General features: G+C 38.7%; 1 protein-coding gene and 1 pseudogene across 1 annotated transcript; one reads left to right on the top strand and one right to left on the bottom strand.

Moving 5' to 3' along the window:
* Positions 1-1615: 1615 nt before the first annotated feature.
* On the bottom strand, positions 1616-110665 carry ATP13A4 (ATPase 13A4). Its single transcript, XM_041731856.1, has 30 exons — positions 110322-110665; positions 80841-81014; positions 69728-69874; positions 64967-65037; positions 64794-64874; positions 63012-63081; positions 61395-61529; positions 58953-59022; positions 49093-49227; positions 46432-46602; positions 45527-45684; positions 44745-44933; positions 42038-42099; positions 39259-39409; positions 36969-37055; positions 36584-36737; positions 35209-35320; positions 30363-30487; positions 27469-27632; positions 26547-26669; positions 25265-25344; positions 23459-23501; positions 22669-22778; positions 20502-20598; positions 18899-18971; positions 13091-13262; positions 11902-12095; positions 10702-10790; positions 7296-7376; positions 1616-2297 (listed from the first exon to the last, which is right to left on the bottom strand). Exons 1-30 carry the CDS (start codon positions 110382-110384, stop codon positions 2085-2087), a joined length of 3594 nt encoding a protein of 1197 aa, XP_041587790.1. The 5' UTR covers positions 110385-110665; the 3' UTR covers positions 1616-2084.
* LOC121477592 lies at positions 16654-17462 on the top strand (annotated as a pseudogene).
* Positions 110666-121896: the final 11231 nt, after the last annotated feature.

Below are 121896 nucleotides of genomic sequence, written 5' to 3'. Positions count from 1 at the left end.
TGGCAAATAAGAAACTCATTCTTTGTTTGACTGTGAGATCACCCTTAACACCCTGCCCTGCTGTAGCTTTGTAATTAGGAGGTATTTGGAAACAACAGAAGGTTTGCTCAGAAGATCTGTGTCTGAGGCCTGGGTCAGCTTGCCTTACTCTGAATCTCAGTTTTCTCACCTGTAAAAGTAGATGATAAGTCCTTCCTTGCCTAAGTCCTGAGAATCATGCAATTTAAATGAGCTAACGGAGGTAACAGGACCTGGTAAGTTCTTCTAGATGTGACTGCACATGTTGCTCTTGCCCATCACTAGGTTGTAGACCATCTCCAGCTTGCCCTATCCACAACCCTCCACTCTTAAAAAATGAGTAAGCTATAAGTCCTAGAAAAAGACATTCAGGGCAACCATATCACTGCTGAGGCTAACTTTGTAAAAGGAAACATTTCTTTCTGGACCAAGGAAGACAATCATTCTATTTAAGTGATTCTTCACACCCTATTTTAAAACCAGAAGCAACAAGGTACTTTCATGGCTGAGAAACATCATGTTCTCAGAATTATCTATAGCCACAGAGCCTCCAACCATGCTCAGGAATTCAGCCAGGGGAGAGAATACTTGTAGATGCTATTGATAAGTAACAAAGCTAGCCTGAGACCCACCCACTACCTAGAACATTCACTTAGGATTTGATTTTTGTAGTGAAAATTTTGCTTTTGCTTTAAAATATTATTTGTGTATTTTATCCTAGAATTCAGAGTTGTCTGCTGAGCTAACAGAAACCTGGGTGTTTTCTATGCCAAATTAATCTAATATAATAAAATTATAATAGTGATAAAATAAGGGCAATTTTTATTTTCTGAAAACTGAAGCCTCAGATTTAAGGAATGTGTAAATTATGTAGGAACTTAACATCAATGATAACATACAATGTTGTAGCACAAGACGATCTTTTCTCCAAAATAATAGAGCAGAGGAGTGGAAATACCTCAAGTTGGACAAGTGAGATGTGGAGTTCCTAAAACAGGAGAGGCTCACAGGAGCAAGAGATGCAGAGCTCAGAGAACAGTGTCAGTATTTCTGGAACACAAGTTGGATAAACTACATAATTTGGGGGGCTGAGTGCAAAATGAAAATGTGGGGACCTCTGTTCAAAAATTAAGAATTTCAAGATGGCAACAGCAAAGCATTAAAATGAGTGTGGGTCTCCTCTAAGCATGGCCCCTTAGGTGATGGCACAGGTCATATGCCCATGAAACCAGCTCTAAACTCAGACTGTACTGTTCAACTACTTTGCCAAGTTACTGAGGAATAAGATGTGAGTAGTGGAAGAGATGCATGGCTCTTTTGGGATGAGGCAGTGGAAAGCCCTTGTGTGATCTCCAGACTCTTCCTTCCCCATCACAGTAAACATGGAATCCTTGTTTTCAGGCGGTGGGACTGACAGATTGAAGCAGTCACCACTCGGAGGAGAGCTAGTCGATAGAATCACCTGGACCACAAAAGAAACTCTTGTGTGGTAAGCCACTGAGACAAGGGAGTGGTTTGTTATTGCAGCATCAGCTTTGCCCATCTTTACTAGTACATAGGGGAAAGCCAGAAGCAGAAGGAAATGTCTCAACCCTGAATGTACTATAAAGGAAAGGAAACCAAACAGTGAAGATTGGTGTGATGGTTCCCATGCATTTGTTTTTCCACCAATAAAATACAAATTCAAAAATGATCTTTCACCATGACTACACATAGTGCTATTTTCTCACGATTCATTTGAAAAATATGTTATCTAAGAAGAAAGATTATATATTCTTCTTGTCCTTTAGCCTCTCAGGCTCTTGGTCAATTGCCATCCTTGGCCCATTCTTATTTCACTAACACCATCAGTATTTTCAGAAGCCAAGAGGAAAGCACTCTTCTGGGGCAGTGTTCTGCTCTGTAGAAAGTATTGTATCAAGTAGACTCTAATTTGCCACCACGATTGGATAGAGTTTTTGATCCCAAAAACTCCGTTGATTTTAGAAGAGTCTATTTGCTTGAAAATCATTGAAATTCATTCCTTATGTCATTGTTTGTTTGTCAACTTCAATATCATGCTGGCTTCAGAGTTGTTCCTCATTGCTCTCAAATACTGGATTGCTGTAAGACACTCCACTTTCACACCCTGGCGTGTCAGAGTAGGACATTTGGTTTAGCAGCGGCCAACTAGGGTCATTTGCCAAGGTCCTCTGCAATATCCGATACTGGCTTTTGGATTGATAACCGAAACACCTTTTGAATGACATCCACAGGGCTCGGTTTTCAATGATGGCCTCCTGCAAAACAAAAGAGTTACTCTTTACAACCAGAGGTCAAATATTTCCAGGTGATGGCCCTCCATAGACCCTAAGAAGGAACCACCACATTGGTTGCTAAGATCCAGCCTGACAAAACACTTGAGGCCTGAACAGACAATTTCAGTGTGGTTTCATGGGTTAGGTCTCAGCCTCTCAAACTTTTCCACTTAAGGAAATCTTCTGGGAGAAGAGAGAGGTACATAGTTTCAAGAATCTGGAAATAGCTTGAAGTAGTCTGCTCAAGGATGAAATTTCTTCTGACTCTCATATGGAAATTAAATTTAAAATCATTCAAATTCTGCAGTCCACTCCATACCACATCTGTATTTGGTTTACTATAAATTCACTATAAAATATAAAATTTTATATTTAGAATTACCCCTAAATGGAATTATCCTATAGAAATTACCCTATAGAAAGATGTGGCCTTGGTGTGCCCTAGCATGTAAGTGCATAGTTGTGAACATAGGTCAGTAAAATTGGAATACGCACCACAGCCTTGGCTGGACAGATCTGGATTCAAGTTCCAGCTCTGACACTTAGTATGGGCAAATTAATTACCTTCTCTGAGCCTCAGTGAGTAGAAAAAGGAATTCCTTCCTTTCATGTTTGTCATAAAGTTTACATAGCTATCCTCAAAATGCAGGGCATGGCACGGCATAGGTGCCTCTCTTTCCCCGCCTTCTGAACTATTTATTTAACAAGTGGCTAATGCACTATGTTGACTGCGGCCTCTGACCTTCACCTACAAATATTTCATTGCAATGCATTTTTTAAGAATACAAAGGATTTGTCTCTTTGGAAACATTTTAGACTGACTTTTTATTTCATGAGTTATACTAAGCTTCAAATAGAGCCCAAGTTATAACTTACAACACAGAGTGCAGGAGAGGTTATTTTGTTCATTTTTCATTTGTATCATATGTAGCCATAAAAGCTAATCATCTTAGAAGCTATCATGAGAGAAACAAAAAGAAAAATATGAGAAGCCTGCTGTCCCACAAAATTAGAACTCATTTTGGTGTCTGCCAGTGGTATCTTTGCTAAATGAAAGAGTCAATTCTATGGAATTCTACAAGGAACTTTGCCAGAGTAGTAATTTTCCTAAAATCCACCCATCTTTGACATTTGAGTCCCTTTGTCCATAGAAATAATGGGAGTAGCTAGTCTTAGTCTTTCTCTAAAAATGGATCATCTGCTACTAGGCTGCTGAAGACCCACACAGCCATTTAAAGAGCATCTTGCAAACCTCAGGGCTCACCTAGTCAAACTTGTGATTCTACTTTCCCACACCAAGATTTTTTTGTCCTTCCTAATTAACAAGAGAACAGTAGTTCTCCTTAGAGCTAGAATAAGGCAGGATCCTAGGCATCCTGTTAATGGTCTTTAATTTAGCAGGTTTGAAACAAAACAAATGAAACAAAGCAAAACACACACAACACACACATACACACACACACCCTCACAGACTGACTTTAGCGCTGTATACCATGCATTAAGTGTTTACAGAATTCTAGAATTACATACAATTATGATGACCTGTGTCACTTTGCTGCTCTGGAAAGGGAAACCAAAGCACTGAGAAGTGATCTGTCCTGCCCCTCTATATTAAATGTAGAACTAGAAACAAAAGGAAACCCTTTAAGAATTACCATTTCTTAAAATAACAGAAAACAAAACTTCAGATTGGCTACTAAAGTAATTCATACATACATATACAAAATACACATAAGTAATAAAAAAGCGAGGAGAATTAAAGCTCCTCTGCCTTTTATTTGGAGGTCACATCATGAGAAGGCAAAGTAAGGATAAGGTTCCATTCAAAGCTGTTTGCTGGGCTGCTCTAAGATTAGGGGTAGAGTCACACATCTTAGTGGACCAGGCAATATTCAGGATTGTACAAAAGGAGGCCAGCCATCCCTCATGCCTCTTCCCCAAAAGCTCTCTGGACCATTTCTGTCACAGGCCGGCCAGGTAACATGGAGTGAGCAAGCCCATCCTAGGAATCTCTAGCATCTGCTGTCACACATACCTACAGCTACCTGAGGAAAATATCTCGTTGCATCCATGACAGTCTAGGGTCTTCACCTACTCTGCTAGGCTCACCACTAAGACAAGAAATCTCAGTGTCCCTAATTCTCCATTGCTACGGCCTTCACCATAGACTGAAATGGCTTTGGTTTGTTCCTGTGTGCCTACTGACAGCAGAAGGGTAACTTCAAACAACTGGAGTCTGCCGTGAAAGAGCCAGTAGGGGATGGGAGCTGGGATCCCACAGTGTTATTTCTCAGTGTGAAAGTTCCTGGGAACCCACTCTAAACATCCATACCTGTCTCCATTTCTCACTGGACAGAAGAAACAAAGGAGAAACTTAATCTTTCATGAGTATCAAATTACCCTCTCCATCTGCTGCAGGTGAGCAGTGTCACTTCTTACGTTTCATCACTGAACCAAACTTTACCCAGCTTCGATGAGAATAAAGCAGTTTAGATACTGAAGGTACTGAGATGAGTTCCTGCCAGCATAACTTATATCGATACACAAATAACTGTGGTGTTTATCCTCTTGCTCACCATAAAGTGTGAGCAATCGACAAGATCATCAGAATCCACCTCACATTGTGCCCTAGCACATGACACATGGTCAACAACTGTCTGTGGGAAGAGTGAGTGAGCAGAAGAAAGCCTAAATGATTGATAGATTCAAAGAAAGAAATACTAAGTACCACAAGAGATAATATGATAATAATGGTTGATATTTATTAAACATTTACCATGTGCTTTTTCTGTGTTCAGGTTTCATGCTACAGTAACCCTATGAGGTAAGATACCCTTATTATCACTGTTTTTCAGATGAAGAAACAGAAGCACAGAGAAGTGGAATAGCAGGTGCTACCCAGAGTCAGGCAGCAAGAAAGGGTGGAGCCAGGATTTAAACCCAGGTTGACTACTTCTGGCTTATGCTCTTAACTGCAAATATTGTAGCAGTTGAACGGCTTCCTTCCTGGCAGACTTTGTTGTTCAGTTACCGTATTGTGCCTTCCTCCCAACTTTTTCCTGTCCACCTAAAAGGAAATAACTCACAAATAATCTAAGCCAATCTTTCTAATTTTTTTGGCATAGATCCACTCTCCCAGAATCCTTTTCTACTCAGGACAACAATAAGATACAGTTCCAACCAATGAAGCTTAAGAGACTGGGTGGCTATGGGGAATTATTTTGTTTCCTCGTAAGAGGTTCATATCTGAGGGGGAAAAGCTTGCTGGTGCCTCTCCTTTCATTTTTTTTTTTCTGCATTAAAACGGAGATGCTGCCCAGCTACATAGAAACTATCTGGACACCATAAGCAATACACACCAACATGAAAGGTCAATATCTAAAGATGGGGAGACAGAAAAGTGAAAGATGATTCACAACAACACCATTGAGTTACTAAACCAGCCCTGAAACCACTTACCTCCAATCTTCTTAAGTGAGCCAGTAAATATCTTTATTGTTTAAGCCACTGTTATTTGCCTAACCCATCTATGCTTTGGGAAAGATTCGTGAAGAGGATAGTACTACGGCCGTGCCATGGAGGATGAAATAGCATTTCAATATGCAGACATGAAGGCAGATGTACTAGAGAGAGGAAATAATGTGGTCGTGCCAGAGACAAGATACATGCATAAAGTTATCCCTTAAAGGGCAAGATTCACCCTTCCGCAACTAGGTTATGAGGACACACATGTATCCTTTATTAACTTGGTGGCTTTGGAGGCCTTATGGGCTAGCGTGGTACTTCTCAGCGTGGTTCCTTGACCAGCAGTGTTAGAATCACCTGACAACCTGTTAGAAACAAAAATGTGTGCCTATTCCAGGCCTACTGAATCAGAAGTGCTGGGGGACGGGCTGGGCAACCTGTGTTTTAACAAGTCCTCCAGGTGACTCTGACACCCACTCAAGTTTGAGAGGCCCTGATTTTGCATACAGAGAGAGGCTCCAGTACCTTAATTCTATGCCCTGATCTGCCACCAGCTCCTGTGCATTTTTTACTTTGCCCAGTATGGAAGGTTCTGCAGGGAAATCAGGTTCCAGGTACTCTCTGCCTGCTGTGAATCGCTGGAACAAAGCCGGATTTGCAACCAGAAGTAGGGGTGGGGATGGATAGAATCCTGATGCTCACCTCCCCTTTGACACGGATGCCTTTTCTTGGGATGCCCCCTGTTCTCCAGTAGGCTTTGAAGAATGGAGAGCTTGTCTAAGAGAACTGAAGGAGGAGAGACTGAACCATGTAGCCAAAGAAATAGGAAGCACAAACTCATTTTACTGAGGAAATGGAGCAAATGGGAGATGAAGAATAAAAGCCAGGAAAAGCTCACTATGAATCTTATTTCCCATCTGTAAAGTAAAAGTAATAGAAGTTGTTAAGTGCAAGAAGCCAGACACAAAAGGCCATATATTATGTGATTCCCTTTATGTGAAATGTCCAGAATAAGCAAACCCCTAGAGACAGAAAATAAATTAGGGGCTGCCAAAGGGTGAAGGAGGGGAAAGGGGAAATAAGGAGCGACTGCTAACAGGTACAGGGTTTCTTTTGGGGTGATGAGAATGTTCTAGAGTTAGAGGTGATGGTTGCACAACTCAGCGAATATACTAACAACCACTGAAGTGTACACTTCAAGAAGGAGAATTTTATAGTATGTGAATCATATTTAATTTCAGAAAAATTAATTGAATTGGTCTCTATTTGTGGATTTTAGAAACGAACAGGACCTTGGATATCATAATCCCATTCTCTCCAGGTCCACTCTATAGATGGGAAAACTAACACCTTGTTTGGAACTCACCAGGGGAAAGCACCATTGCTCATGTGGCCAAGGAAGGGAGCCCCTTACACTGCTGAGTCTGATCAACTAAAGCTGTTTCTTTTTTCAGACTCCCAAAGAATGCCCTGTCCCTCCCTGCTCCAAATGATCGGCAGCCCCAGGGCACTTACCTCCACAACAAGGGACACAATGAAATTGGAGCTGAGCATAATGATGATGTAGAGCCTCCACACAACAGGAGTGCAGAGCAGCTGGTGAGAGATGGAGAATCACTGTTAGTTTGAAGACAAACACTAGAAAAATGTTCACATATTCACCGTGTACATTTTCATGGGTTATAAATCATGTATGTGATATAGACATGTGTGTAGGTGTATGTTACATACATACATCTTAGATACACATACGTATGTATAACACATATAATAAGGCGTATATTTTTATGCATGTATCAAACAATACGGAAGGATTATACTCCAAAATTCCAATGATTTGTAAACTAGGATTGTTACTCTATTTTTTCTTTCTTTCTTCTTCTGATTTTTTGGTTCCCCATAATTTCTGAATTTCCTAAGATAAATGTGATTAAAATGTGATAAATTTAATAAAGTAGTTTTTGTTTGCTTACAGTCATTTGCTTTTATGAGGGAATACAGGAATGTGGTTCTATTTCTCAGAGGCTCTGAGGATACACATGTCAAACCTCCACAAAGGGCACTGTTGTCCTCTTCTCTCTGGTTCCACATCACCCCTCAGCTGAACCCTGCTTTTTGGGCCTTGAGTCAGGGCTCACCCTTAGGACTGTGTGTACAGCTGCATGGATGGTACCATGATGAGGATAGTCACCAATGGAGGAAGCGGGGCTGAAATCAAGCTGTCACTTCATGCCTTTTTTCCCAGTTTCTCTGCATCTTTCCCAATTCCTCCCATGCACATTATGTATATAATGGATGGATAAATTAAGGAATGAATGGATGGATGAATGAAATGAAACCAAACGCATACTGCTATACTCAGCACTGCTTCATACACTGCTTTTTAGGTGGGGGGGAGAGGAGATTAAAATTGGTACAACTCCATGGAGGGCAGTGCTAGTAAAATTAAGAGTTCAAAACCATTTCTTGGAATTTATCCTAGAGATATATTTGTACATGCCTGCAATGATATATATATATATACTGTTATTTCATTACAGCTTTTTTTATAATAGCAAAACATTGGAAGCAACCTAAATGTCTATCAATAGGGAACTACATATAAATTATGGTATATATTAGCAAAAAAAAAAAAAAAGAATGAGGAAGCTTTATGAACTGTTACGGGACAATTACCAAAATACACCGTCTCATGAAAGAACAAGGTGAGGAACCATGTATGTGGTTGTGGCTGCCATGAACGCACTCCATGCAGGTTTCCTACTGGGGGAATAAGTGGCAGGTGCTCCAGTGCTACCCTCGAAATCCCCACCATGCTCACCTTAAGGCCACACTTCCCAGGGGTTACTCAAAGCTAATAACTGAGGATGGCACATCTTCTTATTGCACTCATTCTTGTGAGACACTAGACACCTGTGATGGGCAACTGTGGCTAGGCTTTCTTAGAGCTGCACAGCAGTCTGAATCCCTACTCATCTGGTCCTTCTTCCCTCCTTGCCTCCTTCATAGGGGTCAGGCCCACATCATAGTGTGGGACCCTCCCTCTCTTCTTCTGGCTTCCTAATGTTCTTTTCCTTACAGGCATTCCCTCCACAACTTGCTTACACATCTCATCTCACCTTGCCATTTCCAGCTCAGAAGACCTGGACGAATGTAATAGTCTGCTACTATTTGTGTAAAAATATGGGAGGATATACATGTCAGAAATATATATGTGTGTATGCCTTTGTATAAAATATGCCTGAAAGTACATAAAATAAAGTAGTGTCATCAGTTGCCTCCAGAGAGGAGACCTGATAGCTGGGGAAAAAAGATGGGAGGATATAGAGTTTCTTTTTTTCTTTTTCTTTTTTTTTGATATAGAGTTTCTAACTTGAATTTTAAACTGTGTGAATGTGTTTTCTATTAAAAAAATCACGCAATTTCTTAAAAAAATGAGCAATAACTAGACAGCATGACTCCATTTAAAATACACTTCATAAATCAGTCAATGCACATTATAATATATGGTTTCAAAGATAGAAGGATATAATGAATAATGGTCACAATTTTCTTTGCCTGCATATTCAATTTCTAAAATATACCCCCAATTTTGTGCAATAATAAGAAAAGATAATTATTTTTAAGGTGAGCAATAATTCTCTGCAGACTCCTTTGCAGTCATGTTGGCAATGACCCCACACAGGTTCTCCCCAAGCTAAACAGACTCCCTATTTTCTTGTACTGGAGGAATCACACTCTCTATAAGAGTCTTAACTCATAAAGAATGTGACCAAACCCAATATGTCTTAACCCTAACTTCTACAGGATTTAGAAGTTTTAAGTTACTTAGAAGACTAGTGGGCAAAGACTACCTCCATGAATATTTACTCTAATTCATGGACATATTTAACAATAGTGGCAGTATCTTCTGGCAATTACAGGTTTAACACAGTGACACAATCATCAAAATGAAAACCAAATGTAGACATTAGTTTGTATGTCACATGTCAAGAAGAGTTTGTGAAGGTTTTACTGGTTTGCAATAACTAGACAGCATGAGAGCTCCCTGTGCTCATCTCCACATAGGAACCTAATCTACAACAATCAGTGAGTCATTTATTGCCATTATGTGCCATAGGCTATGTCAAGCTCTAGTAATAAGAGATGAATAAGATAAATAGGATAGGATCTTGACCTTCATGAAACATGTCTTTGAGATGGAGAGGTGGGCAGGTAGGTTCACGTAGCACTAAGTAATAAAAGCTCATTTCCTTTCACCATCTCTTCTCTATTCTATTTATTGGTCTAAAGGATATTTGGTAATAATGAACTAATGAACTTCTAATTCAAAAGTATAGGTTAAAGGAATAGAAATATATATTTTTCCATGCTCAAAAATTTGTCTCTTAAGGAATTTGAAATTTGTCTCAAAGTGACACAATTTAAGAGAGTTCATGAGGTAAGGTATGGGTCTCTGCAAGAAAGTTTTGCAGACATTAAATATGAACATATAGACAAACATGTTTTTAAAGAGATTTTTAAAAAAAGATATAAATACAGATTTGAGGATTAACGGGAAAAGTGTTGTAGGCAAACTGTTTTCAACAACTTCACAACAGAAGCATTTAGAAAAAATTTCTCTCACACACTTAAAAGAGAATATATATAAATAGATTTTTCCATTCTTACAGGAATCTTTTAAAAGAAAAATGTTCAATGTTTCTGGAATATTTGAAATCAAGACTAGACATAATCTGACTTCCTGGCCTGTTTAAATAGAAAATATGAATAAATTCAGTATTGTTTTTAACTTCACTATTCCAAAAAAAAAAAAAAATCAGTGTCAAGAATCTATGTCAGTTGCAATCGTGACCTGCTTCTTGAAGTCAGGGTGTTATACAACTGTAAACCATCATTACATCCCAGAGATGAGACTTACATCCAAACGCCTATATAATTCTGGAATATCAGCAAATAGAATGAATAGACACACACTCAGCTGTATGACCAGCACAAGGACAAATATATCTGAGGAAATAAGAACACAAGCTATCATTTAGAGAAATCAGAGTATAGAGTGTCGCATCTATTGATAGACATATTTTATATTAGCACTGATTAAATTTACTTGATTTCTACATCCAAACACAGCATAATAAATGGAAAGTGCTCATTTCAATGCAATGGGTCTCACCTCCACAATGTCTATGCATGTCCTTGGGGCAAGTGGAAATTTTCACATACATGTTGTAAGTTTCAATTAGTAAAAGTGGGAAATATAGAGAGAGCAACACTGACATAATACATTTTCAGAAAATGCCTTGAAGACATTTAAGTATCTGAGTCTCTAAAGAGACTGCAGGTGCAAAACACCTGCCTCAAATCTTTTTTCTGGAAAAAAAGAGGGTTGTAAATAATCAAAAAGTTTAAATTGCAGTCATGTACAGGTCAGCATTTGACTGCTTTTTCATCCCAAGAAGGAGAATGGCAACATAGTTTTCTCTGAACAAACAAATTTTTATGAGGATATTGGTTCTTCAATTTGTGCTTCTAAATTTTTCCAATTAGAGAGATGGGGGTAACATACAAATAAATGTCCCAAGTGCTAACCAGGTCACCCTCTTCTCCTAACATACTCCCCATGCCCACCCAGAATGTAAGAAGAGGCAGGTACTTTGGCTCAACGCTTTCACAATCACTGTGGCCAGATTCCTACAGACTGGACCCACTCCCACCCTGCCAATGACACAATGCCATCTTAACCATTGTCTTCATGACAGGACTCATGTTCTAACTGAGTGCTGTGACATTTCCTCTCCACCTCCTCTCAGATGAATTCTGACAAGTAATGACAAGTAAGGAAATAAATGAGCCATCCCAGTTTGGAGTGGTGCCATGAAAAGACACCTAGAGACAAACTTCTGGTGAAGGAAAGAGGTAGAGAAGGAAACCCTAGAATTTAATGCACCTTTGAGGGAAGGAGCAAAGGATGAGGCTGCACAATGTGTTTTACAGAGCCCTAGAGTAGAAGTCAGGAGACACAAGATAAGCATCAACTCTGCAGCTGCTCCCTGAGTGACCCTGGAATGTCTGTTCCCTCTGGTGATCTCTCACCTTGATTTAATACAGTGCTACTCACAGTTTGTATAGATGGGCTGCCTAAATGGTTTTCCTTTAGAGAAAATAAGAGCCACAATGATACAGTTGATTGTTCCCAAGAACCATATGGTAGTGTTCTCATAGCTTGTGAAGGCACCGTTATTTCCAATTTTTCCTGGAGCAGTTGGAGAAATAGTTAACTTTGAGATACTTTCATTTTGCAGTATGCAGGCACTAAAAAAAAAAAAAGTAATGAAGTAAGATGGTAGGTCTTTATGGAACACTTATATCTACAGGACTCCATGTCCTTAGTGTAATTACTTATATTTTGGGAAAGCATATACTGGAAAGTAAAAAGAAGGAAACCAGCACAGGTAGATCTATATTTTGGATAGATAAAAAAATAAAAAATAGATAGATGATAAATAGATAGATGATAGATAGATAAGCAAGTTATTTATTCAATAAATTGGATACCCATCATGTGTATTTTGGCTGTGTGGGAAAGATGTGAGTAAGCCATGATTCTTCCCTCTCATGGCTTAAGATCTCTAAACATTTATAAATAGGGTGACCATATAATTTGTCATCCAACAAGAACAGATTTGAGTGTTAAAGGAAAAGACAAATATCATCAGAAGAACTGGTAGGTGCCAGAGGAGACATGGGTAGGAGAATTGGGAAAATAGATAAAGAGGATTAAGATATACAAACTTCCAGTTACAAAATGAATAAGTCATGAGGATGCAAAGTACAGCATAGGGAATATAATCAATAATATCATAATAATGCATGGTGACAGATTGTCTCCACTTACCGTGGTAAGCACTGAATTATGTATAGAATTGTCAAATCGATAGCTTGTACACCTGAAACTAACATAACACTGTATGCCAATTATACTTCAGTAATTAATTAATTAATTACAAATAATTTCATTGTGATATCAGGCTTAAAGTGAGGCTGCCCAGGCAAAGTATAAACATGGTCACCCTAGATATAAAGATGGTCGTAGATCATTATGACACAAGACAGGCAGAGGTAAGTGCCAATGAATAATATCCTCAAACTGTGTTATGGAGAAGAGATCACCAGAAATTTTCCCAAGGGACTTCAAGAAGTCAATGCTCCTAGAAGAATGAAGAATGATTTGCCTCCTGTCATAGGGGCCAGATGACATTTGATAGAAATTAGAATGTGAGATGCTGGAATTGAGGCTGTGATAGTACCTGTGCATCTCCATGGAATACCAAGGCTGCCTCTGAACCAGAATGAAGCCCACAATGTGCATAGCCAGGCTGAGAAGAATGTTGAAAATCACAGAAAGCAGCAGAGGTGGAGAGATCAGCCGTCCTGCAGGCCTGAAAGGCACCAGCTTGGGGTAGGCACCATTCAAATTCACTACAAAATAAATTCAAGTTTCATATTTGTGAGAGCAGAAAAATGTTGTATTCTTAATCAGAAGAACAGTATAACTTCTTGGGCCCATACATCCAAGCAAATTGACAAACTGAAGTACATCATTGTTTTGAGGGAACAAAACAATGAATGGATCCCAACTCAAATCATATGAGGAATTCCTAAGAGAGTGGATAGGACAATCATAAGGCATTTTTATTTTTGTCTATGGAATGAGCAAAGGCTATCAAATTATAGGTGAGGCATGATGAAATGCATACTCTCATAGACTGCTTGGGGGAATGTGCATTGACACAAACCTTCTGCAGGGCAATTTGATAATAAATATGAAAAGACTGAAAGATATTCATAGCACTTGACACAGTCATTCCTGGAAATTTATCCTAAGCCAAAAAAAATCAGAGATGTAGAAAGATGTTCATTACTGCATCATTAACGGTAAACTATGGCACATCTACATAATGAAACAACGTGCAGTCACCAAGAAGTAATGCTTTAAAATATTCAATGACAAAATGAGGAATGACATCAAAAAAGTGGCAGAGCAGGCAACTCTAAGTTCCCATCCTTCCACAGAAACATTGACAAACAAGCAGAAACTGTCAAAACTAACTTTGTCAGAATCCTGAAAAACAAAGGTTTACAGCAATCAAACAAACATTGAATCAAGAAAAAGGCAACTTAAAAATGGTAGGAAAGCTTTGTGTCATTTTTAATTGCCCTTGCCCTACCCCCTTCTCAGCTCAGTGACAATCTCAAAGTTGATCATTCACACTCCTAATGTGGGAAGGACTCTGGTGTCTGGTCACAGAAGGGGAAGAGCAGACTTCATCACAAATTATTGTATAGATCTATTTTAACCTGTCTGGGGGTTACCTGAAGCACTGGTGCAAGGCACTCATCTCTATCTCACCTAATCCAAAACTTAACTCAGGGCAGCAGCATATACTGCTTAAAAATATCATAAGGCTAACCAACTACCTATAATCACCCAGGGCAAAAGAGTTGAGACATAAAAAAACAGCTATTATAAATAAAGGCTAAAGAAAGTTTCCTTGGGAAATTATGGCATTCAAAAGCACCTGTGTATATTGGGGATTATAGAAAGCCATGCACACACCTAAGGCAAGATAGATACATGCTCAGAAAAGACCAGAATAGCCCCCCAATTTCCAGCTCTGGATGATCTCTGCACTCAGCGTAAGCCTGCTAGGTGTTGAAGTGTCCCAGTGAAGAACAAATCTGCAAAGACTGGGAGAGCTTTTTCTTTGCTCATAATTTTAAATTCGTAGAGGTCGAGAAAATCTTTGGCAAAACACTAGCTGAACAAAAGCTAAAGCAACAGAGATTTCATTGACCATACATGACAACTGATACAGTCTTTGCATAAATAGTTCAGGGAAGTCACTAAACAAATGGACTGTGACAGCATTCAAGAAATAGCAAAACAAAAACCACAAGCCCTAGGGAAGGGGGTCAATCTGTTTTCCAGAGTTATGACATGATAATATTTAATGGAACAAAATAAACTGACAGAAATCATCTCTGAGGAAGCATGGGCATTGGACATATTGGACAAAGACTTTAAAACAACTGTTTCAAATCAGAAAGCAATGTATGAACTAAATGAAAATATCAATAAAGAGAAAATATGAAAAGGTGCCTAAGAACCACAAAATCTTATTAGAAAGCATAGAGTAAATCTATAACACCTTAGATTTGACACTGAATTCTTAGATGTGATTCCAAAAGCATGAACTATAAAAAAAATAAATAGATACACTGGACTTAATTACAATCAGAAACTTTTGTACATCAAAGGACATTATCATGAAAGGGAAAAAAACAACCTACAATGGGAGAAAATGTCTGCAATAATGTCTGAGAAGGTTTTAACATCCACAACATTTGAAGAACTCTAGAGCTCAACAACAAAAGACAAAAATCCAGTTAAGAAATGAGCAAAAGACTTGAACAAACATTTCTCCAAAAAAAGACATACAAGTGACCAATAAGTATGTGGAAATATGCTCAACATGATTAATGATTAGGGAAACAAATTCAAAGCCATAATAAGATACCATTCTGTACTGACTAGGATGTGAAAATAATTTTTTTAAAGTAAAATAACAAGCGTGGACGAGACTGTGGAGAAATTGAGATCCTCATACATTGCTGGTGAGAGTGGAAAATGATATATACTCACTCTGGAAAATAGTTTGGACATTTCTCAAAGAGCCGAATATATGATGACCATAGGACCCAGAAATTAATTCCTATGCCCAAAATAATTAACAATAGGGACTCAAACAAATACTTTATGCAAATAGTCATTGTAACACTTTATAAGAGCCAAAAGGTGAAAGCAGCTCAACTCCATCAACAGATAAATGGATAAACAAAATGTGGTATATACATAGAATGGAATATTACTCAGCCATAAAAAACAAATGAAGTTCTGAGACATGCCACAACAAAGGTAAACCTTGAAAACACTATGCTAATTGAAATAAGCCATACAAAAAGAACAAATATTGCATGGTTTGGTTATATGAAATATCTGAATAAGCAACTTTATAGAAACTAAAAGTAGATTACAGATTACCTAACAGAGGCTGGGAAGAACAATGGGGAGCTGTTATTTAATGGGTACAGAGTTTCTGTTTGGGGTGATTAAAAAGTTTTGGAAGTAGACAGTGGTAATGTTTGCACAACACTGTGAATGTCATGCATGCTCCTGAACTAGACAGTTAAAAATTTCTAAAATGGCAAATTTTATGTTATATACATCTTACCACAATAAAAAAGAATTAAAATATTTAATGACATTAAAAGATTTTAGGGGAAGGGAAGGAAAATAAGATAAAAACAGAGAGGGAGGCAAACCATAAGAAACTCTTCTTAACTATAGGAAACAAGCTGAGGGTTGCGGCACGGGAGGTGGTGGGGAGATGGGATTACTGGGTGATGGGCATTGAGGAGGGCACATGATGGAATGAGCACTGGGTGTTATATGCAACTGGTGAATCACTAAATTTGACCCCTGAAACTAATAATATACTATCTGTTAACTTTAATTTAAATAAAACCTAAAAATACTTATAAAGTTAAATGAAAAAAAATGTATTCACAACTATCTAGAGAACATAATTCAGATTTCTTCATTTATACGTATACATTAAAATGCTTTAGTTGGTTAGGTCTGAATGGTAGAACAAAGGTGGTTTTTTTTTCCTTTGTCATACCTTGTGATGTTTTCTATCTTCATTTTACAATGAATATGTATTAGTAATCATAAGAACAAAAATAATCAAGTTATTTATTAAAAAATAAAGAAAAACCTGGAGATGCCTGTTATTGAACAGGGAACAACATGAAAGAAAAGAGGGCTGTTTTCAAAAATCTGGAAGAAAGACTGTCCCGGGGAGAAAACTCAGATTACCCTATGCCACTGCAATGGCAGAACAAAGGTGAATGGAAGCTACACAGAGATAGGTTTGACTTGAAATGAAGAACTCGCTTAACAGTATGGACTGTCCAAAGGTGTTCTTTCCAGAGATTTGGCAAGTATTTAATGAGCCCCTTGGATATGTTAGGCACTGTCAATAGTATCAATAGCGTTGGGAATATAGCAGTAGTCAAGACAGACAGGGTGCTGTTCTCATCATTCATGCACACTGGAAGAGGGAAGGCAGGAAAATGCAAGTAAAATATTGATAAATATAATTTCAGATTGTGAAAAGAGCCATACAAGAAAAATAGAGCACAGTTGTGCTTTCTGCGTCTGCTACCACCATTCGCCTTTGAAAAAGCTTGTGGCAAAGGGGAGCAGAAAAAAAAGAAGCAAGTTTTGAACTTTGCCCTTGATTGCACCCACCCTGTAGAAGAGGGACTCATGGGCACTGCCAGTTTTGAGCAGTTTCTTCCAGAGAGAATCAAAATGAAGAGAAAAGCTAGGAATCTCAGTGGAGGGGTTTTAACTACTGAAAGAAGCAAGAGCAAAATTACAGCAATGGAGTATCTCATCAAAAAATAATTGAAAAAAAAGAAAAAGAAAAAGAATATTTGAAGAAGAATAATCCATGTGACTGGTTGAGCGTAGTTGCTAACAGCAAAGAGAATCACAGATTGCATTACTTCCAGGTTAACCAGGACAAGGAAGAGGAGGAAGGTGAAGATTAAAATTCATTTATCTGGAATATTTGTATGTGTTCTTGAATAAAACTTGGGAACAAATAAAATAAAAATAGAGCACAATTATGTGATAGAGAATAATTGGCTTGGTGACTACTTAAAGTGACCTTCCTGAGGTGGTGACATTTGAGCTATGGTCTGAATAATAAGAAAAAGTCAAAGCCATATAAAGATTGAAGGGAAGAGTGTTTTAGGCAAAGAAAATAATAAAAACAAAGGTACTGTGGTCACCATGAGCTTGGCAGTGCTCAAGAGAGTGAGAGACCAGGGTGCTGGGAACAAGGGAGTAGCAATGTGGTTGGAAGTAAAGGCAGAGAAGCAGGCAGGGGCCAAAGAAAGCATTTTAAGCATGTGGATGACAATAAAATTTACTTTTTAAAAATAACACTCTTGCTACCCTTGGAAAGGTGCATAGGGGTAAGGGGAAGCCAGATCAGTTGTGAGGTTGTTGCAGGAATCCACAAGGGAGGTGACATTGCTCTATGACAATGACTACAGAGCTGCGTATTGAGAGGAGGGATGCAGGATGGCTTCTGCAGGTACAGCCAAGGCTGTGAAGAGTAATGAAAAGAGAAACTAAGGATGACTCCAGGTCTTAGTGGTGCTATTTTACTAGGATGTAAGGAAAGGAATTTTTATTTGCTTCTTTCCTTCACTGATGTATTCCAAGTGCCTATTCCAGTAAGTAACACAAACTAGGCACTCAGTCAATAGTCAATGACTTTGCTGAATATCAGATCTGGTACAGGATAAGAAAATATATTTATATGCAGATGGGAATGATCCAGCAGACCAGAGAAAAGTTGATGATGGTGGAGAAAGACATGATTACAGAAACAAAATCCTTGGAAGGTAGGAGGAGGTAGTATTAAAAGTACAAGTGGAATTGTTGGCATTTATTGTAACAGGAAAGCAGAGAATATGGTAAAGATGATGGGGAGTGGGTAAGTGGGGGAATCCTACGGAAGGGAAATTGGGGGCACAATTCATGTCAATTAAGAGGTGGGAGTGAGAGTGGCCTAATGGCAAGATAACCTTTAATCTCCATTCAAAACCCCAAAAGGCTAGGATTTAAAGATGGAAAACATAACCTCCATTCAGCTTCTATAAACGGGGTGCATACTGAAGTCAGCATTCTTGATGTTCAAGGTGCACTTTTCCTTTTAAATGTTTAGTGACCATTATGGAAGCCCCATATTTTGTGCAAAACAGCAAGATGACTAACCATATTTTCCTTTGTTAACACTTTTCTTTTAACCTAACACTCAAAAGGAGGGATCCTATTTCCTCTTTCCCTCTCTGTATGTATCCTCGGGAATGAGTCCCGCAATCCTGAGGCTATAGCTAGTATCCCTCCTGATGGGCCTTCTGGGGCAGAGGGAAATATACTGAGGGGAGCAAAGAAAGTTTTAAAAATGTCTTACTTGTTATGCCAATAAGAGTTGTGATGGCCAGATCCTGGAACAGAAACTGGTAATTTGAAAGGCTGTTTGTCTCCTAAAAATAAAAAGGAAAATGACTCAAAAAAAGTTGTGACCCTCTGGATGAAGTCTGATGTTAACTGCATTCATTTTGTCACTGCAACATAGGATTTTACAAGGAGATGGTGTGGCCAGGGTCCTGTCCATGTAGGTGAGAGTATCAAAGACAAGGCTGTAAAACCCTCTCTAGCCAGGAGGCTACCTTTGTGTGCTTTCTGGGCTGAGTCCTTTGTGCATCGGTATCCCCTTGTTGAGGGGGACATCTTACTCTAGTAGATTCATCTCTGATCTCTTTTCTTCCTGCTAGCAGAGAAGTCAGGGTTTGGTCTGCCATAATAGGACAGTGGGTTCCCAGGAGTAGCAAGTGATAAATACATGGTGATCTTACCAAAATTTTACTGATGGAAAAAGAGAATAACTGAACTCACTATTTGCATTCTTGGGCATTATTGGAAAGTCCTGATAAAGCACCTTGATATTCTTGAGAAAAAAGTGTTAAAGTCTTACTGATTTCAAGAAACTTGCTTCCTTGCCCCCCTTTCCTTTAAGTGGAAAGGAATAATGATGACCCATGTTTAATTCTATAGCATGCATTATTGGGATTCCAAAATAGGGCCAAATTTACATACATAACTTCTCCTTCTCCAACCCATTCATTAGTGAGTGGGAAAAGTCATAGATAATTTGAAAATAACAACCAAAACTTTCAGTCCAGAAGCAAGAGGGCAGTACATAGAGATGAATCTAAGGAATCAGCAATATACTGCTTGTATGAGCTCATGAGAGTCAACTGCCAAGTTTTCAGGGATCTTTTTGAGCTGTTTGTTAAACACAGCCACTATAAAAACTTAAGTCATACAAATCTACCATTAAATACGTTATGCTAAAAACAAAGCTAGTAAATGACCCCAAACCAACGCTTCCTAATCATTATCCTACATTATACTGTTATCTACGCTCTTTAAGATAGTTGCAACTCTTGTGTCTCTGAAGTGCAAGTACTACGTAGTGGCATGCTATTGCATATCTCTTCCCAACTCGATGCTCAGTGACAGCCGTTAAGACAGCTCGAAACCAGCCATGGTGGGAGTATTTACACCATGAAAGTTGGCAAACACTAATAACCAGGGCTTGTTTTTCCAGGGAGAGCCGGCTATGAAACATTTACCAGCACCCCAATCAGAGGATCGGTTCTTTAATGAACAGTACACTGGAGTAGAGTCACACTGGACTTGGGAAGATAGAGACCTGGTCCAAGCAGGCAGAAGCAACAGCGAAAAAGAGGGAGCGTCTGCTGTGTTCTGATCCTCAGCTACCACTACTACATAAAAAATGTCTGTCAGAGAGTCAGAGAATTAATACCATCAACTTTTCCTGCGTATATTCATCTATTTCTGATTTACTTTCAAAATAAAGGTAACTTTAGAAGGGCTGTTGGTGCTCGCATCTCCCCACATGCACTCTTCCTTAGAGGCACTGCAGACTGGGAGGGCACCACCACTCATTTCAGTTCTCACTAACCAAGAGCTCAGGTCCCAAGTCATACCCAGTAGAGCAGCAGAACACCAACATACTGAATCATGCTGTACAGAGCCATGTACTTAAACATGCAGAATGAGGTGACGAGAGCTGCACGTCCTTCCCTGTGTGAGAAAAGAAATGAAAAATAAGGAAATGAAAGGAATAGAAGGAAATGAGGTCAGTTACTCTGTGCTGTTCAGCTAAGTGCAGGAAAAAAACCTCAAAAGCCTGATTATTTGACTGTTTGTCTGACAGACTGGGAGCTGGCTTGAGCCAGTGGGAGCTGGCTGTCAGGATGCTAAAATGACTAAATTTTCAGGAAACAGCGATTCCAGGCCAAAATCCACAGGCTTGGTTCAGCTATAGAGCCCAGGTTGAGTGTTAGCCTCTTCCTTTGTGTGGGGCCTTATGTGAACCCAGAGTAAGAGGGACTGGGAACTGGTCCCAGATCTCATACCTACGCACTGATGTCATTTGGAAGGTCAGTTTCCTTCTAACACAGTTTCTTCATCTGTGTGAATTAAGGGATTTAAATAAGATTGCTGACTTGGGGGCTATTTTCATGCAGGTGTTTCATTTCATTCAAATCTCATTTGGTAGGACGCCTGGGTGGCTCAGTGCTTGAGCATCTGCCTTTGGCTCAGGGCGGGATCCCGGATTCCCAGGATCGAGTCCTGCATTGGGCTCCTTGCATGGAGCCTGCTTCTCCTCCCTCTGATTCTGCCTCTCTTTCTGTGTCTCTCATGAATAAATAAATAAAATCTTAAAAAAAAAATCTCATTTGGTAGTGCCAACTTTTTCTGAAACTGGACTAGAACAATACCTACAGTCAAATTAGTCATATATGGAATTTAAATAGACTGGAAACAATGAGCATCCTTGTTTCTGTTACTGTTGATTGACTTTGAGTAAATAGTATATATTGAAAGCATAAAGTAGATTACTTATGAACTGTCACTTTTATGTCTTTCCTTGGAAAGAAAATAGAGTTTAAATTTCCTTCTGGTCATAATGTTTTCCTGGGATTCCAAAACCTGATTTCAAGATAGGCTTTTTCCTGTTTGGGTGCTCTGCTGCCATCAGTTGCTCTACCAGAACGTAGTTCCTCTTCATCTCTCACCTACTCAGAAATGCTTTCACATACCCCTCACCTACAGCAGCCAATTCCACCTCCCCAGCCCCCTTCCTACTTTTCTCATTACCCTGATTTATCCATGCATGTGTTTATTGCCTGACTTCTTCACCAGAAGAAAGCTTTATGAGATCAAGGGATGTGTGATTTACTTTCTTCTGGGTCTCCAGCGTCTCTACTGGTCCCTGGCACTAAGTGCTTACTCTATAAATATTTGTCAAATACATGCATAATTTTTTTAAAGATTGGGAGGAGCTAGCCAAATCATTATTTTAATGTGGTGGGAATAGTATGATATCTGTAGGTAAAAGACATTTAAGTAAAATTTAATGTTTTAATAATTTCTAATCCTATATGGATGTTTGAGCTTGGGCACATCAATGGAACCTCAATTTTGTTATTTGCAAAAGAAAATAGTGACCATTCTTACATCTCCAGGCTATTTTGAAGCATAAGATAGTAGGTATTAAAGCACTTCACAAACTGTAGATACATGCTAGTTATAATAGCCCAAAGCGACCACAATGCTAACCACCTCTATCATTCAAATAAAATATAGCAGAAGTACATATTCTGGGAGGCAGAGATAAAGCACCAGGGGAAATTTTAGTAGAAGCAGCAAAAATGAATAAATATTTTGAAAATATTTGGGGATGGGAAGGATATTCCAAAGAAGCATAAAGAGTCAAGAGGAAAAGAGAGAAAGTGGGCAAGAGAAAGCTTCTGTACATCACCCATTATAAAGCATCTAATCAGTGTAAAAATAACAATAATAAGAATAGGAACTACATTTTCAAAGCAAGTAACAAGTTCCAGATTCCAATTTTCTAAAAATAACCTGTTGAGTGATTTTCATTAGAAATGTCACTATTCTCCCATAGTTATTTTTAACTCCTGGTAAATCCACTTGGGAGTAGATTGGTGGATTGCATTGTCCTGCAAGGCACCTTCCCCACCCAGGAACAGAAAGTTTTCCTGCTCTTTTCCTGGCAGCACAATGGGATCTGCACCTGAAAGTCAAGAAAGATTAAAACAGTGCTGGTGCAAAGTGTCTACTTACTTGATAAGGTGAGGTACACACTCAATGTTTGGAGTTTTTGAAGTGAACGGTGAGGCCACAGATGCCTCCTGCTCTGATAACGAGATGCCCACGTGAGCCATTTTCAAAGCCTGAAAGCAAAGGGTCAGCTTACTCTCCAAACACAGTCTCGTACATCTCTCCTGAAGCCACATGAGAGAAGTCCATCAAACTAGCCACAGAGTGGCTTGTGGACCCAAGAACTAGCCAGGAGCTGACCAGCTTTTGGTCTGCCTACTGTGTAAGAAAGAGATGGCACTGGGACACTTAGCCATTTGGTCTATACTGACCACCGAGCCATTCTATGGCTTTGGTCCAAACCCTCCCAAACTCTCCACATCAACTTCTCCACCAAAACCAATGGAGGAGGTATACATCCCCGGGATATTGTCTCTAAAGGAGATAGATAGATAGTAAATAGTATATATTGAAAGCATAAAGTAGATTACTTATGAACTGTCACTTTTATGTCTTTCCTTGGAAAGAAAATAGAGTTTAAATTTCCTTCTGGTCATAATGTTTTCCTGGGGTTCCAAAACCTGATTTCAAGATAGGCTTTTTCCTGTTTGGGTGCTCTGCTGCCATCAGTTGCTCTACCAGAATGTAGTTCCTCTTCATCTCTCACCTACTCAGAAATGCTTTCACATACCCCTCACCTATAGCAGCCAATTCCACCTCCCCAGCCCCCTGGGGAGGCACAGTCAGGTGTAAGTCCTGGTATGTCTTAGTGTGACTCAGTGTCTTAGTGTGCCACTCACTGGCAGCTACTTACCCCACAGTCATTGGCCCCGTCACCGCACATACCTACGAAGTAACTAAAAGGGAACCATGTCAATTGTAAAGGGTATCAAAGCAATTTGACCTGCTAATTTCTCTAATTAAAAAGATAAGGTGAACTTCATTACTGAAGGTTCAAAGTGATTATTTATTTTAAGGGAGTTTTCCTAAGAGTCTAGTTTGACACAAGTAAAGTGTGACTCAGCAGTTTCCACAATAGAACGAGAAGTCCAGTGCACCATTCCTGACTCCAAGCATTTCAGGGAGACCCTGCACGTCACTGTTTAGGAAGCTGCTTTGTTGGCTGTAAAGGGGAGGCTCGCAGTTATATGGTGTGACACCATGGCACAGTGGCAAGGTGGAGAGGGCATCAGATTTGAATCTAGATTGAGACCTTTGACCTGATCATTTTGCCATTTTTGGCCATCATTTTTTCTTCTACAAAGGCTTATGAGTATTCAGTGATGCGCTGTATGGAAAAGCATCTTATAATCTCTAAAACGAGAAACAAAAATTACTTGTTGGTGCTCTTAATAGGAAAGAAAATTCTCAACAGGAGAGAATATCTGCCATCTCAGCAGTCACTCAACTGAAAAAGGCAGCACCAGGCTCAGACTTTGGAGAAAGAAAACACAACCCTGCTTCAGGATCGCTCTTCAGGGCTGAGTGCAGACTGCTGGCTTTATTTGTTGACAAAGATTAAGGATAGTCTGCTTCTCAGGTAGGAGTGCTCTGACCGCATTTACAGAATTGGCTTCCACACTGTCATACGAAGGCGACTCATTTACTGTCTGGGTTTGCAACCATGTGGAGAAGACAGGGCTTTGTGAATCGAGAAGTTTGCCAAGTGACTACATGAAGTAGGAGTGGGTAGGAGTAGGAGTCATGTCTATGTGGTCCAGCACCAGAAGTAAAGAAAGCTGCCAGGACTCGCTGGGTTCTATTAACAAGAAATAAAGGGTTCGAAATGATGCTTACATTACTTGAATGTCTACTCTGTCATGAAGACCCATGCGTTCGAACTATTTTTTCTGATTTAGGATAGAGAGAATGCTCTGTCATATGAATGTTTTAATATTTTTAAGGTTATATGAATCTTTTGTCATATGAATCTCCTTATGTCATAACTGTGATGATAACTTGTAAAAATAAAGTTTAAATTCTCATGGAACCTTTAGGAGCTGAACTCAGACTACCCTTTCAGGTTCCTTTCTCACCATACACTTTCATGCCCCATATATTCTGATCCAGTAGTTCTCAACTCCGGATGCAACACTGACTTAATTTGAGGAGCTTCGAAAAAACACTGATGTCTAAGCCTCACATGAGCAACTGAATCAAAATCTCTGGACAGTGGGGTCCCTGTATTGCTACTTTTTCAAAGCTCCTGAGGTAACTGCCATATGCAGTTAGGTTAAGATCATTCATTTGGGGAATATGAATAATAGTGAAAGGGAATATAAAGGAAGGGAAAAGAAATGTTGGGAAATATCAGGAAGGGAGACAGAAGATAAAGACTCCTAACTCGGGGAAATGAACTAGGGGTGGTGGAAGGGGAGGAGGGCGGGTGTTGGAGGGGAATGGGTTACGGGCACTGAGGTGGACACTTAATGGGATGAGCACTGGGTGTTTTTATGTATGTTGGTAAATTGAACACCAATAAAAATTAATTTAAAAAAAAAAAAAAAAAAAAAAGAACCACTGCCTTAGCCAAACTAGGTGACTTCTGTACCTCACACAACTCTCCCTGACTGTCACGCCTCTAGGCACTTCATACCACCTGAGTTGGCAAAAAACCTACTCCAGTTTCTGAAATTCTTCCACCAGACTGGATTTCTGCCCAGGAGACATTCTTGCAAAGATGGTCCCATTGATCAGTATCTGTAAGGAACCCAAGAGAAATTTTTTATCATGTCAGTTGGGCATACATGAGATAATTGATAATACTCAGAACACTGGGTAATAAAATCCATGAATGACAAAAATAGTTTGTTTACAAGAAGTCCATTTTTGGATTTTAAGACATTGAGACCTGGTCACTAAATAAATGACCAAGGAGACCAAAAATCAGTAAAGACTTAATAAAAATATTTGATTAAAATGATGATCTTCAAGAATCTAGTGGAACTGCCATAGAGAATGTGGTCAAAAAATCCTGAGCTTCATGGAATCTTGAACCAGTAGAGTATGAGAAATTGCAAGATACTCAGAAGTTAGTGACCCAAGAAAAGGAAAGGACAGAACTGCTTCTCAGAAAATTGTTCAGAACAAGTAGAAAAACAGCCTGATGATGAAATAGTGACAATTTGTAGTCTTTAATTTAACCATACCAACTAGACTTGACCAATTGTGAAGCTCAGCTGATATCCCAAGCCTAATTTGGGTTATGGAACATCGATGGTTTGGAGATATTAAACACATACTACTTCCATCCACTTGAGCTTTATTCTACAGGATCTAAATGCTTCTGTCTTATATCTCCATGTACCCTGCTCTTCTGGGCACTAACTCGGCTTAATGTTCCATCAGCCTCAAAGCCTTTATTCTTTTTTTTTCTTTCTTTCTTAAATAGTTCCTAAGAGGATAATAAATTGAATACAAGCAATTTATTTTTTTGGATTACACTGGACACAATCTTTTTCTAGTTTATCTATGTGTTATACATAAAACTTACCTGCCCCCTTATGGGTTCATTCTGCATCAGAAAAGTGTTAAGTTTGACCCTCTTTTGTATAGAGTTTCTCTACCGAAAAACCTAATGGAATTCCTCTATTTTTGGCCTGCCTTCCTATATAAATACTGGATTTCCAATATGATAGGAGACCCCTCACCATAACAATATAAAGATAGCCATCCAAAAGCAATCCTTATGACTTGAGAGTCCCTAATACTTTATTCCTATAGATGATGAGAAACTGGCTAATCAAATTTACTAATTTTAAATCTAGTAGGAAATGAGACAAGAATATTTGCCTCTTTTATGATATATTCAATAGATATATCTTGAAATTACTTAAGAACATGCTCTGTAAGTGACATCATCAGCATCTTTACTGGGGGATTGATACCCTCTTAGAACTTACCTTTGGCAGTAGGCTGCTGAAATGTTGACTTATAACCTGAAAGGATTTTCCACTTAAGGCAAAATGGTAACTTCCTTCTTTGCCATTATCAGAGACTTCTTCCCTGATATTAATGTAATTATCCTGCAAAGCAAGACCCGGTTACTTTAGACAGTTGATATAGTGGTAAAGGGGCACAAATATATCAGAGAGAAGGCCTGATGAGAGTCTGGGGTCTCTCTTTAAGAGTCACATTCTACCCCTGATTCCTCAAAGAAACACTTTCTCTTTGCTCGATCAATCTTTGCACATCACAGCCTCTAGTGAATAGGAGAATAACACTTACTCATGTCCTGTTCTCATCCTGATTTGATCTTGGTGAATCCCAGAGAAGAGCACATTTCACACATTTCAAGTGTAAAATACAAAGCAGTGCAGCTTAACAAATCTCTCCCTAAAGTGAGAACCTACAGTTTTTTTTTTCTTATAGAATTAATATTGTTCCACAAGGACACAATAGAGATAAAATACTGACAAGATTAAATGAATAAAACTCTTTTCCCACCCTGAAAACATAATCTAATTTTCCAATGCACAGAGCAGTTTCTCTCCCAGGGACTAAATCTCCTTTGGATCCAATGGAATGGCTAGCAAGCAAGAGGAAGATGAGAAATTAGATTCACAGTCCTCACATAGAGCCAACAACTTTATTACACCTAAAAGAATGAATTCTTCTTGGTGCCCAGGAAAGCACTATACATTAAAGCTTGATAGGAACAGTATGAGAAACTTATAGGAGTTCTTCAAACTGCATATGTGTGAGAAATATGTTGATCTTAAGTCACTTGCACATCTCAGCCAGTCAAAGCTGCTCAGTAGCCAACACTGAGTAGCCAACACTGCGAGTAAGATACTACGGCAGAACATCTATTGTTAGGTATACCTGATTGCTGTATGAAATGTGTTTCTTATTTTCTACTAATTTCCAAGATATAGATGCTGATGAGGATCCAGTGGTTTCATTCGCTTCAATGAGAATGACTTTTTGGCTTTCAGAAACCATTCCAGACTTTCTGGCCACTGTTATTGCAGTTTGAAGATTGTCACCTATAAGAAAGGAGGAAGATAGCAAGATGAGGTTGAAGAAATAGAACCAATTCATGTAGGGCCTAGAGCACTAGGTTAAGGAGTTCAGAACTAATTTTAGGTGTGAAATGAAATAATTTCTAAGTCTCTCTCACTCTGATTCTCCATGGATTCATGATCCCTTTTGTGATTCTTGTTGTTCTTCATCTGGTTACTTCAAAACCTACCAGTATATATATATATATATATATATATATATATATATATATATATATATATATATTTTTTTTTTTTTTCCAGAGAGTGAGAGGAAAAAATAAAAAGGCAAAATTCAAATCTATTTCCACCATTTGTTAGCTTGGTAAACATTTAGCAAAACCCCACTGATTTAATATAGTATCAGGTGGTTCCACTTTCAGCCAAACTGGAATAAGACCACTAAAATCTATCTCCTACTGATTACAATGTAAAACTATGGGAAAAATAAAAAAGCAACTCTCCAAGGATTTTGAAAAGTAAACAGAAGCAGGCAGAATGTGGAAGGGAGTCAAATCTGGAGAAACAATCTACAATATGATGATATTCTTGGCTTTTCTTTCCTCTTTCCTCTCACATGTTTGACCTGAGTGTGAACCCCAGTCCCAGAGATGTGAAGGAAGCAAAAACTCCAAGAGAAAATTAGTCTTTCTGGCCAGAGAAACCAGAAAAAAAAGGCCTGAAGAATTATGGGACAGACCCTGGAAAGGAGAGAACAATATAACAAAACTAATAGTATATGAACTCAACTTAGAGTTGTGTACATGCAGAATAAACCCAGAGAAGAAGAGTAGAAACCTCAAGAACTGAACTAGAATATTAATTGCCTCTCATGTCTTAGGGTTTTGCTTATTAAAATAATAAAACCTCAACATTCTCCACATGATTATAACAAGATTCAAAGTCTTGCAATATAATATTTTAAATGTTCAGGCTATTAAACATACAAAAAAAAACCCCTGGAAAATGTGGTCAATTCTCAAGGAAAACAACAACAACAACAACAACAATCAACAGTTGCTAGTCCAAGTATGATTCAGATGTTGGGCTTACCAGGCAATGTTTTTAAAGCAATTCTTATAAGCCTCCTCCATGAGATGAAGGTTAACACTCTTAAAATAAATGACAAGATAGAAGTTCTCAAGAGAAAAAAATATACTTTATAAATAAGAACAAAACTACTACTTCAGAATTGAACAGTATAACATAACTGAAATAAAAAATTCACTGGATGCTCTCAAAAAGCAGAATGGAGATGACAGGAGAAAAAGTCAGTGAATTTGAAAATAGATCAATAGAATTTATACAATCTGAACAATAGAGAGAATAATTTAAAAACAAAAGAACAGAGATGAAAGAATAACAACATTCATGTCATTAGAATCCAGGAAGGAGAGGAGACAGGAATGAGAACAGAAAAAAATATTTTGAAGAAACAAGAAAAGTCTCCAAATATGGTAAAAGATTTAAATTTATAGATTTAAGAAGTTCAGTGAATCCCAGACAAGATAAACTCAGTGAGACCATACTGAGAACTATTATAATCAAATTTCTAAGAACAAAGATAAAGAAAATATCTTAAAAGCAGCTAGAGAAAAAATACATTATATATTAAGGAATGATTATTCACATTATCACAGATTTCTCATCAAAAACCGTGCAGGCAAGATGACAGTGGAATATCCTTGAAGTGCTGAAGAAAGAACTATCAACTCACACTCCTATAGCTAGTGAAAGTATCTTTCAGAAATGAAGGAAATAAATAAATACATTCTTAGAGGAAGAGAAACTAAGATAATTTGTTACTAGCAGATATACTCAAAAGGAATCCTACAGGTTCTTTAGGCTGAAAGGAAATGACACCAGAGGGAAACTTGTAACATGAGAAATAAAAACATAGCAACAAAAATAATAAAGATCTAGGTAAATATAAAAGTCTATTTTTCTTCATTTGTGTGTAACTCTTGCTTATTGAAAGTAAAAACTTTAACATGGTTTTGTGGGGTTTTTCTTGTCATATTTGTGACAACTATAATATAAAGGAGAAAATGCAGAGGATGTTTATGGTCATAAGGCTTCTTGAAATGATATGTACAGATGTTGTGATTCTAGAGTGACCACTAAACAATAAATAACACCGGCTCACTATCCCTAACATGGCTTTCTTCAGGTTTCTACCAAAGTACTTAGGAGAATCCCCAGAAGAACTAACTGGTGGGCAGGGGCTTCCCTACCCTGAGGTTAGAGCCTTGAGAGCTAAGAGGTCTCATTATTGATGGGCCTTCAGTGTAGTTCGCAGACCACACCGGCTAAATATTTCTCTTCCTCTAACATTCAACAGCAAAAATCATCATCTCTGGGTGGCTCATATCTTCTTATAATGCAGATTTTATCTCAATGGCCCCTCTGAGAGAGGACACCACATATAAATTAGCCAGCCAGACATGCTTTAACAACATTATCCTGTTTTGTTTCATGTACCTCATAATTCTTGTTACTAGCTGTTATTTGATTGATTGATTGATTGATTGATTGATTTTTCTATCTCATCCACCTGAATAGAAACTTGGCCAAGAGCAGTAACTTTGCTTTTTCTGTTGCCAATCTCCAATGGCATCCAACCCACAGTAGGTAGTCAACAATCTTTGGGAAATGAGTGAATCTTGATTATTCCCACATCAAATTCTTTGTTTTCACGTACACTTTGGTCTATACCTGTGACCATTACAGTCCTTATCCGGGCTGAGATGAGCTCTTCCAGAACAGGTTTTGTCTCGTCCTTCAACCGATTCTCCAAGATTAGCAATCCCAGAAATATCAGATCTGATTCTACTTTGTCCCTGGAAATGTACAGGTATATAATTGAACATAAATAGCACATTATGGCCTTTCTTAGGGAAAGCAAAACAAAAACAAAGGCAAATATGTTCCTATCAAAGTGGTTCTCACCCATCCACTTAAGTATCATTCCTTAACCATTGAATACATGCTGGGAAATATCCAGAAAGAAAACAGGAGTGGACATGAAGGATACTGAGACATTTATCCTGACTTAATCAATTGAGAGAGACAGTATTTATTAAGCAAAAGATTTGCCTTAATTTCCATGGAGAATGAGTTAAATGACCCAAAGTTTTTCTACTGTAGTTGGTCTGATTTCTAGCTCTTCACCTGTTAGCAACTACCAGAGAGGAGTTCTAGCTCTGATACAAAACATCATGAAAAGTAAGTGAGGCTCAAGAACAATAAAACAAAATGCCAGTTTCTCCATAATCCAAGCCTATCAGCAATACTATTTTAGTCCTAAGAGGTATGCTGCTCAAAAAACAGCCCCTCTTTTAAAGCCAAGCTCTTCCTTTCACTTCCTCCCTCTACAGGCAGCATTGTTCTTCTGCATAAAGTGTGAATATCTCTGCAAGGAAGTGGAGCCTCTGAGGTTTCCATCCACTACATGATTATTATCACCACTACAAGAACATTTCCAAGACATTCCACAGAATTAAGTGCAGGGGAGTATATTTGGGGTGGGGCTGGGGCAAAAATTCTTCCATGATTCATTTATCTGAAACCCAGACTCCTCTAGCAGACACAAGAGCAAAACATCAGCATTGCCTAATTCTGACTGAAATATGGATGAAAGCAACACGTAGAAAAACACCTTGCCTTGCTTGTCATGGACATCATAATGCTGAGCCTCATGTTAACCAGGGGCATGGACTACAGTTAGTCATGCTGCTAGGACACTGCTACCACCTCCACCAGAGTGGCCAGAAGGAAGTGGGCATAGTTTGCACTACTCACCCCAGGCATTTCCCATTATTTTGAAACTGGCAGTAAGTCTCTGCATAACCTGGTTCCAGAATATCTTCCAGGCTTTCCCTATCACTAAATTCTTCACCCACACTAACCTCCAGACAAGGTGAACCAGACACCATGGCTATGCTCTCTATTCAACCATCTCGAAACATTTGCCCTGGATTGCCATAAGACATTCTTTCTTATTTCGTGGAAAATGTTGTAAGTTCCCCAAGATCTGCCATTGAAATCTTTCCCATTTATATTTTGAGTGCCAGTTCACATGTACCTCCCCATCAAAACCTCTCCAGGTAGAAATAATTGCTCCCTTAGCATCTTACCTGTACCTTAGTGTAGCATGCATTTTATTTGTTCCTTTATCACTCACCATTCTTTGCTATCTGATCACTCTCAACAACTTGAGGGCAAGCCTACATGGGTCAGCAACAGTCTCAACATGCATGTGGTGCCCAACACAGAGGAAGTGGCTAGGGTACCCTTAATTGAAATGCTCTGGTGTCTGGTGTGATCATTTTTTTTTAACAGGCAGCCTAGGAAAATTTATTTCTTCTCTCCGAAATTCTACTGCCAGAGAGTTCTCATGGAAAGCAAAGCCAGTACAAATACCTAAATAAGGGCAAGGAATAAGACTAAAGGGAGAGAATATGCAGAAATGACAGTGGCCCCTAACTCTAGAGATTTCATGTTTAACCAGGAAGACATTAGACTTGACCACCTTAGTAAAGAAGGCTGGGAAAAGCATCATCATGCACAAATAATGGTCCTATGGAATCAGAGCCCTGAGAATCAGAGAGGAAGATGTAATCTTTTTTTGCGTGGACTGATTGGAGAAACTTTCCTGGAACAGGGGATATTTGAGCTATTCTTTGAAGGATAATTTAGGTGATTCCTGATTGAGGCTTTAGATATTTTCAGAGATGATATGACATAAGCCAATCATAAGGCTACCAGACTGGGTCAAGAAAATGGCCACATGGTCTACCATCTGACAGTCCTCAGTCTACCTTGGCACTCATATTTCTGGTTCCTCTGGCACATAGTGTTCATAGGGTTCAATACACAATAATCCAGAGACTATACTTCTAATCCAAGACCTTCCACTACCTTGCTTTGTGACCATGGGCAAATCACTTTCTCTGTCTGGTAATCTATTTCTTCTTTTGTAAAAGAAGGTCGTAAAACTAATGGATCTCGTCTAGCTCTAGCACTACATGATTCTTCTTTTCATGAGTTTCAGTGGGAACCAAGAAGTAAAGAGAAATGGTCTCTTGAGGGATCTCAAGCTCTGCAACTTGGAATAGTGAGCTATCTTTTCCTGCATCTAACACAAACATTATACCTGCTTCTGAAACATCCAAAAATAATAAAGAATGGGAATGTAATACAAAGGGAGCATTGTCAACCACGAGATAACCCCTCATGTTCCTAAAATCCATGTAATCTTTAAAGGATGAAATATGCAAAAGGTGGGCCAAAAACACTCAGAGAAATGATATCAGTGTTGGAAGCACTCTGGGTAAACACACACATATGCACAAGCATGCACACACATACCCCCTAGAAAGAAAGAATGTTCTGCTCTGATTAGAGATTAGCAAAGTTCAGGTAAATTAGCTTAGTTAGGAGTAGATGTAGTGGTGATGTGGCTTTAGCACAAACTGACAACCTAAGATTAGATCCTATTAGATCCTACAAGTGTTTAGATCTTACCAGACTTTGAGAAGTTGGAATTTCAATGCTATTACCCAGGGCATGTACCCTCCTACATGCCACAGCCCTTGCCATCCCCTATTGTGCCATTCCTTACGTGCCTTCCCCATTAGTGCTTTGTTATCTGCACCAGCACCAAAGCCATGATTTTGAGACTTGTAGATAGGCAAATATATTATTATAATAATCAGAAGCAGCAGCACAGTAGCCAGAGTCTAGATATATATCTGTCAATGAGTTCTCAGGAAATAAAATTCCATTCCCAGTTCGTCCATATCCTAGACCCACGTTTTTTTTTTTTCTTGAAAATATAAGATCCAGTCTCAAAGGTCACTTTTAGCCTTCTGACTTGAGCAGCTTGAATGGCATGCACTGATTAAATTACAACAAATACCCAGAGTTGTAATAGCCAAAGATTTGAGGGTCAGTCTAAGCTGGCCATAGGAATCCAATACTCAGTGATTTTTGATGAGCCACTTCCCTCTTTGGGCCCCACTGGCCCTTCACAAAGTGACAGAGTTAGGGCATATTGGTGGTTCTCACCCAGCAGGAATGGTACCGCCTCTAGGATATTTGGAAACTTTCTAGGTATCTATGTGAGGTTTTCTGCAATGAACCAATGCACAATGAAGAATTCCCCTGCACCCTACATGCCTTTTGAATATTTTACAGATTATTCATGGACATTAAAAAAATCATTTGTACTTTCCTAAGCCAGTATAGGCTTATACTGTACTATTATATACTGTATAGGATACTGTACTATAATATATCTAATACTATGTTAAGCAAATATAAACTTTTATATTTCCCTCTGCTGTGTTTTATATACAAACACAAAGTATTTTCGCATGTCCTTGATATTCTGTTGAATTTTTCAGGAACTTAACTACCATGTAAATTCAAAAGAGATTGTGCTGTTTTATTCAGTTTTACCAAGAGTTTATAACCATTTCAGAGTCATCTCACTGACAGCATGACTGCTGGGGGTACTTGAGACTTCAATATGTAAACACACCTGTATCAGTCTACATTCCTAGCTGTTGCAGCCTACCCCCCACCCCTCTGTGATTCTACACACAGGTGCAAGCAACATATTGCTTCAGTTTGATTTAGTGGAATCAGCTAAGTAAACATTGAATTATTACTTTTTGACATGAATTGTATGTTTGTTTCTATTTTTACTATATTAGAGGGCATTATATTTATTTTTTTACATAGAATATATGCAGATCATATGACCTATGAGTTTTATCTTAAAGGAAGCAGTACAAAATGTAATTATAGTAAGAGAACGTTGAATCTGACAGGGTTGAACACAACTATATTAAACCTAAATTTACATCAAATTTAAAATCCAATATAACAAAATAAGGCTTGATTATCTCCATAGCAGTGTTACCCATAGAAGCTGACACAGATTATTGGACATGGCAGTGAAGGCAAAAGAAATACAGTAATCTCTAAACTGTGGAAAATAAAACAACAAATTTGAACTAATAAATACCCTAATCCATTTTAGCTTTCAAACACCCCTTTTACATATAAAAACTTTCTCTAGAATGGATCCTCTGAAGCTTTTCTTGTTTTCCTACAAACATTATCTGGATTATGTGTTAAATCTAAGCTCTATTTGTTTCATTGAGTACTTATCAAAAACTTTTTTCAGATAAATGTTTTCTAACTCTTAACCAGTTTGCTAACTCTAATAAAAAATTAGCTACTTATATTTGGTTCAAACTGGGGGCATAACTCACAATTTCAAATTCTCTGAAACATGGGTTATATTCATATATCTATTTTCACAAAGCTGTATAATTACATTGCACTTTATAGTTTATACAGCTATTTCTCATAAATTCTCCCAGTGTTCACATCAGCTTTGTGATTGAGGCAGGACAGGGATGACCATATCCTTGTTTATCAAGTTCAGAAACACTTTATGCACACAGCTCCAGCAAGCTATGTTGCTCAGTTCACTGCCCAGTCCACTGTCCAGCAAATCAATTTGCCTTATTAAATTCTCCCCACTTACCTTGTCAAGGAGGTGGTGTGATGATCCATTTCCAGCTTCTTATATGCCAGTGCTATGACCCGGAAGCCCTGTGTTGTGTAAATCTGAAGTTCGCTAGCAAAACTAGTTGGTACTGTTCAGAAAATAATGCAAGATTAGTATGCAACATTAACTCAGCCAGTACTGTGGAGAAATTCTTTACAAATAGATCCAACTAAAAAAAACCAAAAAACAAAACACAACAAAAAAATAGATCCAACTCTTTTCCAAGAAAACATACTTCTAAAAAGATACATGAATAAATCAGTGGAAACCCTAAACATAATTATATCATCAGGGTTGATCTGATCTCTTGGGATCCAATGAAGTTAAAATGAGAATAAAGGAAAGAAAGAAAGAAAGAAAGAAAGAAAGAAAGAAAGAAAGAAAGAAAGAAAGAAAGAAAGAAAAAAGAAAAAAGAAAGAAATGGGGAAAGCATGTAATTCTTTTTTCTCTAGCTTAACCAACAAACATTTATTGAGAGTGTACTTAACCATGTATGTGTCAGATGTATCTGCAGAGACTAAGCCACAGGCCCTGATCTAGAAATCTCTGTCTAGTAGGGCAACAGCCAGGAGAATGAGATGATTGCCATTGCAATGAGATCCAAACAATTGTACTGTGCTATGGAAACACTTCAAAGAGCTTATACCAAGCCCTTTGGTAGAAAGTGGGTAGATGAAGGAAGGGGAAAGGTATTTTGGCCAAGGGAGCATCATATGCTCAGACATAAAGACACAAGACAAGGAAGACTTCAGTAGTGAGTTCAGCTCAGGGGAAGCACAAGTGATGATAGGAGTGGTAAGGCATATCTGGAAAGTGTGATAGGAGTCAGGTCATGAAGGACCTATATATAATCCTAAAGGAGTTTGAGACTATCCTGAAACCTGTGGGAAGCAACTGAACAAATAAAAGCAAGAAAGTGACAATATGGTTATACTATGTGGTGGAAAAACCAATCTGGTCACAGTATGAAGGGTGAATCAGAATAAGGACTTTGGGGACAGGGTTTATCAAATATTAAAGTGATCTGGTGGAGGGATGATAGGGCCTGAGTTGATGGAGTGACAGAGCCATGGGTTAGCAATTGATAAAACAAAGGCTCTGAAAGAGAGGGAGGAATCAGGGTTTCACCCCAAATCCTAAATTGGGGGTAGTAGTGTAACTTGGTAGTACTATTCTCCAAAATGGAAGATACAGGAAGTTAGAAAGAGAAGTATTGAGTTTGGGATGCCAGTTGAGTCACCACATTAGCAATGATCAGTAGGCAATTAGATTCATAGATCTAGTGCTGACAGGACATATTCGGGCTGGAAATACAGATTTGTCAGTTGTACTATAAGTCTGTTCACTTACCTGTCTCAGGTTGGCAAAAGCTGGCCACCCTTTCTGGTGCACCTTTCATGAATGCCAGCCGGTCACCCCCTATCTCTTGGGCAATGACTGTCATCCTCTGCAGTGCTGATGAGAATGGGAACTGATGCAGGATTGCTATTCCTTCAACTGGGACCTGGTTGAGGGATGAGGAATGGAGTAGGACATACCCACATAGCTCCTAGCTATTAGGAATTAACTAGTCATCCTTCAGTCCTTATTTTCACAAACACAGGAAGCAAGCTCTTAGCAATTTTCACATATAGATTTCAAAGAACACACATCTGTGTTCTTTCAAAATTCTAGGCCTGATGAGATTTTCCCTTTGAGTTTGGGCATTGTGGGACAGATAGCAGGCAAGGCTTACCTGGCTGGCTGTTTCGCAGGGCTTAACTACCATGGCATGTGCTGGCACTCCCTTGATGTGGAAATCGTCCTCAGAAATAGCCATCCCCTATTTCACAAATGGGATATTTCATTGTAGAGATTTATTTCTTGTTCATCCACTAATACTAGGTTCAAACTCACTCCTTGAGAAAATCCTCAGACCACCTCAATGTATGCTTGGTGTCTCCTCCCTCAGCTAGATGGAGGTGAACCAGAGTTAATTCACCACAGGGGGAAAAAAAGTGCATTGGAAATGCAGCAGAACTTGAAGGGCAGATACTTCTGAATTATTCATGCAATTTATCCTGCTTTCTCCGTTGGACTGTGTTGCATAAAGGTTCATTCTCCACTTCTGAAGAGCTTAACTTTAAAATAGTGAGCATGAAGAGCCAGACTTGCGTGTGAGGCAAGCACCATACTGTCTTTGTTTTCCTGGAGTCTGATGCTGCTCCTGCCCTGCCCTGCCCTTTCTGTCTAATTTGAATCCATAGTCCTCAGGGCCAGGCAGGGCAGGGACTGTGATGTGCATGGCTAGTGTTAAGTAAACACTCAGTAATTGCTGAAATAATAACCCTAAATCATAGTCAAAGGAACCTTTTCCCCGAAGATGTCAAAATGCTTTGTAATTGTATCATCCAACAGTTGAAAAAAATCTCAGAAAGGAAATTGTCATTCCTACTTAAAGATACAGAAACAGTAACCCAGAAAGAATGGGGGACCAGCAAAGTTCTATCAGATAGTTACAGAAGCACGCCCTGCTAGAGCTGGAAGGGACTCCAGAGATTGTGTCCTTCAGTGGGGAGAACACATGTATCACAGCGGCCTAGAGCTGTGCCAGGATGCAGGGCGTGGAGGTGGGCTTGTGGCTAAGTATGTGGAGGGTGCTTCCCTGCACCTCATGTGATGCTCCCCATCTTCTATCTCAGCCACAGCAACTCCAACTGTTGTTTTGTTATAGAATGCTTCTGAATAAGTTCTGCTTTTAAGATAAGATTCCAGTTTGGTTACTTTGTTTTGTTTTGTTTGTTTTATAGGAACACTGCTGACTGATATAATTCAGTCCTGTCATTTTAAGGTCACAAAAGCCAAAGCGCCAACAAGAGGGATGACTTCACAGGGTCAAGCAGTCAAAATAGAGCCAAAACTAGAACCAGGAAGCCAGCCTGCTGGTCCTGAACTATACCATTTGTTTATATATATATATATATATATATATATATATATATATATATATATATATATATATAATTTATTTATTTATTTATTTATTTATTTATTTTTTATTGGTGTTCAATTTGCCAACATATAGAATAACACCCAATGCTCATCCCATCAAGTGCTCCCCTCAGTGCCCGTCACCCAGTCACCCCCAACCCCCACCCACCTCCCTTTCTACCACCCCTAGTTCGTTTCCCAGAGTTAGAAGTCTCTCATGTTCTGTCTCCCTTTCTGATATTTCTCACTCATTTTTTCTCCTTTCCTCTTTATTCCCTTTCACTATTTTTTGTATTCCTCAAATGAATGAGACCATATAATGTTTGTCCTTCTCCGATTGACTTATTTCACTCAGCATAATACCCTCCGGTTCCATCCATGTTGAAGCAAATGGTGGGTATTTGTCGTTTCTAATGGCTGAGTAATATCGAAAGATGAATGGATAAAGAAGATGTGGTCTATGTATACAATGGAATATTACTCAGCCATTAGAAACAACATATACCATTTGTTCTTAAAGCCTACCTCAAAGTCTCAACAAAAGTTCTTTCATGGTTTCCCTTTCTATTGTTTTCTAGCCTTAGAAACAAAATCAATATTCAATGAATAGGAATAAAACTTTTGGTAACAATGAGTTATCCTAAACATGGGAGCCAGTGCTGTTTCCAAATCCCCATGTTCTAGAAAACTTTAAAACCAGACATTGCTCAAGAGTTGGAAAATAATTATACAATAATTATATTGTCTCAAGAGATGGAAAATATATAATAATCATAATTATATTAATGCTACTAACCTGTAATATGCCAGGCACATTACCAGGGATTTTTTAAATGCATCATTCCATTTAAAGCTTACAATAATCCTACAGTGGAGATACTGTTACCAATTGCATCATTCAGATGAGGAAAACAGACTTAGATTAGTTTCCCTGTCTCTACTACATGTAACTCTATGTTGTAAACCTCACGTTTGTAAGCATTGAATAACTATGAAATCTGGGTTGTTCTGGCATTGGAGAAGTTCCTTAGGTTCTTTGAAGAGCATGGTATTACCCAGGTGGTGGCTTCAAACATCTTGAGATCCAGAGGATCTCCCTGGATGGTCCCATCGAGAAGGATCAGAGAGTGGCAGCTGGCCATGGCCGCACACAGAGGGCCCCACGGCACAGACCTCCCCGAGGCAAAGCTGTGGACTTCCTGAAAGCTAAAGGAGAAAAGAAAAGAGGCTTCAGAGCTCTTCCTCCATGCCAAGATGGAGCTTCTGGAAGTAAATATCTATTTAAAAATTAATTTAGCATGGTTTGTTACATTAGTACCCATTCTCTAATCTTCCCAAATTGCTTCATTTAGCCATCATCCTTCTAGAAGTTTAGCAAGTATGAGAAAGGTCTTTGAAGTTCTTACAAACTCTCTCTCTTCCTTACTCTCTTTCTGGAAGTGATTTAATTCCAAAGGCGTGGGAAAAACTAGAAGTATCACCCTTAGTTTGAAGCACATCCCCATTATCTTTTCTTCCTCTGGGATTACACAGGAACCACTAGCTGTGCTGACAACGTGCAGTTTCCAGACTTCTCACCATCCTAATAACTCTTTTTTGGAAAAGTTTTTGTCATAGTTTGTCTTCATATGCGGTCTCTGGGATCAGATGATTATTTCTCATGATATGGACATTTCGATTCTTTAATTATGTCCTCTAGCCTTTTATTCTTGAAAGCATCCACATCACAGTGTGAATTCATAATGCAGCCATATTTCTTCCTGGCTTCCTCATTCAAGCTTCCCTAGAAGTTCAAAAACCTCTTGGCTGATTACTGATCCTGTTGATCGTATCTATTTTTATATATCAAAAGTTCAAGTTGTCTTAGTGGTTTTCAGCATACCCCCTAATAGTTCAGTAAACATTAAGCAATCACCAGCAGAGAGATTAACACAGAAGCTTGAGCTCACACTAAAAAGTAAACACACACACACACACACAAAAATAAAATAAAAAAAAATAAAAATAAAAAAAAATAAAAAGTAAACACAGATCAAGGAGGACAAATCTTATTTTTAAGGTGGCACACACACTCCCATCACTATGTAATTCTTGAGTTCCTGAGGATTGGACCAACCTCTGGCTTGCACAACAAATAAATAAAACTGTTGCTTTCATCCTTGTCCTTGCATTTTCATTTGAATGTTTCTGGTTGATCCCTCTCAAGTAACCTAAAGAGCCTCTGATGGTTCTTGAAGTATCTGGCACATTGGCCTTTTTGGAAAAGGTAAGAATAATTAAAGATAAGCTTATCTTTTACAACAAGGTACTTATAGTGAATAGGTCAGATGCTTACTTCTTATCTAGTATTGAGTACGTTTTGTTTGATGTTATTAATTAAATTTATCAATCTTTTTCCAATTTTTAAATTTCCTTTTTAGTCATTTAAAGCCAACTTTGACCTTTTTGAGGGAAGAAAAGAAAGGAGGAAGAAAAAGTGGCAGTCTTAATTAATCAATCAACAACTTAAACATCATATTGGTTGTTTTTATTTAAATTTGATACACTACTCTTAGAAAGTTTTGTGAAAAAGATGATGGCAATTCAATAGGTAGAAAAGCATTCAAAAGATGGAACATAGTAAGTTCATTTTAATTAAACAAACATTTGCTGTGCATGTACTATGTGAGCCTGGTATAATGCTACCACACTAGGAACACAAATTTAAGTAAGAAACAGACTGTTCTCAGGATGCTCACATATTTGAATAAATATATACATTTTTTGTAGAAGCTGAAGCAGAAACATACTAGTGAACAGGAAGACCAGGTATATATCTAAATCTATCTTTGAGAGAAAATGAAAAGAACTTTAGAACGTTTAATAGTTATAAGAGGTTTCTTCTGTGGACTAAAGTGGCAAGAATCACTGAGATTTATTTTTTAACCCAGGAAATAGACTTTTGTTTATGAATCATATTTTAATATGAAAGTGTATTAAACACCCATAATTACAAATCTTTTATGGATAATTCATTGTCATCTGCATAACGCAGAAGAACCACCATGTGCCTTTTATGTATTAGATGTTTTTGTGGTGGAATCTGTAAGTGGGAGAGGGAAACATTTTCACTGAATAACTCAAAATGTAAATGTCAAGTGTTTTGTGTTCTGATCACAAGTGGAGACAGTGGTCAGAAGCAGACAGGGCTGTAAAGTCAGACATGGCCACAAGAGGGCCCTGAAAAATCCTACCACCCTGAGCTGAAAATTGCCAAAGAGGAATCTTTTCTGGCCAGACAGAAAGAGTTTCTGGCAACCAAAAGGTGGGGTTTCCAGAACTCGGATACCAAGGAAAATAAGTGCATTAGCTACGGTTCCACAGGTGTTCGTCTTCCTGGAATTCAGTGTACACAAGTCCGTGTAGTGCTTCCTCCTGGCGCGCTGCAACGCTTCTGTTTGTACAATGTGACCTCCCAGATGGACAGTGTCCTAGTATTCTCCACACTAGGTGCACTGGGTCAACTTCAAGCCCCTGACTAATATGCTGACAGAAAATTACATTCATTCATTCATTCATTCATTCATTCATTTATTGCAAATTACATTTTAGCAAGGACTTGAAACCCCTCCATCTCCTAAGTAGCACATGGCAGGGAGCTAGGGTGAAGGGAGATAATGCATGTTTTAGTAAGACTGGGAAGTGTTCAAAAAAAGACATTACATAAAGATACTGTGTTAACCACTGCTCCAAGGCCAAAGCCAAAATGTCTTCATTATTAATTTACAGAGGAAAATGTGGAGTATTGTTTCTGGGAAAATAGAAACACCAAAGCATTCAGTTCAGGGTACTCACCCACTCCTATCACAGGGCAGGACTCCCCAGAGATCCAAACCATCCCTTGTTAAGGTGCCTGTCTAAACAGAAACAAGCACTTGGTTTACTCCAAATATTGGGCAGCCCCGTGATGACAACCCATAAGGTATGTTTTAACAGGGAAATATGTCACGAACACGTTACTGAGATCAATACTTCAAGGAAGAACACAATGAGGTGGGTATCTGGGGTCCTGGATGGAAGCTCTGATGAGCTTATACCAGTTGTCTGGCCAAGCTGGCAATAAAAAGAAGAAAACAGTATTTGCCTCGCATACTCCAGAGCCTGGTTTTAAGGATCTAATGGTAGACTGAATGGACAGGAAAGCCTCAGTAAATCTGTAGGAGCTATAAAATGAGTGAGCTCCAGTTTTTATGCAGAAGATAAAAGCATGTCATCAGAAGTAAGTAATGAGTGAATTTTTCCCTGCTCTAAACAGATGGTTTGCTATTTGACACCTAAAAAAGTTGCTTGTTTCTCTCAGTGCAGGATAATGAAGTAAGTTTTCCTGGAGCTTGGGCTCATTTAAAACATCAGCTATACTGGGGCACTTCAGTGGCTCAGTCAGTTGTCTGTCTTTGACTCAGGTCATGATCCCAGGGTTCTGAGATCAAGTTCTGCATCTGGTCCCCTGCTCAGCGGGGAGCCTGCTTCTCCCTCTCCTTCTTCCTGCCACTCCCCCTGCTTGTTTTCACACTCTCTCTCTGTGTCAAATAAATAAATAAAATCTTAAAACAACAACAAAAACAACAACAAAAACACCAGCTCTATGACCTGGGCAAATTATTTAATCCCTTTGAACATAGAGCCCTTACTTATAACATGCTTATAATCAGATAAGGTTGTCGTGAATATCAAATAAGGTAATACAAATAAAGCGCTTAACTTAATGTCTGACATATAGAGTATGACTAACTTGTAATGATAATTGCTTATAATTATTTATTACCTATTTTATTCAAATTCATGTTATAATTGTCTTTCTCACACCTGCTTCTTTTGCCAGGCCCAAGGAAGAGATGACCCCACAAATAGAACATCCTTCTTTGTTATGCTGGTTTGCTGACAAAATAATACGGAATTGCTGGCAAGAGCCATGTTAACCTTCTGACCTTGGTAGATCTCTCTGATCTCCCAGTACTTATATAACACTTCTCTGATCTCCTTCATTCTGTCATCAAAAACCTCAATGCACTATTCAATGGGCATAGGTTTTAGGTTGGGAAGATGGAAAAATTCTCAAGATGAATGGTGGTGATGATTGCACAACAATGCAAATGCACTTAAAGCCGCTTACAAATGGTTAAAGTGGTTAATATATATTTTGCCACAATAAAAAATAAATTAAGAAAAAAAGAGAACAATTTAGAAAGCAAAAACACCTCAGAGGCTCCCCACTGCTTAAGAGTACATAAAAAATTCTTAGACAGACATTAAAGGTGTCTCCTATTACTAATGTCTTGCTCTGGTCAAAACCACAAACACTATTGCTTTCCTGTATCCATTTGTGTACCCATATTTACCTGCCTCTAATACCCTTGAACTGAATTAATTTTCTTTATGTTATGATGATTTGACAGCTTAGAAAAACTTTTTAAGGAAAGACTGCATCTCTGGAGCTAGCCAGTTCTTACACAGGTAACCAGGATCTCAGCATGCATTTGACATGCAAACTAACCAATCCTCTACTGGACCCCTTCTCCTCAGGAGGCAATAGTTCACCTTCCTCATCCCAGGGCCAAGCGCCAGAGACCATCCTACAGTCACAAGCTCACCCACATCATTCAAGCAAGCCAATCATAAGCTATGGTCTGACTTGCCTTCCTTGGAGAGACCCCAATAAAGACCACGCCTGAGCATTCCCCTCACTCTTGCTTTGTTTCCTCGTCAAAGCCTGGCATTCCTCCTGTGGCCCCACAAGGTGAGCAGTGCCTCTCCTTACCAGAAATGTGAATAATGTTAAACTTCTTTCAAAGGCATTGACCTCTCTGCAGTCATCAGTCATATTTATAAATGAAGACTTGGGCACAAAGCAGCCCATCTTCTCCATCTTCCCTTCTCATTGCTCTACTTCCCCCCCAGTAGAGACGTAGGCCGAAACAATATACTCCAGAGAAGGTAGAATAAGAGGCTGGTTTGGAATAACTGGCATATAATCAAGGATAACTTTAAGCAATATACTACAGATGGGAAAATATGGTAAGGATTTGACTGGGGCTTTCCTATAACCAAGTCCGTTTACCTAAGTAAAACACAAGTTAAATAAACTTTTCTTTTTTTTTATTCATTCATTAATTCAATATTTATTGAGCACTGACTATATACCTGGCAATATTCTTAATATTAGGGATACAGCAGTGACCATAGTAAAGGGTTAAGTTTTGTTCTTTGTATGGAGTTTTGACTGGGGAGGGACAGAGTGATATTTTAATTAGTTGTATTTGATAGAATATTGGAGCTGGAAAGATCGTAAAAGATTCACCTATTCAGTACCTACTCTCCCTCCTCTAAACTCCAGAATCTCAGAGCTCAAGAAACATGCCTTCCCTAGGTCACACACCCTAACCAGACATAAAATGAAGTCTGATGCCACATCCTGTTTCCTGCCCTAAGGGAGTGTGAAGCACCTCCACCCAATGACAATGATGATAAAATGGTGATGAGAAGGAGGATGAAACACACATACCTTGTCAAAGCAGACAAGGTTTAACTGTCCACATACATTGATCCTCTGGGGGCTGATGCAAAAGATGCCTCTCTTCTTCAGCCTCCTCTGGGCATAGATAATGCCCGTAGTCAGAGCAGCAGGCAGGGCAGGAGGAACTGCAATTGTGATGACATCGAGGGCTTTCTTCACTATCTCCTCGGGAGGTTCCTGGAACACAACGTCACTCTGCAGCTATTACAGGTAAATCAATCCTGAACACCATTGTGCATATGGCTTTTTCCTTTTTCCATTTTTTTTTTTTACTTATTTGTTCAAATTCCCAGAAATTATATAAGTGGTTCAAAAAGTATGAGTACGGCTCTCATATATTTTCCAAAGTGCAATGAGAAAGTTTGTAATGATTCCTACTACTACCACCAGGGAACCATGACCTCACCAACACTGGGTATCTGGGTTTTATCTTAAACTCCTTATTTAATAACTAAAAAAACACTACATTATTGGAATAAAAATATTCTCAGATTAAAAATGAAAAATTATTGTAAGGGGGAGTGTTCAAGACGAGAGGCATGTTGATAGCTCAATGAACAGTGTTTTGTCTCTCTAGATCAGATTGTTAGAATATTACTTAGCAATCAATCACTTATATGGGGGAACTTCGAGTATGTGTGCAGGTTTCAGTGTTTGGCTTTGTTTCCCAGATTGTAAACCATGCCTGACATAAAGGTTAACATGCAGAATATAAATTATACATAGATGAGTGTGTGTGTACATGTAGTAAAAGAACAAAAACAGTTTACCCCGCTGAGCACATAGACGCACAAAGTATAGATCATCCCAATGGTTGCTGTCCCCACAAGGCACAGGAGGAACCTGATGGCATCCCTGTAGAGCTTAAAATTCATTGGCTTTGGGTAGAGAATGGATCTCACGAGGTCCCCTTTTGCAGTGTTGAATCCTAAAGTAACAAACACACAGTCCACATTCTCAGGATGACAAATCCTCCTGCTAGCGCTCTTCTAAGCCTCAACATGGCCTTTGTTTTTCTCTAGAGATATTTAAACAGTGCTTAAGCCAAAGACAACTAAAGGATAATTGGGAAAATACCTGAGTGCTGCAACGGAAATATCTCAACATACCCATTTCAGAGCCTATTGCTCTCTGATCTTTGTTCTCTCTACTTTCAATTTCAATGCATCTCAGAGCAAGGAAACCACCACAGTAGGGTCAGAATACAGCTTTTCCAAGTATAACTTTATTATAAGGAAACGACTCATGAACATTCTTACATATACATCCAAGCACGTGTGCACATTAATTGAATTGAAACCATATGGCCCAGTAAATACCAATGGACTTAATTTCTGATACTTTTCAGTGTAAAGTTTTCAGTTTCTAACCCTGACAAGAGGGAACTTGGGATTTGGGGTAAAAGATCTAAGGTCTAGACCCAGCATCTTTGCTGTGCTGGTTTGCTATATGGCAATAGTTCATAAACTATTAAACACATAAACAATTGTCATCAGTATTAGTTTTACTAAAAGGCATACACCATAGTGCAATTCACACTTAAAATATATAAATTTACATACAGTTGGTTTATTACCTAAAGACTATTCCTTACCTCATAAATTTAAGGCACTAGACAAATGGAACAAAAATATTTCCTTAAAGTAACAAAACAAAAGAAGAGATGTTGACTCACCAGTCTGCAGCACCACTGCTCTCACGGTCCCAGAGCACCCTCCCTTGGCTTGGATAACCTCTGTCCCACAGAAGAGGACATGTCGTTTATAGTCTGCTTCACTCTGTGTTTTCCAGGGCTCAGAGCTCTCCAGTTTGGGTAATGGGGTTTTAGTCACGGGAATACTTTCTCCTATAGAAAATATACATCTCATTTTGTGAGGTGAGGAAACTTCACTCATTTAAATCATGCATGCATTCACTCAGCATGTGACAGACATTTGTTTTAAGCCTGCTATGGTAGCAGGGACAACCCTAGGTTTTAGGGCTACAAGGAGAAAGAAATATGGTTCTTGTTTTTAGGAGATTTGTAATCTAGACAAATAAGCATCATGTTGTATTATGAATACTGTAAGTTTTGTAACATCAAATGTGGGTGCTTTAAAAGGCTAGAAATAGCTATGTAGGGAATAGCAAGTTGTACAGTCCAGAATGTGGAGCATGAGGAGTAAGTGGCCATGAGAGCTGTGTAGGAGCCAAAGCCTGGAGGGCCTAAGTGCACATATTTAAGGGTTTAAATGGGTTTTATAAGCATTAGTGGCAGAAAGGGGTGGGGAAATAATTCACTGCTTTATTCAGGAGTGCAGTATCATATTTGTGTATAAAGGGGTCTGCAATACAGGGAGTGGATTGAAGTTTGGTGAGGCTGGAGGCTGGGCATTCCATTGGAGAGAACGAGGTCTGAGCTATGGCAGTTGGCAGTGGGAATAGAGAGGAAATAATGGATTTGAGAAATGAGGAGGAAAGTAGTTACAAAACTTGGGGAGATTTTTCTATTGGCAGGTCACAGGGACAGAGAAATTCAAAATGGCGTCCTGGTTTCTGACATGGGAAAATGAGCAGAGGGTGGCAATAGTCATCAACACAGGGATTACGGGAGGAGGGAAGAATTGTCTTATGGTCACCATAAGTTGGAGATGCTTTGTGGAATGGCTCTTTGAGATGTCTTGTGTTTATTCATTTGGGTCTGGCATTCAAGGGAGAGGCCTTGACCAGAGGCATTTAGTCAGAGTTCACCAGACTATGATTAAAGCCAAGGAGAGATGAGATTACTTAGGGACCATGTGTGAGGACTGAAGGGAATAGGACTAGGACCCAACTCTGAGCAGCACCAATAGTCCAGGATAAGGGGGAAGAGGGGCAGCACAGGACATGGGATGGCATGAACAGTGGTAGAGGAACTTGGAGAAACAGTGCTGTCTTGGAAGGTTAAGAAGAGAGTTTTCCAGAGGAAGAGATGGTCAGAATACTTAAAAGCAGCAGAGAAGTCAATAAGAAGAGAAATATGAAGAATCCTTTGAATTTGGCTATTGAGAAAGAGGTGAATTTTGTCAGTGTGGTGGAAGGGACAGGTTGCAGCAGGTTGAAGTGCTAATCAAGGTGGTGAATGAAGTTATGGAAATAATTAGGGCCTGTTTTGAGAAACAAACCTTGTAAAGCCTTCCACTGGTCTTCACAGAGTGGGAGATTATATATATATATATTATATATATATATATATATATATATGTAATATATATATATATTTAAATATATAATAAATTAAATATATATATAATATATATAAATATTTACACACACACTAGGGCCACTTTTGCCAGGAAAATGGTATTTAGCATTGCAGAAGTCCCAGCACTAAGAGATTTTTACAAACCTATGTACTCCTTATAGGAAGAAACCTGGCCTGCCACACATTTAAAAATTTTTTTGGTAAAGTTAACAGAAGAAAGATGTGATCTTGTCTCTATTTCATGCCTTCCTGGTCTGTCCAGGAGAAATGGATTCAATTTGGGCTTTCGTGGGAACCACTGTATGTCATTGTGTCTTCTCGCCCCCTAGTCCCTCTGTGAAAAAGATGTTATGATTCTTCTTTATCTTACAGAAATGCTGATACCACATCTCCAAATGTACACATGATAACTCAAAGCACTGTGACCTTGAACAAATCAAGCAGGGGGGCAGAAGGAGAAGGAGAAGCAAGATCCTTGCTGAGCAGGGATCCTGACCCAGGGCTCCATCCCAGGACCCCAAGATCATGACCTGAGCTGAAGGCAGATGCTTAACCGACCGAGCTACCCAGGTGCCCCTTCAGCATGCTTTTTAAAAATGAAATATAGGTAGTCCAAAATTCCCAATGTGTATTTTCAAAGTAATAGATGTGCCAAATCCTGTGTCATGAACTTTTCAACATGTTCAAGCCAAGCCAGGAAGAGCTTGGACTTGACCTAGATTTCAGGATGTCATCAACAGGTTTCAAATCCTCCAAGTTTATCTGAAGATATATTTTATGTGAAAACACTAAACATAAAAGTCACAGATGATTCTGAAATGTCTAATGATCTCCACAATCTTTTAAGGTAAAACGACAGGGCTGTAATACTCTTGATTCAAAAAGAAAATGCTAAGCACTCAGAAAGTTATAACTATATCCAACCTAGCACATGGAAAGCAGTTTTAATTTGAACTCTCAGAACCATCCAGAGCAGGACAGATAAGGAAAACTGTTGAGAGTGGGAAGGTCCCACAAAACCCCTGTGCTTTGCCATGCTTTGCCATTGTCATCAGATAGAAGAGGAACCTGGGAGAGCTCACAGAGGCTGTAAGTTGTGAGACAGGACCCTACCTGTCAGCATGCCTTCATCTACCACACAGCTGCCGTCAATCAGGATGGCATCGCATGGCATTTGTAGTTTGTTCCCCGTCAAAACTAATAAATCTCCAGGTACCAGGAAACGTGATTCCAGCTCTTGGACTCCTGCTGAAAGTGCGAGATGGCAGAGTCAAGTCAGATTATTTTCCCCATAAACACATAGCCCAACATCTACCTTAATTGGAAATCAATGAAAAAGCAACCAGGGCATTTCCAAAATGCAAGCCGTTCCTCAACATCAATTCAAAATCTGGAAACAATAAGAAAAAAGTAATAAACTGCAAAAAATAAAAACCTTTGTGTGGCAAAACAATAAATAAATAAGCAGGGGGGAAAAAACTAAAGACAAATTCAGAAAACATATTTGAAACTTACATTATATGACAAAAGATTAATATTCCTAATACATAAAGAACTCCTAAAAAAAGAGATGTATAGCAAATGACTATAGTAAAATTGCTGGAGATGTTAACAGTTCTCACACGCACACACAATGCAAGTGGCATGTTAAACATTTGAAAAGATCTCATTCTTACCCATAATTAAAAAATTAAAATCCTTTCCTTCCTACCTACCTTCCTGTCTACTTTCTTCTAAACTTTTTTCTTTCCTCACTGAGTCCCAAAGCTATAGGGGTTGAACAAGTGAGGCATCCTTGCAGAAGGTTGGTGGTGGGGATGTGCATGGCAGCCAACTGCAGTTTTTAGAACCTAACAAGGATAGACAGGTGTTTACATGGCCTGGTGCAGGGTGTTTCCCCAAAGAGGGAAAGAAGGGCCCCCATGGTGACAGTAGCCTGGTGTGGGATGTTGGAGTCCAAGCAGAGTGAAAAAGGTGTCTACATGGAAGTGGGAGGGAATATCAGTAATTATGGGAGGCAGACTACACTCAGCAGGGATTGATAGAATAAGTAGATATAATGAGGCCAATGAGACAGGTTTCCCACAAAGATAGCAAATTACAAATATAGACAGAAATAAAACTAGACTGAACTCTGCGGTATTGAATTAGAATTGGAGACAACAATGTAAATTGATGGGTTTTCAGTAGATAAGTAGAGAAATAATATAGATGTAAATGAATATGTATGTGAGAATACATACATATATAATATGTTTGCTTGTCTTTTTTTGTGCATACATTCACTAATTATAAGAGGGCCTGGGAGCAGTGAAACCCCAATAATAATGTGCATATTTATTGCCCACATTTTGTTTTCTAAATTCTATTCCTCCCCCTAAAAAACAATCAGGGTTCCTTAAGGAAATGGCTGGTTACAAGGCTGGGCCAAGAAAAGTATCATATAAGCTAGAACATTTAGTTGCAACATTAAGTATAAAAGTGCTGGAGAAAAGATGGAGACAGATAGAAAAAATATCAAAGCCAACTTAACGGGCTCTCATTGCCTAAATCTGTAATGATTTGAGCATCACAGTAAATAATGAGAAATGAACTATAACCCATAAAATAAAATAGGAATTCATGAGTCCATATGACATAAATAAATGGGTAAATAAATGGGGAGAAAAGATAGCTTTTTCTTACAGTAAAATTACAATTAATGTAGGAGAAAAGACACAAGTAGAAAAATCATTATTTGGCAACTATCAAAGTAATAATTTAGCCAAGAAATAGAAATGGATACAACTAGTGGGTAAATTTTTATGAGGATGGCTTATTTACATAGTCTCAAAGTGTCTCTTAACAAAATAACTGTTAATTACAAAGGAGAAAAGAGTAAATTTACAATAGAGAAACCTGGCAGATAATATTTAATTAATTGATCCAAGTTAACATTACCAGTAATAGGACAAATTTAAATTATGTACCACCTGAGAAGAAGCAATGAGGACATGGCATCACATTTATGATATTGTAGCCCAAAGTGCATAACCTGAATTTAACTATGAGGAAACATCACACAAATCCAAAATGAGAGGCATTCCATAAAATAACCAGAGTCAAAGGAGTCAAGGTCACGAAGTCAAGGAAAGTTTGAAGATTAAAGAGGCGTGTCAAACAATAGTATTGTGTGATCCCAAATCCTTTCTTATAAAGAACATTATTAAGGGGCACCTGGGTAGCTCAGCAGCTGAGTGTCTGCCTTTCTTTCAGGTCATGATCCCAGGGTCCTGGGATCGAGTCCTGCATCAGGCTTTCTGTGGGGGGCCTGCTTCTCCCTTTGCCTGTGCCTCTGCCCCTCTCTCTTTGTCTTTCATGAATAAATAAAATTTTGAAGGAAAGAAAGAATGAAGGGAAAGAAAGAACATTATTATTAAGACCACTGGCAAAACTTGAATGGGGTCTGAGCATTTGCTATTAATATGTCAATATTAACTTCCTGATATTCATGGTTACACTGTCTTTTATGTAGGAAAATGTCCTTGTCTTTAAGAAATATACTCGAAAATATGTAGGAGTCATGGAGCCATATGTTGGCAACTTGCTCTCAAAAGGCTCAGGGGAAAAAGTTATTTGAACTATTCTTGCACCTTTTCTGTAAGTTTTATTTCCTTAAAAAAAAGGGGGGGTAAAAAGAGGATGCCTGGGTCACTCCGTGGTTGAGCATCTGCCTTTGGCTCAGGGCGTGATCCTGGGGTCCCTGAGATCAAGTTCTGCATTGGGCTCCTTGCATGGAGCCTGCTTCTGTCTCTGTTTCTCTCTCTGCTTCTCTCTGTGTCTCCCATGAATAAATAAATAAAATATTTTTAACAAAAGGTTTTGGAGGGAGAGCTACATCTAACATTGCCCACCTAGCTAATTAGAAAAATCTAAAGGTTTGCCAGCATAGTCTGTCTACAACGCTGTGAAGAAACAGGCACTCTCACATATTTCTGGCACAAATGCAAGCTGGTATAATCTCCATGGAAAGAAATTTGGCAATATCTATCTAGCAAAAATACATATACACATTTATTCTTTAACTCAGCAATTTTACTCCTTGAAATCTATATCAAAGATAGACTGGTGGAAATATGAAAAGACAGACATATACATAGCCTCTTTATTACAGCATTATCTGTAAAAAACTGAAAAAAAAATAGAATAAAATCCTTCAACAGAGAACTGATTGAATAAACAATGGTTCCTCCATACATGAGTACTAGAAAGCTAAAATAATGAGTAAAAAATACTTATATATACCACTATGAAAGAATCTCTAGGAAGCATGGTTAAGTATGTAAATACATCTGAAACTAATATAATATTGTATGTCAACTATGTTCCAATGAAAAATAAAAGTATGTAAAGCATACACACTAGGAAATATGAGCTAAACACATATACCCCCATTACCTAAGCAGCAAGATAAGTATATACGCAATTCTGCATATATACTATATAGATATGGATATTATATATAATTTCTTTGCATCTTTTAAATGTAAGAATAAATCAAAAAGACAGAGAGACTGTACAAGGTAGAGAAAAGAAGGATAGGAGCCAGACTCTTCTGAATGTCTTGTCTTACAGATTTAATTTTTGAACCATGTAGATATTTTATAAGATTTTATATAATTCATATATTTTATATATTTTAAATAATATATATTTGACGAGCACTGAGGGGGACACTTGACAGGATGAGCACTGGGTGTTATTCTGTATGTTGGTTAATTGAACACCAATAAAAAATTGATTTATTAAAAAAATATATATTTGTGTATAGTATCTACATAAACTAATAAAAAATAAATTTGAAAAGCTAACACTAAAAATCTAAAAAACGAATGAGATGAACCTATCGAGTTGCTGGCATAACCATACAAAGAAGAACCATTTTGGGTAACTTTGAAACATAAGTTTTTGGTTTTTTTTTTAGTATAATTTACTTCAAATTTTGAGTATAATAATACTTCAAATGGTATGCCACAAACAGAGAAAAAGAAAAACTTCAACAAAATCTCAAATTGTTTTTAGGAATTATATTCCTCCCAGGTATTTTGACTTTCTATTCTGAGATTACTGCATATAAGGGATAGAGTAAATGAGTAATTTGTTGCTGTCATTAAGAATCACTGAGGGGGGCACTGGATGGGATGAGCACTGGGTGTTATTCTATATGTTGGCAAATTGAACACCAATAAAAAATAAATTTATAAAAAAAACTAAAAAAAAAAAAAAAGAATCATGACTTTTGAGATAGAGAAAGGAGAGACAAAAATACAATCAACAAACTTAAGTAAAAAGCCCATAGTTCCAAACTTGATTTAGAAATGTCAGAAGATGGGGCTCCTGGGTGGCTGTTGGCTAAGCATCTGACTCTTGATTACAATTCAGGTCATGATCTCAAGATTGTGAGGGCTCTGTGCTAGGCATGGAGTGTGCTTAAGATTCTCTCTCTCCCTCTACCCCTTCCCCATCCTTCTCTCTCTCTCTCTAAAAAGAAATGTCAGAAGACTAGGTCTGTCTTCTGAAAAGGCTGAGTAACAGTGACTAACACCATAAAAATTATCATTCTGGGGATCCCTGGGTGACCATTCTTAGTGCTCTGGTTGAGGTCTCTAACTACCATATTTAAGGGCTCTTTGGAAAAATGAATGTGTCCAGGTTTGGAGCAAGAATTTTCCAAGATAAGTTTGGAATATCATATCATATCATATCATATCATATCATATCATATCAAAAAGAAATAAAGAGTACTGGGGTCACAGCAAAAGAATTCAGAAGCCAACCTGAGGAGACACTCAATGGCCAAAGATGAGACAATTAGAGCACAGTAAGAATAAAAGTTGCCAAAGATGGAAATGTGCCAACAATGTTTAACATCATGCATCCACAATGACACTAAAAAATCCTTTGGATAATGCTAGAAGATCAACCCATTATTTTGAAAGCTAGTATATAAAAGGTGATAATAAAATATTAACCCTGTCTTTCTTAAACAAACTGAATCTGAGAGTAATGAAATAGTTGTAGAAATACTACCCTTAGTATGTGAAGATGTTATGATAGAAATAGAAATTTAAAACTCCTAATGAAATAATCTGGGTCAGAAGCATTTATGTCTGCTAAAATCACAAAAAGAAAATAATTAGATAGTATGTACCTCCCGTTGGAAGTATGTGATTTCAACTATGAAGTATTCTTGTCAAAAACTCAAGCCTCAGATCTAACTACCAATTTTTGGAAAGTTCAAGCTACAAAAAATTATGTTAAATAACTTTATGAATATGTAATCAATATAATCCAAACTATAGAACCCACAGGATGAATCATTTACTTTCTTCAATAAAAAAAAAATTGCAAGTCAAAAAATAAGATATAGGGGAGGGAACAAGTAGAGTTAAAAAAACCTGAGACATATTAACTAATTGCCATATGTAGACTTTATTTGGATCCTGATTTGAAAAAATATATACATGTATAAACACACACTTGTGATTCAATTGAGTAAATTTCAACCCTTTTATATAATTAATTTTTTAAATTATGGAGTTATTTTACTTTTTTAGGTAAAGGAATTAAGAAGGAATCTTTATAGTTTACATATATGCTGAATTTTTTTCAAATGAAATTATATGATATTTGGAATAGTTCCAAAATAATACAGACTGAGGGAGATAGTAGAACAGTTGAAAAACAGATTCAATGTGTTGATAATTATTGAATCTGAGTGACAGCTATATGGGGTTTCATTATTGTATTCTCCCCATTGTTGTATGTATGCAAACTATCTCATCATAAAAAAGTTAAACAAGAAAATGAGCAGGGTATTTTTAAAAGGTGAAGATTCACTTCCAGCCATGATGTAGTAAAAAGGAGTGGATTTATCTTCCCACCCAAAACAACCAAAACTATACAAAATATATGAAACAATGGTTTTGAACACCTAACATAAGCAACAAAAGACAGGAAACAAGTGAAGGTGACCTACAATTGCTGCACTTTCTGCCTTTAGAGAGTTTCCAGACCACTGTGCAGGGGGGGGAGGGAACCCAGACAAAATCTAGAGGTCTTCCTGACTTCAGAATACAGACATGACAGTCTATAGAAACTAATCATCACATGCATTTGAGGTAACTACCAGCAAATGAACAATTGAACATTTACATTTAAAAATACTATTCAGGGATCCCTGGGTGGCGCAGCGGTTTGGCGCCTGCCTTTGGCCCAGGGCGCGATCCTGGAGACCCGGGATCGAATCCCACATCAGGCTCCCGGTGCATGGAGCCTGCTTCTCCCTCTGCCTGTATCTCTGCCCCTCTCTCTCTCTCTCTCTCTCTCTCTGTGTGACTATCATAAATAAAAAAAAAAAAAAAATTAAAAAAAAAAATAAAAAATAAAAATACTATTCATAATAGCATCAAAATCATGAAATATTTAGGAATGCATCATAGAGTGTGTAAGACCCATACACTGAAAATTGCAAAACATTGCTGAGAGAAATCAAAGAAGATCAAATTAACCAAGACTGGATACTGGAGACACATACTATGTCTATAGGTCAAAAGACCCACATTTATTAACATGCCAATTTTACACAAATTATCTATAGATTCAACACAATTCCAATGAAAATCTCATGTTTTTTCTTGTTAGAAATTGACAGGTTGATTCTAAAAGTCATATGAAAATACAAAGGTCTTAATATCACCAAAGCAACACTGAAAAAGAAGAACAAAGCTAAAGGACTAACATAACCCTATTTAAAGATTAATTATAAAGTCATGTGGTGGCATTGGTAAAAAGATAGGCAGATAGATCAGTAAAACAGAATAGGGAGTCCAGAAACAGATCTGTGTATGAGCAACTGATTTCTGACCAAGATACAAAGGCAAATCAGTGGAGAAAGAATAGATTTCATTAAATGGTATTGGAACTTTGAATATCTATTTGCAAAGAGTCAATTTAAAAAACTCAAAATACAATATAGATCTAAATGTGAAACCTAAAACTTTGAACATTCTAAGACAATGCAGACAATGTAGTTTTTGGTTTTTTATTTGTTGCTATTAATCTCTAAGGGATACTAAAAACCATCCTTGGCTTTCAAGAAATTAGGAGCCCTTACCCACCTATCATGAATTTAACATTATTTGATATGGCTGGCCTTATAAATTATGAATTCCCAACAGCATTAAATTATCAAGCAGAAGAGTTATATACAAAATAAGACCTAAACAGATGTTGAAAGTCCAAGTGAATTTCAAGAACAGTTTTCTCACTTCCCAACATGTTTTCCAATTCTGTCATTCTGCTGTCTCTTCCTCAACCTACATCTAAGACCTCAGATGAAGTTTTTGTGGACATTATTAGACAAGAAAGAATCCCAAACATTTCATGGTATTAGATCCTGGCTTAAAAGAGTCCCAGAATAACTATGGAGAAGAAAACCTTCACGGTGGGCAGAACTCCACCTATTATTATGTTGACTTTCCTGTTGTACCTGAAAGGAGAAAAACTAGAAGACCAGATCTATGCTATTTTACAGTAAGGAGCAAAGAATTGTCTGGAAAGATTGCAAGTATATTTGTACATTAGAAGGCTCATTAATGATGTTTATTATGGAGAAGGCCTCTTATACCTGGAGGAAAGACAAAACAAAACAAAACCATATACTCATGGCTACCAGCTAGTCACCAAGGACTTCACCAATAGGCTCATGAAAGGAAAAGGTAGTGGTGTTGCTGATTATTTGGGAGTTCAAAAATATGTTCCTCTACTCACCAAAGTCAACTCAGTGATAAACCCTGCAAAGCACCCAGTTTTTCAGCACCAATCACAAACTCTTAGCTACCATAAGTAAATAAAGCCAAGCAAGCAGGCTGGGTTTCGCTACCAACTTGTAAGACAAAATGGCAATACTTGATTTTATCTTATGTGGCTCTCTCTCTCTCTCTCACTCTCATGCAAGACATTTCCATTTTGTAAAGAACTCTATTTTGTGAAGGTCTAAGGTGAAGTGTGAGACGGGGGCATTACTCCATATTTTATGTTACATTTTGATTCTGGAACCCAAATCATTTCTTGCTTAGGCTACAAATTTTATAGGTTTTTGTTTGTTTGTTTGTTTTTTTGTTTGTTTGTATTACAGGAAAATATCTGTTGCAGTTGTTAATTATAGCCCTCTCCTCCTGGGAACCAGATAGATATGTTCATGAGGGTTGGATAAAGACTAGAATTATATCCACCAGGCTATATTCATAATTACTATCCTATTTTAAAAACTGTGGATGATTTCTTGATAAAATGAGTCGTTCAGGCTATTCAATCCTTTAGATAAACTTCCTACTTTGTACTCCCAAACTTCCTATGCAATGAAGTTGTTAAATACTGTTAAATATGTTCAATCTACCCTAATCTTTAACAGATTCCCCAAATGTATAAGGTTTCCAAGTAAGTCTCCAGCTTATAACCCTTCATATTGAGAAGGATCTGATGAATTCATTCTAGGAAGAAAATCACCAATATTTTCCTCCTGTATTGTTATAAAAATGCATTATTGAAAATCAAAAAGTACCTCACCTCAATTTATTGAATAGATATTCATTAACAATTTATGTATTAAGCACTTATATACGTTAGGACACCATAGAAAAGCTTGATAACCTTGGATTAGGCAAAGATGTCCTAGATATGATACAAAAAGCAAGATCCATAAAAGAAAAATTTAATAACTGGACTTTAACAAAAGTAGAAATATTCATCCTTTGGGAGACACTATAAAGAGAATGGAAAAGATAAGTCACAAAATGAGAAAAGAATATGCAAATCATATTTGTAGTAAAGGATTTAGATTCAGAATATAGAAAGAACTTCTCAAAAGTTAATAATTAGAAAACAACCTAATAAGCAAAAGATTTGAACAGACATTTCACCAAAGAAGATACATAAATAGAAAATTAGCACTTGAAAAGATGGTCAGTCCCATTACTCATTAGGGAAATGCAAATTAAAGCTACAATGAGGTACCACTACACATCTGTTAAAATGGCTAAACTTTTTTAAACTGACCATATCAAATGTAGACAAGAATGTGAAGCAACTTCAGTTCCCATATACTGCTGTTAAGAATGTACGATGGTACAAACAGTTTGGAAAATAGTTTGGCAAGTTTCCTAAAAAGTTAAACATTTACATGCCCATATGACCCAGACATTCTACAGTTCTGTATTTTCCCATAACAAATAAAAGTGTAGTCCATGCAAAGACTTGAACCCAAATTTTCATTGAGGCATTATTTATAATATCCTAATTCTAGGAACAACCCAAATTTTCACCAGTAGGTGAATAGATATACAAACTAGTCTATCCATATACTGGGATTCTACTCAGGAACAAAAAGGAATATACTATTGACATACTTAACAAAATGGATGCATTTTAAAATAATTAGGAATTTGATCCCAGTAAAATCTATCCAAAATGTATTATAAAAGACAAAAAAATGTCTACTGTATGATACCATTAATATAAAATTCTAAACATGCAAAGTGGTTGTCTGAGGATGGGGATGGGTAGAGAGAGGTTGAGAAGGATGATTGCAAACAGGCAAAAGACAACCTTTGGGGGTAATGAGTAGTCATTATCTTTATTGTGGTGATAGTTTCATGGATAGTTACACAGATGCATATAAGTTAAAATCTATCAAATTGTACATTTTAAATATGTTCAGTTAATCAATGTCTACTTTACCTCAATAAAGTTGTTTTTTTTAAAATAAAGTTTTTTTAAGGTGAAAATGTTGCACGTACCTCATTCTTTTAAGTAAATGCACAGGAAAAAAGGGTATATGAAGATGAGAGTAGTAGAAACAGTCAGAGATACAAATTTAAATGTTGTTTTGATTTCATATGAACAACACATAGATCTAAAATAATGAGACTTACCTTTTCTCACAAATACAGAGACTGTAATGCTATTATGTGACTCAACTAGACGGTGGAGTTTTACAGATTGCTGAAAAAGAAGAACAGAAAATAGAAAAATGCTTATCTATTTGAAGATAGGTACCAGGTATTAATTCAGTAAAGTGCCGGTCTCTTTAAAGATAGAGCAGTGTCTTGTTTCCAGCTGAATACACTGACTAAAAACGAAAGACTAAGTAGCCTACCAGTCAACTGAAAAGTCATCCAACTTGCTGTGCTGCTCACCAGCAATAAGAAGTATGTGTTCTTTGATAGAAAGGAATTTCCCAGCATGCTCTGTTCACTCAAAGTAATTTTTGATAAGCATAAATTTTATGTTTAGTTATTTCAGTAAAGAACATCAAGAACTTTAATCATTCAAGATATATGTTTATACCTAAATAGCTTTGAGAACTAATAGTCATTTCAGCTTTGAGTTACACCTCATCAGAGTTCCCAATCTATAACGTCATAAAGAGTTTGGTGGTGCCTGATATTTCCTCATAGTATATGTTATTTTAACATATGAAATGCATGGGACATTGAGAGTGGATCAATAAGAAGATAGAAAAGAAAAATAAAATAAAATTATGCTAGATTTCACATTGATTAAGAAACTGTTTTGTAAGAGAACTATGCGGGTTAAAAGAACTATTAGGGTTAAAACTCCTAATCATTTAGTATATTCATTTATTTATTCCAATTTTGCCATTTAAGACAGCCCCTAAATCTCCTTGCATCAAATCATTTACAAATATGATTAATATGTCCTAAGAATGATTAATAGAATAATATAAGGTGAAAGAGTATTCTATTAACCTATTCTTTTATTCATTTTTGCTTTCACTCAACCTTTATTAAATAACCTTTATATATCAGAAACTATGCTAAGAGGTGAGGATAGAATAGTCGAAAAAAAGTTCTAGCAAGGAATTTACAACCCACTGGGAAAAACACTTTCAGTCAAATAATCACAAACATAAATGTGTCATTATGATTAGTAATAAGGAAAAAGATGTGCTTTTGGAGCATATATAGCCAATGGAAGCAATAGAAATCTTTCCTAAACAAGTGACTTTGAATTAAATAGATTGTTTAAAACTTCTGAACATTATAGAGCATTTGGCCCCAGTGGATACCATTGGGAAAGGAACCTGGATACTGGAAGAACCAAGATGGGAGGAATATTTACTTTTTATGTACACTGTTTTGTTCTATTTGAGCTTTTTAAAAATCATGTCAATATATTACCCCTTCTACTAAGAAAAAAATAACAAATTTAAAAAGGGAATTAAAAAAAAATTAAACCTCCCATGGCCTTATGATTATAGTGGTGACCTTAACAAGAGTTCTTTAATGGAGTCACAAGAGAGAAAATCAGGTCGGTATAGTGAGAAGTGAGAGGGAAATGAGGAAGTGATGATAGTATGCATAAAAAAGTTTTGCTGTAAAAGGGAGAAGAGAAATAGAGTAGTAGCTAAAGGTAGAAGCTTGGTCAGGAGAAGGATTGTTACCTGACTTGGGCATGTTTAACGTTGATGGAAAGGCCCTTTGGGTGGGGAGTAGAGAGATCATTCAGTGACTACAGAAGCACTCTGAGCAAGTGGGAAAGGGTACTATTGCAAACACAGGCAGAAGGCCCCTTGTCCTCTGTAATGAGTAGACTGGGCAAGAGGAAGGGAGAGATGGGTCATTTGGCAGTTGGAGAGTGGGAAATTGAGCAAATTCCTGCCTTATTGTTTCTGTCCTCTTTGTGGAACAAGTGGGTGAGATTATCTGCTGAATTAGAGGAGAACTGGAATAAAAGCAATGGAGTATCTCATGAAAGGTGAAGAGAGATTTGGTTTGAAACCTTAATTTTGAGAATGGGAGAATGCATGGATCAGGGACATACAGAAAGCTTGCCCAGATGAGGATAGCATTCATGGATTTAGAGTGTGATCAACCAGTCTGTTCTACATGACTTTTTCCCAACAGCACTTAGATTCCCTAGTGTAGGCATAAAGAAAGCCAAGTGTCAGACTTAGGCGTTGACAAGTCAGTACCAACCAAATAAAAAGAGCAAAAGAGTCATTATTAAATAGACTCTTCCACCTTCCACCCTGTTCTACCATCTTCAAGATACAACGTTAGAGCACCTACTTTTTCATTTATTCATAATTCATAGATATTTGTAAACTCTTCTCATCAGCCTGAGTAAACTAAAGGGGGAAAATTACTCAGAAGTCTAGGAATTGGGATGTGAGGGAGGGAAAAGGACTAACATTATTCAGCATAATTACTTGGGCTATATATTCACAAACTTGGTCTCATTTATTGTGGAGTGGGCAATGACTATTTCCTGATTCCTTTTTCTAACAAAATTTCAATAAAGTCACTACTGTTTCCTTTCTGCAGCCACAAGATTGGTGGGAAAAAACTCACCTCTCTGAGATCATACACCGTCAAAGCTATGGACATGATAGACATGATTATGATGGCAAAAGCATATTCCTTATAGTCTTCACTAAACCACAAACAGACACTGAAGAGTTGAAATATGTAAAATGGATTTAAAACCTGTTGGCAGGAAAACAGGAAGACAAAGGGGATATTTAGTCTTCACTTTTAGCTATTCATTGACTTGTTTGCTTTCATAAGCATCTCTGTGACACAAATTACCCCACACAATATTCTCATTATTATATTTATCCAGCAATTGCCATGTGCCAGACACTGCACTAAGCAACTTTACCTGAATTTTCTCATTTAATTTCCATAATTACCTTATTACCCAGAAGCTATTTCTTATCACTATTGCAAAGATGGAGAAGCTGAGCCTCAGATCTTGAAAAACTGCTCAAGGTCACACAGCTGCAACAGTCAAGATTAGGGCTTGAGCTCAGGCAATCTGGCCTAGGAGCACTTACTTTTAATCACTGCTGCACCTTATAATTTACAAAGTAGTGTCTCATGGGTCCTCATGTAGACCATTACAAGGGTGTAGAGTATGGATATCAGGCCCAGTTTACATGTACTGGCCATCAGAAGAGTAAAATGTTCAGGTCTACAGTTAAAATGTTCTCAATTCTGCTGTTCTACCCTAAGACACACCATCTGCCATCTTCAAAGCCATCAAAATACTTTAGATCAATGGATAAGTTGAAGACTACAATTGCTCATAAGTAGAAAGCCAAGCTGCAAGTGGGAAATTGTCACCAGAACAACTAGAACACTGTGGGAGAAAGGAGAGTCTAACTCCAATAATCGTTAGCCTGTTTTGGTTTAAGACAGTTTGCACACTTACTCAAATACTCTGGTTGATTTTCATTTGTCTAGGATGGGAATAGTAATCCTTGCCACTGGTTAAGGAAGGAGTGCACAGAAACATTTCCTATCAGTTTCTTTTGCTCCCTATCATGCCTGAAAGAAAGCTTGCTAGAAATATTGAGAAAATAGCTTTATATAAAGCAAGTAGCAAAGTGCAGAAAAAGACCCAGAGTACAGCTGTATGGTTATAGCCTCATAATAACCACTGCAAAATGAAAAATAAGCCCTGTGGTAGTCAAAGAGGAAAAAATAAACTCAGTAAATGATGGTCAAGTCCTTTTTTTTCCCTCCCACACACACATTGAGATCAAGAAAACTAATAAGGCCAAACAGATGTTCTTTTTCCTATAATTTTAGATGCTGAGGAAATTGTATATGTTGTCCATAAGGAAAATCTTGAGTTTTTAACTTTTTAGTTATTATTTTAGTTTCACAAAGTTGAGACAGATTAAGACACATAGAATTAAAAAGGAAAGAAAGAGAAGGAATGTATGTTCATCTAGTTATAGAAGGATAAGTAGACACATGAGCATCATCTTCTACTGTATCAGGCAATGTATGCAAAAGATAGTCTCCAAGAAGAGTAGAAAATAGGTATGAAGAAACTATATTTTGTATTCTTCTGAAGTATTCCAAATTGCAGTTACTTATTAGCAATTAGCATTCTTGATAATTTGACTAGAACTAAGCTTCTTTATTCCCTACCCAGCACCAAGAGAAAGTACAGATTACCTCCTTGATGAGTAGTTTCCAAATTGGTGTGATTTCAACATCAATAGTGTTAGGCCCACATATTAGCCTCCTATAGGAGAGATCATATATAAGTCAGTCATTAATAATAAAAATGACACTCATTTTTCACTCATTCAAAAAAGGGCCTATTCACTTTCTCACAATCAGCATAAGTCCCCTTTGTTACAAAATGTCCTCATCCTATCAAAATAACTGAGGAAGGGGAGAGTTCCCAAGGGTAAAAATAATAAACATGATCATATTGCATCTACTGAATTAGATTCTTCCTCAGGTCTAAATATTTCCCTGATGACAATTTTGGTATTTAATTGAGCCGTTGTCTCATTCAAGTAGTTTCAAGGTCGGCATTCTCTCAACTCTGTCCCCAACTTTGGCTGTGTGAATGTGGGATGGAGGAATCATTACAAGAAAATCATTTTACTGCTTAGAAATGTCAGACCTACCTTCTTACTCCTGTTCAGCTCTGGGAAGCTGCAGAATTTGTTTTAATGTGAGTGAAAAGACGTTGGGATCTCAAAAATAGCTTTCATACACAGTTATACAATCCTTTAACTGAAAACCTAGAGATATGTTTCTTTGATTATGCAGATCAATGACCCTTTCTGAGTTATTTTGCTGTTGCGAACACTAGCCAGTTTCTCCGTTCCTTCTACATAGATGTTCAGATCAAATAGCTTGGCCAGGGATGCCTGGGTCGCTCAGTAGTTGAGCCTCTGCCTTTGGCTCAGGGTGGCGTGATCCTGGAATCTGGGGTTGAGTCCCACACTGGGCTCCCTGCAAGGAGCCTGCTTCTCTCTCTGCCTATGTCTATGTCTCTATCTCTGTCTCTCTCTGTGTATCTCTCATGAATAAATTAATAAATCTTTAAAAAAAAACAAATAGCTTGGCCAAATATATTAGAACAGTGTCTCTGGAACTTAACAGTGCCTTATGAACTTTAATTTTCATACAGATGACTTCATGACTTACTAATGTGAAGATTTTGATTCAACAAGGATGATGTGTGGTCTACAATTCTGCATTTCTAACAAGCAGGTGATCAACAGGCAGGTGATCAACCAAAAAGGTGATGCTGATGCAGGTCCCTTCAATTAACGGAAAAGGGGCTGGAGGAGAATGTAAGAATCATAGAAACTTAGGACCAGCAGGGCCTAATAATCCTTTACAGAATCCTTCTCTTATTAACAATTAGGCAACCAAATCCCGGGTATGAGAAGTTACTTGCCCAAAACCACACAGTGAATTATTGATAGACTCTTAAATTCAATACTGTGCCCTTCCTAAGCCTTGCTCCTCTGCCCAGGAACTGACTTGGAATCATGGAGCTGCAGGTCTCATACAATACTTTCTGCTGCTCTACAATTATTATTCAACTATGTTACCTTAGTATAATATATATTTACCGATTACAATCAAAACTGGCTCAACCTCATTATTATAACCTTGAGAAGCATTGTACAGAGTAGAAAGAGAATTAAACTGGTCAGAGTATGAGACTCAGCTCTTCTTCTATCACTTCCCATCTGTGTGACCTCGTTCAAGCCATTAAACCTCTGTGAGCCTCATGCATTATATTGGGATGATAAGGATATTTTTTCTACCTCCCCCACAAGGCTGCCCTGATGAAGTGAGATAATGTATGTACATGCATTTAACAATACTGAACAGAGCATTACAAGGTTTCCTGATATTGACTGGCTCTCTGTTTGGCTAATGGCAACTGTCCTTTTGAGCTGATATAGATAACAGTAGGTATAGTACCTAATCTCTTGTTCTTCTTTTGTTAGACCTGATCCAAATTTTAGGTGTATCTTGGTAGAACTGAGCCAGTCTTCCAAACACCTGAAATAATAATAATGAGAAAGACATATTTAGAAATAATGTTTTTTGAGATAAATTTCTCTCTTTTTGATGAAACTGCCAAAACAACTTACCCAATTTTTTGGAACTGTCCTTCTAAGTTGTTCCAAACATATCTTATTTTCTGCACTTTTATGCATCTTACCTGCAAAAGAAAAGTACCAAGAAAGTCTCTAGTATAATGATCAGTAAATACATAGAAGTTTAGTGCCTAAAGAAGTATCCGTGGAAGAAGCAAAGACAAGCAAAGAAGCAAAGAGCCCTAAAATACTTATTACGATTATCCTTCCCTAAATTACCCCAACCTTCCCTAATACACAAATGGCACTCTTTATTAGAAGTGTAACTTCAGTTAACATATATCATAGGTCTACTACTTGGATAAACATATGAATAAAACTCAGTTTCAGCATTCCACTATTTGAGGGAAGAAGGGAAGAAAGTGTTAAGCGGTCAACTCTTGTTTTCAGCTCAGGTTCTGATCTCAGGGCCCTGATCTCAGGGTTGTGAGATGGAGCCCCGAATTGAGCTCTATGCTGAGTGTGGAGTCTGCTTGAGATTTTCTTTCCCTTTCCTTCTGCCCCTCCCACTAGTGCTCATGTTGTCTCTCACTCTCATAAATAAATAAATAAATAAATAAATAAATAAATAAATAAATAAATAAACAAATATCTTTTTAAAAAGAGAGAAAACTATACCATACAGATACAGCCAAGCATATATGTGTCAAAGAGAAATATAATAAAGTAAAATTTACAGTATTAAAATAGAGAGAGGGCAGATAACCGAAGGCATCATAAAGGAGATGATATCTGAGCTGTGGCCTTGAACGGTTGGAAGACTTTTGCTCAGATGAGAAGGGAAAATGGCATTTTAAAGAGATTATGCACAAGTTAGTTGTGCCACAAGTTAGTTGTGGGGAGGGGCAAATGAGTGGGTATTTTGACTGCAGACTGAGAATGAGGCTGGAAAGATAAATAAAGATCAGAGTGTACAGCCTTAAATGCTAGGATGAGGTATCTAGGACTTTTTCTTGTAGGCAATGGATTTGCAGAGAAAACTATAGAAGACACAATGACAAAGATTAGGCAGGCAGCAGGGTCTAGAAAACAGTGAGGAGGCTATTGCAAGAAAATGTGCTCCAGGAAGTGAGGGTCTGAGGGTGTGGGCAGTGAAAAGAAAAGGTAGGATTAAGGGTAATGGCAACTCTGCATTCTTGTTTCTGGTTTCTTTTTTTTTTTTTTTTTTAAGATTTATTTATTTATGTATGATAGACATAGAGAGAGAGAGAGAGGCAGAGACAAAGGAGGAGGGAGAAGCAGGCTCCATGCCGGGAGCCTGACGTGGGACTCGATCCCGGGACTCCAGGATCGCGCCCTGGGCCAAAGGCAGGCGCCAAACCGCTGAGCCACCCAGGGATCCCCATTGTTTCTGGTTTCTTTAAGCAATTTTATATACAAATCTGAATCTCCATTAACTGGTTATCAACTAAGCACAAGGAAATACAGCAAGACTGTCATACTGTTATGGAGCAACGGTTATAATCTCATTTTGTCCATTGGAATTAATTGTGAAGCTTTAAAAAATACTAAGGTCAGGCAGCCCCGGTGGTGCAGAGGTTGAGCGTCCAAGATGTGATCCTGGAGACCCTGGATCGAGTCCCACGTCAGGCTCTCTGCATGGAGCCTTCTTCTCCCTCTGCCTGTGTTTCTGCTTCTCTCTCTCTCTGTTTCTCTATGAATAAATAAATAAAATCTTAAAAAAAAATACTAATGCCTAGGTCCAACTCCCAAGAGATTCTGATTTTATTTGTCAAGGGTGCAACCTGGCCATAAATATTCTTAAATTTTCCTCAGTTCAAATGTACAGTCAAAATTAAGAAACAGTGTTTTTCCTTTTATAGCTACTCTGATAATTGTGTCCTTGAGAAATTTGAGTAAATTTCTCTATACCTTAGTTTCCCTATGAATAAACTGAGGCAACTGAGCAGGTCATCTCTAATTTCCACTGCAGTTTTTCCGAGTATGTATCTATACCCATAGATAGTATGGTCCACATAATCGTTCAATTCTAGACCTGGAAAGAGCATATAGCTGAAACATCAGTAAATATTCGATACATTTTTTTAATAAATAAGTGAATGAATGCTTTGTACAACTACAAATAAAGGTTAAATTCCTAAGCGTCAAGATCTGAGTTACACTAAATGAAGCTTAACATTTTTCAATAAAGATATACGTACACACAGGTGCACGTGCACATATACATATATACATAGTTACCTGGTAAGAGTGTTAAATGCTAGATGTTTTATTTTACAGAATTGATTTATTTCAGCAAGATAGGTTGCAAAATAACTTCAAAAAAATAAATCCTATTTTCCAATTTATTTTCAATGTATAAAATTGGAAGTGCACCGCTGCTGGGAGTGATTCTTTCTTCACAAGCTTCAAGTTGAAGGAAGGAAAGAGGGTATGAAGGTAGACATGGCCCATGTAGGGACCTCACGCTTCTTGCCTTACACCTGCCATCCCTGTTCAGTCCCTGCAGTTCTGCAAGCAGAGCTGGACTGTACTCATAGCTACTGCCTGTTGAGTACCTGGGGGCTTTTTATACATTCTCTCTGGTCTCTAGTCTTTTTCATCATCTTCTGGCAGGACAGAGGTTACTTTCACCTTCACTTCATCCTTGAAGTTCATTTTGATTTAATCATTTGCCCACTATCACACTTATTAAGAAGCAGGGGTTGAATCTGAACTCAAACCCATCTGGCTCCCAAAGTCCAATCTCTCAAGGGTCATGATGTTCATACCAGTCTCAGAAGGTCTGGATAATCCCATTGTTGGCAGGTTTCAAGCTGTATAAAGTGAGGGTTGCCCCCTTTTTAATTCCATAGGTTCAAAAATCTAAGTTAGAACATTTTTAAAGGACAAGCTGTGGGAGAAAATGAGGCCCCTGCTCCATGAGGGAACCTAAATCCAAAGGACATGAAAGCACAGACTGAGACTGAGAAGCTTATAAAACATAATAGACACAGAACATCAGCAGGTGAAGGCAGCAATGATGGGGAATAAGAGGTGGCCGGTAAATTTTACCTCAGGCCAGAAAATAGAAAGTTCTATTATCTCCTGATAATTTCCTGAGGCCGTTCCTCACAGAGTGAGAAGAATGACCCCATCATACACCTTTCAAATATCCTTACATTTTCCTAGCAAGAACCATCTCAGCCTGGAGTTGCTCTGCCTCCCTCATACCCTTCAGAGGCTCTGGATACTGGTAAGAGAATATTAAGCACAAAATTTGCAGGGTCGGGGGCCGAGTTTACTTGCACATTTCCTGGAACTTCATACCAGGAAATAGTAATTAGGACATCAAGGGTATGCTGTGGGGTGACTCATCTTTCTGCTCAGAACCAGGAAGCTTGCCCCTGCCCAGGGTTCCTGTTCCTCATTTCTTGTTGGAACACATTGTGAGTGTCCTGTTTAACAGGTTAAGCACTGGGATTTAGTTTTGCATGATATCCCATGATGATCCTTAAAGTCTCCTCTTAGCCTGCGTCTGTAAACCTGACAGAGCTCCTTGCAGCATGTCTCCAAACTCTCCCCGAAAGGCCCAAATGGTTGTCATGTTGGTACTGTTGCTCTTCTGACTGTCACCATCAGTATTATCATGGCTGAGCCTGTGGCACCTCCTCTAATTTCAATGAAGTTTCTGTCCTTTATGAATGTAACTCACACAGTTCACAAATCACCTTAATATCTACCTTCTCATCTTAAGTTTACAATGGCCTGAGAAACAGGCACAGAAGGAGTTATTGCTCTCATTTTATAAATAAGAAGTTCAAGGCTCAGAGAGGCAAACTCTCTAAGCCATATGTGGTAAATGAAGATATCAAGCCTGGTGCCAGAGTTTCCATTTCAAGACCTCTGACCTTCTTTACATTTTGTTTATTTGACCATTTCTTCATCTCATTGTCTACTTATTTGCTTGATGCAATTAAAGAACCTGGAGGTCAATAATAATCCGAGGTCAGGTCCATAAGATCAATTTGGGATGCCTACTTTTCCAGGTGAATAACCATGTGACAGATTATGCAATCTGTTAGTTGAAGGTGTTTGACCTCTTTTATTTTTGGTAGTTAAGGCAATTGGATGATAACAATGGACAATAAACTGCTCTGTAATTGACTTTTATTATTTTTAAAAACTGACCTTGAGCTCATAAAACTGAACAGCTGTCTACGCATACATAAATTTAAGAAAAAACAGTCTGTCTTATAAAATGCTTTTAATATGAATGTTACCTAGTCATAATCTAAGTAGTACTAATTTAATATGGAGAAGAAGGAGTAACCCAAATACATTTGAATGACAGAACTCAAAATAAGATCATTTTGCAGACATAAGCAAAACCCCTGGGATGTTTCTGGGTGACTACCTCTACAGTAAGAGAAACCCTATTTCACAAATTATCATATGGGACCTGACGCTACAAAGCGTTAATGTGTACTGAGCATTTGCTATGTGCCTGGTACCATATTGATCTTTGTATTCCTTAACTTACTGAATGTCATTAACGAACATTGGAGGTAGGCGTTATCATGATAATTTTATATATGAGGAAAGAGGCTCAATAGAGTTTAGTAATGGATTCAAGGCTATACAGTTTAGAAAGATGAAGCTAAGATTTGAACTTAGTTCTAACTCCAAAGTACACATTCTTTATAATGTTCTCTGCATACTGTTGAGGATTGGCATGGTGAAGGATCTAAACTTATATTTTTTGGGAAAAAGATTACATTTCTCTAGCATCAGCAGTTACCACAACTTACTTACCTTTAGGTCTGGCTTTCTGATGGCCCTATTTATGACGTACTCCTCATCTGTAATGAGAGGGTGGTCAGGAGTGACACCAGATGCGCCGTTTAATGATGACAGGTAGATCCACATTATCTTTTTCCATGAGTAATTTTGGAATTCATCCTAAGGAAATAGACACCAAAACCTCCATGAAGTTAAAAGAAGTCATTGGGCAAAAATTCAACCTAGGATACATCATAGTAACGTAATCCTATAAACTCATGAAGTTAATAAACCTTCTACACAAAATTACATGCCCTTGAAAACTAGTAGATAAAAAGCCTTGAGGGAAAAAGCTTGTCATCATTTACTGAGGAATCTGGGTGTGAATATGAGATAATGGCACATATAATAAAACTCAAGGGTAGGGAGGTAGAGTCTCAGAAAAGAGCTAGTTATCCCCAGTATCCTCCAAGCTATGAGGCCACAGCCAGATGCAACATTTCACAGAAAAAAAAAAAAAGGCAAACAGATAAGCACTCCAAAAGGTTTCTGCTGGTCTCTGAGGATGGGGAAACCAGATCAATCAAACCATCCCAGTGTTTCCAGGCTTAACCTCAATTCTACCTCTTCTGGGACAACCCCTATAACACCATCTTGCTGGGGTGGGGGGTAGGGTCTATCATTGTACTGACTCCCAAAGATCCTAACCACCCTCTCTTGTGCTCCAAATCACTTTCTGCCTTGCATTCTCTTAGTTCATCCAGACCATCTGGAAGATAGAAACCATGTTTTATTGTCCCTTATATCCTCATCCATGTGGAAAAACTGTGACCTGCCCAGTGAGACAGAATGAATGGATGTTTGACAGAATGAATGGATGGACTGCAGGTGCCCAGAGGTGACTGTCCAAAGGTTAGCATGACTAGGATTGAAGGAGGTACCTTTTTGCATAAGCCTAACTGAAGCTGCTTCCCTTGAAGTTCACTGCTGACTTCATCATAGAATAAAACCAGAGCGAGTAGAACTGGATTAAGTAACAGGTACTACAATGGTACCTCAGAGACAGACATGGCAATAACTGTGATTATTATTTGAATGGGTAAATGCTATGTGTAAAATCCACTAGGATGACTGGAACACCTCAGTAGCTAGGAAGGATGGCAAGGGAAGTCCACCCTGGGAAACAATTTGTTGTCTAAGGAATGCAGGTCAGAGCCGGGAATTGTCTCCACCAAACCCACGTTTGCTGGGAAGAGTGTCCGAGCTGATGCTGCAAAAGGACAGAGAAGAGAAGATACACTCGTTGTTGGAGCTAATCTCTTGCATTGATTCTCCTCAAGAGAAGCCCACCTTCATGGCTTTGCTCTTTTGGCTTCCTTACCTTGCAATACACGTCCTTCTCTATTCTCTTTAAGCCTTCATATGGCTAGACTCTAACCATCTCTTAGGGGTCAGCTCAAAGTTCACGTCATAAGAGCCTTTCAAATTTCTCTTGGTGATCTTTCCCCTAAATCATCAGGGTACTTGAAATGTTTACCACATTCTGCCTTGCTGCATTCCCCTTTACCTGTCCAACCTTATCACTCTTCTTGCACTGTGGGTAGGGACTGCATCTGATGGGTATCTGTGCTCAGCCAGACCTAACACAGCTTCTGAGAGACAGATAGAGACAGAGAGGTAGGGTGGGGGTGGGAGAAGAGAAGAAAGCAAAGCAAAGGGTGTGTGGAGGAAAAGGGGGAAGAGGAGGGAAGAGATGAAAAGGGTGGGGACAGGAGAAGAAAGGAAGGGTAAAAACAGAAATTTGAAAGTTAATGGATTAATTCTAAAAACCAATAGACTTGGCTGTTATCCTCATTTAAAAAAAAGATATTTATCTAAATCAAATTAAACCAGATTTGGATGGTGTTACCTTCAGGGCCTAAAAATGACTGAAGATGGCTAAATTTCTAATGGCTGAGCCACTGAACTGGGGGACATCTTTTAGGTACTGTGGGACAGGCAACAATTCCATAGGACATATCTTGACATTGACATAGTTTAGCATCATATAGCTTTGTCTTTGACCACTTCAAAGGCAGTGTTGCTGTAAGGGGATTTTGTTTGAATATCTAATAATAATAAAAAGTGTTAAAATTTATTTAGCACTTCTGTTCCAGGTGCTCCAACAACAAGGCTCAGACCAGACCAGTCTGGTACAGGTAGCAAAGACAGGACCAAGACTTAAAGCCAGGTCTTCTCACTCCAAATCTTGGCTCCTTTCTCTTTGTTTCAACATTGCCCATGGTTTCTGTGGCTCATGTAGGATGACAATTACCCTGAAATCTGCACCATATAACAAATAGCATCCAGTTTCTCATAATCTCTGCTCTTTTGGCATCAGAGAATCTGATTTCCAAAACCAAGCTGTTACCCTTTGGCCCTGTGTGACAGCAAACAGACCTCTAGACTATAATGTCTAAAAATGGAATGGCAAAGTAGAACACTGGAGCTTCCAAGCTCCCCCAGGTCAGTGTTAATCCAATGTAACAACTGAATGCCTTAGTCTAGGTACATATGAGACCAAAATTCATCTATATGCCTCCATCTTATTATATAAGCCGTATTATAATTAAATCAAAGGTGTTTGGATATATTTGCCTTTAACTTTATTTCTTACCATCCCCTCTACCCTCCAAGCTCTATAACCCATAATTCTATATAATGAAAAGTATAATTCCTTTTTTTTTTGAGAGACAGAGAGAGAGTGCACACACACACAAGCAGGGCAAGGCAGAGGGAACCCCACTCCAGGCTCAATCTCACTACCTGAGATTATGACCGAAACTAGAATCAAGTGTCCAGTGTCTGACACATAACCAACTGAGCTATCCAGGCAATCGATATAACACAAACTATAATTCTATGGGTTAAGATACCGTAGTGAGATAACCATTTTTCTTAGAGTAGGTAATAACACTGACTTTTCTATTATTTATTGCTGTGTTAAACACTGTAAAATCATTCATATTTTTAAAGAAATTTACCCAACTTTTTAAGAAAAAAAAAGCAAGCAAAGAAATGGATGGAGAAGTGTGTCAGTGTGAGATAGTCACTCTGTATTACATCATCACCTTCTCCCAGCTTTTGGTTTGATATTGTCCAACATGGAAAAAGCACAGGCCCCTTCCTTAGCAGACCTTGGTTCTGAACCTTCTTGAAAATCCTTGTAAGTCTCTGAGCCTAATTTTCTGCATCTTGAAGTAGGGATGAGAATACCACATTTCATGTATGCTTGAAGGATTACATGCAATAATACATAATGCACCTGGTCTAAGGTCTGGCCTGTAGCTGAGTACAACAAATGCTCATTGGCCTACGGCTCTGTGCCTCATTTTCAACATGTTGTTCCTGAGAGCTTTCTGTAAATAAGAACTCACTTTACCTTTGAGGAAATGTGAGAGTCTCTGAGAGTCTTTCGATTTATTTTTCTTTTTGGAAAAAGAAGCAGTTTTACCTGGAAATGGCTATCCCACTTCACTCTGTTTCCCAGCTCTCTCAAGCAGTTAATGATCCATAAGAGACTTAAGTGCACCAGAGGAACTACCACTTTAAATAACTGCTTTGTAATGCAAATAATCCAAACTGTTTGCTGGGCAAATCCAGACTTTTAACACCTCAAGTCTCACTGAGCAGGCTTTACCACTTTTTTTAGCAAGAGAATTAACCAGATCAGTCCCTGAATTCTTAAAGTAGAATTTAAAATAATTCAAGAGTGCATTTCAAAGAACTGAATGTGCACAGGGGACCTTTGCTTGACCTGGACAGAAGGGTAGGGGTGGGGGAAACCTGGGCATTTTATATTTCCTGGGGCCTTGCAATTTCTGAAGTTTGAAATGCCAGGCTAACTTTTACATTTGCGCAAAGTGGGTGACCTTGCTTATCTTTGTACAACTTTTTGTAATACACATCTTATCTGTTAGAATTTTAAAGTAGTATAATGGTCATTTTAAGTTCATGCCAATGCTGTGGCTTACCTCCTTGTGTAGGAGTTTGCTAACACAAAATGTACTTCCGAGCTTGTCTTAAGAAGAGTAACCCATTGCAAAGCTCCAAAGAGATATCAGGAGGTCAGTACTTTTCACTTGGAGATGGATACAATTGCAATGCAAAAAGCATGAACTCTTCCTAAGAAGTACTTAGAGATTTATGGATAAAGTAATAACTTATATTTCTCAGGTTCTTTCTAAAGTGCTGTGCTGCCTTTATAGACCTTTTACTTTGGCAAAATACTATTCTTTCTATATTTAATTATCACTTTTTTCTTTCATTTCCCCCTCCTGATTATACCCACTGATACTCTTGATGCCTTGACCTCATATTCCCAAAGTTGCTTAGCTGGAAAAAAGTTGACATTGGCTAAAATGTAGTATTTAGTTATAAAATAAAGAAATAAAGTTCTAAACATTGAATAAATCTCACCCTAATTATTGTCTCAGCACTCTTGGGATATGTTGACCAAAAAAAAGGCATGGGGGAGGGGCAGTGGATGTGGTGGTAGAGAGAGTGGACAAAGCAGGAAAGTTATATGACAAAGCAAAGGCTTTATCTATGTTTGAGGGTGGGAATGGAAATCCTGAACAATTCAGCATATATTTTTGGAGAGATTGAATATTTTTTTTATGAACATTTTCTGAGGGAAGAATGGGTAGTGAGTTAGCTGGCTCATTGCCTGAAATATCTGGAGATGAACTCAATTTATAACAGGCAAGTTATTTACCCACTCTCCAGTCACCCTCCGCTTCCTCTTCTTCTTGTGTTAAGTGGGGCTAACAGTCATATCTGCCACATTGTCATGAGAAACAAATGAGACTGTAGGTGTAAGGTGCTTTGGTGAAATCTGTGCCTGGCATGTAGTCATTCCATGGTTCTTGGTTACTACACACTTTGTAAAACCAATTTAGACTTTTTATTTGTTACTTCTTACTGAGCACTGCATTTCCAGATATTTTAGACAATGAGTCAATTGAACCCCATCCCCCAGTATGACTGCATTTGTAGATAGGGCCTTCAGGAAGTAATTAAGATTAAGGGAGTCATAAGAGTGATGTCCTAATCCAATAGGGTTGGTGCCCTTATCAGAAGAGGAAGAACCAAACCTGTCCCTCTCCCATGTGAACACAGAGAGAGGGTAGCTGGCCATTTGCAAGACAAGAAGAAAGATCTCCCCAGAAACCAATCCTACCAACACTTTGATCTTGAACCCCTAGCTTCTAGAACTGTGAGAAAATAACTTTCTGTTGTTTAAGGCACCCAGTTTGTGGTATGCTATTATGGCAGTGTGAGCTAATGCATTACTCAAAGTAGGTCAAGAGTAACACAGGGAATGAAATCAAGGCACTTAGGTTCCAGACTCTACTCTTCCACAGTTTCACACTATTGCCTCAGTGGAGTCTGCTTGCTGGCCAGGGGACAATAAGATCTCCTGTTCCCACTCCAGTTCAGCTCTTGATAGAAGCTTTTCTTTCACTGACAGCTATGGGACCCTGAACTCTTCTTTGAACTCTCTATGCTTCTATCTGTAAAATGGGGGAAAAAAATCTGTATCAGAAAAGACTAAATGAGGCAACATACATGCAAACATCTCACAGAATATAAATCACATTACAAATGGCCCTGTGTTAGTAATCACAACTGTATGGTATGGGCACAAAAATAGACACAAAGATCAATGGAACAGAATAGAAAACCCAGAAATAAACTAACAATTATATGGTCAATTAATCTTTGACAAAGGAGGAAAGAATATGCAATGAGAAAAAAAACAATATCTTCAACAAATAGTGTTAGGAAAATGGACAGCTACATGCAAAGAATGAAACTGGACCTCTTTCTCACACCAGACACAAAAATAAATTCAAAATGGATCAATGGCCTAAATGTGAGACCTAAAACCATAAAAATCCTAGAAGAATGCACAAGCAGCAATTTCTCTGACATCAGCCATAGCAACATTTTTACTAGATTTGTCTCCTGAGGCAAGAGAAATAAAAGCAAAAATAAACTATTAGGACTGCATTGAAATAAAAAGCTTCGCACAGTGAAGGAAATAATCAACAAAACTGAAAGGCAACCTAGTGAATGGGAAAAGATATTTGCAAGTAACATATCTGATAAAGGGTTAGTACCCAAAATACATAAAGAATTGGTAAATTCAATGCTCAAAAACCAAATAATCCAATTTAAAAATGGGCAGAAGACACGATCAGACATTTTTCCAAAGAAGACATACAGATGGCCAATAGACACATGAAAAGATGCTCAACATCACTCATCATCTGGGAATGCAAATCGTAACTATAATGAGATATCACTTCACACATATCAGAATGGCTAAAATCAAAAACATAAGAAACAAGTGTTAGTGAGAATGTGGAGAAAAAGGAACCTTCATACACTGTTGGTGGGAATGCAAACTGGTGCAGCCACTGAGGAAAACAGTATAGAGGTTCCTCAAAAGTTTAAAATAAAACTACTCTATGATCCAGTAATTAGACTACTGAATACTTACCAGAAAATACAAAAACACAAATTTGAAAGGATATATGTACCTCTATGTTTATTGAAGCTTTATTTACAGTTGCCAAACTATGGAAGCAGCCCAAGGGTCCATTGATAAATGAATGGATAAGGAAGATGGGACACACACACACACACACACACACACACATGCATTTGAATATTATTCAGTCACAAAAAAGAATGAAATAAGCTATAGTTACTGTTTTCAAAAACCCTATAATCTAATAAAAGAAAAAAACTATAAAAAAGGAATGAAGCATAGTGGGAAAAAACTCTAGATTTAGAGCATCAGAAGACAGGTGCAAGTTCTTTGTCTACACTATTTCCTTTTCCTGGACCGTTTCCCATGTGCTCCTTCCCACCAGCCATCATCACCTTTTGACCCATCATTCTTTAGAGCTCAAGAAAGACTTTCTTGACTTAGTCAAAGCCCTATTTTACAATCCTATTATAACCATGAACCTTTCCTAAGTAGCACTTATAGCAGTTGGATGTTCACATTTATTTGTGTAATGATCTAATGAACTTCATGAGGTCAAAAACCCTGATTGTGGGGGATCCCTGGGTGGCTCAGAGGTTTAGCGCCTGCCTTTGGCCTAGGGCGCAATCCTGGAGTCCCGGGATCGAGTCCCACGTCGGGCTCCCGGCATGGAGCCTGCTTCTCCCTCCTCCTGTGTCTCTGCCTCTCTCTCTCTCTATGTCTATCATAAATAAATAAGTAAATAAATAAATAAATCTTTTAAAAAAAAAGAACCCTGATTTTACTACTGTTATACTCTACCCTCTGCCCATGAGCTACCACTATGGCTGGCACACAACCTGTGCTTATCAATTTATGAAGGGGGGGAAGGAGAGAAAGAGGGAGAGGAAAAGCCTGGGTGACATTTACTAGGTTTACTAGACTGCAAAGATATAATCTGTATCCTCATCTGTAAAATAGAGACAGGTGATGATGCCCTTTTTCCAGGGGTGTTATGAGAATTATATGAAATAGTCAATGAGATGCTGTTTTATAAAATATGAAATGAATAGCATTTTAATACAAGGCAGATTGCAAAAAGCATTATAGTAGTCAGGAGTGAAAATGTGGAGCCAAAAGAGAATGAAGGAAGGTAATTAATTCCCCCAAAATTGAGTCAGAGAATGGATCATCAATGGAGAAGGAGGTAGATGGCTGAGGGATGAGTAGGCTTTCATAAATAGAAGTAGAACACCTCCTTTCTATATTCACTCTATAGAAAATGTGTATGTGCGTATACGTGTGTGTGTGAACGCACGCGCATACACGTATGAGCTGATTCCTCACCAGAATATCATTCTACTGGACAGAGATTTCCATCTGTTTTGGTTACAGCTATATTCCCAGCACCTATAACAATGTCTTGTATGTGATTGGTGCTCAGGAAGTATTAAATGAATGAATAAATAACTGAATGAATGAAGAGGACAAAGAATAGCAGAAGAAATGCTATGAGTAAAAGCACAGACAAAACCTGTCTAGCTCCCTTAGGAAATGGTGTTGATGTGAGGCACCTGGGGCTTAGAGAGACCAGGCTGCAGAGGAGAAGGGAGAGATAAGTCAGAAATCCAGACACGTGAATACAAACCCCGGTGGCTGAAGAGCATCCAGGGCAGCTAGTGGACTCTGGATGCCATCTGCATGGCTGATTTGCAGAATTTCTGAGTTTTTAAACTAAAGCCCCAAGCATTGACACCTTTAGGTGAAACTGAGGGGAAATGCTCCCCACGGAAACATTGAAATGAAACACCCTGACTCAGCCTACTAACCAATCCTCACATCCTCCTCTGCACATCATGGGTCTTTGACAACATGACATATGACAGGGAAGGAAAAAAAAAACACATCTGTAATTATAATAAAGATGAAAACTATGGAAATCATCAGGAGCATCTGAATTCAAAACACCAATGAATGTAAATCATGTAATTTGCATAGAAATGTGGCCACCCTACAGATATCAGTTAAAATTCAAAAGTAGATGAATAATGAATAAAATGCCACTTTTAAAATTATAAAATAGAAGTGTAGTTACTCTTATATTTTGGAAAAATCCCACTCTTAGAAGTGCTTAATAAGAGATGGGGAACTGAAAATAAACGGAGTGCTAAAGACTTTTAGTTAGTACATCATGGCACCCCCCCCTTTTTAATGTTAAGAAATGACTACCTAATCAGTATCTGCGATAATGATCCATAATCTTACCAGTGTGAGATTGATGATAAATACCAAGTACTGATTTTTTTATAACATGAAAAATAGATATACAACACATTTTCAGGTAAGAGTCTTTTTAGCCTTAATGGGAAATTCTTATAGTCCAGCTATTATAATACAATTCAAATAAAAAATTTTTAAGGTGTCATTTAATGCAAATAACCTAGCCTCAGATTCTTAAGCTATTGGTGCCCAAAGCTTATTTCTATCTAAGGTTCATATAGTAAGAATGTTTGATATAATTGAGTTCTTGTCTAATTACATAAAGACTAATTTAGGACCTCATTTATTTGGAGAGTCTCTGGCATAGCAAATCCATTTAAAATGACACATAAGAGGAGGTAATTAAAAATTAAAGTTGAAATCAAGATGAAAAAGGAAAGATTGAGGATGGTTTAGGCTGCTCTGATTAGTTGTGGAGGGCAGTGAAATGGGAGCGGGGCTTAATCGGCTTTGAAAGAGACAAAGAAAGAGGAGGAGGATGGAACACAGAACCCTAAGGCACCAGTCTTCTTAAAATTTTTCCAATATGTATCTGGTTGCAAAGCTGACCACATGCAACCAGGAGAGATGATTGTTTGAGCATGGATGATGAATGGGTACTGGGGATTCACAGGCACTGGACCTCTTCCCTATGTCTCCCATCCTGGAAGGGATGCTCCTGACTAAAAACGGGAGGACACAGTATCCAGACAATCAAACAATTATATGTGGTGCATTTAGTCTATAGCAGGTTCTTTTGTATAACAGCCTCTTTTATATAGCAAGTTCTCTGAGCTGCTTCAGCAATAATACACACACACACACACACACACACACACACACTCAAAATGGTCTTTGATCATGTATTTTACAGTTTGCAAAGGGCTTTCATATACAAAACCTCACTTCATTCTCACATCAATGCAAGCAAGAATGAATGCTTTTTCTAGCTTATTTTCCAAACAGAGTCCTGAAAGGTTGGGTAACACTCCTGAGGTGTAACATACTTGGGGTGCTAGGACCAGGAGTCAAACCTCTTGACTCCGAATCCCAAACTGCACATTCATTCCCTGTTGGTGACAACTTGTTTATTTCTCTTACTGGATGTTTCTTTCTCTTTTCTCCCTCTTCACTTTCCCTTTATCCACTACCCTCCAGTTTTCTCACTGTCCTCCCTTCCCTTGCCATTTTCTTGCTCATTTCTTCCTATTCCGATTTGTGCCTTGACTCTGCCAGCAATCTCAAAGAGTACAATTTGGCCAGCCAACCATTCTCAGATCCAAAGAGTCTGGTGGTACACTCTGAAAGGCAGAAAAGCTTTTCTGTTCCTGAAGTTATTTCTGCTACAGCAAGAGCATTGCCCCCTGAGAACAATAGTAGAACTTGGAAGGAGGTTCCTCCAGGGTCATGGTTATAAGACTGTTGCTTACATCTCCTCTTGCTGTATTAAATAGTGTGTTTATTTAGAGAGATTACTATATATAAAAATAAGCTAAGAGCCCAGCAGAGGTTGATTTATCAAAATGTGGTTGTCATTCTGAGTCATTTGGGCTGATGTGTTGTTAGTCAGCCAGAGAAGGTTCTTTTTGTAAGACTGTACTTTGACTTCCATCAATAGGAATATCCACCTCAGCCTGTCAGCCACCACATATTATGGAATCCCTACAGCACACAGGAACTAGGGATGTGGCAATTAGCAAGTGAGAAATAATTCCTTCCCTTGTGGAGCTGACAGTCCAGCATAAACATGAACGACAGACGTTGCTTAAGTGTAATGAATGTTAGGAGGTAGTGTTAGCTGAGCAAATTCATGGAAACTCACCTAACACCTGTACCTGGTATTAGCAGAGAGAGACAATGAGCTCAGAAAAAGGTGGCTGCTTTTTTTTTTAACTCTAGCCTATCTGCAGGATGCAACACACTCCCTCAAAGACCGTGGCTCTCTCAAATCGACAGAAGACCACATCCTCCTCAGAGGGGTACTCCCCATCTCCTTCCTACCTCTCCCAATCTCTTCCTGCAGAGTTGCTCCAGGGGAAATGGGGTAGGTGTGATACATCAGGACATGAGGGGAAGCATCCATGCAAATTTTGTAGCTAGTAGCCTGACTTAACTATTTCACATTACCCATTACTTTTAGCTACTCCTATTGTTGTTTCAGCCCTAATATCCATAAGACTCACAAGTTTAAAAGGAATATCCAGTGAAGTAGGTCTTCTTCTGAAATACTATCATAGAGAAATTATTGAGTTCTTGGTAAATAAATGCAAGGCTGTGATGGAACTTGCCAGGTGCACATCTCCCACTGCCATCCTGTAATGAGATGCCCAGGATAAAGGGCCACCAGGTAAAAGCCAGGTACACACTTACTGTTGTCTTCAGCAACACGACGTCTGCCTCTTGCAAGGAACACGGCACACAATTTGCCCACACGTGCCAAGCGGGTCTCCAGTAAAACACCAAAGGGAGGATCCCAAAGGAGAAGATGGATCCAGCAAGACAGAGAGTTTTCCGGCAGCCTTGAGTCCGGTAGCCAAATATCTCCTGGGGAAGAACCAAAATGACCGCAAATATTGGTTAAGCACAATAAATAGCATTTGAACCAACTGGAATTTGGGTGATAAAACTGGGGATAGAGATTGAAGAAGTTGAGGAGAGACTGAGAAGGGGGAGAAGGATCCCTGACAAAGTACCATATAATCTCAGGCCTCCTGGACATTGCAATCAAACTGGGAAATTCAGTAAAAATTAAATGAGTTGCTATGTACAAGTGCTACACATGTGTTTGTCACAGCTGCTGCTCATGCTGCTGGTGCTGTTACTTCTACTATCATCTAGCCATTTTCCCAGAAGTAGACTTGAAATTCTACCCTTTGGTTTAATGGCACTTTTTAGATCTAAGAATTCCTTGTGTCAATAGTTCAGCTCCTGCTAGGATTGCCTGTTAGAATAACAAGGGACCTGGAACATGCAACTTTAAATCAGCCACCTTCTCTGTCTCACCAGATAAAGATTACATTACCAGAATTGTTTCTGTGATCTTTGCTGAAGGCTGCTTTAATGTCGAATTTTGGGGAATCTTCCTCTTATTAGCAATGCATGCAGGTGTTGACTGTCTGCCTCAGGTGTCGTTCACATTTGGCATGACTTTGATTAAATGTTCACATTAACTCATAAATATAAACTCATGGCCAATTCTGCCACCTAGGATGTCTTTCTTTACATGAATCCTCTTTTGTTCTAAACTCAAGTTCTTGTTCTCCAGCTGCCAAGCCTGGAATGGTTCAGCCCCCTCATCATTCCTGAAGCAATGCTTTGTTGATCTTACACTGAGCAGGAACCCAATCCTAAATCCCATACTTGCTCTGAGTCTACCCTATCATCTTTTCCCATGTGCTTTTTTTTTTTTTAATGTTCCTGCACTTGGGAATAGGTCAACTTCTGCTCCACATCCCAGACGTATCATTTTTTGAATGTTATATTTAAAAGTTTCTTTATATTGTCCATCAGTTGAGCCACCCATGTAATATGTCAGAATTATGCCAATTCTAGAAGCACAAATCTCCCTGTTACCATGTATTATTTTATGGGCTATCCAATAAGAGCCCTCTATAGTTTCTAAATTGTCTGCATGTTCATTATCAAAACAATATGAGCATGAATTATCTTCATTTTCCAGCTACGAAAACTGAAATTTAAAGTTATTATATGTAAAAAATAAATAAGAAAATAAAGTTATTATATGTAATAGATATGATTAGCAAGTATTATTGGTAACAATGATAGCAGCTAACATTTATTGAGCACTCAAAGCCCTTCTCCAAGGACTTCTCACTTATTTGAAAGAGATTACATGTGTTTCTAAAGCATAAAGCTCATGAGTAACTCAAAATTGGACCTCCAATCTAGACCTCTTCAGCACAGGGAAGATAATTTGAGCTGGTCATTTCCATTCTAAGGCTCTTCTTCATTCTGTCTCAGATTTCAGTTCAATTTAACAAACAATTTCTAAATGTCCACCAAACAGCAGACATGTGCTAGACACAGAGATGAATGAGACAATGCCTCTAGCCTCAAGGAACTCATTACTTTAAAGGAAAGAGAGACACACAAACAGATAAGAACAAACAAGGTTAGAGCAATAAAAGGGTTAGATAGAGGAATGACTATATAAATTGTCATCTAAATTGGGTACTATTAATAAAAACACCGGTACAGCAGGAGACCAGAAGTACCACAGTCAGGCCAGGTGAATATCCCCTAGTTAGACCAGAGTATTGCATTCAAAGCTTGCCTGTTCTCAGTTCTGTGGACGCTACATCAGTTAGTAGCTCCTCCCTCAAAATGCAGAGGGAGTCATCTTTGCTACTCTGCACTCTGCCCACCCTTACTTCCTACAAAAAGTAGTCCATCAGCCAAAAAAAAAAAAAAAAAAAAGAGAGAATATTGAGAAAATTTCAGAAGAATATCACACTCATGGCAGTCTACATGCATTATGAAATAGCACACTATCCCTTTCCTTATCTTTTCTGCTACCCACAGATTCCCCCGTTCCCCTGTCCCTGGAGATCTAGGTCCTTTGCATTCCTGAGGGTTTAAACTTTGGCTGCTGGGTGTCCAGGTCTTCTCCTCTGCAGATCGCTATACTCAAGATGTCACACTTATGCTTTCCAAAGCAATGGTTTCAACTACCTCAGCCAACAGAACCCCTTAAAAGTCTATAGACCCTATACCCAGATACACACAGATGCATACAAGTAAATTTTTCCATACTTAGGGAGTTCCCACAGTCTAGGTAAGACCCTGCCCTAGAAAGTGCACAAGGCTGAATCAAATCTGATTCACAAGCCCTTATACTTAGGGCCTGACACTGGGTGAGTATTTGTGTGAAGACAATGCTTTTGGAAATGCACATGAGAGGGTGATGAGAGTAGGACATTGACTCCAGGAAGCTTTAAGGGTAATGCCATCACCTCAGGCCTCACCAAGTCCTAAGAGTGGCTCTCAGACTTCTAACTCAGAGATTGTTGGAAAAACACCTCTGGCAGAGAAGATTAAAGCTCACCTGGTCCAAGAGACTGGTTGAAATGAGAGAATGATATGCATGTAACCTTCACAAGACAAGATGAATACATGGGTAGGTATTAAAAGTTTGTTCTCTTCCCAACAGCACCATCTCCAGGAGTGATTGTCCTGCCAATGGAGCCAAATGCAAGCATAGTGCTTAAAATGGGCTCTGGACTCTTCTCTGACCATCTCCCACCCTAACTGACATGCCTGCTAATTCATTCAATCAAATTACAGTCAAATCCCATTAGCGTGGGAACCATTTATTCTCTTTAAGACAATTCTGCATTTCTTTCCTGGTTTCATTAAATATTTGAAAATTTAAGTGATTTTTAAAAAATAGTTTATCTCCCTTAAGATAATCTTATTTAAATAGTGAAAGGGAATAAAGGAGAAAGGAGAAAAAATAAGTGGGAAATATCAGAAAGGGAGACAGAACATGGAAGACTCCTAACTCTGGGAAACGAACTAGGGTTGGTGGAAGGGGAGGAGGTCAGGGGTGGGGGTGACTGAGTGGCGGGCACTGAGGGGGGCACTTGACGGGATGAGCACTGGGTGTTATTCTCTGTATGTTGGCAAGTTGAACACCAATAAAAAATAAATTTATTATTAAAAAAAGAAAGATGAATGGATAAAGAAGATGTGGTCTATGTATACAATGGAATATTAGCCATTAGAAACGACAAATACCCACCATTTGCTTCGACGTGGATGGAACTGGAGGGTATTAGGCTGAGTGAAGTAAGTCAATCGGAGAAGGACAAACGTTATATGGTCTCATTCATTTGGGAAATATAAAAAATAGTGAAAGGGAATAAAAGGGAAAGGAGAAAAAAATGAGTGGGAAATATCAGAAAGGGAGACAGAACATGAGAGACTCCTAACTCTGGGAAATGAACAAGGGGTAGTGGAAGGGGAGGTGGGCGGGGGTTGGGGGTGACTGGGTGATGAGCACTGAGGGGGGCGCTTGATGGGATGAGCACTGGGTGTTATTCTATATGTTGGCAAATTGAAGACCAATAAAAAATAAATTTAAAAAACAAAGTTTAAAAAAAGATAATCTTATTTACCTTATTTCCAAATTTTGGATGTGAAGGGACTGTTTCACTGTACTAATCCGTTCTGAATGAATGCAATTTCTATCAATTTCTATCAACTGCTTATCCTCACCACAAACCGTACTCCAATTTCTACCTCAGTAGCTTCTTGTTTGATACTTTGTAACTTCGAAGGATGATTTTTCAAGGTACCCCTAAGTTTAGTTGACTTCTAGATCAAAGGGAGATATTCTCAACCTGAATGAGCTATTCCAGAAATCTTGAACTGGATGCTCAAGAAGAATGGCCTGCAGATAGGTTTCTTGTTGGCCTGGTCAGCATTTCTTAAAAGTTTATATTGGTCCTCCAGTTACTTTCACATAAAAATTCTGATTTCTGGCTTTTCTTTAAAATAAATCAGAAATCGTGACAGCACAGTACCCACATTCTTATACTGGAAGAATCAGCTGGAAAGCACCAAATAACCCAGGAACTATCCCAACACCATCCAGTGAGATAGAGAATAAGGCCCTACAGTACAGTCATACAATGGGATCTTACACAGCACTTCGGGCAAATCAGCTTCAGCAACACTCCACAACGTGGATGACTCTTAGTGATACACTAGTAAGTGATAAAAATCAGTTCAAACAATTACATCAGCATGCGAGCATTTTTACAAAGTTGAAAGCAATGAAAAATAAAATATATTTTTTGGGATAGAGTTAAATAAAAGAAAGCTACATTGGAAGGAAAACAAGGAATTGACAAAGACATGATACAGGACAGTGGTTACCTCCACTGAGGCAAGGCAGGGCCACATTGTCAAATGCAAACTATTGTCAAGGTCCTGGCTTTTGTTGGGGGTGGAGGAATCATCACATTATTATAAAGAGCCAATTAAAGAGCTAACTGAATTAATGCAGTGCAGCATTGACAAGTAATGAGAGTATCATGAACCAAGGATTATGGGTGATCTAATTGTGGGCACCTGAAGTTTTAAGGAAAAAAGGAAAAAAGAATCAATCAGAGTAATAGATGCCCCCTTTAAATGAGCAGTTGCTCCTCTATTTCTCATGGTTCCTGCCACACTTTCTCCTTTCCTCAACACTAAGGCCATATGCCAGATTCCTTTCTCATCTCATACTGGGCCTGCTCATAAGATTACAAGCCTCATCCTGTACACCAGTGGTTCTCAATCAGGAGTGATTCTGCTACCAGGGGACATTTGGCAATAGCTAGAGACATTTTAAATGACTTTCAACTGGGTGAGAGGTGATACTGACATAGCTTCTAGGTGGAGGCCAGGAATGCTATGAAATAACCCCCCACCCATGGCAGTCAAACATCCTGTAGTGCAGAGGACAACTGCCCCTCAACCTCCACAACAAAAACTTCTCTGGCCCCAAATAATGCTGAGGTTAAGAAACCTGAGTAGGTATTGAGTTTCTCCCACCTAATCTACACAGGTCTCTAGGTCCTAGTGCCTAAGATGCTCTTCTCAGCACTCAGAGGAGAACTAGAGAATTTTAATACTGAAACCTATAGTAAAAAAAAGAATTTGCACTTTACGTGAAGTGCCCACTAAGGTCAATAATGGGTGCAACAGCTCATTTTGCAGATGAGGAAAACTGAGTGCAAAGAGAGAAAGCAAATTGCCCTTGTGATCTGTCTGTCTCTGCCTGTGTGCATCTGTCTCTTTCGCCAAACTGAATCACTTGCCACCACCTGGTTCTGCCCTGGCCACGCCAACCGCAGGCACAGAGTCCTTTCTTCCCTCAGGGTCTTCCCATGGCTGGTTATCTCTCGTCTGTGGAAGCCTCCTTTAAGTGTGTTCTTCTCAGAGAGGACTTAGCCAATCTCCTATATAATGATAAGACCCTGATATCACCCACCCTTTATAAGACTTTTTAAAAATCATTTTCACAATTTGTACTTAGTATTTTTTGCTTGCTATTCTAGCTCCCTCCTTTCTACCCTCCACAGGACTTTAAGTTCTATCAGTTGAGGATCCTTTCAAGTTTGTTTCCTCTAATACAGTTTACCCAGCACCTGGCACATTATCTGTATATGTGTTGAGTGGATGGATAAGTAGGTTAGTGACAGGAAGGAAGGAAGGGAGGGAGGAAGGGAGGGAGGAAGGAAAAAAGGAGAGAAGAGCAAGAAGGAAAAAAAGAAAGAAGGTTGGTTGGTCTGGAAGGTAATGAACCCTTACTCTTCTTGTTCCTAGCCCTAGTTTAACTGTATCCATCTCTCAGATTCTCTAAAAATTAAATCATTCCACTGATATGGGGAAAAGGAAACATAAACAATCTCAAGACTATTCTGCCTTTGGTCATTAGGAAATGCATTTGCATTACACTCAAGTTAATCTTTAGGACTAGGTTTCTTAAACAAGTGCTTTCATTTTCATTTTCTTCCTCTTTCTTGTCTTCTCTGGGAGTTGAAAAGATGCTAAAGGTAAGACTGAGTCTCACAAACTCCTTCCTTCAACAGAGGTGTAACAAGGGCTTGGGAAGCAAGAAGCAAACTGATTTGGACATCTTTTCCTCAAGCTCCTGCTCTGGACCAAAAGGTGTGTTCACAATTGCCTGTCAGTAAGTTATACTAATTTCTGTCTTGGAAATTTCTTTACAAAAAAACCAAAACTATTTTAGAAATAGATAAAGAAAATACCACTACTCCAACCAAAAAAAAAAAAAAGACGACTTTAGAAATAGATAAAGAAATATATCAGTACTTATCAGCTGAGTTAAGTTTTTCCATTCCATTTTCCATTAACAGTGTTGACCTCAGGGACACCTGGCTGGCTCAGTGGTTGGAGCATCTGCCTTTGGCTCAGAGTGTGGTCCCGGGGTCCTGGGATCAAGTCCTGTATCAGGCTTTATATGGGGAGCCTGCTTCTCTCTCTGCCTGTGTCTCTGCCTCTCTCTGTGTGTCTCTCATGAATAGATAAATAGAATCTTAAAAACAAACAAACAACGTTAACATCCATTGACTTGTGGCAAGGGTGTGCCTTGAGGGAATCCTTAGGAGTCTAGTGACCTGGGTACCATTCACTATCCCATGATAGGCAAATGAAATGCTCCTTAATTGCATCCCCAGCTCTGGATTCTCACTTGTCTCTCATTCCTAGCTTAGGAAAGTCATCTCCTGGCCATTGACTCCTGGTTCTCTTGCTAAAGTCTTACCTCACACAATTACTATTGGAAACAGTGGAACAACACCGGTGTTGTGTCAGGCCCCGGGCGTGAGGAACTCATCATAAAAATGTTTACGTGCTACCTCTCAGAACAAAGTCTTCAGGTGTCTTTCCTTAAGTTCAACTCGAATTGCCCACTGTGTCTAAGGCCAAAGGTAAAGTAGGTCTGCTAGAGATTCTCCAGGAGTATTGTTCATTGAAGTGGACTTGGGGAAGATTGGAATTTCAACAGTCGGGAAAGAAGGGTAGGAGAAAAGGCAGTCAACGTGAAGGGACTAGCCCAGAGCAAAGAAAAAGAGTCTGAAACATGGAGGTGTATTTCAGGACAAAATGTCAGCTTAAGGTGTAATAAGGTCATTATACTGTGGTGTTACAATTAACTGGGTCATGTCAGGCCTGATAATGTACTTTGGGGTGGGACTAGGGATTCAGGGATGTGTCCTCTACTCCAGTGGCCTCTATAGCCAGTGGCCAAAAGTTGCTGAACCCTTAAAATCTATACCTCCATCTTTCTCCCTCCACACCCAACAAGTGGACTTCTCATGGCTTCCCTAAAGCTGCTGTCCTCAGGTGAAATCAGGGGAAGAGGCCGCTGCCTACAGTCTTTTAGCTGGGAGCAGTCTGATTATGGAAACAGGAAGAACAGATGCGTATGGGACTTTAGTGTCCTTTGACTAAGCAGCATTTCTTCTCCACCCAGCGTTTCTTCTCCAGCCTGGGCTGTGGAAACTCCTCTTGGTCGCACCATTTGGCTGGCTGAAAAGCAAACTGTCCCGCCTGTCAGTGGCAGACAGGGTGGAAATACTCTGCCCTGTGAATAATTGTCCATCTAGTTTGGCTGAAGCTCATGAAAAACCAGTTCATGTAAATGACTTCTATTATGTGCTTGTCACACTAAATATATATTTTTCCACATTATGATTTAATCCTCGCAACTCTATAAAGAAGTTAATATCAGCCATGGGCAAGAAATAAGGAAGATAGGGTTTACAGAAGTTAAAGGATGTATCCTTAGTCATCCTGCTTGTAGATAACAGAGTCAAGTCCTTCTTACTTAAAACTGTTTTCTTCCCCACCCCAGTCTGCCTCTCCTGACGGCATTCCATCCTCAGCTCTGACATTCTCACGTGGCAGAGGTCATGGGGGACAAGACTTGAACTCCTGCTAATTGCTCACATTTGAGTTAGTGGGGTTGCTGCCCAGACAAGTTCTTAGGTTTCCCCTTAAACAGGTTTTCACAAGCTCAAACCGCAGAGGGGGAGGAAATAGGCAAGAGAGACTCCACCTAGCAACCAGACGGTGGTGGTTTCTGCCAGCAACATCCTAATCTTCTGGTCTGGCGATCTTAGGCAAGAGGCATTTTCTAGGTTCTCGTGTGGTGCTGAAATTAAAACTTATCTTCTAATGATGTCTGAGTGACATAAGACAAAGCACAGACAGGTCAGTATGTGGGACTACTGGCCTGTCTGGGCAGCCTACTCACTGAACATGATAGAGACTCAAGATCAGGCAGGGCATGGGAAAAGACCACACTTAAAGGCCAAGGGTTCAAGACTGGTTTTGGTCTACCATTTACTAATTTTATCGTCCGGAAGTCATTACCCCATCTAAAAGTTAAGAACACTAATGCCTCCCTCACAAAACTGTTATGACAATGAAATGGAATAACAGAAGTGGGCACATTATTCAAATATAGGTTGTTGTCATTATGAGGGCAATTAGACTTAAGGTTAATTATTAAACCCTTAGGGACACCCTGACATATCTGGCCTCTCTTTATCATTGGGATCTGGGCTTCCTTGACCACATGGTCTTAGGAAGCCACCCAATCATTCTCTAGCACATCATCCCATGTTAAACCTGTATGAGCCCTTATCTCCATCTGATATTTTTGTTTATTTTTTTGTGATCTACTCCTAGCATGTAAGTTCCACAAGAGCAGTGCTTTGGTCTGTCTTGTTCTTTGCTGAATCCCTGGCACAGAACAGAACAGTTCTCGGTACATGATAGGCCCACAGATACTGTTTGAATGCATCAATAGCTCTGGTTATATTGTTATTTCTTAGATTGAAATATTATTAGACTGGTAAACAGAGAGGTAGAAAATGGTAAGCATTGGCTATTAGCACCTGATGAAGCATAGCAAATATCCAGCTAAACATCAGTTTTCAGGAAGAAAGCTGAGATTTTTAAAAAAGATTTATTTATTTGTTTGTTTGTTTGTTTACTTACTTACTTATTTGAGAGAGAGAGTGAGAGAGAGAGAAGAATCTTCAAGCAGACTCCCTGCCCAGCATGGAGCCCAATGTGGGGCTCCATGAGATCATGACCTGAGCGGACACCAAGAATCAGACGCCTCACTAACTGAACCGCCAGGCCCTCCAAAAAAATTCTTAAGAGAATTCTCAAATAAGGGCACATAGAGAGAGAGCATGGGAAAAGCAATGATATCCTCTAAAAGTCAGCCTTATACTCTTTGACAAATAGAGAAATTTTCCCAACAATAAGTTATATCCCTAAGTATTATTTTTGTTTTTCTCCCAGGTATTTGTTACTTACCATAGGATTTTAGAAAATGAAAGAGGGAGAAGTATGCTGTCATGAACTCTATGAGAGGGAACGATCAGAGATGACCTGATCCTACATTTCTTTCACAATGTGAAACTCCCACACCTCCAATGAAGCAAACTCTACTTCCTGGGAAGGCTGTTCCATTTTCGGACAACCCTACTAATAATTACACCATGTGCCAGACATTAGGCTAGGACCCAGCAAGTGTACTCTGCACTCCCTCCCACTTAGTGCACACACACACACACACACACACACACACACACACACCAAGCACTGCCCTTTCAACCATTTCCACCTGTTCAACCAACATAACATAAAATTAATATAAATATATCAATTTCCATCACAAGTTTATGCCTAAACAAGGACCTGTGTAAATAAAAATCATTCTGAAAAGCACCATGTGACCAAGCTTTCTCATTGAGAAGGTTGGAAATCTGTTCCACATAGTGGCAGTGAGTTGAAAGCATGTACTAGAACAATGGTTACTACCTGTTTTTAGAGTGAAGAATCCTTTCTTAGCATTGCTGGTGAGAGATAAATTGTCAAGACCACCTTAAAAAGCACTTTGCACAGTGAAGTTAAAGATATACACACACTGTGCGATTCAGTAGTTCTACTTGCAAGTATCTTCTCTACAGAAACTTGTGGACCTGCGTACCAAGAGATACAGACAAGAAAAATTCAAAGCTGGAAACAATCCAAGAGTCCATCGAAAATTGAACTGACTCTTTAGAAAGTATAGTCTTACCATGATATATTCTGTCACAATGCAAATAAATAAACTATAATTTTGTGCAGTAATATGGATACATCTCACCAGTATAATAAGCAGAAGAAGCAAAACACAAAAGAATATAATCAGTGTGATTTCAATCACAGAGACCTCAAAAAAATTATTATGGGATACAGACATAATTAGAAAAAAATATTTTTAAAGGCAAGAAAATAATAATTATACAAGCCAGGTGAGAGGTTGCTTCTGTGTGGAGTCGGGGGCAGAGAGCAGAGATGGGTCAAAATTAGGGCAGGCCCCAGGAGAACATCTGGAGTGCAAGCAGTGTTCTATCTTCTGACTCAGGCAGTGATCATATGGCTTTGAATTATTATTAAATTAGCTGTATGTATTTTTCCACACATTTATATGGCATTTCAAAAACTGCCACACACTTCCAAATGACTGTGTTCTACTTTTGCTTGTAAAGGTTATACCAATGCTCATTGGGCATGCATGGCCTTGGACTCAAAGCAATAACTTTAACACTTATCAAGAGTCACAACCCATAGTTTTGCAATCACTGGTGTAGGGGAAAAATATTGGTTTGGAGATGGAATTTTAGTCTGAACCGTGGTCCTATAAAACAATCCGTTTCCTCTCTCTGGGACTCAGTTTCTCCATCTGTAAGAGAGGTGGTTAGATTATATGATCCCTTGAATCTCTCTAAATTTTGATACCTATAATTATTGTAACAATAAGAACTTCCCTAACACCAACTGTGTGACAGCTTCGAGTCACCTCAGAGGTATCTACATCACAAATCCTTTCCACGGAGATACCTGCCTTCACTTCAGGGCTGCCCAAGTGACCTTCACTCAAACTTCAACGTTCTTTTAAGGAAAGATAAAGGATGGTTATTGTTGCACCATTTGTGCAAATTGGTGCCAACAGACTGTGCAGACCACCTGCTGGAGAACTATCAGACAGCCTTCTGGAAGAGGGAGTATGCTACATGCAGGAAGCCCCATGCTTGGCCCCGAGAATGAGAGTCACTATGCCAAAGTGTGACTTCTTCGCCACTGTGCCATATTCACTAACTTAGCATCAGAGTTCCCCCAGTGTGACAAGACAACTTGATTCATTTCCATAACTGGTATTCAGAATTGAGCACCTCTTTGGGAAAGGCTCCTCACTCTTCAGTAAAATGTCACCATCAACCAGTGAATGCATGATTCTGGTTGTGGCTGATGGAAGAAGGACTTCCTAATCTGCCAAAGAATTTCAAGCAAATGGATGGATGCAGCGAAAGGTGAAAATAGGATAGGTAATGGGGAAATGAGTAACTTGTTAAGAATGGAAAATTGAGAGAATAGTGGGGCAGAAGGGGAACCAAAATTTCTACCTTTTTCAAATATCCTGGGATACCACCCAGTAAATGCTCTTTTACAGCATTTTACAGCATGATTTTTCATTCACTGGCCTCCATTTTTTTCCAGATCAGTGAGTTTTTATCTCAACTCATACCCAAATCATTTTCAAATTTCACAACATCCCATTAATGTCCCCTACAACTGTTTTTTCCAAACTGGTTAGGCATTACTCTATTTCTTAACCTGGACGATGGTTAATAAATGTTCACCTTATAATTATCCATTCTGTACAAAAGTATTTGTGCACTTTTATATAGATATAGAAGAATGTATTTTATAATAAAAGAGATGAAATGTCACACACTCTTATACAGGCATCAGTGTAATTTTGCTGGTTCTTTTTTAATTAAGTTCTTTCCCTATTTTTTATAATAATGACCTTCTGAAAGACCAGTCATTCTGCAAGAGTCCAAATACTAATAGCTACATTCCCACTAATTTCAAAGATAGCAAATGACCAATCATTGGCTGCTTTTATTTTAACAGGTATCTATATATTTTTAGAAATAATAACACTTGTCCCACAAGGGACAATGGTGAAAAAAGACCCAGACTTTTTGTTTATAAAGAACTTAATCACTTCATCATATCTATGTATATCAAATTATTGCATCATACACCTTAATTTTATTCAATATTACACGTAATTATATCTCAAAAGAGCTGGGAAAAAATAAAGTCTATGAGCCAGAAAGAAACGAAAACTTAATCTTTGTTTTGCTATTTTGCATTTTAATAAAAATGTAGGTGTATTTTTTATTAAGATTTTATTCATTTATTCATGAGAGACACACAGAGAAAGAGAGAGAGAGGCAGAGACACAGGCAGAGGGAGAAGCAGGCTCCATGCAGGGAGGGGTCTCGATCCCAGGTCTCCAGGATCAGGCCCTGGGCTGAAGGCGGCGCTAAACCACTGAGCCACTGGGGCTGCCCAATTTGGATGTATTTTTAATCAATGTAAGTTTAACTCTAAACTCAACAGAAGAAGGAATTTCCTCAGCACAGTGCTTCCACATCTTTTCCATATAATGGTACCCATAGTAAACTGACAATATTTGCACAGTGCAGATCAGATAAATAGATGAGGCTGCCTAAAACTAGAGGTGATCAATATCCCAATATTCCTCTAAGAACTTCTGTCATCCATCTCTAGCATCCCAGTGCTATTCATGGCACACCAGTTTGGTAGTCTTGCCCTATCATATATTTATAGCAAAACAATGCCTTTGTCTTTTCTTATTTTCCTCAATCTAATCACACTCATATCAGGCAAAATTACACCTAAACTGAGTATATCCTATAACTACTCGCCATTCCTAGAAATTTCTTATCTTACTCAACAATATATCTTTACTCAAGCGGTTTTTTTTTGTTTTTGTTTTGCAAAATACCTGCCCCGACCTCATTGTTTCCTCTCCCCAATCCCCCACCAAAAATCCTAACCATCTTTAAAAACACTATTCATGTAAAATTTTCTCTATGATGCCTCCTCAGTCAGAATTGATCATAAGTTTAAACTCACTAACCACACACTCCTCTCTCTGCATTACCATGACCTCTACTACGCATCCAGTTTTATGACACCGAAATCTAGGAATTCCCTTTAATATTCTTCTCCTTCTCCCTCAACATCTAATTAGCCCGAGGTCTATTGGTCATCTCCTAGATATTTCTTAGATCGGCCTCCTCTTCTCCATCCCTGATACTCCTGCCTTGTTAATTCAACCAGGGTTCACACTAGAATCATGGCAAGAATCATCATGTCCAGCTTCACTTCTCTCTACACTGTTGTCCACATTGCTACAGTTACTTTTCTAAAGCAGACATCTGATTTCACTTCCTTACTAGACTTACCAATCATCCCAGTTTGCCCAAGGCTGAAGGGTTTCTCAGGATGTGACCTTTGCTAATGCCCAGGAAGTCCAGGCAAAGCCAGTGTGGTTGGTTACCTACTTAAAACCCTTAAATCCCTTTAGAATGGCATGTGGAGTTCTTCCTAATCTTCCCATACTATCTCTTCAGCCTCAACTCTCTGTTCTTCCCGTCCCACTCCACCACACACACATACACCCTGCACATCAGCGTTGCCAAGCTACATTCAGTTCTCTGAATGGAATGTGCTTTGTTCCTTTACATCTCAGTACCTTTGTACATTGTGTCCCCTTGACTTAGTATGTCCTTCACCCTAACGGGGCTTGCTGGTAAACTCCTCTTCGTGCATCTAGATTCTTTTCAATTGGCACTTCTCCACTGAAGTCATCCAGGAATTGACTGTAGCTTCTTCTGTGTTCTCACAGAACTTTGCATATTCTGCTATTATAGCACTGGCCCACTGAAGTCTATCCTCCACTAGATATTGAGCTCTAGGGCTTTTCTTTGTATACATAATAGCTTTCACAGGGACTAACACATAGGTAGTGCTTAAAAAATGAGGAAGGAAGGAATGGAGGGAGGGAGGAAGAATGGAACAAAGAGGATAGAAAATAAATGCCCTGTAGACCAATCTTCTTCAGGAACATAGAAGCAAAAATCTTCAACAAAATTTTAACAGATAGATTTCAGCAATATGGTAAAAGAATTATGCACCATTACCAAGTAGTACTTATTCCTAAGATATGAAGCTACATTAACATTCAAAAATTAATCAGTGTAATCCACTATGTAAACAGACTAAAACTAATTTTTTTATTTTAAAAATAACATGATCATATCAATTGACACAGAAAATGCTTTTGACAAAATTTCACACACATTCATGGTAAAAATTCTTAGAGAAATAGTAATGAAAACTAACTTCTTCAACTTGATAACAAGCATCTTTAAAAACATACAGGTAACACTATGTTTAATAAAAGGGCTAATCATGGTCATAAGATGCAAGATAAACATATAAAATAAATTAATTTTATTTCTATGACCTACTAATGAGATAAACAATTGTGAAAAAATGAGAATTAAGTGGAAACAAGTCTACCTGATTTCAAGAATTATTATATAATTCCCTAGTGTTATATAATTTCTTATACTTAGACCTATATAACTCTGCCCAATTGATTTTTGACAAATACGAAAAAGCAATCCAATGAGGAAAGAAATAGTCTTTTCAATAAATAGTGCTGGAGTGAGCAATTGGATATCCACATTACAAACCCATTGCAAACCATGTATTCAATAAAGAACTTGTATCTAGTATACATAAAAAACTCTCAAAACTCAACAGTAAAATATCAAACAATTCAATCAGATAATTGAAAAGAGACATGAAAATACACATGGTAAATAAGCACACAAAAATATATTCAAAATAATTAGCTATTAAGAAAAGTTTAATTGAAACTACGATGAGGTATTACTCTATAGCTATGTAGAGAATGGTTAGAAATAAATGGTCGTAATGGTTAAGATTAAAAAAATGGTGAAAAGAACAAGTGCTGGTAAGGATTTGGAAAGCCAGGATCACCCACACATTGCTGGTAGGAATGTAAATAGTACAGCCACACTGGAAAATAGTTTGGTAGTTTTTTTAAAAAAAACTAAACATATAAGTACCATGCAACCCAGCTATTGCTCTCCTGAGCATTTATCCCAGAAAAAATAAAAACCTATGTTCACATAAAACTCTATTTACAAATGTTTACAGCAATTTTATTCATAATAGCCAAATACTGGAAACAACTATGATGTCCTTCCATGGATGAATGGTTAAATAAATAAATGATTAAATATTCCATGAATGTAGTATCATGGAAAACTACTCAGCAATAAAAAGGAATGAACTATTGATACACACAACTTAGATCAATCTCCAGGGAATTATTTTGAGTAAAAGAAGTCAATCCCAAAGCTCACATACTGTATGATCTTATTATATAGCATTCTTGAAATGTGAAAATTATAGAAACAGAAAGCAGTAGTAGTTGCCAGGATTTAAGGAGTAGGGATGAATGGGAAAGAAATAGATGTGGCTATAAAAAGGCAAAAACAAAGGATATTTGTGGTGATGGAAATGTTCTTTACTTTGACCCATCAGCATGAATTCCCTGCTTGTGATATTTTACTATAGTTTTGCAAGACATTACAATGGAGGAAAATGGGTAAAGCATACACAGAATCTTTGTGTATTATTTATTGCAACTGTATGTGAATCTATGATTATATTTATTTAAAAAAAACTTTAAAAAATGAATGTGTTGAACTAGATTATCTTTGAGTAGTTTTCTCTATCTGAAATTCTATGATCTGGGGGGCTCTAAGGGTCCACTGGCTCTTGGTTATACAGGGTGTACTATTTCCAAAAAATGAAGATTCTTACACATCTGGACACCAATGTTCATGCTGGTAAGTAAGGGTCTAGGCAACCTCAAAATGAAGATAGCTATGTAATTACATCAGATAGATCCTACAGAGCTAGATCTATTTAGAAATGGAAAAAGGGGATGCCTGGATGGCTCAGTGGTTGAGCGTCTGCCTTCGGCTCAGGTCCTGATTCCGGGATCCGGGATCGAGTTCCGCATCCGGCTCCTTGTGGGGAGCCTGCTTCTCCCTCTGCCTGTGTTTTTGTCTCTCTCTGTGTGTGTCTCTCTCATGAATAAATAAATAAAATCTTTTGGAAAAAAAAAAAGAAATGGAAAAACAGGCCAAGAAAGGGGAAACTCCTCACATAAAATGAATGGTTAATGGAAGAATCCAGATTAGAAAGAATGCAAGCTTTCAAACAGGGCCCTTTCCACCACAGCAGTTTGTAAATATCTACTGACCACGTTGACAGCCAATTAAATCCTTAAACACCACCCAGCCTAAGCCCTTTCAGGGCTGTCCTAAACATCCATGGCTGATGGATGCAAAACTTGGACAACCTTAACAAATAACATTTTACTATGGCAATAAAGAAAAATATTTTTTAATGAAATCAGAAAAGAGAGAGAGAGAGATCAGAAGGAAAACGGTAGAATCTGCAAACTTCTGTAAAGTACCAGATAGAAAATATTTTCAGCCTTGTGAGCTATGTGGTCTCTCTAACAACCGTTCATTTCTGCCATTGTAGTATAACAGCAACCAGAGATAATCTGTAAACAAATAGAGGAGGCTGTTACTAACAGAACTTTATTTTCAGATAAGTCAGTAGGCCAGGTGTCACTCATAGTCAATAGTTTGTGGACCCCTGCCACAGGGAAACAATAGAAACATTTGGTCTTTTCTCCTATAGTGATAATATCTACCTAATGAGGTTACTGTGAATAAAGTATCATGTGGAAATGCTTAGCAATGGTCATAGGACCTAGTAAGTAGTCAATAAATGGTAACTATGCCACAGGAAGAGTGTTGAAGAAATTAAGTGTGTTTAGATTGAAGAAGAGACTCAGGAGGGATGAAAACAAAAGGACATGTAAGAACAATTTTTACATGCATGAGAAAAGGAAGCTGATTTTTGACAGGTGGCCCCAAAAGGCAAAAGAAGTAGAACTAATGAATTCAGATTAACAGAACCATATCTCCGTTCAATGTAGACGAGTCTTTATAATAGTCATCATTGTCTCACAAGGAAATGCCCTGTCTTACAGCAAGTTTCCCTTTTTGAGGGCATTTAAGGGAAGGTTGGATGGGTGAGGTAAGGAACAGGAGAAAGACAAAGTTTGGATTGCTGGAAAGTTGATTCTATGGAAGGGTTAAAATGAAGTATAGTAAATCAATCCTTTTCTCTGAATTCTAATCCTTATTAACCTATAGATCCATATACTATTTCATACAGACAGAATGTAACTGTAACTAGCTATATTCATCCACCATTCATTCATTTACCCCCCCAAATATATATTGTGTATTTATAATTTTTCTAAGTATTGGAAATGAAGCAGTGAATAGGTCATCAATAAGTCATTAAGAATTAAATAGAAAAGCATATCCTCCCTTGGGGAATGAAATATTCCACTTTTATTTGTATATTACTTGGCTATTGTTTAATTGGCCAATTAATTACCCAGGGATACTCTGTAGGCAATTATTTCAGTAATGCTAAAACTCAAAAATAAAATGTTTTCCTGTTCCAGGAGCTTGTGTAAAAATTCAGAAGGAAGATGATTAGATTTCTCTTCCCATAAAGTTGAAAGCCCCCACCATCAGGCCTTTATTAAAGAACAGATACTCTAACTGTGTCCACAGGAGATAGAATTTGCTACCAAATAATAAGAATTATAGCTTTTACTTATTCCTCCTACAGAAGAAATAGCAGAAGGAAGCTACATGGGAAATTTTCTGAAATGAAAGATGAAGGCCCTCTCGTTTGTTACTAGAGGCTCATTGTCTGCTATGGTCAGAACTGACCCTTTATATGCACATGATGCTTTCTGAAATGCTGTTAAGTAAAACAGAAGCTTCACAACTTCCTAGTATGCACTCCTTCTTCATAGTTCTCTGGGATAGACAATGACAAATGCAGCATTTCTGAGCATCTAAAGCAGACCCCTTCCTGGCAATTCCTTATTAGCCCAAATCTCTACTGCTGAGAAGGATTTTGAAAGAATGTGCACATCTCCAAAGGGGATGATTTTAGGCCACTAAGAAAGACTCTCTGACTTAAAAAAACAAATCCCTCTTGTACATGTACACAAGAGGCAGGGGAGAGACAGAGGGAGAAGGAGAAGTTGACTTCCCACTGGGCAAGGGAGCCTACCCAGACTCAATCCCAGGACCCTGAGATCATGACCTGAGCCAAAATCAAGAGTTGGCTGCTTAACCGACTGAACCACCCAGGCACATCTGTATTATGCATATTTTAATCAATAAATATGTTTCATTTTTAAAATCTGAAAAATAAATATATATGTTTTAAAAGCCCTTTTCTACTTCTTCACAGATATCTAAAATAACAGTAGCAAAGCTCCAAATTTTATGTTCTCTCTAGCAAAGAAAATCATGTGGGGGACCTGACCACCTTAAACACTATTGTTCAGTTTCATTAAATTATTATTTATTGACTCTCAGGTTGGAAATTCCGTTTATCCATTTATATTTTTTGTTGAAACCACTAGATCCCCAATTATCTCACTTTTTTTGTCTCAAACCACCCACTTTACCACTCTCAACTGTGTTTCATATAGAGCTGACTCTGACTCCAACTCCAGACGTGGCCATGTGACTAAGATCTTGGTCTTCTTCTGGCCACGCTAATACGTTTGGAAAGGGAAATTATCTAATCATATCCAGTGAGAAAACAAATGAGTATTTTGCTGAGACTATTGAATGAAGGGCAATTTTTTTTCCACTGGTGTAATACCTGAGGATAGGTAGTATCCTCAGTTACCAGAGGGTCCCATGCAAAGTTTGTGAATAAAACCATTAGGGTCAAATTAACAAAGGTCAATTACTTCTAAGTGGGAAATCCTCTATCAAGATGAAAGCAAAAATCATGGTGATTCCTAGGTGGCTCAGTGGTTTAGCACCTGCCTGTGGCCCAGGGCATGATCCTGGAGTCCTGGGATTGAGTCCCACATCAGGCTCCCTGCATGGAGCCTACTTCTCCCTCTGCCTGTGTCTCTGCCTCTCTCTCTCTCTCTCTCTCTCTCTCTCTCTCTGTGTGTGTGTGTGTGTGTGTGTGTGTGTGTCTCATGAATAAATAAATAAAATCTTAAAAAATAAAATAAAAAGCTGAAAGCAAAAATCAATTGATGCTGTATGAAGTATAGTAGCAAATAGCCTTTTATGAAGTATAGTAGCAAATAACCTTTTACAACTAACCATCCTGAAACCAAGATTCTACAAAATCAAGCCCAAGTAACTGCTAGGAGAGTGTAAGAAACTTCCATCTGAAGCCAACTTCAGATAAAGATAGAGGTAGCTATCATGGAGAGGATGAATACGAATATTAATAAAGCACAACACTCCCGCTCCTCTAAGCCCAGACACAAAGGGACTGCCTAAGAGTAAGTAGAACAAGGACAACAGGTAACTTCTCTACCCCTACTAGGAGCTAAGCATTGAGTGACAAGCCAAAGAGGCCACTGCTGGAGAAGGGGGGGGGGGAGCACGAGGAGAGACCGCTTAAGTGATGCGGGCATGCACAGATGGCTGATTCAGTTCCAGCACCTGTACCCGTTTACTTCTGTGCCTAAAAGATCAGAGAGCAAAGACTTCTGTGAAAAGAGACCTGGAGGTTTTTGCCTCTCACAGGCTTAAAATGAACCTGAACCTGAAGTATAAAATAACTGCTAAATTAATATGGTCTTGGGCTTACTTAGCAGTTGTTGAAGTGGTCATAGTAGTGGTAGTAGTACTGGCAGCAGTAGCAGTAGTGTTGGTGGTAGTAGAATAGTAGTGGTAGTAGCGGTAGTGGTAGTAATGGTGGTAGTAGTGATGGTAGTAGCAGTAATGGTAATGGTAATGGTAGTGGTGGTAGCAGGGGAGATAGAGGTAGTAGTAGTGGTGGTGGGTGGGAGCAGTGGTGGCAATAGTAGTAGGTAGTGGTGGTGGCAGCAGTAATAGTAGAAATAGTAGCGGTAGTGGTAGTAGTAGCAAGGCCACATCAAAAACCTAAGGCTAGAATAGGAGCTTTGGAAGCAAGCTGCCTAGGTTCCAGGTCTGTTTTTGCTGCTTCTTAGCTTCCAGACTTGGACAAATTAAATAATTTCTCAGTGCTTCCTTTTGTAAAATTGGCATTAACCACTCAAAAGTCAGTAAAGAAGATAAAAACTCTTGTAAGATTGTGCACAGAAATCTTCAGTTCAACTTATCGGAAACATGTTCAGTAACTTCAATGTTGCATAGAAGATACAGACATGAAATAAGATCTGTCCGTGCTTGTAACAACTCACAAACTGTTGGGGGAGGAGAATAAACACATGACTCTACCTATAAAACTTAGTGAAATTGCCAAAATTGGCATTCAAATCTACTCCAGACAAGGAAGTACTTAAGTGTGATCCAGGGGCTCCCAGATGGCTTTAAGGAAGGGAATCAGATCTGAGATGGGTTCTGGTGAATGTGATGGCCAGGTATCTAGGTATCCAGGTATCTAGGTGAAGATATATCCCTGGCAGAGACAGTCCATAATGTATTCTTGGGAAAACAAGCAGAGCACATCTGCATAAGCAGAGAGAATGGCAAATAAATAATTGCCTGTTGAAATTGGCTAAAGGAAAAACCTATACAGGGTGGCTTGGTTTCCAGGCTGAAGATCCTTACTTTGGCTCAGTGATTCCAAGTTGAAAGAGAACAAAGTTGCAGGAAAATGTGTGCCATAAAAATCAGCCTTATTTTTCCATTAAAAAGCAAGAAAAAGGAACCACTTATCTAAACAAACTCATTTGTTGGATTCTTTTGTTTTTGAACTGGCGTCAAAACATTGATCTCTTTACTGATTCTGAGACTCGAGTACCAGAGCTTCAAAATCATCTACCCATGGCTCCAAAATAGATTCTGGAAATGCTAAAATATACAGTCCCAGCCAGAGTGCTGTGTGTGTAACCACCAAAATCAGAAAGTGTCCTGGCCTGAGGGACATCTTTCTCTGGAAAGCTTGCAGCGCACTGGACCTCCTCTCTGTTCTGATTTCTGAGGGGGCATCTAGGGCAAAGCTGTGCTTGTTGTCCAGAAAAGTAGCCTTAGGCTGAGGACAGGGTTAAGGAGGCAGCGTTCTGAGTTTCCTTCCATCTCTATCTAGGCTATGGTTTCAGACAGCTCACCAAGGTTTACATGACTGACATCCAGAAATAGCTGTAGCCCATGTAGGTCAGCGATCCCACTTGGCTAATCTTCACAAAGCTTTAAAATAATGACAAAGCCTTGAAAATGGCACCAGGAATGAATATCTTCTGGACACATCACCAATGCACCAATGCTGTTGAAGGTCAAGTTGCTGTGCTCTATGTCTTCTGTAGGCCTGAGGAGCCTATAGGGTTCAGCACTAGTTAATCATTTATCAATGGATTTATTTACTCTTTACCCATAATAAACATTCATAAAACAACTGCCATAAATGTTCAGTTCTCACTTGATGTAATGTCTCCATATATGTCCTCCTTTCCTTGACTAAAAGAACTCATAGCGCTTTGAAAAAAAAAATCGGAAGTATCACTTAAATTTCTTAAGACATTTCATAGTGATTTTATCCACCTATTTTAAAACTTTTGATATCATATCCTTTACATGTGTTGGAGAGAACCTCAAGAAACCACCTGCATTGGTCCCTGGTTCAAACTAGTAAGGTATTATCATTTCCACCTTATCAATGAGACAAAACCAAAGAGAAGTGACCATGATTTGCTTTACGGGTATAAGAATAAATAATGGCAGAGCCAACACAACAATGCTAGTGTCCAGTCTCCTAATGTTGTGGTTCTTTCACTCACGCCCTGTTATTTTTGCCACCTAATTAATAACTAAAGTAATGCATCCAGAATTTAGCAAAATTAAGAGGCAGTAAACCAGGACACCTGGATGGCTCAGCTGATTAAACATCTGACTCTTGGTTTCAGCTCAGGTCATGATCCTGGGGTCATAGAATTGGCCCCAAGGCAGACTCTAAGCTCATCAGGGAGTCCGCTTGAGATTCCTTCTCTTCCTCTTCCTCTGCCTCACCGCCCCGCCCCCATAAAGAAAAAAATCTTTTAAAAAAAGCAGTAAACCATTATGTTTAAATCTGGGTCTTAAGCCATGGCCTTCCATGTACTTAGCCAAATGAACCTGATCATATTACTTAACCTCTCTACATCTGCAGAAGAGAGATGATGATTCCTCTTAGGGTTTCTGAAATAATTATATATGTTATTATGTGTAAGGTTCCTAGTCAGATCAATCACCATATAAATATCTGCTACTACTGTTGCCATTTCCACTCCCAACCTGTTCCTACTTTTCCCTATGGGATTCAGCACTTGTATCATCTTCTCCCATTACAGACACCCTTAATCCTATTCATCCTGTTCACCCTTGGTCTATGGATTATGAAGTCTTTGCAATTCTAATTTCTAAGGACCTTTCCAATCCATTCTCTACTCAGCATCCTCTATATCAAGGCTATAGTTGCATACTGAATCTCTTCTTTATATACTCCCCAACTTGATTCTGGTACAGTTTTTTCATGGACTAGCATTCAGGCATAATTAGAAAGGATAAAATATGCACTCGTTTTAGTGTCCTGTGAAGTCTTTCACGTTCAGGCCCTCACCTACCCCTCCAGGGAAATGAAATGCCATCTTCCCCCTTGACTGCATTGCTCCTTCTTCTGTGCCCCATAGCTCTGTGTGCAAAACTCCCTCAGTGGCACTTATTTTATCACAATTTCATTATGTTTACACCTCTCACTCCCCTACTTGGGCCTGCTACATAGTCACGTGTCTGTGTAATCCCACAGGACCCTGCTCTCTGAAGGGCTCTGAACTTGGTTTAGTGCTCTGTTACAGCCATCTTGAAATTCCTAATAATTGTTGAACAAGGGACAACTCATTTTTATTTTGCACTATGCCCCACAAATTATGTACCCAGTCCTGCCTGCTCAACTGTGAACTCCTTAAAAACAAAAGCTTTTTGCTTTTCACTCAAAGTCCTCCTTGGTTAGCACAGAGAAGTCCTGGCACAGAGTAAGCATTTGGTAAATATTTGTTGAGTTTATACATGAACAGATGAAAGGATAGCATAAAGTATCTCATAGAAAAATAGTGTAGATGGCTAATTAACTCTGAAGAATAACCTTTGTTTATGCTTGGGAGAAAGAGGAGTCAATTGATAAATTCACAAAATGATTGGCTATTCCAAATAAATAACACAAAATTTCCCAAGTTTCATTTTTATTATTCAAATTGTTTCTCCCTTTAAGCCCTGCTTGCCTCCCCATTCTTCTCGGAATAAAAAAATTACAGGTTAATGGAGCTTGGAATTACGTTATCAAACATGCCCTTACTGTTTGTGCCAAGCACTATGCTAAATTCTGGGAATAGTGGGGAAGGGAATGGGCAGGCCACAGAAAGGTGAACTAAGCAGGGTTCCTGTCCTCAAGAAGCAATTAAATCTCACTCTTCAAGAATTTATATCAAAGATGAGTTGACTTCATGGGAGTTCTGCAGCAATGAATCAAGAATAAAGACACTAGACTTGGCCAGTAGCCCAGCTTCCTGAACATTTCAGCTGACAAAATGTCTCAGTCTGAACACAATTCTCCCACTATGAGATCTGTGGGTTCACTAGTTAACATTGGCAACCAACTCGGAGGTGCTCATGGAGCATAATAAATAAGTGGCTATTGAGGTGGGGGGAGGTGCTTTTGCTTCCTGGTGTTAGAGAAGAAAAGACAAACATCAGTTATGAAAGTGAGCCAAATAATGGTGAGGACAGATGTCCCTTGCTCATGCTGAAGGCACGATAGGGCTTCCAATGTGGCAAAGACCACACACCACCCTGCTGCCTTATTATGCACTCATTGCAGTACTAATTTCTTGCTGTTCTCAAAAACAACATGGAAATTCAAAAAGAGTTTCTCTTGCTTTTCCTGATTCAACAGGTTTTACTTACCCATTCTACTAGTTGATATAACATGAGTGATGACATTAAGAGAGTCTAGTCCAAAAAATATGAATGCCAATAAACATATAGAGATGTGCTCAATTTCAAATCAAGGAAATGCAAAAATAATAGAGCCATAAGGTGTCATTTTCACATATCAAATCAGCCCAAGTTAAAAAGATTGATAATGCTCAACATTGGCAAGTATGGTAAAGAAAGCAAATATTCTCAAAAAAAGATTGCTAGTTAGAGTATAAATTGGTACAAGCATAATCATCTGAAAGGCAATTAAGTATTATGTATCAATGAAAACTTAAAACACACATTCCCTCTTATATATCAACGCTATTTCTAGGACTTTATCCTAAGGAAATAATCTGACAAATATGTCAAATTGCACATACAAAGTTGTCCATCACAGCCAAAAAATTTAGAATTAACAGAAGTATACAACATAAGAGATTTGCTTAATCTAGTATAGTTCATCCACATATACTTTAAGCTTTAAAATCATTATGTGGAGCTACAATTCTCAAAAGGAAAATATAGCCATGAAATATTTTTAGATACAATGAAAAGGACAGTTTAAAAAACATATAGATGAGATAAATCCATTTTTTTGTTTAAAAAATACATATTTGTGAATATGTGTATTATGCATGCTTTTTACAGTGGATTGTGATTGCTTTTATTGTGTTTTGGCATGATGCATAGCACAAATAAATGGATAATATCTAAATACAACATGCTTTCTGTATTTAGACATGTATCAGGAAGAAGAGGGAAGTCTTGGGGATCCCTGGGTGGCTCAGCGATTTAGCGCGGGCCTTCCACCTAGGGCTTGCTCTTGGAGTCCTGGGATCGAGTTCCGCATCAGGTTCCCTGCATGGAGCCTGCTTCTCCCTCTGCTTGTGTCTCTGCCCACCCCCCTCTCTCTCTCTCGAATAAATAAAATCTTTAAAAAAAAGAAAAAGGAAGTCTTAAATAATACGCTCAGAGGTATGTTCAGAGGTAAATATTTCATAACTGGCCTTCAGGTGAGGCAAGATGCAAGTCCTGTGTAGCATTTTCTGATTTCTAAGACATAAATACTCCCAACATTATTTATTTCAGTCTACTGAATATGAAGTCAAAAGAAATGAATAGTAACACACTGTATGTAGTATGTAGTGTTTCCATGATACAAATACAGAGATGTAAATAAACACAGTGGTATAGATAATATTAAAATGTAGTAAAAAATAGAAAGCTTTATACATTAGATGAGCTAGATAAATTTTCACTTTTTATGTCTTTAGAAGGAGGGTCGACTATGCTGATCAGGTCTGAGTGGAAGATTTATGAATCGTATTTACTTCATTTTTTAGATTTTTCTATGTCATTTCAATATTCTTATAATAAACATATGTTATCTTTATAATCAGAAAAACATACAAGGTTTTTTTCTTTCTTATTTGCTAGAACCTAGGAAAGAAAAAAATCAGGAAATATTACTTTTAAAATAAGTCTCACTAGAATAAAATAACATCCTCAAAAGGAATATGATTTCATTAGATTATAACAAAGGATAACAGTGAGCAATATTCTAATTAACTAAGCTACAATATTAACCAGATAACCACTTTGTTAAGAGCAATATTCTAATTAACTAAGCTACAATATTAACCAGATAACCACTTTGTTAAGTCACTATGTTAAGTCCATAGTATAAGGAAATGAGCACTTAGCCTATCTGAGGCATTTAAAAATATAAATATGTATCCACTGTATTCAAAGGAATTTGGGTTCCCAGGCGGTCTGATACTCTTCCTCCACAAATAAGGAAACTCAGTCCCAAGAAGGGTTGAGGTTTTCCCAAAAGAAGGACTATGAGGCTGGGTATAAGGTAACTCAGCTCTTTTCCATGTATAAGTGGTCTCTATAACTTGAGAATAAAAGCATACAGTCCTTACTTACAGTTATTTAATGAGAAGAGATGACCTCGCTTTGGGGTTAGTAGTCATTCAATTGGTTAATTGCTAAAGCCCTAACTCTTCCTATTTTTGTTTAGATAATAGCAACTTACATTTACCTAGAATTTTATACTTCTTAAAACACTTCCCCCAGATTATTTCAGCTGATCCTCATAAGAGCCCTGTGAGACAGGTAGGATGAGAAGGACCACAACTATTTGACAGATACAGAAACAGGCTAAAGCAGTAAGTGAGACTGGGCCTCTGGTCTACTTGCAGTGCTGACTAGGAATTAGTCTGCTCTTTGAGGCTATTGAGGCAGTCATCCAGATAAACCAGCTCTGAAGATTACTTTCTTCCCTTTTCTTCCTTGTCCTTCTAACAAATTATTTCTTCTTGTGGCTCCTGTCTCATTTCACACTTAATAATGTTACTTTCATATCACCTAGAGTTGCTCTTTCATTCCTATTTCTTTTATTCTAGAATGGAAGACAGTCCCAGGCATACTTAGGCCTGGAGGTATTCTTGTTCTTCTTCATTGGACATGAAAGATAACTGCTAGAATGTTGTTTTCTCTTGAAATTTGAAGTCATTTCTATGATTGGAGGAATGCCTTCTGCAAAGGTCCAACGGTGTATATTATAAAGCAAGAAACTATAAACATTTTGATGTGGCACATTTCTAGACAATTTTTGGCTTTCTAAAAGGGATTAAAATTCAAGTCAGAGGATGCAGACTTATTCAGGAAATTCAAGTTTACAAATTATATACAACAAAACCGATACTGGGGATCTGAGATCCAAAGTTCTCCCTACGTTTTTTTTATCTTAAGGAAGTGTGTTAAGAGTACACTATCCTGTGGAAGAACTGAAAGGTATCACTGGGCTATGTTTAGGTCCAGAGACAAAAGAGGTACCAACTTAATTAATGTGGTGCCTCAGCTCTCGGATTTATTGGCTAATACCACCTTCGACAAGCAAATTCTCAGTGCATCAATTTCTTCATCTCTAAAGCCGGAATCATAGCGTGTACCTCACAAAGTGTAGTAAAAACCAAATCAGCTAGTGGCCAAGAAAATACTTGGTAAACTAAAACTCATTATAAAAATATGTGAAATATCTTTAAGATAACTAAATAATTTTGTGAGATCTTAACGTTCGCAGTACCACAGATGGACCTAGAAGGTATTATGGAATGAGATAAGTCAGACAGAGAAAGACAAATATCATATGATTTCACTCATATGGGAATATAAAAAAAAAAAAAATCAAAAACAGACTCATCAACACAGAGAACAACCTGATGGTTGCCAGAGGGGAGAGGGCTGGAAGAATGGGCAAAATAGGTGAAGGGGACAAAGAGGTACAAACTTCCATTTACAAAATGAAAAAAGTTACAGGGTTAAAAGTACAGCATGGAGACTATAGCCAATAATATCGTAAAAACATTGTATGGTGACAGATGGTGACCACACTTACTGTGGTAAACGTTTCATAATGTATAGAAGTGTCAAAGCACCATGTTGTACACCTGAAACTAACATGACATTGTATGTCAATTATACTCTATCAAAACCAAATAAATTAATGAATAGAAAGAGATTTTCAGAACTTTGGATGTTTACAGCTCTGGGCAGGGGGTGGGGGGTGGAGTGGTGAGCTACAAAGGGACAGAGGCAGACACAGCAACAGGCAGGTGGCCAGGTTTCTCCAGGCGGAACAAGATGGAGAGCTCAAGACTGCATACTAATGGCAGCACCTCCGCTAAGACTGCTGGCCAAACGAATCCTGTCCAGAAAACACAGAGCCCCTTTCCATACCAAAGGCCCTGTCCTAACTGGACTTTCAGCTGTATGCAACATGAGGATGCACTGGGTGGTGCCATTATGAAGATGAACTGCACAGAATCACACGCTGCAGTGTGTAGGCTAGAGGACAGTCGTTTTCCCAGCACGAGGAATGTCTGCCAGCAAGTGGATCACAGTTAATGACTATTCAGTGACAAATTGTCAAAGAGCAGAAATGAGTGTATGAGAAAAGAGTGGGTGTGTTTCCATCTGGAGATGTGAGGGAGGAGCCCCTGCCTTCTGGTGAAGAGCATTCCAGATGAGGGTCAAATTTTCAACTTTATATACAGAATAATAGGATATTGACCCTCCAAAGAACACATTTTGGAGAAGTAAGGATTATAGCGAACAAAGCATCAGAAAGTCATTTCTAGTGATATTTGTGTAGGGCCTAAAAATAATTGTCATTGTCAGTCCAATCTGAAAGAAGTAAGGAGATGGTTAAGAAGCCCATGTCGATTTGGGTGTCTTTTATTCCCTTATAATTTTTTCAGCTTTGATAGCAGAAGGGATCTACTCCTGAAGGTCCAAAAAAATGTTGTTGCTATAGGAACAGGTAAGCAGATTAAACTTGAAAGACCAGTTTAGGAACAAAGAATTTAATAGTCAGGGCTAAAGCAATTAACCAAGAAAAAAATTTAAATAAATATCTTTTGGGTTTGTTATTTCTATATTAATTCCAGGAAGATAAAATGCTATTATAGAATGGGAGTATCACATTTTAACATTTTAATTACACCATTACTGGCTTAAAAGACTATGCTTACACAATTAGCAGAAAGGCCTTATTAACCAAACGTACACATTTCTAACTCTCTCTTGATTACATTGTAATTGAGAAATACAGTTTAAATTCAGCAAGAACATAAGAATCATCTCTGATTTTCCTATAATTCCCTAGAGGAGAAACACATCTAAAATAAAAGAGACAGTCAACTACAGAAAGTTTTCTGTAACTAATCTTTTTAGCTAAAGACCTATAAGCAAAATTTTAGAAGGAAACAGAGAAATTTATAGGCTGATAATTGTTAATATTTTATGTTTTCCCTTCCAACATTCTTTGTAAACACAGATACTTGAAGAGAAGACAGTCAGAGACTCAGCTGCACTCCTACCTCACCGTGGCTGTTCCACTTCTTCCTATCAAGACATACACTGCTCATAACAGTAGGGATTTGCTGAAATTATTCAAGTTCTGAACAGAACGTGCTAGACTCCTGAGGCTCAAAAAAGCATCATAAAATGGCATTGTGCTTCTCTCCCTTTCTGTTTTATTTAAAAAGGAAAACTTCTTGATAAAATGAAGACAATGTTTTAATTCCAGCCAATTTCTGCTGTTAGAGATTACATTTATGGGAGAGAGAGAGAGAGAGAGATGTCTTGGACACTACCTTTTTCCACATAACACCAGAGTCAAATTGCAGAGGATCATGTGAGTGTGTCTGAGAGTTTGCATGCATGCGTGTGTGTGCCTGTAGGGGGACAGTATTGGAGGCTGGGGAATGGGAAGAAGGGTATGTGGCTAGAATCTTACCATCTCATTCTCTTCTCCTTCATTGAGCAGAGCATGCTGGCCCTTCTCAAACTGGTCCCCCATGAAAAAGTGATTCCACTCCTCCTCCCTGGCCTTCCTGAGCAGGAGCCTCCAGGACCAACTTGCCGAGCCACCGCAACTCACCAGCTGATAGAAAGAGTTAATGATCCTCCAGGTTAAGACTCCTTCTGGAGCACACACCTACTCTCAGCAAATGACAATACTTAGCAAACTGAACTCCTCCCACGAGTCACCCTCTGCTCGGAGGAATTTCTGCCTTGCTTACTGCATTGTCTCAGAGCAGCTGTCCCAAAACAGGCTGCTCCCATGCCGGTCTTTTTGTGCCCAACTTCCAGGGAAAGAACTCATTGCCTGCCCAGTGCCTGGCAGCATAAGACATCTGACTGCAAATCCAACAGGACAATGCGGAGTTGGCAGGACCTTTCCAAGGAGTGGGGGAGCGGGCTCAAGAGCTCCCAGGTCACTGCTTTATTCACAGAGGCTAAGGAATTGGGGGTGGGGAGGGCTAACAGAGTTGCAGATTTTATTCCATTAATAAAAGCCCCAATCCACCAGCTTTTAATAGTATCCTCATTCATTTTGCTTACAAAAAGCACAAGTTAGGACTAATCCTCTTCCAAAGTTATTTGTAGCCACATTTCTTTGTGTATGCAAAAAGCATTTGACTTAATGTGTATGTGGAATTAAGTTTGCTTTTGTGAAAAACGTAGCGAAAGAACAAAGGTGTAATCACACTATTTTATGAGGTCCCCTTTCACTGAAATGTTGGTGGTTAAACTCTTAAGGAGGTCTAGGAATCAAATATTCAAGTGGCTTTGTGGCAAGATTCATTTTTTAATTTATCCACGTATCCATTCAACATACATGATCTGAGCATAAGGACTACACATATAAATCAACTCCTATCTACAACCCTCAGACTGATGTAGGAATTCAAACAGGCAAATAAATACGACAGAGGGTGTTTTGTTATTATGAAAGCTGGAACGGAAGTCTAAGATAACTGTCAGAAGCTCAACATGATGTAGGGGAGCACACATCCACACTGGCTTTGGAGAGAACCCTGGATTCCAGCTGCTTGTTCACATTGGTTGAGCTATGTGATTATTTTGCCTACAGAAGCTGTCTCTTCTCATCCAGTAATATGAGGCATTGCATGAGGACTTGTGAAAGCATATTGCACAGCACTGATCAAGCGCTGTTGGTATAATTAAATTAAATGTCCAATTTAACAGCAGGCAATAGAGCATAGCAGTTAAGGGTGTGTGCTCTGAATTTGGAGAGCCTGGGTTTGAATTTGGGCTGTGAACCAAGGTAGGTTACTTATACCATCTTAGGATAATAAGTTCCATAAACTTCATAAGCCTCCATTTCCTCACATAAGTGAGGAATAGTCCATGGGAAACAGTATGTATTCAAATAAAGCTGAGTTTATTTTTACCTTCGCTGTGCCCACTCATTCCTTCAAGCTACAACTCTCAGCACTAATATCCCCAACTTGGCCCTAGTAGCCCTAAAAAGACCAAGACTACAGTGTGTGTGTATGTGTGTGTGTGTGTGTGTGTGCACGTATGCACATGTAAAACCTTGATCAAATAGTAAAATATAAGCAAGATAAACATTAAAAAATGCTAAGCTATTACAATATTAATTACAATATATATATATACTATTCACTGAATTTTCAAAGACTGTTAACACAATTTAATCAAATAAATAAGTGAAGTTGGCCTTTGATCTCAACATCAAAATACAGGAATATGGGATTTTTTTAGGGGGATGAAAATGTTCTGGAAGTAGATAGTGGTTGTGGCTACACAACTTTGTGAATATACTAAAATTCACTGAATTTTATACTTTTAAAGGGTGAATTTTATGAACATGAGTTATGTCTCAACAAAAAATTATACCTCAAAAAAAGTTAAGTGAACATGTTAGAATTCTAGCCAGCAGTCATTCCAATGTTTAGCAGACAAATAAACAAAACAAGATTTCACACCTGATCTCAATTTATTGTGGTTGAGGAGTGTTACTATGTGAAGTGGTGAAACCATACTTGTGCTGGTGTGCAGGTAAGAGAAGAGTGTTTCCTTCTAGCATCCATAATTGGTAATCCTCACACTGTTGCCTTCTGGCTAGGTTCCTGGACGCATTTGGCAACTCATGTACCATTGTGGGTGAAGATGAGTGTGTAACTGATTCAGAGTTAAAGGAAAACCCTCACACAAACTTACCTCACTCAAGCAATCTGGTTGTGCAATAACAATACTTAAACCACACTCGAATAGCAAAATTCATCTCTAGGAACACAAAGAAAAAAAAAACTTTTGTGAAAACCAGAAAAATCCATAGAAAATCATTTCCAACAACATTGCCCAGGAGAACTGTGGACTTTGAAACAGTGACAGTTTCTTCACATTCCTCAAGGAGTTCTAATAGTAAAACATCCCAGTGCCTTTCTGGCAGCATGACCTCATGGGTGGTGCTCTTCCAGATGCTATGCACGTTTATTTGGCATATCCAAAGTGTTCTGCAAGGGAGTTGCCTTTATTTGGCCAGGAAAGCCTTTGTGTGGAAGAAGCATTTGAGAAGGCCTTGAAAACAGGCAATAGATGGAGATGTTAGAGCTCAGAATGGGAGTGGGGCCACAGGAAAAGGTATTTGAAGTGAGGAAGCCATCAGGAGGAGAAACACACAGGCTTGTCCAGAGTGTGTCCATCGCCTTTACGGTAACCAGGGTATGTGTGTGATGGAAGAAGAGGGAAGTAAGAGGTGGCAAAAAATACAGATCAAGGGCATTCTGGGAGGTCTGGAATTTGAGGCCTACGTGTGGACTTAAAACAATGAGTAACCAGTGAGGGCAAATTGATGTCAATAAATGCGCACATTTCACATGATCAGCCTGTGTGTAAATATCGGAATCATTGCATAAGTAGGTTCTAAAGTGACTCAGTCTTTCTAGATAATGTATACCTTTGGAGAGTTCCCTTGGACACTGGAAGTTACATCTTCAATTTCCCTCTTGGAAAGTGTATCCTTTTCATTAAAAAAAATAGACTTTTTAGAGCAGTTTTAATTTCACACCAAAATTGAGCAGAAGATTCCCGTATACTTCTTCCCTATACATATCCTTCCCCACTATTGGGAACCCCCATTAGAGTGATCCATTTGTTACCATCCATGAACCAACCTCAACTCATTATTTTCTTTTTTTTTTTTTTAAAGATTTTTATTTATTCATGAGAGACAGAGAGAGAAAGAGAGAGAGAGGCAGAGACATAGGCAGAGGGAGAAGCAGACTCCCTAGGGGGAGCCTGGTGTGGGACTTGATCCCAGGATCCTGGGATCATGACCTGAGCCAAAGGCAGACACTAACCCACTGAGCCACCCAGGTGCCCCATCGACTCATCATTTTCACCCAAAGACCATAGTTTATGTAAAGGTTTACTCTTAGTGTTATACATCCTGTGAGTTTTGACAAATGTATAATGGCATATATATCCACCAACAGAGAAGTTCCACTACCCTCAAAATTCTCTCTGCTCCCTTTATTTCATCCCTATGTGTCTCCTAGCCCTTAGAAACCACTGATTCTTTTACTATCTCAATTGTTTTTGCTTTTTCCAGAATGTTATACAGTTAGAATCATACAGTATGTTGCTTCTCAGAGTGACTTCTTTCACTTAGTAATATGCATGTAAGTTGCTTCCATGTCTTCTTGTGCCCTGATAGCTCATTCTGTTTTAGAGTTAAATAATATTTCATTGCATGAATGTACCACAGTTTACGTATCTGTTCACTTCCCAAAGGACCTCTTGATTGCTTCCAAGTTTTGGCAATTACAGATAAAGCTGCATACATTCATGTGTAGAATTTCATGTGGACATATGTTTTCAACAATTTGATGACACCATTAGCAAAATGCAAATTAAAACAGCGAGATACCACTGTACACCTATTAAAATGGCCAAAATTGAAAGCACTGACAACACCAAATGCTAACAAGGATGCAGAGCAGCAGGAACTCTCCTCATTCATTGTTGGTGGAAATGCAAAATGGTACAGTCACTTTGGAAGACAGTTTGGGGGTTTCTTACAAAAGTAAACATCTTATCATACGATCCAGCAATTGTGTTCCCTAGTATTTACCTGAAGGGACTTAAAATTTAAATAAATCTGTCTCTCTTCAATTTTGCTTGTTCAATATTTCTATTCTGCACTACATGTGCTTCACAGGTATGATACAGCGTGGTGAGAATAGCGGATATGGATTTGGTGTGGTCTGAATTTGTATCTTATCCTTTTGCTGATGGATTCCACTTATTCATTTATTTAATACTTACTTGATTAACTTCAGTAAGCCAAGAATTGTACTAGATAAAGAATAGAGATTAATAGAATATGACCTTGAAGAGTTAAGGCTGCTGGAAAGTAAGACCAGCATCAAAATATAAATTCCAAAGCACGTGCTAATAACTACAAAAGAGTGGCAGAGGGGGTTGAGGTAAAGAGTGAGGCCAAGAAGCTTCCATGGAGGTAAAGAGCTCAATGCTGGGTTAGATAAGTAGGGAAAACCTTATTGAAAAAGGAGACAGAAAGCAAAGGCCCAGAGGAGGATTTGCCCATGAGCTCATTCAGGGACTATGAATCATGCACAGATGCTGATGACTTAGAATTGAAAGTCCGAAGAAAAGTTGTTTCAGCCATTCCCGGATTCTTCCTCTGCACTCATTTCCTTTTAAACACTCCATCTAAAATAAGAATGAAAAAGGAAAGAAAAAAAGAAGACGAAAATAAATAATTAGCGACCTCTTTGTTGATCTGGTATCTTGGCTTGCTTTCCTTTATCCCAGGAGCAAGCCTGCTGCTCTGAGCAATTCTCAACCTCTTTGGGTGTATATAATAGATGTTAAGTGGGAATAATGGCAGTACTAGTCTCTGCCAGGACTGTGGGGATGCTGATACTTCACTAGCCTAACCCATTTAGATGGTGTGAAGATAAATGGTAATAATGTTTCATCATATATTAATTTCCACCTTTCATCTGAGAACTCCACAGCATATTACAAACATTGCTCCTTGCAACATCTCTGTGAAGTACGGAGGTGAGTAATATTATTGCCCCCACTTGAGAACTAGAGGAACTGAGTCACAAATGGGTCACAAAGAACTGTTCAAGGTCATGTGTCCTCAGCATGGAGTGGAACCTGAAACATGCGCAACGTTGCTGCCTTGCCATCATTGGCAATGAGCTGCTTCAAGCTTCTTCAGTCCCCATTATCCAAAACTGATCTTTATAGAGTACTTGAGATTTTTAGTTGTGGAACTTTATCTAAACTCAAGGTTTCACTCTTACTGTTCATTAGCCTAGTCTGCACTAATGCAAAATGTGTGCATGATACTGGAGCAAGCAAAGATGAGATGTCCCAAAGAGGAATTACCTGCCTCAAGGTGGTGATGTGAAGTTTAATTGAATTAATTAATGTTTGTAAAACATTTAGCAACCCTTAGATTAAAGGGTCTAATACAAAGAAACAGGGCTTCCCCATTAATTACCGAAGAAAAGAGCTGGCTAATGGCTGTCTCTATTTCTCAGAGGCATTGCTCCTGGTTCTCTGTACTTAGCACTGGGGTCTGACCTTCTTTAAGGTGGCTTGCGGTGGCCCATATATCCACACTTAGAAAAGCCCCATCCCCTTGCATTCTGCTATTTCCAAAAATAAAATAAAAGACTCTTCTTTGGAGGTAAAGCAGTTTCTCTTCTGTGGAGCTTACCTTAGTTGACAACTAATGTGATAATTCCAGGTCACGAAGGACAGTCTATTAAAAAATAATAATAATAATTTAAAAAGCCAAGAGAGTAAATCTCCAGGCAGAAACTTCATGCCAGTGTACTTAATTTTGAGAACTTTTAAGCTAGAAATTTGAAAATACAAAATAATACATGGTAGAGCACAACTTAAGAACCACAGGAAGAGCCTGGGTGGCAGTTAAGTGGCTGACTCTTAGATGCCGCTCAGGTCATTATCTCAGGATCCTGGGATAGAGACCCACATCAGGTTCCCTACACAGTGGGGAGTCTGCTTGAGGATTCTCTCTGTCTCCCTCTGCCCCCCACCCCCACTTACTCTTTCTCTAAAATAAATAAATAAAGCTTAAAAAAAAAGAAATCACAGACTTAGAAGTTACTAAAATGACCCCATTGTTTCTCAGGTAAGGAAAAAGTTCCAGGAAGACTATATCATGATTTGCCCAAGGCTACAATCTGTGAGAGATGGGACTCAAATCAGGGACTCAAGTGTTCATGTAGCACTGTATTGCTGTCCACCTTTTGTAAAAGAATCAGAGTAAGATATTTGAAACATTCTCTCTAGAATACTTAGAAAAGAATTTCATTTGAGAAGTTTGATTTAAATAAAAAATTCCCAGAACCCAATTGTGTAAGGCTATGACCATGTCACAGAACTGTAGGGTGTATCCAACTGTTTAAGCAGGATAGAGAGGGTCTGGGACATGGCATTGGACACATCCACTGGGGTAAAGAAAGGAGTGCTTGGGGAACTGATGAAATCACAGAGACTAGCAAAGGAAGTTCAATATAGCAAGCAACTGAAACTTAGGCAATCTTCGCTTATAGTTCAAGAGAGCAGTTGGTCAGGAGGGTGGGGGAAAGGACATAAGACAGAAGTGGAACATTCCCAGCAAGTAGATAGAGTCCAGCCATGAGGCAAGTGATACCTGGAAATCTAGACAGAAAGCTGGCTCCAGGAGTCAGTCCCCTAGTGACCAATCCCAACCAGAGACCTCAGGCCTGGGGTGAGATTCAAGTTTGAGGTCAGAGCCGAGAGAATGACTAGCCCTAAGTTCTAGGAAGGATATGGACTCAGTGTAGGCCACCAGACAGTGCCTTGGGAGCTAGACTTAGGAATGAAGCAGGAGCTCAATGAGAAGAATCAGGGCACCACCTCCGGTCACTCTGGCAGGGAGTGTGACGTTGCTGAGCAATAGAAAACCAGGCAGGGCTGGGTTCAGAACCTCCACCACGGGCCCAGAATGACCCAGGCACAAGGTCATGAGCCACCCCGGGGGGGAATCAAGAACAGATGCCTGCCAGAGATGGAAAGAGAGGGACACAAAGCCAGGACTTCTATTGGGCCCCTCTGTTTACCTCCTTCCTGGTATCCACTCAATGCTGGTCATTGCTTTCATCAACAAGAAAGCTGCACAGAAGATAGGAGACTTTCTAGCAGATTAGTCAATGATATTTTGGGAGAAGACTGAAATGCACAACTAATGAGGTTGATAGCTTTTATTTGTCCATATTATATATATATCTTCCAAGACCCTGGAATATGTAATTTCCTGATGGAAAAAAAGAGTGGAAAGTGAAACTAAGGTACTCCCAGTACTCAGACCCTCCCCCATTTAGTGTGGCATCAGAGGGGGCTCTCTGAGGTTTTTTTTTCTACCCCAAAGCCTCCATTAATCTGTCAAAGCACCTCAAATTAACAAGTAAGTGAACACTGTGCTTGGCATGCAAACACAACTTTAAAATAAATCTTCCAGCCTCCAGTTTAGCCTCTGTTCTTCCAGAGGGGCTTGGGAGCTGCCACTGTCTTGGCACTTCCCTCCTTTACAAGTCCCTATGAAACACACACCTTTCTTCCTGTGTCTGCCATAGGAGTATTACTGTTCTTTCCCCATTGGGACTTCAGCCCAGTCTTCCCTGGCTCCAGGGCTCTCGTAGTTGGCTGGTCGTATGCATCATTGTTGCTCTGTGTATTTCTCCTTCACCCTGCAAGAGGCAGCATTGAATGGCAGAGGTTCTTTTACCAGTGGTGGCTGTCAAGTCACTTCAGGAGCTTTTCCACTCCACAATCCCTGGTCCAAATCCAGACCTACCAAATCAGAGTCTCTGGGAGACGATACACAAGATCCACATTTTTTGCAAGTATAGGTTATGTTACGCTTGCATTACTTTATTTTTTTAAAGATTTTTTTCAATTTTATTTGAGAAAGGAAGCACAGATGTGAGGGGTGTGGCAGAGAGAAAGGGAAAAGCCGAACCACCACTGAGCAGGGAGTCTGACTCAGGACTCAATCCCAGGACCCTGAGATCATGACCTCAGCCAAAGGTAGCCACTTAACCAACTGAGCCAGCCAGGCGCCCCTGCTTGCATTACTTTAAAAAAAAGGTAAATAAGGAGATAGCTATTCTATGAGATGGCTAGATAATGTATATATGTACAGCCTAGTGTCAGAAAACTTATAAGACATACTTCTGGGTGGCTCAATGGTTGAGCATCTGCCTTCGGCTCAGGTCATGATCTCAGGATCCTGGGATTGAGTCCCACATCAGGCTCCCCACAGGGAACCTACTTCTTCCCCTGCCTGTGTCTCTGCATCTCTCTCTGTATCTCTCATGAATAAATACATAAAATCTTTTTTTTTTAATTTTATTTATTTATGATAGTCACAGAGAGAAAGAGAGAGAGGCAGAGACACAGGCAGAGGGAGAAGCAGGCTCCATGCACCGGGAGCCCGACGTGGGATTCGATCCCGGCTCTCCAGGATCGCCCTGGGCCAAAGGCAGGCGCCAAACCGCTGCGCCACCCAGGGATCCCTAAAATCTTTTTTAAAAAAGAAAACATAAGAATATTTTAAAAGAAAAGATACTAAATATAAAAATCTAAAAATATAAATTTAGTAGTGGAAATTGAAGATAAATTGTACTTGGAAATTTTGTCATATATATAAATGGAGGAAAAAGACAATTTAAATGTTTTTATTAATCTTTTTAAGTTACATACAAATTGATTGCTTACTTGAAGGGTATCAGCCTATTGAATGCGACGGCATTCAGGGCAGGACTTGCTAACCAGGAGACCTCCCAACCCTGGCCAGCCTGCCTACCTGGGCCTTGCAGTGGGCTTTCCTGGCTGCCACCTGCAGGCCTGGTACCAGCCTATGGTCTTCATGACAAAAGCTTGGATGGCTTCTGACAGATTGGGGAATCATCCAAATAAGCAATTACCTGGGCAAAAACCCAATAGAAGGGTTAACAAGCTGATAAAAGAAACTCAGCTGTGTACTATGAAGTGCATTTGTAGAAACTTATGAAGGTGCTTATCTTGAGGAATAGGAGATTTAGAAAGTGCAAGTTGGTCATCTTCAAATACCTGACTTCTCGTCACACAGAAGGCTGGGTTGTTACAAATGGAAGCTGTTGCCTACTAGTTAAGAGTAAGGGCTTCCATCCTCTTGATTGTGGTGACTAATTCACAGGTGTGCACCTGACATATTTTGCGCTTCATATATGTCCAGTTTATTGTAATTCAATTATACTTCAATAAAGTAGAAGAAGGTATTAGCCTTAATGTCAGAGACCTTGGGCTCTAATGATTACCTTGCCACTTCTGGTTAGTGTGATTGAGAACAAATTCCTTGACTCCTAATTTCTTGGAGTTGACAAGAAGCTGGGAGAGAAGAGGAGCAGGTAGCGCTTAGCACAGGGTCAATGGGCAGCAAACATTGTTGCTGCTATTGCATGCTCTGACTTCTGTGAAGCTCTTAATGTTGGAAGGAGTGGTTTCATATAAGGGAGGGCAGTTTGGGAGGTCCTGGGATGTTGGGGGCCTTTGAAAGACCATCAGAGGGCACAGAAAAGGGAAAGAATCATAGCCGACCTCGGCCAGTCTCACTGTCTAACGAGGGCAACCCCAGCCCCTTAAATGAGAGAAATTCAGAGCCAGATTGTCTTGGCATGGGAAGGAGCTTTAGAGGTTGACAGACCTAAGTCTCACTCAGAGTTCCCACTCTGTTATGTGGGGTCTGGCCTTCTTCTTCTCTCCCACCACACAGGGCACCTTCCCCAGCTGGCACTCTGCTGGCATCTGGCAGCCAACAGCTTGCACACCAAACACTATGGAACAACCATGTATTGTGGGATAGGAGGTGGGAAACATCCACTTCCTGCCTTTTGTTCTTCCATCATGTGCCCTTAAATAAGTCTCTTCACTGCTCTGAGCCTCAGTTTCCTCCTCTGTACACTAGAACATCCTCGTGACATTGTAAAGCACCTAGTACTGCCCAGTGGAGACTTTAGTGCTCCATGAGAGGCAAACCACAAGGTCGTCATCATTGAGCATCTAGGAGGTAATGGACGGGAGGGCCATAGAGGAGGGAATACTTGCATCCTCAAATCACAAGCCTGTGCAGTTACTGACAAGTCAAGCGCTTTCTTCCCCACCAGGTAATATAGATGTGTTTTAGGCTGTGGTTCTCTGGAACCTGCCTTTTGTTTCTTAACCTACTCTTCTTGCTGCTGCCCTAAATTCCAGTTTCATTTATTAGAATTTACTACCTCATTGATTGTCTTTAATTTTGTATCTCCAGCCTTTTCTTTGCCTTGATCTTTATAAGCCCTGTATAGAACAGATGGTCTTCAGTTTATACATTGTCCACCGCTGAACATTCCATATATCTATCTGGACAGCAGCTGGCCTAGCCTCCTTCCTCAAAACACTGGTGACCCCACTTAGCTTGTATTCTTCCCTCAATAATCTGCGCAGCCCAAAACTGATTTCACAATATCATGTACACACATACAGACACATGCATGCATGCACACACATACATGTACACACTAAGTATCTCAGCATACGCCCTAGTTACTCTCCCATTAGATCCACCGGTGAGAATTGTCTCACCATTCCCTTCCCAGATTTTTCTCACCCCTTCGCTCTTTGGGAGAGATACTGCTAATTTCTTCAATCCCTTTGGCAAAGACCCCATCTCTTATCCCAGCTGTCATTCCCAAAGCCTAGTGTTGTGGTTCACAGTAGTTTCAATTACTATTGAAATTGTAGTGTTATTATTAAAGTGTTTGAAAAAACAAAGTGTTTGAGAATATGCTCATATTAAGAATGAAAAGGAGTTTTATGGAAGACTATTTGTTACTATTTTTCAAGTGGAATATATTTACAGTAATCCTTCCTAACATTCACTGACTGCTTGCCTGTACCAAACACTGGTGAAAGCTAACTCACCTCACCTCATTTTCCATCAATTCTATGAGGTAGACACTTTTATTATAATCACTTCATTCCACTTCTAGAATTGTTCTGGAGGGAATAATTTTGGCTATCTTCAAAAAGAATGTATACAAAAAATTATCACAGCATGGTTCGAATTAAATATATCCAATTTGGTGGAGTATTACACACCTATCAAGTTTTAAAGGAATATTTAGTAATGTGGAAAAGGTAATTGACCATTAAGCAAGAAGGACGCCTGGGTGGCTCAGCGGTTGAGCCTCTGCCTTTGGCTCAGGGCATGATCCCCGAGTCCAGGGACCAAGTCCCACATTAGGCTCCCCTTGGGGAGTCTGCTTCTCCCTCTGCCTATGTCTCTGCCTCTGTGTGTGTGTGTGCGTGTATCTCTTGTGAATACATAAATAGAATGTTTAAAAAATATAATATTAAGCAAGAAGCAAAATGCAAAGTATTACATGTGACACAAGCCCAATATTACCCACGAATGCATAGACAAGGAA

This window comes from Vulpes lagopus, chromosome 17 (assembly GCF_018345385.1).
Source record: "Vulpes lagopus strain Blue_001 chromosome 17, ASM1834538v1, whole genome shotgun sequence".
Lineage (NCBI taxonomy): Eukaryota > Metazoa > Chordata > Mammalia > Carnivora > Canidae > Vulpes > Vulpes lagopus.
This window is presented reverse-complemented; position numbering and strand designations above follow the sequence as displayed.

Excerpts from the sequence above, each read along its gene's own strand:
- ATP13A4 (XM_041731856.1), bottom strand. The coding sequence starts at position 110,384 with ATGGGGGACCAGTTTGAGAAGGGCCAGCATGCTCTGCTCAATGAAGGA. Across the intron at positions 42,100-44,744 it reads ACCTTGTCTGCTTTGACAAG|ACAGGCACCTTAACAAGGGA; the intron begins GTATGTGTGTTT and ends GTTTCTGTTTAG. Across the intron at positions 25,345-26,546 it reads TCAGCAGCCTACTGCCAAAG|ATACTGATCAATGGGACCAT; the intron begins GTAAGTTCTAAG and ends GGTTCCTTACAG.